We start from the raw sequence: 104,498 nt of genomic DNA, 5'->3' as shown, positions 1-104,498 counted from the left end.
TGGTATGGGTATTCGGTCACATCAGTTCTTTGCGGCTTCATGCTGAGAGTCTCCTCTGTAAAGGAATTAAAATCAATAATGTGTCAGCTCTCCCTTTCTTAGTGTTTAAAGCAACAATCTACCACAATGTTTTAACTACACTCTTAGAAAAAAAGGGTTCCTGAAGGGTTCTTTGGCTGTCCTCATAGGAGAACAGTTTTTGGTTCCAGGAAGAAATGATTTTTGGTTCCACGTAGAAACCCTTTTGGGTTCTAGATAGCACCTTTCTTTCTAACAGTGTACAGTATTCAAACAACAGGGCTTCTGTTTCTGTGCCATGTTTGTCTTAGTGGTAATTGTACCCCGACATGGAACCTGGCACTGAACGCCAACCTGGGTATCCATCACCTGGTATAAAGATGGACATACAGTATCACGCCATGTTGTGTGAAGTGGAGACACGACATGGTGTAATTACCAGTGCTTTTTTTTCTCTCAAAAACACGGACTCATCCAACTGCAGACATGAAACCCTGTTTGAAGTGTGCTGTGCTGGCTCCATTTCACCAGGATCTTGTCTGTTGGTGTGCTAAAGTGAAGTGTTCTGCTCAGTTTCACTATAATAGCTTGTATAACGGCCTGAACCTGGAACCTGATATATACAAACCTGACACAGAGCACTAGAAACCAAGTTTGATGCAATACAACCCAAACAAAACAGTACATTCCCATGGAAATATGCTCATAGAATGTGTGTACTGACGAAGTTCCTGTTCCAACTGAAGTCACCCACTAACTGTAAAGCTTATGGAAAAATCTTTAGTTTAGACCTACCAAAAACTATAAATCATGTTTCCAGCCACCTAACATTGCACTAAATGAAGCTGCTCTTTATCAGAACTCATAACTTGTTTCTGAGTTTACCATTCCAGAAGATGGTAAGGGCTCCTCCCCATGGTATTAAAAGGTACTACCACATATTTATTCCCTATAAAGGATTTAACATTTCAAGGTTTGAATCTCACAACTCTGTGAAATGTTTATTTGATTATTTAACTTGTATTTACCATGCTGAACCATGAATCATGAATGACCTGGTGTACTGAGGAGGCACAGGAGTAAATAACTGCATTATCCACGTAGAGATGAATGTTACAGGTTTTAACAGACCAATATTATTTACCTAACTTGTGAAGAGAACAGGGCCCAAATTTGACCCCTGCTGCACACCTTTTGCAATATTGAGGAAACTAGATTTGATACCGTCAGTAAGCACACATTGTGTTCTGTCAGTTAGATAGTTCTTGAACCAATTGCAATTCAGACAACCTTTGAACAAGTAATAAATGGCCAACCGTGTCAAATGCCTTCGACGGGTCAATAAATAAGGCAGCACAATGATTTTTATAGTCTAAACTATAGCACATCATCTAAGACACGTGTAGCTGCTGAAACAGTGCTATGACCCGGTCTAAAACCAGATTGGTGCGCATTAAAAACAGAATGAGAAGTTTAAAAAGTTCTAAGTTGAGAGTTGGCCAGAGACGAACATTTTGGCAATGCAAGATAGTTTGGAAATTGGACAGTTGTTATCCAAGTCAGAAGGATCTCCGTCTTTGTGTAGGGGGAGGACTTGTGCTGTTTTCCAGATCTTAGGGATAACCCCGGAAACAACTGTCAAGTTAAAAATATAGGTTAATGATTCTGCAATAAGTGGGACAGAAAGCTGCAGCAAAGAAGGATCAAGCATTTCACCACACCCACAATAATCTTCTAAACCCTGCCTACCCTGGGGTGGCAGGGTAGCGTAGTGGTTAGAGCGTTGGACTAGGAACCAGAAGGTTGCAAGTTCAAACCCCCGAGCTGACTAGGTACAAATCTGTCGTTCTGCCCCTGAACACTGTTCCTAGGCTGTCATTGAAAATAAGAATTTGTTCTTAACTGACTTGCCTAGTAAAATAAATAAACATGTGTAATGTGACAAATCCATTTTGAAGTGAGTCAGCCCACATCAATCTTCAATAAGGCACTTAGTACATCATAGACATCAAATGGTTGAAATGAAAATGAGGAATGCATATCTGGGAATGTAACCTGGCTCGCGGTGAGTAATGGACTCCCTCGGCTGGAATCAAAGTTTGTAGAAGCTAGATGGCCTGCTGAGGCAAAGTGGTTATTAAAATAAATCACCACAAATGTCCATCCTCTGGTCCCTGTTATGGGACCAGAGGCTGTCATAACCTGCTGGGGTAATGAGGGATTGGAGTTTTGTTTCAGAGATTTGACTACCTTGGATTCCCACCATTAGTAGAAACACAGTTCAGTAATTATGTCGATTTTAATTTTCTAACCAGGGATAGACATCTATTTCTTAAGCGTCTGAAGGACTGCCAGTCAGACGTAGAATCAGTCAGCCTAGCCTTAACCCAAGCTAAATGTATCTTCTGAAATGTCTCTGATGGTTAATGAACCAGGCATTAGCTCTATCCCTTCCCCTTAGTTTCTTGAACGGATCAGGCTTATCTGTAATAGAGTTGAGCAAAGAAGTAAAAAAATGTAGGGCCGATCCAAGTCTGAGATATCTGACACAACCTTCCATTCATACAATCCCAGATCAGAAAATAATTGTTGCCTATAACTTATCTTTGTAATAATACAAGAGTGAGATATTGGTAGCTTTGCATCTCTTATGCAGGCAATGAGACAATGGCCACTAATTACCAAAAGTTCCATTTGGGGCATTTGTCAAAATAATATCTAAAAGAGTAGATTTTTCAGGGTGTTTAAAGTTGGGGCGGGTTGGTTAATTTATCAACTGAGTTATATCTGCATTTAGCTAAATCTCTTTCAGCCTATCAGAAGCTGGCATTTAAACATTTAAGTTGTCCTTTGTACATATGGCAACACATCCACCAACTGTCAGATCTAAAAAAAAAACATAACCAGCCAGATACACATTCGGCATAGTCTTATTACGTTTCAGATATTACCAGAATGTCCATGTTGGCTTAAGAAGCAAGAAACTTGAACTTGAAGTTGAAACTTCTGGCATGCCGCAGCTGAGGGATTTCAGATCAGACGGAGTCTCGAATACAAGCATAGGCCTACTTTGCTCAGTTGGTAACCCCTTATCTGAAAATTCCACAGGGCTAGTTTGAATTGTTACAGATACAAGATTGGATGGATTAAAACAAGTGGATTAAAGTGGATTGTGGATTAAAAGTGGATTAAAACAAGTCAATGAGTTTCAACTGTTCTGCCTTATTATTATTCGACCATGCTGGTCATTTATGAACATTTGAACATCTTGGCCATGTTCTGTTATAATCTCCACCCAGCACAGCCAGAAGAGGACTGGCCACCCCACATAGCCTGGCTCCTCTCTAGGTTTCTTCCTAGGTTTTGGCCTTTCTAGGGAGTTTTTCCTAGCCACCATGCTTCTACACCTGCATTGCTTGCTGTTTGGGGTTTTAGGCTGGGTTTCTGTACAGCACTTTGAGATATCAGCTGATGTACGAAGGGCTATATAAAAAATAAATTTGAATGAGGGTCACCTGTTGCGGGCCTGCGGTAGAATGAGAATGCGGATCATTTATGGTTGGGATTACCTGAGTGAAAGTCTCAGCGCAGCCTTGAAATGTGAGGACAGGGTCTAGGCACAATGATGATGACATACTTTGCCTTCCAAATCAGACTAACATCCAATTAAGGTAATTGAATCAAATGACTCAGAGCTGACTCAACGAACAAGCCATCCAAACTAATTCATTAAATGGACTTCAAACAGTAAGAGATGAAGATGGCTTTCTGCTGAGATGGGGGTTGGGAGGCAGAGGTTCAAAAGGTCCATATTTTATGCTTCCTGAGATGCGGCAACAGGGGATCAATAAAGAGAATGCAAGCAGGTGTAAAATGTCACCTGTCTTTGGTTTAATCAGTTTTACAAACTGTGAAAAAAGGCATCATGGTCAGTCTAAAATGCTCTGGCTACAGAAGAGCAGAGGATATTGAGAGACCTTTAAGCAAAGGAAACAGAAGATAGTAGAGGCACCAATGGTGTTGTTGCAGAGTGAAGTCATCGCTGAACGATGTCCTAGATGTTCAACGTCCTACTCTCCACATAGCTCCAGCAGGATTTTGCGGTAATCTCCAGATGTGTCTCCCTAAACAATACAGAAACACTCAGATTACATCAAAATAACAGAAAGAAATGGGCACAAATCTAACTTTTACTGAGACAAACCATTACTTCATCTCTCGTGACCAGGGTCTTACCTTGATGAAGGAATGGAGAGTCTTGCCGTACGCTTTCAAGAACTCGGTCTTGATGTCCAACATGTCAATCTCGGCCCGGGCCACCATGATTCTAATCAGTACGCTGTCTGTAGTTCCCAGACCCTGAAAAGACAGGAGGGAAGGAGCGGTCAACATTCTGATGAATTCAGTCTGATAACCCACAAGTGTAAACAGATATAACACACCTCCATGGGATGTGTGTTAAAAAAAAAGTCTCAATTTCAAAATCTTTACCTTCATGGATTTATATAACCGCTCTGCAAAGAATGCTGGCTTGTTTTTAAGGCATTTCACTGCAAAAAAAAATAAATCAGATCGATACATCAGGCATGATAGCTCAACAAGCTTAACTTTTGCTTATTTTCATCAGAACTGATTGGACTCTGTCTTATCAGTCTTCGGTACATTATTACAAGAGGCACTGAAACAAATTGGATCCGGCTGACCTATTGCCAGAAAGACATTCTCCAGAGAGCCAGACATCTCCCTCTTAATGCTGTCCTCGATGTCCCTCCCGGAGATCTTCTGATACTCCTTAAACACTGAGACAATGAGGTGAGAGAGAGAGATATGGAATCAATCATACTGTTGTAGTGAGTAAGAAGCACATGACATAATGTTGGTTCCTGAAATAACCAGAACAGGTCAGCAGAACAGTGTTTGTGCATTACATTTTGTGCCAAAGTCAGTGTGGAAGTAAGTATCTTAACTGAAGAGAAGTGTAAAGCGTAATAAACAAACAGCAAACAAGTACACTGTGAGAAGGTCACTTCTGGTGATGTGTAACTTGTTACTCTCATCTTAAACGTGAGTCTCAACAGAAATGTAAAAATATCTCTTATTTTATTATTATAAAATATTGGGGCGACGGTGGTGTACACCGTTGGTGTACCGCTGCTAAATGAATATACACTGAAATATTTTTGTGGGGACAGTACCTTGGAGTAGGTGATTTCTGTTCCTCACACAGAGCACAGTGAGGAACTTGACTTCATCTGTTCCCCAACGAGCCTCCCCAGCCTCGTAGATATCCTGAGAACCCACGGCAAAAGTACTTCACAAACCCAAACAGAAAATCTCCCAATACTGACTGTTTTGGGACATATTTGATGTGAGATTAGGTTTTAAAAAACTATGTCTAAAGTTGATCTTACTGTTCATCTTCCTAACCGTGGGGTGATCCTGATACCCCAGCATGTGCTACTATGCGAGATAGACAGAGCCAGGTCACCTCCTCTCTGGGTCCATATTCTCACCTTAGCATCCTTCACAGCCTGGGCCTCATCCACAGTGTTGCTCTCATCTCGCCCCGCCTGTCAGTCACAGGACAGATACAGAGGCCATGTTAGCAAAGAGTCAGACAATGACATGACCATTACCTGGCCATAAGAGGCCTCTAAAAACTACAAACATCCATTATGTGTTAAATTGTACCCAAGTGATGAAGTGAAGGGGGAGTGACTATTTCCTTTACAACAATTCATGTACTGTAGTTCGGTTGGCTTTCCTTTGATTGTTGGAATAGGAAGGTCAACCAGGTGTGTATTCAGAGAGTTCAATATTGTCACGGTCTATTCTCACCGTGAGCAAAGAGACCAGAACCCTCTGGAACATTCCGGAAGTATCACCATCGATATCTTCCTCCAGGTTCTTTTCATAATCTGCCATCACACACGATTAAGCAAAAAGTAGGAGTTAAGAATGACCTTAGACCCAGTGATCTGACTCTGCAATTATAACACACAACACTTGAAACGGTTTGTGAACACCCTGTCAAACGCTATGGCCGGCAACAAAAGTTGAATATTGCTCTATAGTAGACACTAATAAATCATTCATATCATGCATTGTGTTCATGTTGTGTGATTCATTGTTTGCCCGTACACTCTCAAGAGGGCGAGACACTGATATCCTAGATCAGATTTCCTCTTCATATACAGTGATCAATACTAAAGTATTGACTTGTACCATACACCGTATGCGATACCTCTTCTACAGGTGGAGACTCAATACATGGCACAGAAAGGCTGTGTACTGTGTAGCTGCTACCTTTGATGTACACCGCTGCGATGGCTCTAATTTCAGCGTTCGTCCTTGAGGCAAGGATATCAATGAGAGCAGCCTCCTCTGTTCCAGCACCCTAGCATTCAGTAAAATAGAGATGTGGAGAGCTATGTAAGTACCTCAAAGAGTAGTGTGATGCAACACATTTATGGGTTGTGGATGAGGTGAATAGCCCAATACAATGTCAATAGCTATTGAAAAGCGTTACAGTATTGAAAGCATTACATCAATCCCCATTGTGATGGTGTCTCTAGCAGTAATAACCTCTGACCTTCATAGCGTTCCTCAGCTCGTAGGCATCATACACAGGAGCGGTCATCAGGAGGCCCAGCACCACGTTCTCAAAGTTCCCCGTCAGCTCTCCCTGCAGATCATCGGTCAGGTCCTACAGGGACAGAGACACAGACATTTAAAATGGGCCCTGACTGACACAATCTCCTGCCTAGTGCTCAAGTAAGCATACACTACTTCTCTCATTACACTCGTATCTCAGAGGTGATAAACAAGGCTTTCAAAATGTTTAATCTGTCAGACTAAATGCTTCAGACATTCCAGATACGAGTCTGCTTCCAGAAGGGCGTGGCTGCGAAAGAGCTGTACACAGAAGGTTTGTAGTAGACACATTTAGCTTCTTCATGAGCCTGCCTGTGGGCGTCCCCGTGCACTGTATGACTCACTGTTTCTGACCAGGAGGATTCCACCAGCAATCTTTGTCCTTCCCTGTGGCAAGCTTCCTCATTCATGGGACCTTTTAGATAACTTTATCAATGATTTATTGTATGCCAGACTGTGCCAGCTCCTATCTAACAGTGTCAATAGAGTAGACATTGATCAGACTTCCCTTTTAGTTTTAAATGTTGAATTTAGTTGTCGTTTAACATGGGGCCTGTCATTCTATAGTCTCCTGTGTCCTGACTGACATTGGTCTTCAATTAAAATCAGGTTAACCTCAACCCTCATGTAGACAAGCTTCTCTCTATTCTCTGAAACACATAACCATCTTTGTGTAAGAGTTAATGATCAACCTGAGGCACCAACTGTCTGCACAATGTTACCAATAACACCAGACACCACCACACCCATAAAAACACACACACACACACAAAGCCACACACCAGAAGGGTATACTATAACACATCAATAAGTTAGCCAGCTAAAATTAAAAAAAGTAGCCAGAAATATTTGTTGATTTTCCACTTCATTAAGAAAGCAAAACCTAGACATGTGTTTTTGGTTGTTGAGTCAATTAGAGAATGCCCATTTCAAGCTTATCTTAAAAAAAAAATTAGAAGTTATTTCAGAATATTTAGGCCAGTTAGCTGGCTAACTCCATGATCCTGCTTTGTAGTATATCCATCCATGACTGATCACATGATAAATATAACCATTTACACAACCCCTGCACTCTCCTGTCACTATGAACTATTAAATACACCCCCCCCCCCCCAATTACTGGAGCTGGTGGTGTTTAGATTTTGAAAGGTTTTGAGAATAGTCTGATAATTCAAACGGTGATATGAGAAATGTAATAAGACAGGCATAAGTCAGGAGAACACTTACCTTCCCCACGGTCTGCTTGTAAACCTCCTTGATGCGTTGCCTCTGAGCAATGCTACGACGTGCCAGGACCTCAATGACAGCTGCCTCGTCCGTGCCTATAAGAAACCATCACAGGGTTACATTAACCTTCACATTATACTGATCCATTAGGTAAAATAACTTGCTGTTGATAAAACAGCATCAATCACCATTGAAATATCCGAAATATCTCCGATATCACACAGTTACAAAGAACTCAGACAGATTTCAACCTGGATGTTGAACAGACACACTTCTGGCTTCCAAAGCTTCTCTCTCACCCTGGAAAAACCCTGGTCCCACAGGCACAGTTGGTTCTCAGTGTATGTGCCATCTGTTTCTAATGCATCTCACACTAGAATCAGGTGAAACCTATTACGTCTAGCTAACAGCATCAGCATTCCCGAATGTGGAGCTAAGATTCGCCCATTCAGAAACAAATTGCACAGGCTGTATACTATCTTGTAGGCTTGTGTTTAACGGCGTGTAACTTGTTTTCTTACAATGCTCATTGTATTTTCTGCGTTGTATCCCTACAGCATAGACATGTATAAAGTATAGACACAAAATATAACACAGGTGCAAAGATTATGCAATCCTACAGTAACTTTTGACTAGAACAGGAGAAAGGCAAAAATAATTATGAAAATGGAGGGGAAAAAAAGAAAAAAAGATGAGTCAAGTATACTGGAGAAGGAAAGAAATTACTCCCAGGCCACACAGAGGAATGAATGAGGTCTTAGAAATGGAAAGTAACTACAGTCCTGTGTAGAGGGCCTGTAGAGAGTTCTAGAATAATTACAACTGACGTGAAAGTACTGGTAGCATACTGTTCAACAGGAAGGTCTTTTTGAAGCTTTCATTGAAAGGAAAGACATACAACTCTTTTAGAATTAAGACCTATTTATCAGTAGAAAGGGGATCCTACCATACTCATCCAAAATTGTTTTCGGAATGTCTGAATTGTTCATAGAAACAAACAGCTAGTCATCGCTTAGAATGTTGGGATCACTCACCAGCCCCCTTCATGGCTCCTCTCAGTCTGTTTACATCCTCCTCTACCTTGAAGCCAGCGGCTTCAGTCACAGTTCCACGGTTGCCAATCTGCAGTGGCAAATATTAAAATGGCATACATATAACTCCCTATGAATTCAGCAGCTGGCATTTATCCAGTCACTATCCAACACTATTTGGATATTGTACTTTGAGTCGTAGGCTATCGCCCTCAAACTCAACTCTGGACCTTGAAGTAAGTTCCACTGCATTTTTTCATTGTTCACCTCCGATCAGTGAATGATTTTGACCTGGGACACCAGGTGTGTGTAATAACAGAAAAGTTGAGTACCCCTGGGCTATAGGTACACACATGCACAAACATACACATCAACAGATCTGTGTGTGTTTGTTCAGTAACAGCAACGCGCATTTATTATGTCCAGTGTAGGTGTAGCCTATATGTCAGACTGCCTCAGTAGTATACTGTGGCTGCTACTTTCAAAAAGCTCTCGTCTGTGCTGTCAGTAGGATTACAGCAGTACAAATTGAATTGGACAATTTCATTGGTAGAGTACATCATACATGTTTTATGCAAGCTACAATGAACATACTGTTGATAAGTAAATCCTTTCCAATACTAAGCAACGAAAGCAAACAAATGTAAATCTGATCATGCAAATGTATGAAAATGTTGAGCACTACAATCATTTAGTTCACTCACACTACAGTAGACACGTTTGGGAGCTGAGACTTACCGCTGCCATTATGCCAGTGAGATTGAGTTTCCAAACGTGAGCAAGAGAGATGGGAAAAGCTATCGAAAGAAAAAACGTTATATTATTTCCCAGGATGGTTAATAAACGCACATGCAGCATTTTTCCTGAGATGCGCATTATATTACCATTATCCATACAATACCTCTGACCCCTGAGTAACAGATACAGATGGGCTGACGAAACATAGACCATCTACATACATTTGTCAATTCCCACTTTGGTCAGTTGATCAAAAGCAAATGGGCCTGTTGCTACATTACCTAAACCAGCTCTGTAGAGAATAACAATGTGGTGGGCTTTCACAGTAGGAAAGACTGGGTTAAATACTCATTACCCTCATTAATGTTTCATTACCACACACACACACACACACACACACACACACACGCTTTTTTTCCAACTCTAAAAAAAAAAATCAACTCTACCAACAGAAACAATTAGCCGACAACACTTCCCCCAAAATCCAAATCAGACAAAATACATCTCTGGTCAGAGCTTATTTACTTCATGGTGTCACTCAATATAGTTTATGTCGTTAATGATTATATTAATAGGAGGCAGCATCTTTATAGTCCGGGGTGTTGTCCCTTTTAGTGTTCCTTTTAGTCCAGGGGTGTTGTCCATATTGTGCCTCTTCATTAGCCAAGGATGACAACTCATTCAGAAATGTCCTGTCTACATCTGCTCAGTTTGGGGTGGAAATACCTGGCACAAGAAGAACCCTTTTGACCCCTGCCTCTGTCACACTGCCATATCAAAACATTACTAGATCTAAAGTCACACCTTACTGAATCACTTTTTACATCAATAGGCCTATATAAGTAACCTACATTAGCCCACTGAAGTAAATGCAATCAATGAAATGCAGTTTTCAAAGTAACAACTGCGCAGACTCTACAAACCTTTGGTAAATATGGAGACATTGTTACGCAACACAGTTCTTATAGTTAATTGTTAGTTTCCAAGTTGCCCCGCTTGTGATTGTAACTTATGGCCCAATTCAATAAGTATATAGTTTGCAGGAGGCGATGTATGTCTGTCTGTCTGCTGAATAATAACGGAATAATAACTTTTGAAGTTCATTTTCTGTTCGAGACACACCCTTGAATGTGTCAGATAGTAGGTATTCTAAAGCTTCTAGCTAAAAACAACACAATACACATCGAGCCTATATTTCTCGTTTAACCTCAACCTATAAAATTACATAAAAATGTTTACTTACCCTATAGACAGTAAAAACGACCTATCTTTTCAAATGAGGAAGACCGAAAGGAAGCTCTCTTCTGCGAACGTCGGCCGTTAAAACGCAACACAGTGGATGGCATAAAGAGTTTTCGGTCCCACCCCTTTGTGGTTACACTAGGGCAGGCTACATTATATTTTACAGTGAAGAACACACACACTCTCTCTCTCTTTTAATTATTATTATGATTTTTTTACAATTCTTAATTGTGATTGCAGATAATTGTGATTCGTGTACCATATTGTTTGTTCTCTCTCTCTCCACTACAAACGTATTGATTGTATTATTATGCTTCAAGAGGAAAATAGCCTGTTATCCCATTCTCATATTCTAGTATACTAATGAAAAAAGTTAATTCAATTAATTCATTTGAGAGATGCTCCCTTGTGGCTGCTCACCCGCGCCCCCGCCAGTCAATGCCACCAGTGTGCCCCCCTCACTACAGACCTCATGACTACAGATCCCATGACTCCACTGCAGTAAAGCTGTAGGCTAAGGGCTGTAGCAGGCAGCTGCTGATATGTTGGTGTGGTCGAAGTAGCCGAAGCGTGTAAATCTTGCGTACATCTAACATATACTAACTTACTAGCTAGCTATATCTTATCTATATTTTCTAAGGGAGCTATCAAACCAAACTGAGATCGAAAGTAGCTACAATTGGTACATTTTATTTTAATTACCATTTCCTGTCATTTTGATAGGCATTTCCTGTTGCGAAATAGCTAGGTAGCGGTTCGTGGCAGTAAGCTAGCTGACGTTGGCTAATTGGTAGCCTAGCTGGCTAGATGATGAATTGTAGCATACTTGGAAATAATCATTATTTGCTGAACGACATTGAATATGGAAGGATCGTGTAATATTGGCACGTTTTACCGGGGATATATTACAACGGACATAATTTTTACAGGATAACCTTAGCTACATGAAATGTCATAACGTTAAGATAACCGCGGAGATGGAGGGACCCACAACCCCCTGAATAGCTGCACTGATGGAGAAATGTCCTCCTCCAAGATGAGCAAGTCGAATACTGCACAAGGTTTAGCGGAATTATATTAGCGTCTATCTTATCTCTATAGCTATATTAGTCTGTCATCAAATGGGAGACTGGTTATTCGGTCATAGCTCATAATTGACAGCTAACGTTAGCTGCTGGTGAAGAAATCACTGCTGTTTTTGGCATCTGCAAACAACAAGACTGGTTTTGTCAGACAAACCTTAGGCCTTGTCCAGAAAACAAAGTTAATTTGGGAAACTGACATCGCTGGAAATAAGGACATTTGAGCTTTCTGCGTCGTCATTTGAGCATTCTGCGTCGTTTTGATTGAAGTGAGGATAATATTTCCTCATCATCTGACTGATAGTTATCATGAGGAAGTTCTTTGATTCATCTCGTCGGGAGTTGGTCAGTTCAGGACCTGGTTCTGGAGGAGGTAGCAGTGGATCCAGCCATGTAGGTGGCAATTTAATTGGACGTTCATGTACCATAGGGCGGCACCAAGTCACTATTGAAGAAACAGTGGCCGAAGGTGAGTGAGATGGAGGAATTGAGGCTTGTCTTTTGGAAATGTTTAGATGCCCATGCTGACTGAGAACATGAAATGTGACATTTCAGTCAGACCGCAAACTGCCACAATGTTTGAACATTGATCAGTCATTACCAGTCAGGTAGCTGCTACACGCATGATGGCATTCAGTAGTGCTTAAGCCAGAGGCAGGCCTAGGTTTCAGAATGATATGGCTACATTACAGTAGGCTATGTCATTGGCAGACACACACGTTTGTCAATTTTTCACTCAATGCCATGATGTAATCCTATTCCTGACATTTGAATATCGGACACACCCAGCCCAATTACCATTTCAATGTAGGTGGATAAGCAATTCAAAGGTGTCATGCTGTTTATAGTTTTCCTGTTTTGATGATCAAGTGTAAGGGCTGCTGCCTGATAGTGATTTATCTGTCGCCTGACTGACAGCTCTTTCGTTGTTTGAGCAGCAGCTTAATTTGGTAAATCTGTTGGCAGGAAATCCCCTTACATATGAGGCGCTGATTAAATGTACTCAGGGACAGTCTGTTTTGGGTGTTGTATGGTTTATTAAAATGTGTGACCATGGACATGAGAAGAGGCTCATTTTCAGGTACTGAAGAGCACAGAGATGTCTGGGGTGTGGATGTATCTGTAGGCCTACTCTTAAACTAAAGTCCATTGGGGACATTAAACCTGGTATCTGTGTCCTTTTGACAACCCAAGACCATACAGATCAAGTTGCTGATCGTTTGGATATCACTTGGGTACTTGGTAGTGAAGTCCAAAGAACCTGCAGATAATGCCTTGATGTGAGGAAGTGACGTAATATTAGGCTAATCCCTGACTCCCTGTGCAAATGGTAAAATCACCTCTCAAAACAGTATATTTTTCACCTTAAGCAGCCATCTTGTTAAAGTTTATGTAAATGTAATCAGTTCTTGAAATGAAATAATTCAAGAATAGAAAAATGAAATAGCCTTTAAAAATGCCAAATGCCTAGCCTAAATAAACACAATATACATTACAATAATTGCACAATATACATTACAATAATTGCACATCTCAATTCTCAAATTTATCCCAACCCCTGGTACCATACAACCGTACCATTTTGTATCATACACTTGAATGAAAGGTATACACCTGATTTTCTTAACCTGCTACTCTATATCCCCAGGTGAGTATGTGGCTATGTGCATGTTAATGTGAGTGTGTAGAGAGATGTGAGTGCTGCATGCTGGGAAATTGCAGTGCCTGCATTATCCTGCTCAGTAGAGTCATTTGTGTGGATTGTTTTCACTGGTAAGGTAATGATGTAGCCCTGACATCTTGCAAAAGTAGTTTACTTTGCACAACCTTCTTCTTAAAGACTGCAATTTTGCTCTAACAACCTCGGTTCATCATGACAATAATGGACCTATCACTTTTTCACATTCAACGCTTTTGTTGGTTTCGAAGGCAAATTGCATCTCATGATTTCTGCCTATTCTGTCCATCCTTCTGAAGCGCTGCTTTGCGGTGTACACTGTTCAGGAATCGAGTCTAAAACATGCTGAATAGAGAGAGAGAGTTAGTGTCTTGCACATTGTTGAAGTAGCCTATCCCTGCCCCAGTCTTATTTCAGCAACTTGCACTGCAACACTGTATAGATCTCAGTACACTGCAGTTTCAACACACTGAAATTGAACACCAGTATGGTATAACATATAGCCTAGATAGGTTATCAACATTAGCTAAAGACAGTGGATTCCATGCTAAGACCATTAGGCTAGACAGGCCTTCAGTTTCCCTGGGGCAATGCCATCATGGAGGCTTGAGTTGCACTGAAAGTCAGGAATTAAACATGATGCCACTAAGGCAGTTGGCAAATGATGACTAATGATGCTGTTATGGATGCTACTCCAGGGTTTCTTTATGTAATTATATGTGCTACGCACACTATATTATGGATGCTACATTTTACTGAATGGTTAGGCCTATTCAATTTCTTTACTCAAATATCTTGCATTGTCTTCTTATCATATTGTTTTGTAATGGGACACGAATCACCATTTTATAAGAGTATTTATTTAAGATTTTGTGTGACTTGCTTCAGCAGTCACATTCTCAACCTTTCACTCTTGTATCCTCATTAATTTCAATGGTGGAATACAGGCTTCAACATACTACACTGAAATCACTGCCACAAAACTTTCAGAATGTTCGAACGGAAACATTTAGAGAGTTTAAAGACACATTATATGGATTATGAGGCTGTACTACTCAATCTAGCCTACTATGCTAACCCACTATAATCCGCTGTAATAACTCCACACCTACAAACCACCCAAAAATAGGTCACTATAACTAAAGCAGAGCCTATGAAAACCCCATTACTACAACTACCACCATTACTACTGCCATCACTAGCACTACTGGGTCGTTCCATTTGATTGCAATCACATTTTGACCACACCCCTTTGGATTTGAACAGAATTTTCCATAAATATTGGTAGAAGTGGTCAGAAAGTAACTTTTTGGACCTGAAAGCCAAAACATTCAGGAATGTTGACCCATTTTGCATACCCCACCATACCATGAGACATGTCTTCATCACTGGAAAATATGAACACTCTAGTTTGATATAATTTAAAAGCAGGTGAAGAAGGTGAACTCCTAGGAGTAAAGGGAAACGGTGATACCTAGTCAATTGTACAACTGAATGCATTCAAATGAAATGTGTCTTCCGCATTTAACCTAACCCCTCTGATTCAGAGGGGTGCGGGAGGCTGCCTTAATCGACATGCGTGTCATCAGCAACATTGGGATGGTCAGTTATCATGGTCAAGTCATATTGACCAAGTTGTTGTGAAGATGGGGAGAGGTATGTCTGTTCTAAAAATGTGTTCTGTATTTTTTTTTTTTACACAGATCAACTGTACTAGTTGTTCAGGCTCTGGTCTTGTCCCATCTTGATTACTGTCTGGTAATATGGTCAGGTGCAGCAAAGAAAGACCTAGAAAAGCTGCAGCTGGCTCAAAACAAAGCAGCATGTCTTGCCCTTAACTGTACACACAGAACTAACATCAACAATATGCACAATAGTCTTTCATGGTTGAGGAGAAATTGACTACTTCTCGTCTAGTCTTTTTAAGAAAAATATGTGTTTAAATGCCTAACCACTTGTATAATCTGTTTGCATACACATCAAACAGACATAAATACCCCACCAGACACGCCACTATGGGTTTCCTCACGGTACCCAAACCAAAACAGAGCCATGACGTCATGGAATGCTCTACCACCAGAGCTTACTCAAGTGACATGACCATTCAAATCAATGTTGGGATATGGGTGGACTGGCGGCCATTGTGAGTGTACCCACAGGAGCAAAGCAGGAAGTAAAAGCAGGAAGTGTACCCATCAATATGTGCTGTGATTTGTTGATGTTGAACTCAACTGACATTACAAAAAATACATTCCATTGCATGAGCCACATCAGTTAACATAATCTGAATGAACATTCTATACCAGGCAGCCATTGAGTTTAACAGTCATATTGCCAGGGCTAGAGATTCCATGCCTGTTCAATTCATTCTATTTCTATGTTTGCTGTTGCTGCAGGGAGGGGGGTGTTGCCTAGGCAACCGAAGACTTGTTTGCTACAACACCCTGCTTATTTCAGCAAGGAGCAACAAAGTTTCATGTTGTATCGAGTCCATTTTTGTTACCACACAAACAGACTCAACCGCACCAATGCTCAGCTGTACTGTCTTTAATCAGCTGTTATTTAAAATAAATAAATGATTTAAAAAATGATTAAGACAGTTTATTTTCTGTAATTGTGCCAGCCCTAGCACAGAGTGGTGTTGCCAACACTTCAGACTTCCAATGGTTGCTTGCCTCCAAACACTGAACCTTAATTCGGTCTCAATCACTCTCTCTCTTTCTTACAGGTGGTTTTGCCATCGTGTTCCTGGTACGAACCAGCCAAGGACTCCGCTGTGCCCTCAAGAGGATGTATGTCAACAATGAGCACGACCTGCAGGTGTGCAAGCGAGAGATCCAGATCATGGTGAGTAGCTGTGAGATTACCCCACTCCCACGGCATGCTTGGAGGGGAGCTACTCTGTTTATTATTCTCTTCTGCTTACATGAAAACACGGGAAGGCCCGTGAACTCTGCACTACATTGTTTATCAGTTATATTTCCCTTCTGGGGACATTCATGTTGAACTTGAACTTAAATGGCATGATAATGTTCACTTTGTCTGTTAATGTAATCTGGTTGTGCATGTGCTCTTGCAGAAGGACCTGGTCGGCCATAAGAACATCGTTGGCTATCTGGACTCTAGTATCACCACTTGTGGAGGAGGAGATGTGTGGGAAGTGCTCATCCTCATGGACTACTGTAAAGGTGAGTGCTTACTGAAGGGTCTGTGTTCAATCAAGTGTAGTTGAAAGACAATAATAAAGACAGACAACTGTCACTCCACATGAGGGCGCTCTCTGTCTAACTATTAGTCTAACTTCCATCTAGGCCACGGGTGTCAAACTCATTCCATGGAGAACCTAGTGTCTGCTTGTTTATTTTTTTTCCCCATTTCAATTAAGACCTAGACAACCAGGTGAGGGGAGTTCTTTACTAATTAGTGGCCTTAATTCCTCAATCAAGTACAAGAGAGGAGCGAAAACTCAGACACTCGACTCTCCATGGAATGAGTTTGACACGTGATCTGGGCCTACCACTGGTGTGGGGACTTTGTTGTTGTACTTGTCTTTGCATATCATTTGAGTTCTGCGCTGCACCAGGTTTTTTTCCATGATGTGATTGTATGTTATAGGCATAGTAGATGTACAAAAAGTGTAGAAAACATTAGGAACTCCTGCTCGTTCCATGGCACAGACTGACCAGGTGAAAGCTATGATCCCTTATTGATGTCACTTGTTAAATTGACTTCAATCAGTGTAGACTAAGGGGAGGAGACATGTTAAAGAATGATTTTTAAGCCTTGAGACAATTGAGACATCAATTGTATATATGTGCCATTCAGAGGGAGAATGGGCAAGACAAAAGATTGAAGTGCCTTTGAACGGGGTATGGTAGTAGGTGCCAGGCGTACTGGTTTGAGTGTGTCAAGAACTGCAACGTGCTGGATTTTTCACGTTCAACTGTTTCCTGTGTGTATCAATAATAGTCTACCACCCAAAGAATATCAAGCCAACTTGACACAACTGTGGGAAGCATTTGAGTCAACATAGGCCAGCATTCCTGTAGAATGCTTTTGACACCTTGTAGAGTCCATGCCCTGTTGAATTGAGGCTGTTCTGAAGGCAAAGGGGGTGCAACTCAATATTAGTAAGGTGTTCCTAATTTTTTATAAAGGCTCCTATTGCGAAGTGGGCATTTTCAATCAGTGGTATTCAAAGTTGGGGTCGTGACCACTAGTGCGGGCGGGGGAACTGACGTGGGGTCACCCCCAAAAAACATTAAGAATACATGTTATTTTGTAGGACAATACACACAAGTTTTAGAAGAAGATTATTCAGTAATGGGGGAGGGGTTCTTGAAAATGTAATCAATTGAAGGTTATTTGTTGATGTGAAAATATAAATTTACTGATTTTATGCCTGTCATTTAGATTTGGGATGAGGTTTGGTCACGAGAAACTCTTTTGGAAAGAAAATGGGGTCCCCAGAAATTCTGGTGAAAAAAATGGCGTCCCAGCTGAAAAAGTTTGAGCACCACTGTTTTACATGATCAAGAGACTGAGTGTCTGAGTGCGAGATGGGTGTACTGAGGAACCTTGCTAGCTCCATACCTTGTGTGTGTGTTCAGTAATGAGCAATGTATCTCTGCAGGGGGCCAGGTGGTGAACCTGATGAACCAACGTCTGCAGACAGGCTTCACAGAGGCAGAGGTGCTGCAGATCTTCTGTGACACATGTGACGCCGTGTCTCGACTGCACCAGGGCAAGACACCCATCATCCACAGGGACCTCAAGGTGCGGAGGAATAGAATCCTTCTCCTGTGTTTTCTCTCACCTCCTTACTCTGCTCCCACTCCCTCTGTCTCATCTCGTTCTTGGCTAAGTCTTCCTTTCATATAAATTATATATATCTCACACACACACACACACACACACACACACACACACAGTGTCTTCGGGAAAGTATTCAGACCCCTTGATTTTCTTTTACATTTTGTTAGGTTACAGCCTTATTCTAAAATTGATTAAATTGTTAGTTTTTTCCATCAATCTACACACAATACCCAATAATGACAAAGCAAAAACAGGTTTTTAGAAATGTTTGATCATTTATAAAAAAAAAAATACAAATGGAAATATCACATTTACATAATTCAGACCCTTTACGCAGTACTTTGTTGAAGCACCTTTGGCAGCGATTACAGCATCGAGTCTTCTTGGGTATGACGCTACAAGCTTGGCACACCTGTATTTGGGGAGTTTCTCCCATTATTCTCTGCAGATCATCTCAATCTCTGTCAGGTTGGATGGGGAACGTTGCTGCACAGCTATTTTAAGGTTTCTCCAGAGATGTTTGATCGGGTTCAAGTCCGGGCTCTGGCTGGGCCACTCAAGGACATTCAGAGACTTGTCCTGAAGCCACTCCTGTGTTGTGTTGCCTCTGTGCTTAGGGTCGTTGTCCTGTTGGAAGGTGTAAATTCACCCCAGTCTGAAGTCCTGAGCGTTCTGGAGCAGGTTCTGGAGCAGGTTTTCATCAAGGATCTCTCTGTACTTTGCTCCGTTCATCTTTTCCTCAATCCTTATTAGTCTCCCAGTCCCTGCCTCTGATAAACATCCCCACAGCGTGATGCTGCCACCACCATGCTTCACTTTAGGGATGGTGCCAGGTGTCCTCCAGACGTGATGCTTGGCATTCAGGCCAGAGTTCAATCTTGGTTTCATCAGACCAGAGAATCTTGTTTGCATTTTGGCAAACTCCAAGCATGCTGTCATCTGCCTCTTTACTGAGGAACAGCTTCCGTCTAACCACTCTACCATAAAGGCCTGATTGGTGGAGTGCTACAGAGATGGTTGTCTTTCTGGAAGATTCTCCCATCTCCACAGAGGAATTCTAGAGCTCTGTCAGTGTGACCACCGGGTTCTTGGTCACCTCCCTGACCAAGGCCCTTCTCCCTCGATTGCTCAATTTGGTCGGGCGGCCAGCTCTAGGAAGAGTCTTGGTGGTTCCAAACTTCTTCTGAATACTTATGTATATGTGATATTTTTTAAATGTTTTATTTCATACATTTGCAAAAATGTATGGGGTATTGTGTGTGTATATTGATGAGGGGAAAAAAACAATCTTAATCAATTTTAGAATAAGACTGTATCGTAATAAAATGTGGAAAAGTCAAGGGGTCTGAATACTTTCCAAATGCACTGTATACCGTTCAGCAGACACTTTCATCCAATTCACATTATGTGACTCATATTTTATCCTTCTCTGGCTTTGCTTCTCTTTTGTATCTCTGCAGGTGGAGAACATCCTGTTACATGATAAAGGCCACTATGTGCTGTGTGACTTTGGCAGCGCTACCAATAAGTTCCAGAACCCACAGATTGAAGGAGTGCCAATAGTCGATGATGAAATAAAAAAGTTTGTGAACTTGCGTAGCTTAATGCATACAATATGCTGCCATTTTATTTCCTTTGAATTTAGCTTTTTTTTTTTTTTTTTTTTTTTTTTTTACAGCTGTAGAAGAATACAGTTCAGAGGAATATAGGCCTTTTCAGCCGAGCCTCGGCAGAGGTTAGCCCTGTGTTAGTTCAACATCATGGTGTTCTTTATCCTCCTTTTTGTGGCCTTTTCCTATTCTCTCTCAGGTACACCACTCTGTCATATCGTGCTCCTGAGATGGTAAACCTCTACAATAGCAAGATTATCACTACTAAAGCTGACATATGGGTGAGTGGACGTTGTGTTTTAGATCTAGGCTTTAGTCATGGTATCAGTGCCAGCTTCTGATTTGTATGGGGCTTTTTTTACAGTCCACGTTGTAGCGTATCTGTTACAGAATGCTCATGAAACTAAATGAAAACGTCAAGCTAATTGGTTTAGTTAGTACAGTAGGAAGTTAGAAGAGCCATATTTGTGTGGAGAATCCTTTTCCCTTCAGGCTTCTCGAGGCATTTGGGTGTTGGCTCGAAATGGTATGTAACTTTATTATTGTGTGTGTGTTCTCTCCAGGCGATGGGCTGTTTGCTGTATAAGCTGTGCTACTTCACTCTACCCTTCGGGGAGAGTCAGGTGGCCATCTGTGATGCCAGCTTCACCATTCCTGACAATTCCCGCTACTCCTACAACCTGCACTGCCTCATCCGTCAGTATTCCACCACTCACTGTATCTGCTATGGAAATTAGTGTAGATTCTACAACGCCATTACGTATTTTATGAGCCCTGTGCTACATGTTACCTCCTTATCTAACCATGCTTAATCTATAGGTTGTGGGTTAGGCAGTGTGTCGCTTTTCTCTCTTCTGGTGTGGTTCAAATGGGCTCACTTTTTCTCTCACATTTCCACCTCTCCTCCTCACTCTGTTGGTGTTTGTCAGGGTACATGCTGGAGCCCGACCCTGACAAAAGGCCTGACATCTACCAGGTGTCCTACTTTGCTTTTAAATTGGCTCGTCGGGACTGCCCTGTTCAGAATGTGAAGGTCAGTCTCTCTCTGCTCTGTGGTCAGGGTGACATCTGTAGGGGGGTGACCTTTTCTAGTCTGTATGTCTGTCTCTCTCTCCGTTTGGGGAATAGTCTGTGGATTGGTCTCTAATGGGCTCAGAGCCAGACCTACCAATGTTCTATTCAGTCCATGCCCTGATGCTATTGAATGTGCTTGTCATCTGTTGTCATGTGGTTCCATTCCCTCCTAAATATAAATGTACAATACTTTCATCTCTAATCTACCCCCATATAGAACTCTCCAATTCCTGCTCAACTTCCTGAGCCAATCAAAGCCAGTGAGGCAGCTGCAGCGAAGAAGAGCCAGAGCCAGACACAGAGTAAGGCCAGGTAAGTCTGTGTGCTGGTGTTTGTCATACAGGGGGGCTGCCTGAGTAATCTTCTGGTTATACACGCCAGACTTGAGGCTAGTATCCTTATTTTTTGTCAGTTGTGTGTTCTCTGTTCTGTTTTGACATCATTCATAAGGTAATTTCGTACCATTGACAAGTTGACCACCAACTCTTACCTTTGTCCCCCAGGTTGACAGATCCTGTCCCTACCACTGAGACCTCCATCACGCCACGGCAGAGGCCCAAAGCTGGCCATGCCCAGCCCAGCACTGGCATCCTACCAATTCAACCGGCTGCCCTCACCCCTCGCAAACGGGCCAATCTCCCTGCCCTTCCTCTGGGTATGTACCAACCGGCCACTCTGCTGTTGTACTGCAACTAGGCTAACATTGGTTTATTTGGAGGCATGTTAGGTACTCAATACGTACACAGAAGCGACTGAGGTAGATTCTCTACCCCAGGCCGGAACTTACTTACTAATCATTTGTAGACTGCAAATTGACCGCAAGAAGCCCAAACGGATACATTATTTGACTAAAACATAATAATTTAAAACCTTCCTTACATCAGCATACGATCACGTGTACCTCTATGTATTTTACATTTTGCAGGAAGAAATCTCTTTAGATGCACCATCTTGTTTTCAATAGTGTCCAAATGAAGATACTTGGTAACAAGAATAATATGGCAGCTACTGTATAATAACAATAAAATAATAATGTAAATGTTCCATAAACAGCATCAAGTTATACAACTACTAGGCCTAAAACAAATAAAAACTACAGATATAACTACTTATACAAACAATACAACTAGGGACCTATAATACTGTATATTAATGCATACATATTTACAAATATCTTCATGTTGATGTTTCTATTACCAAAACAATCCTGTTTGTTTTTGCTCAGAACCCTGCTCTACCCTAATGGTAGCATGCTAAGTTGGACAGAATTTAAGTAGATGGAGGACATTGAGTATTAGCCACGATAAATAAATGTCTGCATAAGTGGGCATGTACCAGAAGAAGCTAGGTAGCTCACAGAGCTGAACCTGAACTGACCTGAAACATACTTGTTTTCTCCCCAGTTTTGATAAATCAAAAATATTCTCTTAAGGCTCAAACTGCTCAGAACATTCTGCCAAATTTGGTCGAATTATTTCTCAAATTAGATCCAAGTTAAATTTACAAAAAAATGATTGGGCTCTCATTAGAAACCAATGTAGAGAACACTTGGCTGGTCTGTTTAGTCTCTCTCAACAGTCTCATCTAATGAGGTCTTGCCAGAGAGTTGCCGTGCTCTGATTATTTTTCCCGCCTCTAACCAGACTGACTGCTCTTGAGCAGAATGACGTCACTTTGTTTTTGTGCTGCTTTTCCGCCAGTGATCGACAGGACACTGGAGAGTTGTGTACTTGTTTGCATTTTGATGGGGAAATTACCTTACATCTATTATTTAACCAAGCAGAGCCAAGCCACTCACTGCTTGTGGCACCTTCATTGTCTAATTATGTTACTGTATTACTCAACAGGGAGGTAATGCGGTTAACAAACAAAATAACACTTAGCAGCCAATTAATTTCCGTATCTATTAGACCACATTACCATGGCAGCAGCATTATGCAGATGGGCCATAGGCTAAGCTAATTCCCTATAAATCCTATAGGACATGAACTGTCATTGTTGCGAGAAAAAAAAAATCACGTTCACCAATTACACTTCTTCTCGGTGACATCCTCTTCCATGAACCTTATGGTTTGCGGGAAGCGTATATGGCAGCCAAAAAGATGGTTGCGTTACATTGGCAAGAGCCTCCCTCTCTGCCATGGTATCAATGGGGGTGCTTTGGAAATTGCTTACGTGGCACTTTCTCTGTCCCGTGTGCTTGGTGCTAAAGAGACAAATGTTGAGCTGTGGACTACTGTTATTGAACAAATAAGATGACTGCTATAATATCTGCAGTAAACGGGGTCCTGTGGGGATGGGTGGGTGTTTAGTCTAGTCTAACTGTTATCTTGTCTGTGTACCATTAAATAAACCAATGGAAATACATTTTATATTTCTGTCCTTTAATGTAATGTGACCACGACATTTTATGTATGTATATAGCATGAAAAATATATTTTAATTGTTTCATCGCTTGTATAGTAACCAGATTCTGTACTCCTTGCAGGAGTCAACTTGAACCTTGCCCAGCAAGCGGCAGCCCTCCAATCACAGAAGGCACAGATCACAGCTCCGCCTCAGCCAGTGACCGGCCGTTCACAGAACCCTCCTAGTCAGGCTACACTTCAGCTGGGTGGAAAGCCCCAAGCTGGTGCTCAGCAGAAGCAGGTAAAGTCAGGCAGCCACCCAAGCCCACAGCCATACCACCCTGCATCCCACTGCTGGCTTGTCTCTGAAGTCAAGCAGTGTTGGGTCTGGTCGATCCCACTCTTAGCAGTGTTGGCAGAAAGTGGATGTTGACTGTTCTCAGGGATACAATGTTTCAGAATGGGTGCTTATCTAGGATCAGGTCCCCCCCTGTCCATGACGTAATCTTATTTATTGTTATTTAAAAGGAAAAACTGATCTCAAATCAGCATTCCTGCTCTGAGAAGAAACCACAGATACTGAAGATTTCTAATTTGCATTGTGATAGTTGTAAGCTTTCTGGTACAAAATAACTGCCATCACCAGGTGGGTGCTTCCATGTTGGTGGTGGATGACGTGAGTTTCCTCCATAGTGCTCTGAGGATCTGGAAGTTTTTAAAGAATTACAGTACAAACCACAGAGTTTAATATTTTTATTTTTTTTACACAAATGTGTTAATATAATTGCTAAAAAACTTTTTGAATGAAAATGTTCCTCTTTACACTCTAATGGGTCAGGAAAAATGTATTTCAAAGAAATTTAGAAAATGTGTAGGATTTTGTTGCTTAGTGAATTCAGGACACTTATACCATCTGTAAGGCGAGTTGCTGCTCAGGGTTGGGTTATTGTTCGCCCTTTGTATAGACTGTGTCATGGAACAAGCTTAGGAAAGGAGAGTCAAGTGCAGGAAACTGTTGACCAAACAGAGAAGAAGTGAGCATTAAAGAGGAAAATGGACCAAAGACGGTACCACACAATGGCTCCCCTTTACATTTTCATGAGATGACATGTTTTACAGTCTCCGATTTTAGAACAAAGACACAAGCAATGGCGTATGGTGTCCTTAGTTTTTAGGTAGGGAAGGCAGTTCTCCGGTATTATATGTATCGTTCTGAACCCACGATAACAGCCACATGTATTCTTAGTGGCACGCTGTGTTGTCTGTGTGTAAAGCAGCTTTGTCTTCATTGTCATGGTTTGTTGACGCTGTGTGCTGTCGTCCGTCTTTGTGTGGTAGCCAGGGCAACTGCAGCAGCAGCCAATCGCGGCAGCAGTCACCACAGCAGGGGGAGGAGTCCCACCTGTGCAGGCCAAGACAGAGGCCCCGAGCGCCCCACTACAGGCCGTGCCTCCCTCACTGGCCAGTCCCACCCCCCAGAAGGTCCAGGTCCCATCTAGCCCAGCCCCACCCAAAGCCCCAGCACGTCGTAAGCAGGCCGGCCAGAGCCAGACCCAGCAGCAGCCAACCGCTCAGCCCACTCCAGTCCAACCTCCGGCTGCACAGCAGCCTACAGCTCAGCAGCAACCAGTTCCTCTACAACCAGTTCCTCTACAACCAGTGGCCCAGCAGCCACCTGTCCAGGCCCAGTCCATCCCTGCTAAAACCAGTCAGAACACAGCTGAGACAGAGACGGTAACATACCTGCAGCCTGCAACGAGTCTGCTCCCTGAGCTGTCACACACACTCCAAGCTTGCTTGAAAGTGACATCAGGCCATCCGTTGTTTCACCCAGCCATCCATCGTCATGGCAATGCCATCAGCCTTCATCGTTTTCCTGTCTTTTCGGTTTTGCTCATTTGAGTGTTGTTCTCTTAGTTCCTTAAAACCCCCTGCGAAATCCATTGCGATCCTTGCAAATGTTTGAATTATCCTCATTTTGGTGTGATAGACTTCTGTTTTACCTTTTTGCCAGTCCATTATTTTCACTTTAATTGTTATTATTTTACTTTGTTCGCCTCATTTTATTTTGTGTTGTATGTATTTGGCATTGACAGTTATTCATTAGTGAGTGTTATTGGGTTTAGTTCTTTAAAATGAGTATCCTCTTCTTCCCCCTATTTGTGTTATTTAGATGATCTGTTTCTTCCTCTCTCTCTCTGTCACTCCAGACTTCTCTTCCTGCTCTGTCCAAGACTCCGCCCCACTCTCCAAAGGCTGCAGAGCACACCCCGTGTGACTTTACCCAGAATTCGGTCGGTGGGCTACCTGGAAGTGACTCCACCCAGCCACTGCAAGAGGCCACAGCAGAAGATGGCCTCAACCAGTTAATGTAAGATATGGAGAAATTACATCATCACCTGAAATATCAGCCTTAATTAAATATATTTATTTTTGAATGTGTAACAACAAGATGACCTGTTCCGCACTTTTTTGTGTTTTTCCAGATCTGTTGGTACAATTCCACCCAATTCTACCCAGTCCCTTCAGCAGAGTATGTGTGAACCAGCCCAGGATGGCAACTTTGCTGCCTTTTCCCCTTCCCCTGCCTCTGCCCCTGGCCCTCCCATCGGCTCCCTCAGTCAGCCCGCCTGGAACCCTTTTGGTGATGATGACTTCTCCAATCTCAGTGCGGAGCATCTGATTAACAAAGACTTGGTTGACGAACAGGCTGATGGTAAGGCTGTGCGCGCGTGTGTGAAATAATGTGTTCATAATTCTAAGAGATGGGAGATAAAAGTACATTATTATACCTAATTTGTAATATATCCTCTGCTGTAATAGTATTTCCAACCAGATAAAGCTGCAGTACTTTGTCTTTTTCGTTGTTAGACGTGTCTGCAGAGGTGGAGACGGCCCCCATAGAGGACCTGATACCTGGCCTGCTGGAGGTCTCCTCCCCTGGGGAAACAGCCCACCAACCTGCTGGTGAGACCCTTCTCATCTCCATCACTCATATCTCCCTACTGTATATCTCTCAGATATTCCCATAGCTCCTCTCTTCCTATCGCAATCACGTCCTCTATCCTCCATTAAACAGCTACGGTGACATACCCATAGAAATCCTATAAAACACTGTTCTATGTCATTCTATGGCCATAAGGGAAGAGAACTCTGTTGCTACCCAACTCTCCAAACAAGGTGCATGAAATGAGGAGCAAACTGAAGTGAAGAGAAAATTCAGCAGCTATTGGAGGACAGTAGAAGTTGATAAGTGCTTCTATATTCCTGCTGAGTGAATGGTCCTCTCTGTGACCTCATCAGTGGCCCTCAGAAATGTCTTAGCGTTCAATCTGAAAGATTTCATTAACTCTGTATGCTCAAATCCCTAGCTAGCCATTTAATGGGACATTCTTCACTGAATAACATTCCAAGAAAACACTGTCTCTTTGCCTTGAGCTCTCCATGCTCCTTCATATCTTCTTCTAATCAGACGGAGATGGACATGCCGTATTTTGTGTACCTCTGAAGTGTTCATTAGTGTGTCTGTTTTCTCCCGCCTTGCTACTTACTGTACAAGTAGAGCAATCTGAAGACCTCCTTGGCCTGGATACAGGAGAGTCTTTGACTGTTCCGGTCCCGTTCAGCATCCTAGCACTCTCAGACACTCCAGGTAAGGAAGTGTCCTTTTCTATACTCCAAATCACTTAACTCGTGTATCAACATGACATACTGTGATGCTGGCAATCTATTGTCAACGTTAAGACCAGAATTAGGGTGCGTTCGTAAATTCAATCTGGGAATCTACTTTAAGTTCAGAGCTCTCTGGTTTGAGAGTGCTAGAGCACAGAATAGTTAATGAATTTACGAACAACGTGTCTGTTAGGACAGGTGCCAGTAAACATTGACTTAAAACTTTATTAAATTGTTGCCAGTAACACCGTTACAGGGAATAACCCTCTAGGGGCGGCAGGTAGCCTAGTGGTTAGAGCGTTGGGCCAGTAATTGAAAGTTTGCAAGGTCGAATCCCCGAGCTGACAAGGTAAAAATCTGTCGTTCTGTCCCTGAACAAGGCAGTTAACCCACTATTCCCCGGTAGGCCGTCATTGGAAATAAGAATTTGTTCTTTACTGACTTGTTCTTAACTGACTTACATTTAAAAAAATATATAATAATAATTACATGAAAACAGTCTAACCAGCTCTGCTATGGTGGGTAAAATGGTTAGAGTGATCTCTCTCTGTGTGTCTAAAAGTAGCTAGCAATCTAGCCAATGTTCGCTAGTTAGCTTCGGTGCTTGACTGCTGTTGTGAGGTCAGAACGCTCTGATCAACCCTACTCCTCAGGCCAGTGTCTCCAGTATGCACCCTGAACGCTCCGAGAGCAAAAGGCTCTGAATTTACAAACGGCCCAGAGTTAATTTACGAAGGCACCCTTGGTATCCACACACAATTAGTGGTCATGGCAACCCTGGACTGTTCTACTTAGTGGTTCTCAAAAACCTTTCAAAGCCTCCTCTTTTCTTGATTCAGCCTAAAATAAAGCCCCAAATATTGCAGCACTTCAAATTGTAACGTGGCATTTTGGTCTAAGGAAGCCAAAGTACTGCTAGTCACGTTGCTAGCACTGATGTACAGTGCTCTCTCTCACCCCCAGTTTAAGGGGCTGTAGTGGACTTGTTTTCTGTACCTTGGTCCGTGACAGTCCACTGGCTCAGCTGTAAGTACATAGTGGAGAGACAGGTGTGGGTTGTATTGTGCTGTGAGAACCCGGTGTGCAGAGTGGTCTTTAGGGTTAACCCCAGCTAGTGGATGTAGCTACTAGCTAGCGCTCTCTGTGTGACCGTTTTATTCATCTGGTGTGAAAGTAACATTTCGGGTTTTGTGGCTGTGTGAACAAACATCTCTTTTGCTTTGAGAGTACTAATTCTAAATGCATTTTAACTGGCCTGATGGAATGTGGTGGAAAGAAAGCTTATATAAAAACATTTCTTGAATGTGAGCGGTTCCTCAAGCAAACTGTTTCTTTGCCCTAGAAGAACCTCTTGCTCTCCTGTAGGGAGAGATTATTTCCTCTCTTTAGCTCTGTCTCTTGCTTCTTTGTCCTAATATGTCATTCTGTTATCACCTTTGTCTTATCCATCTGTAATCAATGAATTTATCCCCAAACTATTTTATCAATTTTCTCATTTCTTTATCTCTTTTTTGTTTAAGCCACTGGTACGATAAAAAAAAACATTTTCTACTATTTTTGTTGCATTTATTTATCAACATAATCGATTTACAAAACCCTTCAAAGCTAATGAAAAAGTCAATAGCTTACTTTAACAATTGAAAACTTTTCCAGTTTTTTTTAGAGCTTCTATTGATTAAAACAACCTCAATGTTGATAATGTACAGTAAATACCATGGTAGATGATCTCCATGGGGGCTCTCAATCACTACTGACTGGAATAGATTGTCATATCATTACATCTCATATTTGGAGCTAGGGGACACTAGTGGCCACTCGTGTGACCCAGTTGGTGGTGCATGGCACATTTTTTATTTAACCTTTATTTAACTAGGCAAGTCGGTGAAGAACAAATTCTTATTTACAATAACGGCCTAGGAACAGTGGGTTAAATGCCTTGTTCAGGGGCAGAACGACAGATTTTTATCTTGTCAGCTCGGGGTCTCAATCCAGCAACCTTTTGGTTACTGACCCAACGCCCTAACCACTAGGCTACCTGGCGCCCCAAACATGTCACACCAGGGTTGGGGGTTTGATTCCCACTGGTGACCAGTACGAAAAACGTTTTTAAAAACTATGCCCTCACTACTGTAAATCACTCTGGATTAGAGCGTCTCCTAAATTACTCAAATGTAAATATGAATTAATCAGCAATGTTCCTTTATTGGCTCCCCATGAACTGCGGTGCTACTGTTTACACTATACCAGGAAATGGCCCTTAACGATATGCGTGGATTGAATGTGGTCATAGTTGTAGTAGTTGTATAGGCCTATACATAAGCGATAAATGATGTTCTGTACATTCTCTGCAAATAATGGGTGACGCAGGCTTGGAGGATCCACGGAGTGCATCTTTGGAGTAGATTAGTTCCAGAAAATGTACATGAGCCAATCTATATAGGCCTAGATTTTTAAAAAAAAATGTAAATACGATATTGTGGTTTCTATACTTCCATCACATGATGTGCTGGAGCTGTGCCATCATTTTCCCTCATTGAACACCCATTCTCCCACATTCCCTATAGCATTTCTTCCTTTCTATTCATCACTTGTCCTTCACTCTCTTCTCATCTCTCTCTCTCTCTTCACCCCTTTTCTCCATCCTCACTTGCACTACTCAATTTGATGGTGTTTGCTGTCCTGGCCATGACTATATGTAATGCTGTACTCGCTAGATGGAGTAATACTGCCTCTCACTTTTTCTTACTGTTCTCTCTCTCTCTCTCTCCATTTTCTCCTCCTCACTATTCTTTTCTCTCTGGGCCTATAGAGAAGCTTATTGAGGGACTGAAGTCCCCAGATACACACCTCCTGCTCCCTGACCTCCTGTCCATGGCTGATCCTTTTAGTGGAACTATGGAGGAGGCTGTCAATGGTAAAAGTACTTTGTCTTTCAGCCTCTCCTGGAGATTTCACAACTTTACCCACTTTTACATTGCTCTCCAAAAGTCAAGGTTTTCCATTGAATGCTCCATTGGCAATGTCCTCTATCTGCCCTGTGTTTATCTTATTTTGTTCTCTTGTGGGTGTCCTCTTAATCCCTCACTTTCTCCCTGTCTCTGCCTCCCTTCCTTGTTCTCCTCCTCCCTTTCTCTGCTTCCCGCTCGCCTTCTCTTCCCTCTCTCTCTCTACGTGTACAGTAGTGGGTCCAATAGAGGAGTCTCTGGTGAGTCTGGACTTTCTCATCCCTGGTCTGGAAGCTCCTGTGTCCCAGTCTGAGACAGACTCTGCACTGCTTCCTGGTTAGTTTCTGTCTCACAGGCAAGACAACACACAATCTAGATGTTCCCAGAATACAATGCAACAGTGGAAGATGATGATTTAGATCCGAGGATTAGGTTGACATTTTTACTGATAATACCAGCTCCACAATGGTATTGGGTCATTGTGTAAGGTTTTCAGAGGATGGAATGAAGCCATTGAGTACAATGACCACAGTTGATTGATATTTGGAGTGTTTGTCTATTATTAGCCTGGTTAGATACTAACATGTCATTCACAACCAATGTTCTGATTCAAACTGACATGAAATAAAATGGCTAATTGAAATGAAAAAGCATAGGCCCACTTCAACTCTGTGAAAAAGAGATGACGTCCTGTTTTTTTTTTGAGAATTGGGACGTTTACTATGCTGTATATATCATGCAGGGCTCTGTAATTGCCTCACCTGGGGCTTTGTTGAATGATTTGATGATGCAAGCAAAAATGCATCACATCTGTGTCGGCTTATTACTGGACAGGGCATAGTACAATGACTCACTTACGGTTGGAAACTTAGATGTGTAGTGCCTCTATTACCATACATTCTATTTTTATATCAGTAGCAAGGGCGAAATTAGCTTTTTTTTGCCCCCAAAAATCTCAAGCAAGAGTTTTGCTAGGACTGTCTGGGAATGGCGTGGGTGGGGAAGGGAAAACTGAAAACTAGCTGTTATTGGCAGAGGGGTTTTAGAAGGTTCTTTGTTATTGGTCTATTAACCAATTTATCACATGGTGACATCGCCTTGGGAAAGCCAAAACTCCCGCCCGTGCAAACCTGCTGGTTAGAAGGTCCTATGTAGATTGTATACAACCAGCAACCCTCCGGAATAACACTGATCAAATTTGCTCACACTTTTACAGTGTTCGTTTCATCAGCTGTTGTACAATATGATACAAAACACAGGCAAAACAGAATTTTGACTGCGCTGAGCCTTTAATAAGTGCTACTAGGAACATGTATAATATTATTCATACTTTGTCCTTGGTTCTTTAAAATGTTTTACTAAACTAACTAACAATTCCTGTTATCTTGTCTAACTCTCGCCTCCTCTGCCCTCCCTCCCCCAGACCCCCTGCTTGGGGAAGACACTCTGCTGGGCTGCTCTCTCATCTCTCCCCCCTCTGGAGCCTCCTCTCTCTCCTCTGCTCCCGCTTCCACTGGCACTGGGTCTGTTCTGGATGAGTTTGACCTGGTATCTGCGAGTTGCACCCAGCTGCTGGCAGGTAAGGCACACCCACAAGCCCGAACTGTGCCACTTAGGCCTACAATTGGAGAGGCGAGTGTGCTCCCGTTTAAACGTGATGTGCCCCGTAGGAACAACTGATTAGGTTATCCCTGTTAAGAGGCTAGCTCTAGTCACAACTACGCTAGCAGGCTCTACTGACTTGCATTCTTACTCTGAACCTCTGTAGCTGCGCGTCACCGCCTCCTATTCCTCCTTTATCTCTATTTCAGCCATTTCTTATTCCTCTCCCAAACACCTTAACCTCCCCTTCCTCCTTTCTCCGGCTTCCTCCTCTGCAGACTCCTCTGATCTCCTGATCTCAGGCTTTGAGCCTGTGCCAAGTGCAGATACGGGCAACGAGGATGAGTTTGACCCCATCCCTGTCATGGGCTCCAAAAACTCCTCTCAAGGTAAGGACAGGGTGGTGTTCAAGGCAGCCTTCATGCAGGGCCAGGAGGAAGGGCAGAGAATGGGTTTGTGGGCCTTGTCCCACACTCTGAGATGATGATGTCCTACTGTTCCTCAGCCATGGTCAGATGAATTCTGGGATTGATTCCAGTCAGTGTCCTCAGTAGTGTAATTGAACCCTGCTCATCTTCCCCTCTTAGATTAATCTGAGTAGACATTCTCCCTGTGTGTAGTTATTCCTTCTTCTAACGACGCTCATAGATTGTATGTGGAGAGCAATTCCGCTTACTTCCTGTCTTTCTCTGTCTTCTGTAACTGCATCTTCTCTTCCTCTTTTCCCTGGCTTCTCTGTCTGTTCTTTATTCCTTCCCCTGCTTTCTCTCCCTGTCCTTCCTCCCCCCTGCTTCGCCCTGGCCCACCCCCTGCCCCCCTCGTCTCTGTCCGGCCAGTTTCAGGAGGCCACTCTCGCAGTAACAGTGGCAGCTCTGAATCCAGCCTGCCCAGCCTGGCCCGCTCCCTGCTCATGGTGGACCAGCTCATCGACCTGTAGAGGGCGCTGGGGAGCCGGGAAACTAAATAGAGAGGGGGGGGGGGGTAGAAGTAGTGACGCTCGAGAGGAGAGTAGACCCCACCATTAATTGTTACACCCCCGTTCCACTATTCGTTCCCGTGACTAACGCTTGTTCCATGTAAACTCCATCTGTGATTCCAAACACACTGGGCCATTGTCCTGTTCGTGTTTGTCCTATGCCTCTGGTATTGATTCCCATCGTGCCTCTGGTATTGATTCCCATCGTGCCTCTGGTATTGATTCCCATCGTGCCTCTGGTATTGATTCCCATCGTCCATCGTGCCCCTGGTATTGATTCCCATCGTGCCCCTGGTATTGATTCCCATCGTGCCTCTGGTATTGATTTCCATCGTGCCCCTGGTATTGATTCCCATCATGCCTCTGGTATTGATTCCCATCATGCCTCTGGTATTGATTCCCATCATGCCCACCACTTTTCTTCTTCTCCCCTCTGCCCTCTCATTTCATGCTTTCACAGCATTTATATTCTCTTGCCCTTCTGGGGTCATCATGGCAAACAACGTCACGCTGCTTCTACCTTTTGCGTTCACGACACACTAACTTCATCCAAGAGTTCTTCTTTCTGTAGAATGTTTCACCATGTTTTATTCCTGTCTCTGGTATGTCTAGGAACAGTGTCCAGTCACACGGCATTGTGTCCTATAAGGAACCAGAGAACTCCACTCTTGTAGTTGTTGGCTCGTTGTTATGGTGCACAAGTAGATGTGTTGTCTCCTTTTTCCACTGTTATGTTTCACTTGGGTTATTATTTGTTTGCGCACATTTGGTAACACCAATATCACACCATTGATTTATTGTATATTGTAGACAGAATTATTTCATGGGTATATCTGCCAATTTAATTATCTACCTGTTCAGTGGCTGTGTTGCCAGGGCTTGTGTTTTAGCACTTAGCATGAGGTATCATAGCCTGCAGGCGGGATGGATGGGATGTCAGATCTAAAATGACTGGAACAGTCCACCAGCTGTTCCAGAGGTTGAGCCTTCCTTATATGTGGAAATTAGCGAGTCAGTTCTTCTCAAAAAGCGAATACATTTGCACCAACATAAGGCTTTAAGCCTACAATAACAGAAATGTGGAGTTAACATTCCCAAAGGAAGAAGCTAAGATGTGAAAACACGAGCTTGGCTAGGGAGTCGGCTACACGTTGACAACGTTGATGCTTTTCGAAAGCATTTATTTGCTCGTTTTTCTTTTCTTGCCCTCTTTAGTCTGACTACATGTATACAGACAGTCCATATCATCCCTTTCATTTCAGGCTGTATGTGCCCACGCAATCATTCCCTGCAAACGTGCATTCCTACTTGTACATAGGTCCTATATCATAGTCATTTATCGGCCCTACATACTGTAAATGTATGTTTACCTGCAATACCCACGGACCCAGTGGTCTTAACGTTTTGGTTCCTCAAAAAGTAATTGGTCAAATGTGCTCTGTTCTTCATCTGTCATCATAGCGTTACATTGTGAGAATAAAAAAAAAAATATATATAGAAAAATTAATTTCATATGTAACTAATATTAAATGTGAGTATGAATAGTGTTAGAGAATGAATGTATGAACTGAATATTAGTCTATAAATAAAGATGGATAATATATATATATATATATAAATATAATTCTAAAGATGACTATTATAGAAGAAATACATGATGTTTTTCCTGTTTGTGCAGCTGTGTTTGAGAATGTGTTTCTCGCCATATTTCTCCCCGGGTTGCCGTTGTGACATCAGTAAAAACATACAGTTATGACAACCTTAGCTTTGATCTGTTGAGGGTTGGGTAGGATTTCTCCAAGTAGCATCTGTTTACTTGCCTTCACCTAAGGAGGATTGTATTATAAACAAACTAGTTTGTTGTGCAATGGGACCACTACACAGGGAACTTTACCATGTCTTATACTGTACCATACTTACTCACGCTGTACAAAGGCAGAACTACAGTCTTCGCTGAAATAGTGCTGCGACTCCATGCTTTCTCCGGCACAGATTTTACATGATCAAAAAGATGCATATCGAAGCATGACCGTGTTGTTGAATGTTCTGGTTTGTTGGTAGACAGTGTTGTCATTGGTGTGTGTGTGTATGTGTGGACATAGAGTAATGTAACTCCTAGCTAGTCTGAGTTGTTGGATGTGATGCGGTTGTGTTGTTGTTTGAACTCGCTGCAAAAACAGTGACATCGACAGTGGTGTTGGTGTTCGTCATATTGAAAAGCACAGGCCGTCTTGAATTGCGCCGAGTCACTCTGTTGCCTATAGAGGAAGCAAGCCACTGTATCTGAGAGTAGGGCATCTGTGTCTTTTTGAGTGGGACCACTGGAGTCTGTGATCTGATTGAATATGGTGAACGGAAAGAAATAATGACTCGTCATATCATGTTGTCATGACTGCAAAGTGTATAACGAAGTGGTTGTGTATCAGACATAGGGGCAAGCACTACACAGGACTCCACGACCACCACATACACGCCCTGATAGGACTGCTCGCTATGCTGTTATGCTGTTGGGCATTTAAGGAATTACAGATAATTGCTCTACTGCAGTATTCGAAAACAAGGCATGCCAAGCAACAACATTTATTGACAGTATTCTGAAATCCAATGTTGTGTCCCATCTTTCTCAGGCTTTTGTAGACATGTGCAACCAATGGAAGGCTGAAGTTCACATCTTAGCCCCCCCTCCTCACACCATCTGCAGATAGATAGATAGATACTCATGTGGCTATTGACCTATGCAATCCTTGCTTCTTCCTGTAGACACCACTGTGCTGTTGTAAAGGTCTTGCCCTCCAGGTAGTTACATTTGTTGTTGTAAAAAAACGAGAACCTTCATGTTACCCTGTTGTTTTTGCAAAAAGTGGAAAAAGCTGTTGTTCTGGATCCCTGTCCGTTTCTATGACACCCAATCCTGCGTCAGAGCTGTGATTTCTGTGCACAAATCTATTTTTGTGAGATAACTAAAGAATTACAAAGAAAGGGATGTCGAATAAACATATTCATGTAAATGTACTGTTGTGTGGAGTATTGATTGAGTGGGGGGGGGGGGGGGGGTTGTTGGGAATTTGACACCCTCACAGTGGCAATCATGTGGTTAACGTAATGGATTGGCAGAAAGATTGATTCAGAGGGAGAGGGGCGACACATTTTAACTAGCTGTTGCCTTTAAAAAAAAAAACTGCTTCTACTGAAGTACCATCAATTCAATCATGTACTGCAAATGAATCACTAGTTATTTTTACCTTATTTACACATGCACAGAGGTTTAATTACTCATGTTTGGGAGACGACATTCGGAGTGGATTTCATAGTTTCTTGAGAAAATATGATGGAAAATATTCCTAATCCTTGCTTTGAATACATTCACACACTTAGCATTTTGATAGAGATAACTCCTATACAAGAACTCACACACACACTTAGAATTTTGATAGAGATAACTCCTATACAAGAACTCACACACACACTTAGAATTTTGATAGGGATAACTCTTATACAAGAACTCACACACATACTTATTTCCATGGTGGCTCTCATGTCATATTAACTCTTTTAAAATGGGGTTAACCCCATTAACCCTCCCCTTCTGGAACTGCAAGCTAACACTGCTCTCTGTCTGCTCCCTGTCTGCACAGGTAAGACTGCCTCTGTGGAAATGCATGCCTGCCTGCCTGCTTGCCCCTCTGTCTCTTCCTTACTGTGGACCAATTAGTTTTATTTTATATACTACTAAAGAGAGGCACAATCAATATAACTATTATCATGGAAAATTGCATACAGACCCTACAAACCCTTTGGAGGATTGAATTATTTTCCTTCCATCTGTTTTCATGTTGTTCCTTCGCAAAACATATTTTGATCAAATGTCACGGAGTTCCCTGCGACTAGTTTTTTTTTTCTCCATCCTTGTTCATATTTTTATCTGATTCTATAACTCTTGTTTATCATGTATTGTTTTTTTAAATGTATTTTCATTCTGTATAAATATATTTAAAGTAGGTTTTGTTGTAAATATCATACTCTAGCCCAGTGTTGTCAATCTCATTTTGCCCCGGGGGCTGCATTCAGTCTTCAATGAGGTCTGGAGGGCCGCACTGAAAATGTGTCATTTTTTTGCCATCAAAATTTGCAGAAAATAGTCATCTCCATATTTTCTATGATTCCTGACTGTCAAGCTTTCATGTTGGTGATTATTAGTGAGGTGGACACAGTCAAGTCACACTCCTTGACTTTTTCCATATTTTGTCATACAAAGTGGGATTAAAATGGATTTGTAATCGCGCTACACACAATCTGTCTTGTCAAAGTGGAAGAATCGTTTGGTTTGATCATTGCTAGACAGCCATTTTCAAGGCAAAACTGTAATTGTTCCTAAGTGGCATAGTGTTATCTTGGCAAGCAACTCAAGTGTATATTTGGCTTTGTGTTCTAGTCTTGCTGAAAGGTACATTTAAAAAAAACTTATTTCACCTGATAAATTGACTGAGAACACAGTCAATTAGTTACAGGGGATGATTAGGTGGCCAAGATGGTATGAAGGCCAGATTGGGAATTTAGCCAGGGTTTAACACCCCTATGATAAGTGCCATGGGATCTTTTAATGTCCCAGCCAAAAGACAGCACCCTACACAGGGCAATGTCCCCAATCACTGCCCTGGGGCATTGCGATATTTCTTTAGACCAGAGGAAAGGGTGCCTCCTACTGGCCCTTGAACACCACTTCCAGCAGCATCTGGTCTCCCATCCAGGGACTGACCAGGACCGAACCTGCTTAGCTTCAGAAGCAGCAGGCAGTGTGATGCAGGTTGGTATGCTCCTGTGTCTGTTGGAAAGCAGAGCGAAACAAGTTTTCCCCTAGGATTTTGCCTGTGCTTAGCTCTAAGTTTTTGTCCTCAAAAAAACACTTCCCTGGTCTTTTTTGATGACAAGCATACTAATAACATGATGTAGCCACCACCATATTTGAAAATATGAAGACTGGTACTCAGTGATGTGTTGGATTTGCCCCAAACATAACGCTTTGTATTCAGGAAAAAAAACTATTTCTTTGCCACATTTTTTGCAGTATTACTTTAGTGTCAAACAGGATGCATGTTTTGGAATATTTTTTTCTTCTGTACAGGCTACCTTGTTACGACTTTTACTTCCTCTAGATAGTCAAGTTTAATCGTCTTCTGTCATTTAGATTAGTATTATGGAGTAACTACAATGTTGTTCATCCATCCTTAGTTTTCTCCTTTCACAACCATTCAACTCTGTAACTGTTTTAAAATCACCATTGGCCTCATGGGGAAATCCCTGAGTAATTTCCTTCCTCTCCGGCAACTGAGTTAGGAAGGACGCCTGTATCTTTGTCGTGACTGTGTGTATTGATACACCATCCAAAGTGTAAGTAATATCTTCACCATGCTCCAATGGATATTCAGTATCTTCTTTAATTTTACCCATCTACCAATAGGTGCCCTTCTTTGCGAGACATTGGAAAACCTCCCTGGTCTTTTGTTGTTGAATCTGTGCTTGAAATTCACTACTCAACTGAGGGACCTTACAGTTAACTGTATGTGTGGGGTACAAAGATGAAGTAGTCATTCAAAGATCATGTTAACCACTATTATTGCACATCATCTTTACTCCTGAATTTATTTAGGCTTGCTATAACAAAAGTGTCGAATACTTATTGACTCAAGACAATGTGTGTAGATCAGTGACACAAAATCCAAATGTAATCCATTTTAAATTCAGGCTGTAACAACAAAATGTGTGAAAAGTCAAGTGGTGTGAATACTTTCTGAAGGCACTGTATGTCCATTATCAAATTGACACTTTCGATTTGGTTTTACACCTTTTAAAGTATTACTGAGTTAATTCCCCGCCCAATTTTGTTTTATTTCTAAATATTAATATATTATCTGTTAGAGCTTGCTAGTTCTCAGAAAAGGATTGCCCCACTCCCCTGTTCTCACACTATACTTTCTGAGGGGCAATGGTAGCTTCAGATTGCTCTCCTGTCTGGTCTTGCTTGACTTACCATTCAGAAATTCAATTGACACATTTTGATTTTCAGTGCCGATTACAGAAGTAACTAGTGTATGTGAATGGTATGTCAAATCATGTTTAGATTTGTATATCATTTTCCGTCACATTCTGTGCACACCATAACAAAACTAGTCATTACAATGTGTAATGAACTTGAATGTTAGTTGACTATCCTGGTTTATTTAAACAGCCTGTCAGTCTGACTGTTGTCCTCTGTACCCTACAGACCTGCAGAGGGAACCTAGCAGCTGTGAGACACTACCAGGTTCCTCCAGGACCGACAGCTCTGGACCAGCTGTTGAAGAGGAGCACAGACAGAGACTTCCCTTTGCCCACAGCAGCATCATTCCCCCCTCACTGTACCCAGATGAGATAAACTCTCGCCCGTTCCTTTCTAAGTCCTCTGACCAGCCAATCAAGCCTGGCCAGAAACAGTCCCAGTGTCTCTCACCTCCTACACAGCAGCACACAGTCCCCTCCCCTGATATCTTCCTGCAGGCCCCTTTCAGGATTGCAGGGAAAGAAGGGAGAGATGTGTTTACCAACTCTCCTTTCCCTCTGGCCCACAAGCCTGCTCTGCCATCTGATCCTTTTCTCCAGGCCCCCTTTGGGAAGAGGAATGAGATAGCTGGGGCTGCTGTCTCTGTCTCCCACCCTCCACAGCCCAACAAACAGCCCCTCTGCCAGGTCCAGCCAAACACCCACCATCCCCATAGTCTTTTACATCCCAGTGTCCAGGGGAAGGCCCTGTTCACACCGGTTGCTGCCCCTAGGCCCATCATCTGGCAGGCCCAGCCCAGGTACTCCCGGTGCTCAGAGGTCCCCCTGCCCCAGCAGCCTGTCGCAGCCCACCGAGTGGTCTCCAGTGTGGGGCAGCAGGCTGCTGTGGGCTCGGTGGCTGTGGGCCCCCTGCACTCCTGGACCATTGGAGGCAGAGCTATAGTGGATCCATTCATCAGGGCCCCCTTCCACCCCAGATGCCAACAGGGAAAGCCTTGATATCTGGACCCCCCTTCCCTCTCCCCAAATTCAAAATCTGGCCCCACACCAAATGCCAAAGCTGGCCTCCATCTAGTGCCTACACGTAATGGGGAGGTTATCAGCGGAAGTCTGTCCCAGGCCAGCCCTGCTCTTTCCCCCTGTGGAGGGCATAACCCAGTCCCAGCAGCCCTCTTGTAAGTATGCAATCTAGATTAATCTGGCTCCCTCTGTTGAGGATGTAATAGGTAGACTGACTGTTTTTCTGTGCAATTGCAGTATTAATCATGACTCGCTCCATCTTGCCCATATTCAACTTGTTTTTTTACACGCTCGTTCTACCTCAGCTTTCTGATTTGCCTTCAGATGAAACACTGGTAGATTGCGGCACTTCATTTGCATTTCATGAGGATTTCCAGGACACATCAAACTGCTAAAACTATATTGAAAATAAAGATTGTCCAGGATCGTTTCACTTTAAAAGTACTAATGGCAATCTACACTTTCTGAATTTGAGAAATCTCCCGTGTAAAAGGAAAAGAAGAACAAAGGATTTTGTTTTATTTGTTAAAGGTTTGTGTTTGTATACTTACTGTATATATATATTTTTTACATTGTTTTCAACACCATGTTAATAATATACTAATGTTGTGTAAATCACATTGGGTTTATATGGTTCGACTTGATATACTATGGTACTAAATTACATCAGTTGAGTATTTGCCTGATGAGCTGGTGACATTTGACCTCTGTCAAACGTGTATATTCTCCCTCTATTACTCCATACTTTTTTAACTGTTGTTTTATGCAGTTTCCTTCTTCACATGTCAACAGGTCTTTAAATGTTTTATAAAAAGACCTGTTGTCAACAGCAAGAGGAAAGGCTTATTGTGAAGGAAACTTAGCTTTGGTCCATAACCATAGCAGAGTCTCTATGCTCTATTTGAATGTCTTGGTAAGTTACTATGGATCAAAATGCACTCTAACATATAGTAATGTTATATGGAGGCCAACAGACAGCAGCTTGACACTGAGTATTCCAAACATTAGGAACACCTTCCTAATATTGAGTTGCACCCCCCCCCCCCCCCCCCCCCTCCCCCTTGTCCTCAGAACAGCCTCAATTCGCATTGACTCTACAAGATCAAATCAAATCAAATTTATTTATATAGCCCTTCGTACATCAGCTGATATCTCAAAGTGCTGTACAGAAACCCAGCCTAAAACCCCAAACAGCAAGCAATGCAGGTGTAGAAGCACGGTGGCTAGGAAAAACTCCCTAGAAAGGCCAAAACCTAGGAAGAAACCTAGAGAGGAACCAGGCTATGTGGGGTGGCCAGTCCTCTTCTGGCTGTGCCGGGTGGAGATTATAACAAAACATGGTCAAGATGTTCAAATGTTCATAAATGACCAACATGGTCGAATAATAATAAGGCAGAATAGTTGAAACTGGAGCAGCAGCACAGTCAGGTGGACTGGGGACAGCAAGGAGTCATCATGTCAGGTATTCCTGGGGCATGGTCCTAGGGCTCAGGTCCTCCGAGAGAGAGAAAGAAAGAGAGAATTAGAGAGAGCATATGTGGGATGGCCAGTCCTCTTCTGGCTGTGCCGGGTGGAGATTATAACAGAACATGGCCAAGATGTTCAAATGTTCATAAATGACCAGCATGGTCGAATAATAATAAGGCAGAACAGTTGAAACTGGAGCAGCAGCACAGCCAGGTGGACTGGGGACAGCAAGGAGTCATCATGTCAGGTAGTCCTGGGGCATGGTCCTAGGACTCAGGTCCTCCGAGAGAGAGAAAGAGAGAAGGAGAGAATTAGAGAACGCACACTTAGATTCACACAGGACACCAAATAGGACAGGAGAAGTACTCCAGATATAACAAACTGACCCTAGCCCCCCGACACATAAACTACTGCAGCATAAATACTGGAGGCTGAGACAGGAGGGGTCAGGAGACACTGTGGCCCACTCCGAGGACACCCCCGGACAGGGCCAAACAGGAAGGATATAACCCCACCCACTTTGCCAAAGCACAGCCCCCACACCACTAGAGGGATATCTTCAACCACCAACTTACCATCCTGAGACAAGGCTGAGTATAGCCCACAAAGACCTCCGCCACGGCACAACCCAAGGGGGGGGGGGGCGCCAACCCAGACAGGATGACCACATCAGTGACTCAACCCACTCAGGTGACGCACCCCCTCCAGGGACGGCATGAGAGAGCCCCAGTAAAGCCAGTGACTCAGCCCCTGTAATAGGGTTAGAAGCAGAGAATCCCAGTGGAAAGAGGGGAACCGGCCAGGCAAAGACAGCAAGGGCGGTTCGTTGCTCCAGAGCCTTTCCGTTCACCCTCCCACTCATGGGCCAGACTACACTCAATCATATGACCCACTGAAGAGATGAGTCTTCAGTAGAGACTTAAAGATTGAGACCGAGTTTGCGTCTCTGACATGGGTAGGCAGACCGTTCCATAAAAATGGAGCTCTATAGGAGAAAGCCCTGCCTCCAGCTGTTTGCTTAAAAATTCTAGGGACAATTAGGAGGCCTGCGTCTTGTGACCGTAGCGTACGTGTAGGTATGTACGGCAGGACCAAATCAGAGAGATAGACAGGAGCAAGCCCATGTAATGCTTTGTAGGTTAGCAGTAAAACCTTGAAATCAAACCCTTTACTGTGGGAATTGTGATCGAATCAACGCAATATTAGCAACTTTCAATGCAACATCTCGAAACAAAACAAAATATGCAAGACCTAGTATGCAAAACTAACTTTACAAGAGATTTTGTTTGTTGGCAGAACACATCAGAGCAGGATTCTATTACATTGACAGGCATGACTCGGGCACATACTCTACACAGACCGGTGCGGCATAACCAATCAAAGCTGCAGTGGGCCTATATGCAAATAGACAATTGCCATATATGTATCTGTGCCATTCCTTTGAACTGGACTGTGTTTACAGCATCAGCGGTCATGGGTAGATGCACTTGTTTTGATATCAAAGTGAACACCACACATTGGCTGCTATTGTAGGCTGAATGATAGAACAGCTATTTCCATGTTAAAATGTTATGGGATGCATTTTCCCCATTGTTTTTGATGGTTGGCCACTCTTGTAGGACTACATTATGATCAAGTAGCCTACTTGACCACTGTTAAAACTAACTTTTAAAGCGGGTACAGCGTCAGTGTTCACAGAAAACGCGTGCCGGAAGTTGCACAGAATTTACACATTGAAGTTTGCGCTCAGCGATGAAACATTTTTGAGGGAACATTGATGCCTGCCCATGTTGACTCCAATGCTTCCCACAGTTGTCAAGTTGGCTGGATGTCCTTTGGGTGGTGGACAATTCTTGATACATATGGGAAACTGTTGTGTGAAAAGCCCAGCAGCATTGCAGTTCTTGACACAAACCGGTGCACCTGGACCCTACTATCATATCCCCGTTCAAAGGCACTTAAATATTTTGTTTTGCCCATTCACCCTCTGAATGGCACACATACACAATCCATGTCTCACTTGTCTCAAGGCTTAAAAATCCTTCTTTAACCTGTCTCCTCTCCACTGATTTGAAGTGGATTTAATATGTGACATCAATAAGGGATCATAGCTTTCACCTGGAATCCCCTGGTCAGCCTGTGTCATGGAAAGAGCAGATGTTCCTAATGTTTTGTACACTCAGTATATATTGTACACCTATTTCCCTTTAATGCTTAATAACCTACTTACAGCAATGATTCTCAAACCTTTTCACCCTACAGGCAATAGGAAAAGTCTCTATGTACCACCCAAAGGCAAAACATTTAATAATATGCCACATAATATTGATGATGTAAATGAAAGACTTCCTTGTTGTGCCTTACATTGCACTTCAGATTAGGAACCTCTGACCGATCATTTTCCAAATGTTCCACATTCGATTAATACTGTATGGATGGCGTATGTTGCCGTATTTTTTCTCTCTCACTTTGTGTGCGTCATTTGGACGAATGCTGTACGGATTTAATATGCTCTCCTGTTATCTCTCTCACTCTGGATGTGTGTCTATTCCTGGTATTAATCTATGAAGTTCCATTCATAGGAAGGGGTTGTTGAGGACAGCACAGCAGTCTGATGCTCTCACCTGTGATTACTGTTCAACAACACCCTCACTGGTCAATGCTTTGTTAACATCCACACTGTGCTGTAAACAGAATGAAGGATTTTTCATGAAATGATGTAGTAGGCTGCTTGTTTCTTATTATTCAGTCGCTTTACATGTCTACCAATCTGATTAAACATTCATGTTAACAATATGCTTATTTACACATTTGTGATTGTACTCACTGTCAAGTGGCATTCTTACCACTAATGACTCAATTGTTTGGGTCATTGTTTGGATCCAGATTGATCGGTCAGAAGGGTATTTTACCAAATGTAGTCCTTATACACTATGGAAGTGAAGAGTCTTTATATCTCTGATTGCTTCAGATGTTCTCAGCATCACCCTCACCATGTAGGAAATTGCAACAGAAATAGCGGTAGTAGAGTGATCTACCTGTCTGTCACACAGAAGGAGTTGATCCAGGGGCAGGCCACAGAGGCTCAGCGCTCCCTTGGGTGTGTGAGTCTAGTGCCTAACCTTCTCTGCCAGGGCTCTATGGCATCATAGTTGGCCTTTGCTTTTACTGCCTCCAGCCCCTCTGCCACCTAGTTTAGCTCGTTGCCGTTGGCGCTGTGATTTACCACAGGCATGCCTATATGAGGTCACTCCCGACAGGATTGTCTCTCTGTGTCCTTCTATAATAGCTCATTTAACCCATTTTAATCCCATCAGTCACAATAGTGGGGGGGAAAAGTTTGTACTTTACAGGCTCTAGAGAAGTTAGTTGTACTTATCAAAAATAAGTATTATATGATGAATGTGTCTAGTGTGATTCAGAGATGTTTCATATGATTTTTCAAAATGTTCACAAGACATCAAGCATTCATCTACAAGGTGTACTTTTACAGAAACATTTGGTACTAGAAGTCTGTATTCAACTGTTTAAAAAAAACAAATACATTGTTGAAATGTTCAAATATTGTCCTTGTACCTGTCATTTTTAAAGGGTCTAGTTTACATATGTGCCTTCATTTTTGATACATTGCATTCCTGATGCTCGTGGTAAATGGAAATATCTTAGTGGTCACATTTGTGACCAATGGGAAAATATAGTGGCTCTAAATTCATAGAAGATTATTTATTTTTCAATAGATTGAAGTTGAGTTAGATAATGGATATACATGATCAAGATGATCTTGTAGATGATTTTACCATTATCCATTAGCCAAACACATATTTAAATCAATGATTTTAATTGTAAATGTCATATTGTGTTATTTCAGGGAGAATTGGCCATGTGTAGACCCATACACTCAATTAGTGTAATATAACTTAAATATATAATGTCAGTAGGTGTGTTTAGTATCTCTTTCACAAGGATAGACCTGGTTTATCAGAGTACTGGGACATAGCCACAGGTGTACACCTGGTTTTTATGGGTATTTGGGCTGAGATATGGAGGTGTAGATCTGGTTTAAATTAGTATTGGGACTCAGTCAAAGGTGTAGACCTGGTTTATACTTGAGCTGAGGTGCAGGGGTAGACTTGGTTTACAGTTTGAGTATTCCGGCTCAGGCCAGGCTTAGTTGACTAATTGGATTCAAGCACAGGTGCAGACTTTAGGTACCGTGTGTAATTTGGACCTGAAGTACAGGTGTATAAATTGGGACTGATATGTGGAATTACACATTTTAATGACAATTGGGGCTCACATGTAGCAGTAGACCAGTTGTACAGATGAAGTCGGAAGTTTACATACACCTTAGCCAAATACATTTAAACTCAGTTTTTCACAATTCCTGATATTAAATCTAGTAAAAATTCTGTGTCTTAGGTCAGTTAGGATCACCACTTTATTTTAAGAATGTGAAATAATAGTAGAGAGAATTATTTATTCCAGCTTTTATTTCTTTCATCACATTCCCTGTGGGTCAGAAGTTTACATACACTCAATTAGTATTTGGTAGCATTGCCTTTAAATTGTTTAACTTCGGTCAAATGTTTCGGGTAGCCTTCCACAAGCTTCCCACAATAAGTTTGGTGAATTTTGTCTCATTCCTCCTGACAGAGCTGGTGTAACTGGGTCAGGTTTGTTGGCCTCCTTGCTCGCACACACTTTTTCAGTTCTACCCACAAATGTTCTATAGGATTGAGGTAAGATCCACCACCTATTTTGTGAAGTGCACCAGTCTCTCCTGCAGCAAAGCACCCCCACAACATGATGCTGCCACCCTCGTGCTTCACGTTTAGGATGGTGTTCTTCGGCTTGCAAGCCTCCCCCTTTTTCCTCCAAACATAACAATGGTCATTATGGCCAAATGGTTCTATTTTTGTTTCATCAGACCAGAGGACATTTCTCCACAAAGTACGATCTTTGTCCCCATGTGCAGTTGCAAACCGTAGTCTGGCTTTTTTATGGCGGTTTTGGAACTGTGGCTTCTTCCTTGCTGAGCGGCCTTTCAGGTTATGTCGATATAGGACTCGTTTTACTGTGGATATAGATACTTTTGTACCTGTTTCCTCCAGCATATTCACAAGGTCCTTTGCTGTTGTTCTGGGATTGATTGATTGCACTTTTCGCACCAAAGTACGTTCATCTCTAAGAGACAGAACGCGCTTCCTTCCTGAGCGGTATGACGGCTGTGTGGTCCCATGGTGTTTTATACTTGCGTACTATTTTTGTACAGATGAACGTGGTACCGTCAGTCGTTTGGAAATTGCCCCCAAGGATGAACCAGACTTGTGGAGGTCTACAATTTTGTTTCTGAGGTCCTGGCGGATATATTTTGATTTTCCCATGATGTCAAACAAAGAGGCACTGAGTTTGAGGGTAGGCCTTGAAATACATCCACAGGTACACCTCCAATTGACTCAAATGATGTAAATTAGCCTATCAGAAGCTTCTAAAGCCATGACATCATTTTCTGGAATTTTCCAAGCTGTTTAAAGGCACAGTCAACTTAGTGTAGGTAAACTTCTGACCCACTGGAATTGTGTTACAGTGAAAGATTACTTCACTGGCCTAGGCAGAGTTCCTCTGTCCAGTGTCTGTGTTATTTTGCCCATCTTAATCTTTTCTTTTTTATTGGCCAGTCTGAGATATGGCTTTTTATTTACAACTCTACCTAGAAGGCCATCATCCTGGAGTCGCCTCTTCACTGTTGATGTTGAGATTGGTGTTTTGCGGGTACTATTTAATGAAGCTGCCAGTTGAGGACTAAAGCAATATGGATTACATGTTAGGGTTACTAATAAGATTTGCATCGTGTCATGTCTGGGAAAAATTTGGATAAGCATTTTCTATTTAGCCTTAAGGAGTTAGCCACTGTTAACTCAAGCAAATGACTTGGTCAGCATCCAGGAAGTGTTCTAAGCATAGGTAGCTTGGGGCATGAATCTTATAGAGCAGGTGTATCGTCTCTGTGCTGGCAGGAACACTGCACCGGGTCTTGGCAGATGGTGGTTATATCCAAAGGTATTAAGGATATACAGTACAGTCGATAATGAAAGTCTACATACCCCTTGCACAGTCTTCACATGTTGCTGCCTCAAAATGTAATCATAAAATGGATTCAATTACATTTTGTATTCCTATCGATCTACATAAACTAATGGAAAAAAATATAGATTATTTTTTTTAAATGACTAACATAATACAAAATGAGGATGTATCAATTGCGTATGTCTTCACACCCCAGAGTTAATACTTGGTGTAAGCACCTTTGGCAGCCATTACAGCTGTGAATTATTTTAAAGAAGATTCTACCAACCTTGTACAACATACTGTATATCACTTTTTGGGGGTCAAAATTGCTGAAGCTCAGTAAATTTGGATGGGAATCATTATTGGACAACCATATTCAAGCCTTGTTTCTGATTTTTAAGCTGATTTAAGTCAGGACTGAGACTGGACCATTCACGAACACTCAACACCCCTTGGAAAGTCATTCTAGTGTGTTTTTGGCATTCAAATTTGTGTAATTGCCATGCTCAAAAATAAAACTCTATCCCAGGGTTCGATTTTCAGAAGAGGAAGGCTTTCCTTTAACTTTTTACCTGGGCTTTGTTCTCATTTCATATTTCTTTTGATTTTATCACACTCTTCAGTATATGCCAGTGACAAGCATACCCATAACATGATGCTGCCACCACAATACTTAAATACTAAGGGATCAAAAACATTGCATTCACTCCACATTTACTGGCCTGTATGATAAAGTGAAAAGAAGGAGCCTGTGTTAAAAATTCCATTACAAATTTTCCATTCTGTTATCCATTCTAAATTAAAAACTACAAGTGTGGGTCAAATCAAATACAACAAAACACAACGTGAAGCCCTCTCTATTTTGAAATATTGTGGTGGCAGCATCGTGTTATGGATATGCTTGTCATTGGCAGGAACTGGGGAGTTTGTCAGGATCAAAATAAATATGAAAGGGGCAAAGCCCAGGTAGAAAGTTAAAGGAAAACCACTTTCAAACGGTGCTCACCATTCTTCAACAGCCTTTGAAGTATGTTTGCTTCTGTTTGGTGGGTATGGCCTGATCCGTATGGATGTGACCATTTTAAATTTCAAAACTTGTGTGCAGCACACTACATACACATTATCCCTCTAAGCCACCATAATCACACAGTTTTTCAACTGGTCGATCAGTACAGTACCGTTTCTGTTTTGTTGTACTGAACGCACCTCTTGTGTGTCTATCTGGGCCAGGGAAGATGAACTGGGAGAGCACATGAGAGTTCATCTAAAATTATATTACAAACACATAAAGCTCATTGTACAGGGGCTATTTACTGATTTATCAGTCTCACCTCAAACCCAGTACAGACTTCTCAATGCATTATTCATGTCTAGCTATTTCCTCTGAGACGCATTCTGTTTGACGTTAAGTACTCTGCATGAAATAGCCTACAGCGTCCTTACTTTTCCTGAACTTTATCTGTGTACTCTGCTCTCATGCAGTATGTAATTTTGGTTAATGACATAACAGGCCATCTTTGTTCTGAAATTCAATATTTTATTACAATCTGAAAAAAAGGCCTGGCTGGTTTTGGATACATTCTGTACATTCTATACATTAATTGGAGGTACTCAGTAAGCACATTCAATACACACTTTTCTGGATTGGAAATGGAATTAGACCCTAGTGGATTCAGAGATCCTCATTCCTAGTTCTGCTGTAGGAATGGTTACACAACCAAAATTCCCCATTTAACAACAGCCAAAGGTCACGTCAAAAGGTCAGTGTGCTCTGGCTGGTCCCTGATTTGGCCAATGGTAGGTCAGCCATGCTGATTTTAAAAGCATAATCTGTCAGATTTGGAGATTTCCAATGATAATTTGAATTAATGACATATATTACAATAATACCGTATGAGCTCAGTACAACTGTCATAACCCAATATCTAAGGTTGTTACTGTTTTTTTGTAACAATGTAAAAGGTTCAAAATATCAATAAGCTCCATCCATCAGCTCAAGTAGCAGGATCTGGCTGTTGAAATCACGTATTGTGCATTTAACATTCCACAGGACATGCTTTTCATTCCTTTGGCTTAAACTCTTCACATGATTTCTGTGTAAACAAGCAAATAAAGTCATCCGTTCTTCCCCAGTCAGAGGTTTTCCTCATTGCTAATGTGTTTGACATGTTTGTCATTCCTTGCAATATACTTATTGATTGATTTATAAAAAATTTCATTCAGTGATTCATCCATAATACACATAGGTTTGTATCAATCAACATGTAAGATGTACCTATATAACACATAAAAGACAGAGTTGAAAGCTGAGCCATTGATCTTTTAACTTGTGAAATACTTTGTTTATCCCTTCTGCTAAAGATGTCAATATTCTGTTTCCATTGATTAAGCAAAGCAGTAAAGAGTTGGTATTAACTTCACTGTAGTCTTGTACAGTAAAAAATATGATACAACTTCCTGATCAGTTAGAATAGAGAACATGGAAAATCTAATGGAACATTGTTTTACAGATCAATTGCTCAGCTTCTCTCTGAACCGTTGAGTGAAGTAGAGCTGGACTTGCTGTCCTGCCTGTCAATATGTTGATAGTGGTTTGGATTGGTGGAGAAGAGAAAGGCACAGTATTCGGGACATTTTCAGGGGCCCTCAGGGTCCTTGCAGCTCAGTTCTTTAACAGATGCATTGGCCTTCCTTCCTTTCTTTTTCCTCAGAGAAATTGGTCAGATGGGTGTGGGGGAGGGCGGGAAGGGGGAGGGGCTCTGCATGAGGGTGGGGCCTGAGAAAAAACAGGTGGAGGGTTGGGTGGAGCAGCAGGTAGGGGAGGACTTACAGAAGTTGGGGGCAGAGCTTGGTTTGGATGGGGGGTGTAAGGAGGGGGGGTGATGCAGGACGGAGGGGGAGTGGATGGCAGGGGTGGAAGAGTGGAGGTGGGAGAGGGGGGCATGTGGGAGAGGTTGCCATGTGAGGAAGCGTGACTGTAGGTGTGAGGCAGACTGTAGATTGGCGTTGAGGGCTGGTGGTAGATTGGATAACGAGGAGCCGGGTAGGATTTCACCCTGGTGAAGCTAATGCACCTGCCCTGTAAATTAGGAGAGGGGGATAAAAACAGGGAAGAGAGCAATAAGAGGCAGTCATCAGGGCCCAGTTTATTACACTTTTTTCAATTTTAGCAATCGAATTCGATTAAATGTTAGAATTTGTTATTTAAAAACGAAAAAATTACATTTTGAACTTCCGGATAAGGATTCAGTAATCCAATCTGACCTTGAATCAGGATTAAAATGTTGATTTCGCGTTTTTCAAAATTCTAAAGGCAGTGACTAATATAGTTTTGATGCAAAATTATTTGCAAATTAATTGCAAAATTATTCAGCCCCCTTAAGTTAATACTTTGTAGCGCCACCTTTTGCTGCGATTACAGCTGTAAGTCGCTTGGGGTGTCTCTATCAGTTTTGCACATCGAGAGACTGAAATGTTTTCCCATTCCTCCTTGCAAAACAGCTCGAGCTCAGTGAGGTTGGATGGAGAGCATTTGTGAACAGCAGTTTTCAGTTCTTTCCACAGATTCTCGATTGGATTCAGGTCTGGACTTTGACTTGGCCATTCTAACACCTGGATATGTTTATTTTTGAACCATTCCATTGTAGATTTTTCTTTATGTTTTGGATCATTGTCTTGTTGGAAGACAAATCTCCGTCCCAGTCTCAGGTCTTTTGCAGGTTTCCTTCCAGAATGGTCCTGTATTTGGCTCCATCCATCTTCCCATCAATTTTAACCATCTTCCCTGTCCCTGCTGAAGAAAAGCAGGCCCAAACCATGATGCTGCCACCACCATGTTTGACAGTGGGGATGGTGTGTTCAGCTGTGTTGCTTTTACGCCAAACATAACGTTTTGCATTGTTGCCAAAAAGTTCAATTTTGGTTTCATCTGACCAGAGCACCTTCTTCCACATGTTTGGTGTGTCTTGTGGCAAACTTTAAACGACACTTTTTATGGATATCTTTAAGAAATTGCTTTCTTCTTGCCACTCTTCCATAAAGGCCAGATTTGTGCAATATACGACTGATTGTTGTCCTATGGACAGAGTCTCCCACCTCAGCTGTAGATCTCTGCAGTTCATCCAGAGTGATCATGGGCCTCTTGGCTGCATCTCTGATCAGTCTTCTCCTTGTATGAGCTGAAAGTTTAGAGGGACAGCCAGGTCTTGGTAGATTTGCAGTGGTCTGATACTCCTTCCATTTCAATATTATCGCTTGCACAGTGCTCCTTGGGATGTTTAAAGCTTGGGAAATCTTTTTGTATCCAAATCCGGCTTTAAACTTCTTCACAACAGTATCTCGGACCTGCCTGGTGTGTTCCTTGTTCTTCATGATGCTCTCTGCGCTTTTAACGGACCTCTGAGACTATCACAGTGCAGGTGCATTTATATGGAGACTTGATTACACACAGGTGGATTGTATTGATCATCATTAGTCATTTAGGTCAACATTGGATCATTCAGAGATCCTCACTGAACTTCTGGAGAGAGTTTGCTGCACTGAAAGTAACGGGGCTGAATAATTTTGCACGCCCAATTTTTCAGTTTTTGATTTGTTAAAAAAGTTTGAAATATCCAATAAATGTCCTTCCACTTCATGATTGTGTCCAACTTGTTGTTGATTCTTCACAAAAAAATACAGTTTTATATCTTTATGTTTGAAGCCTGAAATGTGGCAAAAGGTCGCAAAGTTCAAGGGGGCCGAATATTTTCGCAAGGCACTGTATATACTGTACTCTATACCATCTACTGCATCTTGCCTATGCCGTTCTATACCATCACTCATATCTTTATGTACATATTCTTATTCATTTCTTTACACTTGTGTGTACAAGGTATTTGTTGTGAAATTCTTAGGTTAGATTACTCATTGGATATTACTGCATTGTCGGAACTAGAAGCAGAAGCATTTCGCTACATTCGCATTAACATCTGCTAACCATGTGTATGTGACAAATAACATTTGATTTGATTTAGAATGACCTGGATACTGTAATCCCCTTTTTTTGCCATACAATGTGATTGATTTTGACCAAGTTTTTCAGAAAAGGCTCAGATAAGATCATTCTGATCCAGATACCACAATATTAAGATCACAGAATCCAGATTTGTTTGTGCTTTGAACAGGCCTACACCTTGCCATCTATTGGATAGGTTATGGTACTACTTCTACACTGTCATAGGGGAATGGATATGAGTGAACTACACTGAACAAAAATATAAATGCAACAATTAACAATTTTACTGAGCTACAGTTCATATAAGGAAATTAGTCAATTGAAATAAATTCATTCGGCCCTTATCTATGGATTTCACATGATTTCACAAGGCTTCTTCTGTCCCACAATAAGTAAAAAATAAGTAGGGCCGTGGATCAGAAAACCAGTCAGTATCTGGTGTGACCACCATTTGGCTCATGCAGCGCGACATATCTCCTTTGCATAGAGTTGATCAGGCTGTTGATTGTGGCCTGTGGAATGTTGTCCCACTCCACTTCAATGGCTGTGTGAAGTTGCTGGATACATCCTGTCATACACGTCGATCCAGAGCATCCCACACATGCTCAATGGGACATGTCAAGTGAGCATGCAGGCCATGGAAGAACTGGGACATTTTCAGCTTCCAGGAATTATAGTGCTGAAACATGAGGTGATGAATGGCACGACAATGGGCCTCAGGATCTCGTCACTCTATGTTAAGGGATTTTTATGAATAATGACTAAATTATGTATACATTTCAGTCAGAATTATGACTAAACATAATACTACTATGTTACTGTATGGATGTATGAATCTTATTATAATCATAATACTGAATGTAATGTGTGTAGTTTTTGGACTGTCTGTTCCTTGTTAGAAACGAATGGAGTTATCGTCAGACTGGCTAGAATGCTGTGTTCCTTAATTTACTACTAGCCCAATGTCTCTGCTCCCCCTGTGCAGAGATAAGATGTCTTATCTTATCTCTGCACAGGGGGAGCAGAGACATTGGGCTAGTAGTAAATTATTTAACAGGTGGTGGACGATGTGGGAAGGCTTGTGAACTATACTGCCATTGATTCGGAGTGGAGGAGAGACAGTTTAAAACCTATGATGTCATTTTTAGTTTATAACCTGTTGTGAATTGTACCATGATCAGTACTCTCGAGAATAAACGCTAGTGATTGATTTTGAGACTGGTCTCTGTCTATTTTATGCAAATAAGTATCTTACAAATCCTTAGAAATGGGGAGAGTGTTTTAATTGAATTGGTTGATAAACATAGAGTATCAAAGGAATTTGATTCCTATATCTCTATGAATTCAAATAGTCATCGATAAAATACAATTGTGTTAGTTGTCCATAGCTTAAGCCTGCCCATACTGTAACCCCACCGCCACCATGGGGAACACTGTTAACAACAGTCATCAGCAAACCGCTCACCCACACGACGCCATACACGTGGTTGTGAGGCCGGTTGAACATGCTGTCAAATTCTCTAACACAACTTGAGGCGGCTTATGGTAGAGAAATTAACATTCAATTGTCTGGCAACAGCTCTGGTCAACATTCCTGCAGTCATCATGACATTTGTGGCATTGTGTTGTGTGACAAAACTGCACATTTTTAGAGTGGCCTTTTATTGTCCCCAGCAATAAAGCTTCTTAATATGCCACACCTGTCAGGTGGATGGATTATTTTGGCAAAGGAGAAAGGCTCACTAACAGGGATGTAAACAAATTTGTGCACAACATTTGAGATAAATATTATTTTGTGTACAAATGGACAATTTCTGGGAAATGTTATTTCAGCTCATGAAACATGGGACCAGCACTTTACATCTTGTGTTTGTATTTTTGTTCAGTGTAGTATGATATGTCATGTTTCGTATGGTATATATTGTGGACGTCCATCACCCATTTCGTATGATATGTTACAAATTACAATTGGTATTACATGTTACGAATTTGCTAAACGTACAGTATGTTATGAATTAGCAAAACATACAATGTTACAAATCTGCTAAACTTATGATATGTTACGAATTCTAGCTAGGTGGTTAATGTTAACTAGGCTAGGGGTTAGGGTTAAGTTTAGAAGTAAGGTTAAATGGTTTTGGTTAGGGGAAGGGTTAGCTGGTAGGGTTAGCTAAAAGGGTTATGGTTAGGGTAAGGGTTAGCTAAAAGGGTTATGGTTAGGTGAAGGGTTAGCTAAAAGGGTTAGGGGAAGGGTTAGCTAAAAGGGTTAGGGGAAGGGTTAACTAAAAGGGTTATGGTTAGCTAAAAGGGTTATGGTTAGGTGAAGGGTTAGCTAAAAGGGTTATGGTTAGGTGAAGGGTTAGCTCAAATGGTTATGGTTAGGGGAAGAGTTAGCTAAAAGGGTTAGGGGAAGGGTTAGCTTAAAGGGTTAGGGGAAGGGTTAACTAAAAGGGTTATGGTTGGGGAAGGGTTAGCTAAAATGGTTATGGTTAGGGGAAGGGTTAGCTAAAAGTGTTAGGGGAAGGGTTAGCTTAAAGGGTTAGGGGAAGGGTTAACTAAAAGGGTTATGGTTGGGGAAGGGTTAGCTAAAATGGTTATGGTTAGGGGAAGGGTTAGCTTAAAGGGTTATGGTTAGGGGAAAGGTTAGCTAAAAGGGTTAGGGGAAGGGTTAGCTAAAAGGGTTATGGTTAGGTGAAGGGTTAGCTAAAAGGGTTAGGGGAAGGGTTAGCTAAAAGGGTTAGGGGAAGGGTTAACTAAAAGGGTTATGGTTAGCTAAAAGGGTTATGGTTAGGTGAAGGGTTAGCTAAAAGGGTTATGGTTAGGTGAAGGGTTAGCTCAAATGGTTATGGTTAGGGGAAGAGTTAGCTAAAAGGGTTAGGGGAAGGGTTAGCTTAAAGGGTTAGGGGAAGGGTTAACTAAAAGGGTTATGGTTGGGGAAGGGTTAGCTAAAATGGTTATGGTTAGGGGAAGGGTTAGCTAAAAGGGTTAGGGGAAGGGTTAGCTTAAAGGGTTAGGGGAAGGGTTAACTAAAAGGGTTATGGTTGGGGAAGGGTTAGCTAAAATGGTTATGGTTAGGGGAAGGGTTAGCTTAAAGGGTTATGGTTAGGGGAAAGGTTAGCTAAAAGGGTTAGGGGAAGGGTTAGCTAAAAGGGTAATGGTTAGGTGAAGGGTTAGCTAAAAGGGTTATGGTTAGGGGAAGAGTTAGCTAAAAGGGTTATGGTTAGGTGAAGGGTTAGCTAAAAGGGTTATGGTTAGGGGAAGAGTTAGCTAAAAGGGTTAGGGGAAGGGTTAGCTTAAAGGGTTAGGGGAAGGGTTAGCTTAATGGGTTAGGGGAAGGGTTAACTAAAAGGGTTATGGTTGGGGAAGGGTTAGCTAAAATGGTTATGGTTAGGGGAAGGGTTAACTAAAAGGGTTATGGTTAGGGGAAGAGTTAGCTAAAAGGGTTAGGGGAAGGGTTAGCTTAAAGGGTTATGGTTAGGTGAAGGGTTAGCTAAAAGGGTAATGGTTAGGTGAAGGGTTAGGGGAAGGGTAGGTTATCAAACTTGGTCCAGGGCCCCCCGGGTGCAGATTTAGTTTTTTGCCCTAGCACTACACAGCAGATTCAAATAATCAAAGCTTGAGGATGACTTGGTTATTTTAATCAGCTGTGTATTACTAGGGCAAAAGCCAAAACGTGCACCCGGGTGTGAGAGGGTGCCCAGGACCTGGGTTAGGGGAAGGGTTAGCTAATATTATAAGTAGCTAAAAAGTAGTAAGTAGTTGAAAAGTTGCTAATTAGTTCAAATACTAAAGTTGTACGTGATGAGATTTGGGTTGCTAGATGTTCGTGTTATATGCCTACCCACCCACCCCGACCGACAAACCACTCTACTTTCATTTTTGCCTTAGCCCTTTGCTGCAGTCAATGACAAAAAGCACCGTCTTTGGCCTCTTAGGTGGTATGTTATTCATAATAAATACTTATTTATTATTTACAATGAAAACTCGGTTTCTACAGTATGTCAAACAGTTTTGATATACTTCAGTCTTCTATGATGAATATAAAGTGTAATATTGGGATGCAAACTCAAGATTGAATACATTTAAACTCTATATCTAACATGCTACATAAGCCCATAACCATGTGTGTGAGGTGTATACTTTTGTTTCAAAGTAGATTTGTTCAAGACTACCAAGAATCACTCTGTGTAACCCTGATTTAGCCCGCTGCAGTAAAAAGGATATTAAGTAACTGTCTTATGTAACCATACCAAACTTAACAAATAATTTGTCCCGGATTTACATTTACTATGTTATGTCTAGTCTATGAGACCAGGCTGGCCACATACACACACTCTTTGTAAACACCTGCTGAGTGACCTGTTCCATGTATGAAGGTCATATATTTTCTGGGGCATGTCCTAATGGATAACCTTGTCTCTGTGTTGTTAGATCAGGAGAAAGTCTCTGACTATGAGACTAAGTTGATGGACTCGGATGTGGAACAGCTCCGTATTCCAGTAAGCAATCTTTATTCCTTATTCACAATCGGTTCAGTGCAAGTTAGATGTGATCTTTTCAATGTCCATTGATGTACAGTGAAAGTGGAGGAGCTGGCAAAATGTTTTGCTCGCACCATATCCTGTTCTCTCTTTAGGAACAAGAGCACAATTGTGTGGTGAAAATGCCGTCTGGCGAATTCTCACGGATTTGTAGAGACCTGTCCCAAATCGGGGATGCTGTCCTGATCACTTGTGCGGAAGGCGGGGTCCAGTTCTCAGCCAGTGGGGAGTTGGGCACTGGCAACATCAAGCTGTCCCAGACCAACATTGTGGACAATGAGGATGAGTCAGTGAGAGAGGCCTGACTGCCTCCACACACATACTCACACGCCCTGACAGTCAAATCAACAGACACAGGACATAATTTGTAGTCAGGCAACTAACCACTAGGCCGACCACTTCAATAGCAATTACTGTAGTTGTTTGGATTGTTGACTTGAGCCAAGTGCACTGCACACTTAATAATTAGATGGGTGCTTACATTTGTTTCAAGTGTGTATTATACACGTGTGAACTGGAAATGTGTTTTTTGCATATCCCGCTCCCCTTGAAAGCGGGATCAGTGCCAGGAATCATCCATTATTATCCAGTGACCCTGAAGCAATTAAGGTTAAGTGCCTTGCTCAAGGTCACATCAACATATTTTTCATCAACCAAATGGTTAAGACCGCCCCAATTGTCGAATCCTCAAGGCGCTCCGTTTCTACTCTTAGAGCTTCAAAGAAGTAACAGAGGAAATGGGAGTTGAGTGTTTAATTTTGCACGCCCAATTTTTCAGTTTTTGATTTGTTAAAAAAGTGTGAAATATCCAATAAATGTCGTTCCACTTCATGATTGTGTCCCACTTGTTGTTGATTCTTCACAAACAAATACAGTTTTATATCTTTATGTTTGAAGCCTGAAATGTGGCAAAAGGTCGCAAAGTTCAAGGGGGCCGAATATTTTTGCAAGGCACTGTATATACTGTACTCTATACCATCTACTGCATCTTGCCTATGCCGTTCTATACCATCACTCATATCTTTATGTACATATTCTTATTCATTTCTTTACACTTGTGTGTACAAGGTAGTTGTTGTGAAATTGTTAGGTTAGATTACTCATTGGATATTACTGCATTGTCGGAACTAGAAGCAGAAGCATTTCGCTACATTCGCATTAACATCTGCTAACCATGTGTATGTGACAAATAACATTTGATTTAATTTAGAATGACCTGGATACTGTAATCCCCTTTTTTTGCCATACAATGTGATTGATTTTGACCAAGTTTTTCAGAAAAGGCTCAGATAAGATCATTCTGATCCAGATACCACAATATTAAGATCAGAATCCAGATTTGTTTGTGCTTTGAACAGGCCTACACCGTGCCATCTATTGGATAGGTTATGGTACTACTTCTACACTGTCATAGGGGAATGGATTTAAGTGAACTACACTGAACAAAAATATGAATGCAACATGCAACAATTAACAATTTTACTGAGCTACAGTTCATATAAGGAAATTAGTCAATTGAAATAAATTCATTCGGCCCTAATCTATGGATTTTACATGATTTCACAAGGCTTCTTCTGTCCCACAATAAGTAAAAAATAAGTAGGGCCGTGGATCAGAAAACCAGTCAGTATCTGGTGTGACCACCATTTGGCTCATGCAGCGCGACATATCTCCTTCGCATAGAGTTGATCAGGCTGTTGATTGTGACCTGTGGAATGTTGTCTCACTCCACTTCAATGGCTGTGTGAAGTTGCTGGATATTGGTGGGAACTGAAACCCTCTGTCGTACACGTTGATCCAGAGCATCCCAAACATGCTCAATGGGTGACATGTCTGGTGAGTATGCAGACCATGGAAGAACTGAGACATTTTCAGCTTCCAAGAATTGTGTACAGATCCTTGTGACATGGGGCCGTGCCTTATTATGCTGTTTCCAGCTACAATAGTCATTTACAACATTAACAACGTCTACACTGTATTTCTGATCAATTTTATGTTATTTTAATGGACAAAAAATATGTTTAATTTTTTTTTAAAACAAGGATATTTCTAAGTGACCCCAAACTTTTGAACAAGTCCGTTAAAATTACACCTACCCCAAGACCTGTGACAATTATATCAGATCCGACCCAGACCTGTGACATTATTTAGAATTCTGGATCTGAAACCTCTCAGGTCCCGGATCGTGTCTCGGGTATTCGGGTGCCTGGGCCTTGATGTGGGCCACTACCAGCCTCTCAAGGCACTTCATGATGTAGTGAGTGCGATGGGGGCGATAGTCATTTGGGCATGTCACTTAGTTTTTCTTTGGCACTGGGATGATGATGGTCTCCTTGAAGCAGGTGGAGACTACAGCCTAGAAGAGGGACAGGTTGAAGATGTCAGAGAAGACGTATGCCAGCTGGTCAGCACACACTCTGAAGAAGCAGCCAGGGATGCCATCTAAGTGTTCACTCTTGAGAGTTTTCCCTCACATCAGCCTCGGAGAGCGAAAGCACTTGGTCGTCCGGAGCAGCGAGAGTCCTCCAGGATGGCTCGGTATTGTCTGCCTCGAAGCGAGCATAGAATGTGTTGAGCTCATCTGGGAGGGAGGCTTCGGTGGGTACCACAGTTGGATTTGCCTTTGTAGTCCGTGATGGTCTGTAGTCCTTGCCAGATGCGTTGAGAGTCTGAGTTGTCCAAACATCAATTGAAGTTTGAGTCTGTATTAACTTTTTGCATCCCTAATGGATTTGCGGAGCTCGTACATGCTTGCCTTGTACATGTCACACACCATGGAGTCATCGGGGTTCATTCTGCTGACATTGAATGCTGCAGTACAGGCTCTAGCATGGTACGGATCTCTCCATTCGGTTGGGGTATGTCCGGATTGTTATCGTGGATACATTATCATCAACACATATCCTAATGAGGCCTGTTACTGACCATGTATTTTCCTCAATGTTAATGTATGTGTCCTAAGTGGATGAATCTTTGAACATATTCTAATTAGTATGACCAATCTCTCATTATCATCTTCATTGTTTTCCTTTCTGAATATTATGCTGACTCCATCTTGTCTTTTGTTTGGCTGTAAATGTTCAATTCAGTCAAAAAAACCAAGGAGATTTAATGAGGTAGCAACAGCTTATAAAAGATGGGAAGGGAGGGAATTGTGTGGATGGTTCGCCCTATCCTACTATCCACAGCTGTCATTGAGGCCATATAAAAACAAAACTCCCAGCTAGGCTTGAGTTACGGGAAGGTGGGGATGTGGGTAGTGACTAGTCATCTGTCCTTAATGGCTTCAGCAGATTTAAACACATTCCTTCAGGTTGGAGCAATATTAGCACCTCAGCTTCTTCAGCCTGTATATGCCAGGATACGTTATGCCTTCCTCACAGCCGCTCTGTCTGTACACCGCTATTATTACAATCAGCTGCAACCTTTCTAGTGGATTATTTACTGCCTGGCTGGAAGTGTTTTAAAAGCATTGGGCCACGGCAGATGATTTAATGAAGAAATGGGCATTGAAGGCATTTAAAAGCTTTAATTGGCTTCCAAAATTGCCAACGTGATGAGTTTGTAAGGAGTTCATCAAAATTCCCTCTCCTCGGCTGCCTGGTGGAATAGTTTTGATGGAGAAAAAAAGTTAGAAAAAACTGCTGGAAGAACCATTGCAAAAAAAAAATGTAAAGTGCAAAAAGAGAATAAAAAATAAAGATGGTACTGAAGCCTACCCCTCTCTATTTTCCATTCTGTCTGCTTTGCTCCTCTGACTGTGGTCTTGGCTCCAGACCTTATTCTTTCCCATAATTTTCCAGGGGTTTGAGTTCTTTCTGTTGAGGATTTGCAACGGAGTCGGCCTAGGCATTTCATATTGTGGTCTCTACCTCCTAAACGGTTTCATCTGATTTCATTTAAAAAAATAATTTTCTTACATAACAGTATAATGAAGTGCTGGGCCAGTGGGCCTTACCATCCCTTAGAAGAGCTCTGAAGGAAAAGCCCCTGGAAGCTATCCTTCTCTGACCTACATGTAAGCCTCAGTCACACACTGGCTTTCTTAATAAGTTGCTAAAAGTGCCTTCCATGACTCTGCATATCCTCGTATCATCCCGTACAGTGCAGTGACAGCTGGTAGCAAGTGTGGGACGTGTCTTTCTCTATGCCGTTTGTTTTTTGTGTCTTACCTTGTCTCCAGGATAGGGTCTCATCAGAGACACCCTATCATAGCCTTTCCTCAGAAACACCCACAGAGCATCCAGCTTGCCCTGAACAGAGATGGGCACAATAAATGAAAGAGAAGAATGTCACATAGTAGATGACAATATGATGATAATATTGCCTGCCTGAATGCCTGTCAGATGCTTTACTCCCCTCTGGTTTGTTTCTATTCTGTATATGCCAGTAAACAGGTCTTTAGATCAGTCTAACAACTATCTGTGTGTGTCTGGCTAGCTGACTGTCTGGTGCTGTTTGACTATCAAAAGCTATGCTCCATGACATAATAATAGTCAGTGAGGAGAGTAAGTAGAGATAAAGTGCAAAGAATGTATTGTGTTGGGACTAGTACCAGCTTCCCTCTGCTCTGCAGATCTCATCTTCCTGAGGTCATTTCAGTTCATGTCTGGTTCATATAACCACTCATCCAGCTGACTGAGATGTTTTGAAGCAAACTTCCTGGAAACAATGACACTACAGGAAGGCTGCAACTAATTAAGAAGTGTTTTGATCATAGATTGGGTTTTGGTAGGGGTTGGAGTCAATTCCGAATTGAGTTTGTGAATTTCTCTTTAATTCCAATTCAATTCTTAAATCTTAATTGAATTGGCCACACCCCACAGGAAGCATAATTTGAATTAGAGGAAGTAAAATGTAATTAAATTACATTTAAATGGCTTATTTATACTACACATCACCATGAAAATATTTATACCAGGTTGCATAAGGTTGAAACATTCTCATTCTCCTAAAACAATTAGAAACAATTACAGAGGTCTGGAAATATTATAAGATTGTGTTGTGGGTTGTCTATGATTAATAATTCCCTTAATGTTTTTAAATATCAGAAAAAAACACATTTCCCAGAATGCATTCGATCGGACATTGTAGTACGGAAGGGAAAAATGTAATATTTGTATATATTATTTTTTCAAATGTAACCTTTATTTAACTAAGCAAGTGATTTAAGAACACATTTCTTATTTACAATGATGGCCTACACCGGACGACGCTGGGCCAGTTGTGCGCCGCCCTATGGGACTCCCAATGACGGCCAGTTGTGATCCAGCCTGGATTCAAACCAGAGTGTCTGTAGTGATGCCTCAAGCACTGGGATGAAGTGCCTTAGACCGCTGCGCCACTTGAGAGCCCCAACATCTCATGACAAAGAAAAATACTGTATGAGGTCTTTGAGTTACAATCAAACTAATATTTCAAATGGTATGTGTATTCTTTGAATTAGTACTGTATGTGGCATATCCTTTTGATAAAATATTTGTCAAAGAAATGAGACTCAGGTTTCACTTCTCAGTTGAATTGCTTTGAATTGAATTCTATTTAATTTAATTGAAATTAATTTCAAATTCTGCTTCCTGTGGGGTGTGGCCAATTCAAATTCATTCATAATTTTCCTAATTGACCCCAACCCTGATTGGTAGATAGGTTATCAAGTGCAAACTATGTTTAATATATACAGTATATAGAGTGCATTCATAAAGTATTCAGACCCCTTGACTTTTTCCACATTTTGTTACAGCTTTATTCTAAAATGTATTAAATTATATTTTTTCCTCATCAATCTACTTACAGTATGACAAAGCAAAAACTTTTTTTCAAATTTAATAAATAAAATATTACAGTTACATAACTATTCGGACCCTTTACGCAGTACTTTGTTAAAGCACCTTCGGCATCGATTACAGCCTAGTCTTCTTGGGTATGACGCTACAAGCTTGGCACACCTGTATTTGGGGAGTTTCTCCCATTCCTCTCTGCAGATCCTCTCAAACTCTGTCCGGTTGGATGGGGAGCTATTTGTAGGTCATTCCAGAGACGTTAGATTGTGTTTAAGCCGGGCTCTGGCTGGGCCACTCAAGGACATTCAGAGACTTGTCCCGAAGCCACTCCTACGTTGTCTTGGCTGTGTGCTTAGTGTCATTGTCCTGTTGGAAGGTTTTCATCAAGGATCTCATGTACATTGCACCGTTGATCTTTGCCTCGATCCTGACTAGTATACCAGTCCATGCCGCTGAAAAACATCCCTACAGCATGATGCTGCCAGCACCATGCTTCACCATAGGGATGGTGTCAGGTTTCCTCCAGACGTGCTGCTTGGCATTCAGGCCAAAGAGTTCAATTTTGGTTTCATCAGACTAGAGAATCTTGTTGCTCATGGTCTGAGAGTCTTTAGGTGCCTTTTGGCAAACTCCAAGAGGGCTGTCATGTGCTTTTACTGAGGAGTGGCTTCCGTATGGCCAAACTACCATAAAGGCCTGGTGGAGTGCTGCAGAGATGGTTGTCCTTCTCGAAGGTTCTCCCATCTCCACAGAGGAACTCTAGAGCTCTGTCAGAGTGACCATCAGGTTCTTTGTCACCTCCCTGACCAAGGCCCTTCTCCCCCGATTGCTCAGTTTGGCCAGGTGGCTAGCTCTAGAAAGAGTCTTGGTGGTTCCAAACTTCTTCCATTTAAGAATGATGGAGGCCAGTGTGTTCTTGGGGACCTTCAATGCTGCAGAAGTGTTTTGGTACCCTTCCCCATATCTGTGCCTAGACACAATTCTGTCTAGGAGCTCTATGGACAATTCCTTCGATCTCATGGCTTGGTTTTTGCTCTGACAGTGTGGTCTCACACTGGGATCAAATATGATTCCATCTGGAGAGGATCCTAACCACGGAGCATCTTGGTGCACTACGAAGCCACATGGAAAGAAGTTAACATTCTTCAGTGTGCAGTACTCCTGTACAGCCACTGGCTCCATGGCCAGCCCCCTCTTCATCTCCATGGTCTGCATACACAGAACACTTCCTGCAACACAGGAGCAGTGGCTTTGGACCACTATCACTGGTACGGGGTGCTTTAACACTGTGAAGATAAGTGTGATGAAAGACTGAAGTGAGAATGAATAACAATAAACATAGTCTTCTTAACTAGGGGCTCATTTAACTATACAGGAATACATTGTGTTTCAGTAACAAAACTACCAAACACTGCATCAACAGATCTTTATGAAATAACCTGTTAAGTGGGCAATTCTAAATTGGGATTGGGACCCATCCTTAATATCTATCTACTGATAAGATTAAACGTTGACACTGTCTCCAACACATTTTGACCATGATGACAGTGTCTCACAGGAGATGTTTAACAAGGTCCCTAGTAGCTATCTATAACCTTTCTCTACTCTCATGCTGTGCGGCTTTTCACTCATCCTCATGGACCTGTGGCAGGCAGCCCTCGCGGTCATCTCCCCTGTCAATGTATATTTGTTAGATACTGTGTAGAAGACATGACTAATAATTATTTTTAGCTAGCAAGCATAACTTAACCAAGCTAACGAAAACACACACATTCTCAGTCAAAGTCACGTCATTTTACTAACTAGCTAGTTACAGTTAATAGTTAAATTAGCTAGCTAATGAGTGTAACTAGCTAACGTTATATATGTCACTGACTTGGTACTCACCTTCATAGTTGTATATAGGAAGCTACATAGACATCTTGAACCCCTTTTCAATCTTGCTAGCTGGAGTCTTGGAGGTTGATGTAACAATTCGATGTACAATATTAATTTGAGGCAAGTCCTGAAGACACCTAGTAAAAAAATGCGACATAGTGGTAGTAACGTTATACCGTAGATAACAAATAGACTGACCGGAAATTTCCAAACCGATAGGAAGTGTGTTTAGAACGTTCGATCATGGAATGCGCATAAGGCCCATTTCCTACAGGTTTCCTCATGGTTCTATTTAAAGTAATGTTCTCAAATTGTTTCAAGAACATTAAGAAACAACGTTCTAGAAAACATTAACATTCTAAGAATGTTATTTTAAAACATATACATTCTGTCCTCAGCGTCAACAAAACTCTCACTAACCTCTATCTTGTTAAGCTGTTCAGATGTGTTGGCCGCGCCCACTAATTGGGCACACCGGATCTTAATGAGTCTTGTTTCCTTTGAAAGTGGGCCTGTTTGAATAGACTAAAATGAAAAGCTTTGTATGTGTAAAAAAAAACATGAGCTGCTAGCTCCATCCCTGTGGTGCAGTGGACTAATTCCATGGATAGAGAACAGAAGATCATGGGTTTGAATCTCACTGAGGCCATGCCACAATTAAAAAAATTAATGTGTTTGCATGATTAATGCCTAAGCGAAGGAGTGTCAAAACAGTTAACCTAAGCTAGTAGTGTTATTAGAAGTCTTATTGAAACATGTTCTCAGAATGTTATTTTATTACCTATAATAGCTTCACACAACTTCCAAGGAACCAAATATGCTAGCTGGATACAATACCTTTATAGGAGAGTACCACTTCTGGGGACTGATTGGTTTGTGAATGCCATTGTTGAAAGTGTGTGTTAGTGGCATGTCAAACTCCTGCTCTGGCATCCTGACACGGGCATTCTTGGCTTTCTCCAGTTTGGCCCCCTCCTCAGTGGAACCCTTGTCACCCCACCGGACCTGAGCAAGGACAAGCAACAGCAGCCAGTCAGTGGCAGGGGAATGGTATTATAATGAGCAGTTGGATGAAGTTGGATGAAGGGCACACCAGGCCGAGTACAACAGTCAGTGTATGTCTTTCTCACCTCCATTCTCTTGATGCCACCAACACCTCGGCCACCGTAGTATGAGGCATCCACAGTGGGCCACCTCTTCTTGGGACACCCGTCCTCATCCTCATCCTAACACGGGGAAAAATAGATCCCTCAGATGGTAGCTTTGCCCTAAAATGTTCATGATATCAGATGCCTACTACTCCCTTCAGCCAGCTCAAGTCAACAATACCAGTGGTATTGTGCCAAACAAGTAAGGCAGGCATCACGCTAAACTTGATGTCCTGATCAAGTTCAACCAAGTCTCACAAAGAAGTAGGTAGCATGGCATCCCTGTGTGGTGTGGCCAGGGAGTCATCCTGTTAGAAGCTCCAACCACGTCTGAGAGCCTGAAAATAGTTGTAACTAAACTTGTAGCATAACTAAACTCCTCTCTATCGAAAGAGCTGGGCTGCTATCCAGTTTACCGGACAGAAAAAACATATTTAAAAAAAACAAACAAGATCAGACAATCTGCCCAGTCTGGTCCTGGCTGCATCCAGCACCATTGAGTGGAACTTGTGTCGGGTCAAAATGGAAAATGTCAGCTGTGAGTCAATAACTCAGTCTAATCCCTATTATGCTTCTACAGGTTCTCAGAGCTCTTTGAGGTAGAGGCTGCTGGCTGTTTTCAGATCGGACAACAGGAGACAGAGAGACACACAGAGAGTCTGATTTTATGGTATGATAGTGGCGTTTCAACTCTACAGAGGCACGGGCCTAGAGACAGTAAATAATAAGAAAAAAAGCTTTACTCACTGAGCTGTCCTCCATTACTGGAGGTGGAGGCTCGTGGATGATCTGCAAAGATGGAAAAGACACAGAATCCTAATATTCTGTTCCACAGGAGTTAATGACTATCCTATTGACACATGCATACATGGCAGAGTCTCTGCTTGGGTACAGGAAATTGTTTTGAATGAGAGAGGTTGATAATGAGAGAGATGTTACCACTGTGCAGCAGAGAGGCCAGAACCACCAGAGCAGAGCCAGCGTCAGCAGGAGCAGCAGGATGAGCAGAGCTATGGCCAAGAACGTCCCATCAGACTAGGGGAGGCAGGGAGAGGAAATAAGGTTAGAACCGGGTGTACTTACTCTGCTTGAACACAAGCTCTATCACCTCCTAGGAATAGATACAGAAGAGTAAAGTACTAAAATAAACCATTCTATTAGAAGCACAATACTCCATGTAACCATGGTTGAGAGATTTCCTGTGTAGAGAAGGGTTGGTACTTACACAGCTGACTGTGGTGATGGTGACGGAGCTAGATATGAAACTCAGGCCATTGTTCATGCTGACGTGGAGGGTAGCTTCCCTGAAGGAGGTGAAAGGGGATAAGGGAGGTGAGCGGGAGGGAGGGAGAGGTGAAAGAGAGGATGGGGAGGTGAGAGTGAGGGGAGAGGTGAGAGAGAGGGGATGGGGGAGGTGAGAGGGGATGGGGAGGTGAGAGGATGTGAGAGAGAGGGGATGGGGAGGTGAGAGGGAAGGAGATGGAGAGGTGAGAGAGATGTGAGAGAGAGGGGATGGGGAGATGAGGAGGGAGAGGTGAGAGAGGATATTGAGAGGAGGGAGGGAGGGAGGGAGGGAGGGAGGGAGGGAGGGAGGGAGGGAGGGAGGGAGGGGAGAGGTGAGGTGAGTGAGAGAGAGAGAGGGATGGGGAGTTGAGAAGGAGGGAGAGAGGGGATGGGGAGGTGAGAGGGAGAGAGGGGATAGGTGAGAGGGAGGGGAAGGTGAGAGAGAGGGGAGGGGAGAGGTGAGAGGGAGGAGAAGGGGGATGGAGGAGGTGAGAGGGAGGGGAGAGGTGAGAGGGGGGATGGTGGAGGTGAGAGGAAGTGAGAGGTGAGGGAGGGTATAATTACCTACACTGTTTATTTGTTTTCCTCTAATCAACACATCCCTCTTTTCATTCCAGAGACCAAGGATAGCTGCTTTTCTGAGAAAATACTGTATTGACTTGAGAGCAAGAGAGATGGGTTGCATTTCATGAGTTGGGTTTGACATGCATCAATTAAAGCAGTGGGGATGTGAGAGTTAAAGAGTCACTTACGTCCCTTCTTCTTCCAATATGGGAGCTGGGCACAGAAGGTAGGTGTCTCTCACTACCAATGGCCTTTTCACTATGGGATTATAGAAGATAACACTTTAGATTATGTGTGTATATGAATACCTAATACTGTATACAGTAGACAAGTCACCTGTATATAGATAATCCCCAGACTAGAAATCCTATAGCTATGCATTCAGCAAGAGGTGCATGGAAATAAAAACAAAAACAAGCAAAATAGTGTACTAGAGCAAGTTCATTTACAAACTGTAGTATTAACGTAATAATCATAGTTAGATTAGCATAATTCCAACGAGTTGTAGATCAAAGTGATTCAAAGAATATAGTTCAAATTGAAATACATTGAGACTATTCGTGAAAATTCCTTGCTTTGTTATTGTCTTTCTAGACCTTAAATCAACTGAAATCGTTCAGCGTGAGTATGGTTTATTTAGCCTGGCTGACAGAATGTCAGGAGATCCACATTCCCTCTGTACATCTGAGAAGCCTTAAGTATTAAACCAGCTGAAGGAAAGCTCTGTGTGTGTGTGTGTGTGTGTGTGTGTGTGTGTGTGTGTGTGTGTGTGTGTGTGTGTGTGTGTGTGTGTGTGTGTGTGTGTGTGTGTGTGTGTGTGTGTGTGTGTGTGTGTGTGTGTGTGTGTGTGTACACACAGACCAAAAATCATTAGGATTTGTAAGAACAGTAGGCATGCTAAACCCCTCTTGACAGCCTGGTCTCATAGACTAGGTGTAACATAGTAAATGTAAATCCAGGACACTCAAATGAGTATGATATGTTACGTTTGGTCTGGTTACAGTACATAAGGTTGCTTAAGGCGAAAATGAAAGCAGGGTGGTTGGTTGGGTGGGTCTAGCAACCCAAAGTTTGCATGTTCGAATCTCATCACGGACAACTTTAGCATTTTAGCCAATTAGTAACTTTTAAACTACTTACTACTTTTTAGCTACTTTGCAACTACTAAGCATGTTAGCTAACCCTAACCTTAACCCTTTTACCTAACCCTTCCCCTTACTCCTAACATTAACCCAAACCCCTAGCCTAGCTAATGTTAGCCAGCTAGCTAACGTTAGCAAACCAAAGTAGAATTCGGAACATATCATACATTTGGTATCCCGGGGAGTGGGGGGATGACCGCCAAGTGCGTCTTTTACATGGACGACGTCAACATTTTATGTACCGACCTTTTATCCGTCGACAGGACTCTGGACAGGACTGACTGGTACGGACGAGCCTCTGGGGCGAGACTGAACAGAGACAAGACAGAGGCCCAATTCTTCGGACCGTGGGCAGACCCAGACTTGACCAGACTACCTCTGACAGTTAAACTGACGGACATAAGGGTACTGGGGGTAAAGTTTGACCGGGGGGGAGGAGGGAGCGGTAACTGGAGCGGAATCCTGGGGACGGTAAGACAGAGACTGGGTTTTTGGGGACTACGACAGCTGACTTTTGAGGGCAAGGTTTTAATCATTAAAGCTGTGATTTTACCTGTGCTTTTATTAATCAGTTCTGTTTTTATCCCCCCTCGAAGGAGCATTTTAGACCTGGAGCGGACGCTTTTTTACTTCCTGTGGGGAGGCAAGTGGGAGAGGCTAAGGAGGGAGGTGGTCAAGAGGCCCAGGTCCAAGGGGGGGAAAGGCTTGCCTGACCTCTACTTGTTCCTGGGCAGCCGCTACACAGCGTTACATCTGACTCTTGCCACCTCCCCGGTCAACAACAAGACCCAGGCCCTCGCACGGTTCTGGCTGGGATCTTACCTCAGGACTCTGAGGCTGATCCCAGTCGACCTGCGAGCCCCAGTCTCTTTCCTGCTACCCCCGCACTACGCCCAGCTCCAGAAGTTTTTAAGACATTTTAAACTGGAAAAAGAAACAGTCACGGTTTTAACAAAACACCGCTCTCTTCTCTCTCTTGTGCAGGATCGAGAACCAGTGTGTCCAGTGCGCTGGCTCGCTATAGGTGAGCCCACAACGGTTTGGCGCAACGTGGCCCATCCTGCTCTCCTGAATCGGCATCGGGACCTGTCCTGGATGGTCGCCCACGAGAACCTCCCGGTCAGGGCCATTATGCACTCACGGGGCATGGCGAGGACATCCGCGTGCCCCTGACCAGGCTGCGGCCAAGAAGAGTCGGTGAGGCACATGCTCTGGGAGTGCAGAGCCGCCAGGGACCTGTGGAAGGAAGCAGGCCCCCTGATCACCTCGTGTCTGCCAGCAGGGGAGGACCTAACACCTCAGCTCGTGCTGTATGGGGTGGGCCGAAGGCCCATTCCATCGAAGGCCTTCACCAAGCTCTGGCCCACCCTCACGTGCCTGAAGGAAGCACTGTGGTCCTCCCGTAACCTGCTGGTAGCGAAAAACGTAGAGACCACCCCCCAGGCAGTGGCCATGGTAGCCACGGAAGCCCTGGGGTGGTACGGAAGGAAGGGGGCCTCGACCCCAGGCGAAGGGTCCCCCACAACACCCTAGGTCCCGGCGGCCACGGCCTGACAGCGCTGCGGCGCCTAGGGCGATGCGCCTAGGGGAGGGATCTCCTCTGGGCCCCGAAGGACGGGACGATGATCTATTCAGAAGAGCAGGATGAGGTGAGCTTGATAAAGACTCACCCCCCTCCTGTACAAGGGACTGAAGACAGCCTTTTAACAAAGTGACTTTTTAACATGGTTTTTCATGTCTTAAAAATGTTTTACCTTTGTTAGATCATTAGTACACATTTTAAATGGCTTTTACAGATTTGATGTTTTTACAAGGAAAGTACTTTTATCCATGGTTGTTTTCATTGGTTTTAACAACATGTGCTTTTTAACAAATTTAAATGTAACTTTCAAATGCTGTGTTTTATGCTTTGTTGCCGTTTTTATGTGTATCAATGATGTAAAAAATGTATGAGCTGTTTTTAAAGGAAATGTGTCAATAAAACTTTTCCAAAAGAAAAAAAAATATCATACATTTTGCAAATTCGTAACATTATTTAACGTTTTGTAAATTCATAACATATTGTACTTTTTGAAAATTCGTCACATATATGAATTGTAATTCGTAACATATCATACTAATTGGATGATGGACATCCACAAATTACTAGATACCATAGGAAACGTAACATACAGTATCATACTAAATGGGTGTCTCGGATTTACATACAGAATCATATGAGACCAGGTTGCTCTTGCTTGTGGCCAAGGCAAACATAGCCCAATTTCCCCTACTGCCTGAGGGAAGAATGCAGAAATTAGACTTCAGTGTAAGAATTGGACTGCTCTCTATACTTAAGATTGCTTATCAAAGGATGTGATTGCAAGTCCCTGATCTATTGGAAATTAGAATTTTTTACAGGAAATAAACCCTGGCTCTTGAAGCTTCAGAGAGCCTTTTACCTGGCTTGATCCCCAATGATCCCCAGAGGCACCCAGCCTACAGCAGATGTGCTATATTAGTTGTGGATGAATGCAAAGGAACAAAGAAATCACATTACATCGCTAACTCAGATCTGTCAATGCACTGCTGCAGACTCCATTAGTTGTAATTTGCCGCCAGTGAGGGTCTTGCATCAAAAGGTTTGTACCACAGTTGCAAAGAAGTTCTTTCTTGGCCCAAAGTCACATTTTTTGTCATGTGTAGGCCACCTTGTGGGATTCTGCTGCTCTACATTGGCCCAAGGTTCAGGGAACTTTTTACTCTGGTTCCTTTAAAGTTTTCATGGGAGGTTTAATTACTTTTAACAATACTGCTACCTTATTTTGGGTTAACTTTTTAAAACTAAGCACAGATAGAACACACAGAAATACATTTCCTTAGATATTAATCATGCAAAAACATGTTTTTTTTTTTATTGTGACACAGCATCAGTGAGATTCAAACCCATAATCTTCTGTTCTTTAGCTATAGAATTAGTCCACTGCGGAACCAGGATGGGGCTAGCATGCCATTTTTTGACATACAAAGCTGTTCATTTTAGTCTATTCAAATGGACCTAATTTCATAGGAAACAAGCACTCATTAAGATCAGGTGTGGCCAATTAGTGGGTGCGGCCAACACACCTGAACACACTTAACAAGATAGAGGACAGAGTTTTGTTGATGCTGAGAATGGACTGCATATTAAATAACATTCTTAGAACATTCTCTGAACTTTACTCAAGGTTTCTTGTTTTTTTATAGAACGTTTTAACGTTCTCCAAACAATTTGAGAACGTCTTAAATTGAACCATGAGGAAACATGTAGGAAAAGTTATGCTGAAGTACTGAAATTCCAACAGAAGAATGTTGTTTCTTAACATTCTCTAAACTATTTGAGAACATTCCCAATGTCAAACCAGTTGGATAACGTTCCTAGAACATTACCAAAATTGAAATGAAATGTAACTATGTTTCAACTCCCAAGTAAACATTCTGGTAAAGTAATGAATTACCAAGAAAATAACAAAATTCCTTAATTATTAAATGTGGTGAGAATGTTCCAACGCCAAGCCACTATCCTGCATCATTCCCAAAAAGTTGTGGAAGGTTGTATGCAAAATAACCATAGGACAACCAGGCTCTCACCAAGCTCCAAGAAACATATGGTTCTCAGAATGTTATTTGCTAGCTAGGCCAACTGGCGCCTGCTTGAACTAATGAGTATTCTTTCAGGCTCATTCCTTTAAGCTCTTTCATGGTTGAAATCCTTTCTCTTTGCCTTTTTCTCACACAGCCTGATGACACAGTCAATAACAGCCAACTCACTGTGGCATTGCTGAAATAGATGTCTTTCTAAGCCTCATTACCCTGCACCTAGAATCCTGTGTGAAAGTTAAAGAGATTGTTTCCTGCTCATTAAAAACAGGGGTGTTGCTGATGAGATTCATTAGGGTTAATGGTCGGAAATTGTTGGTACCGTAACTTCCACTTACTCAAAGTGAGAGTGTCATTGATGCGGAAGCTACAAAGGACCTTCCCCACCTCACGGGCATGTGAGAAACCATTTCCTTTCACTACCACCTGGAAGGACTCTAAGACAGGATGAAAGGGAGGGAACAGGGAGAATCATCAATGGCATTTGATCACCTTGATAACATTGGTAAAGAGGAATTACAGTTGATAATAATATTTTCAAGTCCTTATTTCCTGAGGCCAAAAGCTCAGCAATTATCCATAATGATCTGTGATTATCTGAAATCGGACAATATTCAGGCCAAATGCAGGCTAGGCTGAGCTAGAGAGGATGTAACGTTTTAACCGTGCCTATTTATCTTCAGCTGGCACTTTTCATTTACACAGAGTCAAACACATATTTAAGTCAATCTGTTTCCCCCTTGCTGTGTCATTAGACACAGTAGAAACACATAGTGGATTGATCCGTGTCGTCAGCGTATCAATAAACAAGTGGCAGTGTCATGCAGCTGGAGCCCATTATGAAACCCACTCCAATACACCACTCACCTCCTGCACAGATACTAGAGGGCTCTGCTGCCAGTATCTCAATGCATGATCTCTTCAGGATCTTAGGAGAGAGAGAGAGATGTGGATAATGGAGACAGCGGTGAACAGCACAAACTGTAAATATGTTAGAGTTAGATTTGTGGAAAGTACGTATGCCTTGGTATACTTTCAACCATGTTGAAACTATACCTTACAATAGTGAACAGATGTTTACATCATTCTACCAGCCCCTGACATTGTTGCCCTACTTACGGAATCAATGGCTCCTTGCAGTGCCTCAAACCCATCATTTACAGGGAAAACATGGTCCTTACTGTCGGCTATTGTCCAAAGCTGGGGAGGGAGAAGAAGTTTTATTTAATAACAGTGGAATAACAATAATGTGAGACTAGCCAACTGCTAAATCCCCTGCTCACAACAGAAACATGTGGCTCACCTGGGTTTCATTGAAGTCTTTTACTCCCACACAGTAGACAGAGGCACCCAGTTGACGCGATCGGCCGGCCTAGTGACACGCAAATAGACACGAATGCTCTTTTATAACTCTATATTGACCGAAGTAGAGAGAACTTCATTTGTGGTGTCAGATACTTTGAAAACCAATACAATGCACTGTATAAAGGTGTATCCGTAAAGGATGAGGATGTGTTTTATGAAGCATCTATGGAAGGCTTGCAAGACAGATGGGTTTCTGTCTAGCCTTCTCAGATTGTGCAACCAACTCAGTGGCCTGGTGGTTAGATTGGCACTCAACATTAAGGAGATCGATTCGGGGTAAGGCCCTGTGGCAGACTAGCGTCCTGTCCAGGGGCTGTATACATGTACATTGAGCTGCCTTACGCTACAGAAAGATAGAAAATGCCCATACGGCCAAGACCCTGACTCGGACAACGCATACTTGTCCAAGGCTTACTTACTGCAGGTTTGTGCAGGTACTTAGCCTTAAGTCGTGACTGACGTTTGGAGACACAGGCGTTTGCTGTCTATAATGGCGCAGGCGATTTTGTAGCAGTCCACCCTATCGATTGTTGATGGTTAAATGTAGTGCTTTGAGTGTTCTTCCACAGCCAATGATGACTTCTTGGGTCTTGATGACATTTAATCAAGTCTAGGAAGTTCTGCACTACTGGCCACCGGCCAATGTATAAACAAGATTGAAACATCCGGTAATTAAAAGGCTGAAATGACCAGCTGAAACAACTGATGTAACCAGCTGTAGAGATACATGGAAATGGCAACTCTAATAATAATAATTACATATGATGACAGGGAGTAGAGTATGAAATTCTGCTCTTCCAGGAATGGAATATCCTGTGGAATGTGGCTGACTATTTCCACTCGGCCCACGCTGAGTGTATAGATAGATATTGCTGTCACGTTCTGACCTTAGTTATTTTATTATGTCTTTGTTTTAGTATGGTCAGGGCGTGAGTTGGGTGGGTTGTCTATGTTCCTTTTTCTATGTTTTGGGATTTCTGTGTTTGGCCTGGTATGATTCTCAATCAGAGGCAGCTGTTTATCGTTGTCCCTGATTGAGAACCATATTTAGGTAGCCTGGTTTCACTTTTGAGTTGTGGGTGATTATTTTCTGTGTTAGTTACCACACGGGACTGTTTCATTTGTTTCACTTTGTTATTTTGTATTTCTGTAGTGTTCAGTTTGTCTTATCAAAGTGGACACGTACCACGCTGCAAATTGGTCCGACCTCTCTTACTCCTCATCAGAGGAAGACGACGAACATTACAGAATCACCCACCACCAAAGGACCAAGCAGCGTGGTAACGGGCAGCAGCAGCAGCGATCTTAGGACTCCTGGACATGGGAGGAGATCCTGGACGGCAAAGGACCCTGGGCACAAGCTGGGGAATATCGCCACCCCAAGGAAGAGCTGGAGGCAGCGAAAGCTGAGTGGCGGCGGTATGAGGAGGCAGCACGGCAGCTCGGCTGGAAGCCCGAGAGGCAGCCCCAAAAATGTATTGGGGAGGCACATGGGGAGTGTGGCGAAGTCAGGTAGGAGACCTGCGCCAACTCCCTGTGCTTACTGTGGAGAGAGAGGGACCGGGCAGGCACTGTGTTATGCCGTGAGGCGCACGGTGTCCCCGGTGAGCAGGCATAGCCTGGTGCGATACATAGCAGCGTCTCGTATCGGCCGGGCTAGAGTGGGCATCGAGCCAGGTGCCATGAAGCCGGCTCAGCGCATCTGGTCTCCAGTGCGTCTCCTCGGGCCGGGGTACATGGCACCAGCCTTACGCATGGTGTCCCAGGTTCACCAGCACAGCCCAGTGCGGGCTATTCCACCTCGCCGCACTGGCCTGGCTACGGGGAGCATTCAACCAGGTAAGGTTGGGCAGGCTCGGTGCTCGAGAGCTCCAGTGCGCCTTCACAGTCCGGTCTATCCGGTGCCACCTCCACACACAGCCCTCCGGTGGCAGCCCCCCCGCACCAGGCTGTCTCTCCGTCTCCTTCCTACAGGTGCTCCCGTCTGCTCAGTGCTGTCAGAGTCTCCCGTTTGTCCTGAGCTGCCAGAGTCTCCCGTCTGTCCTGAGCTGCCAGAGTCTCCCGTCTGTCCTGAGCTGCCAGAGTCTCCCGTCTGTCCTGAGCTGCCAGAGTCTCCCGTCTGTCTTGAGCTGCCAGAGTCGCCCGTCTGTCCTGAGCTGCCAGAGTCGCCCGTCTGTCCTGAGCTGCCAGAGTCTCCCGTCTGTCCTGAGCTGCCAGAGTCGCCCGTCTGTCCTGAGCTGCCAGAGTCTCCCGTCTGTCCTGAGCTGCCAGAGTCGCCCGTCTGTCCTGAGCTGCCAGAGTCTCCCGTCTGTCCTGAGCTGCCAGAGTCTCCCGTCTGTCCTGAGCTGCCAGAATCGCCCATCTGTCCTGAGCTGCCAGAGTCTCCCGTCTGTCCTGAGCTGCCAGAGTCTCCCGTCTGTCCTGAGCTGCCAGAGTCTCCCGTCTGTCCTGAGCTGCCAGAGTCTCCCGTCTGTCCTGAGCTGCCAGAGTCGCCCGTCTGTCCTGAGCTGCCAGAGTCTCCCGTCTGTCCTGAGCTGCCAGAATCGCCCATCTGTCCTGAGCTGCCAGAGTCTCCCGTCTGTCCTGAGCTGCCAGAGTCTCCCGTCTGTCCTGAGCTGCCAGAGTCGCCCGTCTGTCCTGAGCTGCCAGAGTCGCCCGTCTGTCCTGAGCTGCCAGAGTCGCCCGTCTGTCCTGAGCTGCCAGAGTCTCCCATCTGTCCTGAGCTGCCAGAGTCTCCCGTCTGTCCTGAGCTGCCAGAATCACCCGTCTGTCCTGAGCTGCCAGAGTCTCCCGTCTGTCCTGAGCTGCCAGAGTCTCCCGTCTGTCCTGAGCTGCCAGAGTCGCCCGTCTGTCCTGAGCTGCCAGAGTCGCCCGTCAGCCAGGAGCTGCCAGAGTCGCCAGTCAGCCAGGAGCTGCCAGAGCCCCCAGTCAGCCAGGAGCTGCCAGAGCTGCCAGTCAGCCAGGAGTTGCCAGAGCCGCCAGTCAGCCAGGAGCTGCCAGAGCCGCCAGTCAGCCAGGAGCTGCCAGAGCCGCCAGTCAGCCAGGAGCTTCCAGAGCCGCCAGTCAGCCAGGAGCTGCCAGAGTCGCCAGTCAGCCAGGAACTGCCAGAGCCCCCAGTCAGCCAGGAGCTGCCAGAGCCGCCAGTCAGCCAGGAGCTTCCAGAGCCGCCAGTCAGCCAGGAGCTGCCAGAGCCGCCAGTCAGCCAGGAGCTGCCAGAGCCGCCAGTCAGCCAGGAGCTGCCAGAGCCGCCAGTCAGCCAGGAGCTGCTAGAGCCGCCAGTCAGCCAGGAGCTGCCAGAGTCGTCCGTCAGCCAGGAGCTGCCAGAATCGCCTGTCACGCCAGCGCTGCCAGAATCGCCCTTCACTCCGGAGCTGCCGGAGTCTCCCGCCTGTCCGGTGCTGCCGGAATCTCCCGTCCGTCCGGTGCTGCCGGAATCTCCCGTCCATTCGGGACCCGTGGCTTGGGTCCCCAGTCCGAGGTCGACGGTGAGGGTCGCCGCGTTAAAGAGGCCACGGAGGCGGGTAAAGAGGCAGAGAAGGACTATGGTGGAGTGGGGTCCATGTCCCGCGCCAGAGCCGCCACCGTGGACAAACACCCATCCAGACCCTCCCCTATGGGTTTAGGTTTTGCGGCCGGAGTCCGCACCTTTGGGGGGGGGGGGGGGGGTACTGTCACGTTCTGACCTTAGTTATTTTATTATGTCTTTGTTTTAGTATGGTCAGGGCGTGAGTTGGGTGGGTTGTCTATGTTCCTTTTTCTATGTTTTGGGATTTCTGTGTTTGGCCTGGTATGATTCTCAATCAGAGGCAGCTGTTTATCGTTGTCCCTGATTGAGAACCATATTTAGGTAGCCTGGTTTCACTTTTGAGTTGTGGGTGATTATTTTCTGTGTTAGTTACCACACGGGACTGTTTCATTTGTTTCACTTTGTTATTTTGTATTTCTGTAGTGTTCAGTTTGTCTTATCAAAGTGGACACGTACCACGCTGCAAATTGGTCCGACCTCTCTTACTCCTCATCAGAGGAAGACGACGAACGTTACAATTGCCAATAGATCATCTATTACTGCAGGTCTAAAACAAGCATTTCTCTCACCTCTCTCTCTGCCAGATCGAACTGATTCTCCCTCAGTTCGCCATCTGTCAAGGCAATGATGACGCTGGCTGTACGGAAACCTGATGGACCAGGACAAGACAACAAGACAACAGTTAGAACAAGACAACAGAGCAGAACAGAAGACTTCTCAGAGGACAGACTGTACTGTCACTGAAGGGGAAGAAAATAATAGGATAATTCAATCGGACACCTCTTCAATTCTAACACTTCTGACACCATAGTTTCTCAGTAAAGGGTTCAACAAGTATAAATAGGTTTGAATTGTACTGGTAGCTTTTCATCCGTGTCTGCTTATGACTGGGAGCATAATGAGAGCTACCCAAATAATTTTTTCCAAGTGCAAATAACAAGAATAATTTACTCACTGTCTCCAGCATAGTAGATTTGTTCACTGGCCTGGAAGAGCAGATAGAAGGGTTTTTAGAAGAATACTTTATTGAGACAGCATTTTGTCTTCTGCTTTTACCCATATAGAGAGATAAGAATGGTTATTGGAACACAAAAATATCTTGTTCTAATTTTTGCAATAGGAAGTCAAGCTGTTGCCTAGTTACCTTCAGCTACTGGCTTCCAGTCCACTACTCACCCTTTGGAACCCTTTGTGCATGAAAGTGTCTCCCCCAGGGTGCACCATACGGAGCTCCTCCAGGCCTGCCCGAATCTGCTCCCTGCTCACACACACACATAAAAATACAGGCCATTTGTACTGTCATTTGTACCCCACAATAGAAAGATTGGCACACAGTACCTTCCACAAAAAGATTGACCAATGAAGAAAATGAGTAGGTCACTAAAGGTGGTGTATTGTGTAAATCCTGCCTATGTTAGTTGTGAGTAGTTAAAGCATAAGCACAACGGTTTGAGGGATTATGCCTTGCCTGTCTTCTGTTAGTTTCATCAGGATCCGTCCCTCTGTAGAAAACACAATGAAGGACATCCGCAGCTGAGGACTAGCGAGAGAGAAGGATGGGGGGGGGGGGGGGGGGGGTTGGGTTATTTCCACAGTTGACTGACATAATCTCTTTGTGTGTTGCTGTTTTGTCCAAATGCTTTGTTCAATAACATGTCTGTTTACATCCTTACTGGACTTGACCAGTGTATATTAATTGAGCTCTCTGGGACATGTAGTGGTGTATCCAGGTGACACTATACTATACCTTATGAATTTATGAGCCAGATGATCAACAAAGTAATATATCTCATTCCAGTGGTGCTGTACACTCCCTGACCTGAAAGAAAGGTTGGAAGATGTCTGTTATTGTGGAGCTGTAAAGCTACCATGATTGACCTATCCACAAACCAATCACTGCTCCTGTGTGTCCTCCAATCAGCTCAATGGCACCCCGCCTACAGGGCATTACCTAATTTGATAAAGGTTGTGTTCCCCTGCTCAGACGTTTCTGATGCATGCCAGATATTACAAAGCCTGGATAGGTATTTTAGGTTTCAGCTAACCACATCATATGTTATAGCAATCTGGTGCATGACAGCACAGTCGATGGCATGGCACCAAAGTCATACAGTCGATAAAATCGACAGACGTAGCAATAAAAAGGCAAATCCAAGGAAACTCCAAGGAGGCTGAAAAATGTAATCTCTACAAATAATTTACAGGACACCTGGAGATTACTATTCCCAACTACAAAAGACAACTATTTTTTTTTCTCCAAGTAAGAAATGCTATTCAAGAATTTATTACACTTTTATTTAAAAAAATGCTCTCTACAATTAACTGGGTTAAAGAAATCCATGACATAGTGATATTGGATCATTCTCCTGGATCATGCTTAATTACACCAACAGTAAATGCACTTTTTGTAACCTTCTGTGCAATTGAGGGAGAAGGGCCTTGATCAGGGAGGTGACCACGAACCCAATGGTCACTCTGACAGAGCTCCAGAGTTCCTCTGTGAGGATGGGAGAACCTTCCAGAAGGACAACCATCTCTACAGCACTCCACCAATCAGGCCTTTATGGTAGAGTGGCCAGACGGAAGCCACTCAGTAAAAGGCACATGACAGCCCACTTGGATTTTGCCAAAAGGCATTCTAAAGACTCTCAAACCATGATAAACTAGATTCTCTAGTCTGGAGATACCAAGATTGAACTCCTTGGCCTGAATGAAAAGCTTCAGGAAACCTGGCACCCTCTCTATGGTGAAACATGGTGGTTGCAGCATCATAATGTGGGGAAGTTAATGTGGGGACTGGGAGACTAATTAGGATAAAGTGGAAGATGAAGGGAGCAAAGTACAGAGTGATCCTAGATGAAAAGCTGCTCCAAAGCACTCAGGACCTCAGACTGGGGCGAAGGTTCACCTTCGGACAATGACCTTAAGCACACAGCCAAGACAACGCAGGAGTGGCTTTGGGACAAGTCTCAATGGCCTATCGGTGGCCCAGCCAGAGCCCAGACTTGCACCCGATCTAATATCTCTGGAGAGACCTGAAAATAACTGTGCAGCAACACTCCCCATCCAACCTGACAGAGCTTGAGAGGATCTGCAGAAAAGAATGGGAGAAACTCCCTAAATACAGGTGTGCCATACTTATGTAAATGTGTGATTTTAGTTTATTTATTTGTATACATTTGCTTTTGCTTTGTCATTATGGGCTATTGTGTGTACAGTCGTGGCCAAAAGTTTTGAGAATGACACAAATATTAATTTTCTGCTGCCTCAGTGTGTATGATGGCAATTTGCATATACTCCAGAATGTTATGAAGAGGGATCAGATGAATTGCAATGAATTGCCAAGTCCCTCTTTGCCATGCAAATGAACTGAATCCCCAAAAAACATTTCCACTGCATTTCAGCCCTGCCACAAAAGGACCAGCTGACATCATGTCAGTGATTCTCTCGTTAACACAGGTGTGAGTGTTAATGAGGACAAGGCTGGAGATCACTCTGTCATGGAGTTCAAATAACAGACTGGAAGCATCAAAAGGAGGGTGGTGCTTGGAATCATTGGTCTTCCTCTGTCAACCATGGTTACCTGCAAGGAAACACGTGCCGTCATCATTGCTTTGCACAACAAGGGCTTCACAGGCAAGGATATTGCTGCCAGTAAGATTGCACCTAAATCAACCATTTATCAGATCATCAATAACTTCAAGGAGAGCAGTTCAATTGTTGTGAAGAAGGCTTCAGGGCGCCCAAAAAAGTCCAGCAAGCGCCAGGACCATGTCCTAAAGTTGATTCAGCTGCGGGATCGGGGCACCACCAGTACAGAGCTTGCTCAGGAATTGCAGAAGGCAGGTGTGAGTGCATCTGCACGCACAGTGAGGCGAAGACTTTTGGAGGATGGCCTGGTGTCAAGAAGGGCAGCAAAGAAGCCACTTCTCTCCAGGAAAAACATCAGGGACAGACTGATATTCTGCAAAAGGTACAGGGATTGGACTGCTGAGGACTACGGTAAAGTAATTTTCTCTGATGAATCCCCTTTCCGATTGTTTGGGGCATCTGAAAAAAAAGCTTGTGTGCAGAAGACAAGGTGAGCGCTATCATCACTCCTGTGTCATGTCAACAATAAAGCATCCACATTCATGTGTGGGGTTGCTTCTCAGCTAAGGGAGTGGCCTCACTCACAATTTTGCCTAAGAACACAGCCATGAATAAAGAATGGTACCAACATATCCTCCGAGAGTAACTTCTCCCAACCATCCAGGAAGAGTTTGGTGACGAACAATGCCTTTTCCAGCATGATGAAGCACCTTGCCATAAGGCAAAAGTGATAACTAAGTGGCTCGGGGAACAAAACTTCAATATTTTGGGTCCATGGCCAGGAAACTCCCCAGACCTTAATCCCATTGAGAACTTGTGGTCAATCCTGAAGAGGCGGGTGAACAAACAAAAACCCACAAATTCTGACAAACTCCAAGCATTGATTATGCAAGAATGGGCTGCCATCAATCAGGATGTGGCCCAGAAGTGAATTGGCATCATGCCAGGGCAGATTGCAGAGGCCTTGAAAAAGAAGGGTCAACACTGCAAAATATTGACTCTTTGCATCAACTTCATGTAATTGTCAATAAAAGCCTTTGACACTTATGAAATTCTTGTAATTATACTTCAGTATTCCATAGTAACATCTGACAAAAATATCTAAAGAAATTGAGGCAGCAGACTTTTGAGAATTACACAAATATTAATTTTCACAAACTTTTGGCCACGACTGCAGATTGATGAGGAGAAAAAAATATTCAATCAATTTTATAATAAGGCTGTAACCTAACAAAATATGGAAAAGTCAAAGGGTCTGAATACTTTCCGGATGCACTGTACATATCCAGTGGAAATTTGATAAGAAACAGCTTTCTGTCCTGAGCTCACTGGTGCAGGAAACTCTGAGGGCCGGGAATAGGCTGGTTGATACAATGTTGCAAGTTTGCTAGCCACTGCTTCAGGCTGGACCCAGTGATAATTTGATACACTAGCAATAGCTCAAGTCGAGACAGATAGAAAGGGAGGCAGAGAGAGAGATGAATATGATTGAAAGAACCAACATTTTCATCAAGATATTTTCTACTGTTTTTATTTGTCGGCTTTAGGCCTACGTATTTTTAATTAGTTGGCGATGGAAGTTTTAGGCCTACTGCTGCATTGGCCTAGAGGCTCTCTCTGAGTTCTATGCTCTCATTTCTTTATCTGCCAATTGATCACAGTGTATCAATGTGTCCATATGCAGAGGTTAGTGCTCTTGCCATAGTTCAATTTGAACTTTTAGATTTTTACAATTTCACTTTAGATTGTTAACCACGAGACAATGATTTAGAGAAATGAAAATATTATTATTGAAATGAAACTATCATGCAGATCGGGAGAAATGGATGGATGCAATTGTAAGTTTCAGCCAAACTTAAAACACACAAGCTGCCTAAGGGCTTTACTATTACAGCCATATAAAACAAATTGGAAAATGCAAGCACCTGCATACATAAACAGAAATATGGAAATCAAAGGCCCGTCCAACTGATTCATTCTGGCGCCTGGTCTGCTGCAAAGAGACATGTTTATGGAGTGAGATAGCTGCCAAAAGGTTGAACGTACGTATCATTAGGATTGTAAGAAAATACATACCTAAATTGTTAAGATTGTAAGAAAAGCCATGTGTGAAACATGAAACGTAAACTTGAAATTAGATCTGTAAACATACAAACCCTATGTTACAACTATAAATTGACATTTACACATTCAATTCTTACTTGACGTCTCCCTTTAATCGGTTACAGATCTTTTTTTATATGTACAAACTTTTGTCAGTAATGTGGCATCAGTAAAGGACATGAACCGAATGTATCTAGTCGAAGTTAGCTAGTCAATCAAGCAACTCTAGCCCAGATGTTAGAGTTGCTTTGCATCTTCGGGTTTCATTTCCAAAATAAAAGTCTAGAGCTTGTTTTAGAACTGCATTCAATAACGACATGATACCAGTTAATAGCGGAGTATAGGCTTGGGCCTTCAGCAAATGACTTCTGTGAGAATGATAAACGGCACAGAAGAGCGTTGTCTAGAATAACCGCTTGAGCTGCAAAATAGAAAGTATTTATGACTTAGGCTTGGCCTATTCCGCTCTCTAAATATGCCATGCTGTTGTGTTATTTAATGGCCATACAATTGCATTGTTTATTTTTATAGCTGCGTGTGGCTACTGTGGTGATCATGTAACCTAATGAATCACACTTTTTCCAGTATTTGGGAGCACAGACTGTAGGACTTATATTAGGCATTTTGACTGTTGTATTAGTAAATTCCACTCTCTATGTTGGCTTACTATAGCCATTTTTATTGCACATTCCATTGCACAGCCTCTGTATCCATATCAATAAATGAGACAAAACAAAATATTGATTAAATCTTGGCTATAACCTGTTCTGGGCGAAATGTCCACGGGGTCCCAAATGATCAAGACTATTTGTAGCCTATTCGTCTTGCCAGATCTGTTTTCCCTATCAGCCACTGCACATGCTTCTTCAAATATTTTGTTAAACATTTATTTAGAGGCTATATTTATAGGCCTGTGATAAAAACAGTTATAAAACACAAAGAGTTCTAAATTACTCTGCAAGATACCAGCACACAAAATGATAGCCTAAATTGCAATTTCTACAAGTCGAAGGACTATTTTTTATTTGGATATAATGGTGGAAAATGCCAAGATTGTTTTAACACTGTTTATGCATCGAATAGCTTTGATGAGTACTCTGTCATCTGTGTCTGTGTGGACTGAGTTGGGCCTCTGGGGCTTGGCGCTGGCAATTGATTTATGATGGCTTGGTGATAGAACCTAGATTGAATTAGTGTTTGTGTACTGAGGTACCAGGGAGGAGATGGCTTTGGTATGGATAGCGGATAAGAAGAAGAACGCTGATTTCTATACAATTGGAACAGTCTTCACAGCAAATGCTATCTGGCTGGGGATACTCCTTTCTCACATACAAATCCTAACCTTTTGACTCATTCCACACATCTGTTGTTAGTCATGTATTCAGGAGGATGTGTCTTAACTATAAAATGCTGTGGCTTTGTTCTACTCGTTGGGTTCTCTCAGCAATCAACTTCGAGTGATTGTTGACCAGCTCCAGTACTGCAATAATTAATCAATATTAAAGTATGATTGTTTGAAGCATCTCTCACTTGGTTAGAATTTCCACCACAACAGGCCTACATTTAACATTGAATTATTAAAGTGACAGGCTAAAGAACTTGAGAATTTAGATAATTTTGAATACTCACATGGATTTCAATAAAGAAATGGATAAGTCTGTTCTATTCTCTTTGATTGAGTTCCTATTGCAACTCAGACAAATGACTGACATACTGACTGACTGAACTAAATGAAGGATGAATTAAATGTTCAAATGTGTTGGAATGACGAGTTGCACGCATCATGCACGCTCTGCACTTTAATATTTGCCTATTACCCAAATAGAGTATAATGACTCTATTGATGCATGCCCCCAGAAGGGCATCTTCTGAGGCTGAGGGGTGCTGTTTCGAAGGCTCATAGTACTGTGTTGCTGCACGGAGATCACAAGCTCTTCAGCTGGGCAACAGTGTCGTGATGGAGCCTATACGGAGACTACCCAAGACCACTGCAACAGAGTTATTGGAAAGTGTGGGAATAAGCTTATGCCAGATTTAGCCTATGTATAAGGGCACAAGGCGAGATCTATATGCAGACACGTGGCAGATGGTTGAGCTCCGATACCTATTATAACACAAGTGGTAGGCAAAAGGCAGGTCGGATACAGGTGAGAGTTCATAAACCGGGTCAGAGTCCGAACAGTACAAGACGTAAGGCAGGCTAGGAGCTAAGAGATGACTTGGCAAACCAGACAAACTGGCACAAAGAGACAGAAAACACACATATAAATACACCAGGGATGATGAGCGACACCTGGAGGGGGTGGAGTCAAGGACAGGTGAAACAGATCAGGGTGTGACACTATGTTTAACCTCTCCCTTGTTAATTTCAAAGTTCATATGTTCATGACCCGATTCATATAAATTCATATTAAACCCTCCTACAGATTATGCTTTGGCAAGATTTTGAGTGGTGAAATAAATATGAAAATAATCTATAAAAAAAAAACAATTTTGAGTGGCAAAGAATCCATTGGTCATACCTAATTCATAGAGTCACCAAACATCTATTATATGTTTCATTATTCCTGGTAGATACTACTGTTTATGATTGCAGACAGAGCCCAGAGAATGGGATGGTGCCATGTTTAATTAGTCATATTTTGATAAGGTGCATGCATGGGGATGTCCACGTCACCCAGAGATAATTATGCCCATGCTATAGAGACACACCTAGTGAACTGTTGTAGGCATAATACAGTTATTACTACCTATACTTGCGCTGGCAAACAAATACATTACATTAGCTACCTAAATGTGATGTAAACTTAACTGAGGAGTAATAAATGGAGACTTTTAACTTGAAAACGTGCAGGATACCTCTTTCTGTTTTCCCTGGCTTACATTTTGTTTATATTGTGTTATGATTGTTCACGAGGCACTCCTGAAAGGCCATGTGGGGATTTTGTTTTGTTTGTTGGTGAGATGAAACTACCAAAACTCCGTAAGGTGTTATTGTACGTCAAAATTGCAACACAAGATTTGTTCAAGCCTAAAATGTTAGTCCGTAATCGGAACATGGTGTTTGTACATTCATAGATTAAATGCTACGTTTACGTTTCATGTTTCACGCATGGGTTTTCTTACGATCCTAACAATTACGTAGGGAGTTTCTTACGATCCTAACGATACGTACGTTCAACTTTTGGCAGGTATCTCGCTCCATACATTTGAGTCCTTGTGACTGACATTCAAATTCGCTACAACGTTCTGCTGCTTAGCTTAAGCGAACACCTTGCATAGCCTACAGTATCTTAGAGAGTCTAACAGCTACAGATGTAGACTCTTAATTTGATTACTCTTTTGTTGCTGAGAATTTTCCTGCATGAGGTTTAAAAAGGCTTCTAAAGTGTGTAATTTCCACTTTAAAATATCAGACTTGATTTGCCCTAATGAAAGATGTATCAACCTCTAAATAAATATGAATTCTAATCCACATAATAATTACCATTTCCTGTCGCTGCAGGATTATTTTCCTGCTGTTGAAAACTGTCTCAAATTAAGACCCTACATCCAACCTATAGGTTTATATGACAAAAGGGAAGTTTATAATAACAACTTTATTCAACTTTAACAACTTTATTCATGGTGCTTTACTAACAGTAGTATTTCCAACCTTATGGCAACTATCTTTCTAATGACTGTAGGTTAGTAGTCTACATGAGCAGACCCAATAAAACAAATAATATTGGGATTCTGGAGACTGGGGGCTGTGCTTGTGTAGCCTGTGTGTCCCATGTCAACCTGCCCTGCAAATTCGCAACAACACCTCTATTTTGCAGGCCATTATAACCCTTTTATTATTTTTTTATTTCACCTTTATTTAACCAGGTAGGCAAGTTGAGAACAAGTTCTCATTTACAATTGCGACCTGGCCAAGATAAAGCAAAGCAGTTCGACACATACAGAGTTACAGACACAGAGTTACACATGGAGTAAAACAAACATACAGTCAATAATACAGTATAAACAAGTCTATATACGATGTGAGCAAATGAGGTGAGATAAGGGAGGTAAAGGCAAAAAAAGGCCATGGAGGCAAAGTAAATACAATATAGCAAGTAAAACACTGGAATGGTAGATTTGCAGTGGAAGAACGTGCAAAGTAGAAATAAAAATAATGGGGTGCAAAGGAGCAAAATAAATAAATAAATAAAATAATTACAGTAGGGAACGAGGTAGTTGTTTGGGCTAAATTATAGGTGGGCTATGTACAGGTGCAGTAATCTGTGAGCTGCACAGTTGGTGCTTAAATCTAGTGAGGGAGATAAGTGTTTCCAGTATCAGATATTTTTGTAGTTCGTTCCAGTCATTGGCAGCAGAGAACTAGAAGGAGAGGCGGCCAAAGAAATAATTGGTTTTGGGGGTGACCAGAGAGATATACCTGCTGGAGCGCGTGCTACAGGTGGGTGATGCTATGGTGACCAGCGAGCTGAGATAAGGGGAGACTTTACCTAGCAGGGTCTTGTAGATGACATGGAGCCAGTGGGTTTGGCGACGAGTATGAAGCGAGGGCCAGCCAACGAGAGCGAACAGGTCACAATGGTGAGTAGTATATGGGGCTTTGGTGACAAAACGGATTGCACTGTGATAGACTGCATCCAATTTGTTGAGTAGGGTATTGGAGGCTATTTTGTAAATGACATCGCCGAAGTCGAGGATTGGTAGGACGATCAGTTTTACAAAGGTATGTTTGGCAGCATGAGTGAAGGATGCTTTGTTGCGAAATAGGAAGCCAATTCTAGATTTAACTTTGGATTGGAGATGTTTGATGTGGGTCTGGAAGGAGAGTTTACAGTCTAACCAGACACCTAGGTATTTGTAGTTGTCCACGTATTCTAAGTCAGAGCCGTCCAGAGTAGTGATGTTGGACAGGCGGGCAGGTGCAGGCAGCGATCGGTTGAAGAGCATGCATTTAGTTTTACTTGTATTTAAGAGCAATTGGAGGCCACGGAAGGAGAGTTGTATGGCATTGAAGCTTGCCTGGAGGGTTGTTAACACAGTGTCCAAAGAAGGGCCAGAAGTATACAGAAGTATACACCCTACAGTGGCCCACTAGATTGAGTGCCCATTACCTGAAGGTGAATAGTTACAGTGTGCAAGTGAAAATAATTAGAATATGGTGGGTGAAAAGAGCCAAAAATGAGCCAAACTACCTACTGTCACCTACCATTAAACCACAGGAGAATGCTGAGGGGAGGATGGCTCATAATAATGGTCGGAACGGAGCAAATGGAATGGCATCAAACACCTGGAAACCATGTGTTTGATGTATTTGATACTATTCCACTGATTCCGCTCCAGTCATTACCCCAAGCCCGTTCTCCACAATTAGGGTGCCACCAACCTCCTGTGGATTGAACGTCTAACTGACATGTCCTGATACCAACGCCTGACTAACCTCTGCGTGACACCTGCGTCTTAAAAAATAGCATTGCGCTATATTGGTAATCTGCAGGCTTTTATAATACCATAAGCCTCTCAACTGTGGCAAGGTCTACTCATTCAATTTTGATTCTATTTTCTTTATTTTAGGTAACAAAGAAGTCCTCTGCTGGCAACTGTAGCCTATATTCTGCTGTTGTTATTATTTTGGCACCGTTGCATTTGATGTAAACCGCATGGCAATTACGCACTCTAACGGTAATTATATGCAACATGCATCAATCCCCTGTACTCCATATCCAAGATGGCGTAGCAGTAGGACGTATTGTCGTGTCGTGTCCCTTGTATATATCGTTTGTTTTCGTTTTTTTCTTCACATATCTTTAAAACTTTTTGCTGAACCTCAACTTCTTCTAAATACTCTCCTGCAACCCGCCTCACCCAACGTAGCTATTTTTCCTAAAGTATTTATATTTACTTCGGACCTGGAACCCCTCAACTGAAGCTAGCCAACGAACTACCAGCTTCAGCAAAACATTGCTAGCGGTCTTCAGCTAACCGGTCATCAGCTAACCTTTAGCTCGGAAAGCTCTCGCCAGTTCGAACAACGCGACTCTAACCAGAGCATAACGGACCTATTTATTATTTTATTTTATTTTTCATCCCCGGATTCCCATCGCAAACGGAACATTTTGAGCTCCTGGGCTACAATATCCAGACCCACGACCGGTCCATCGATGTCACTGCATGAAGAGGAATAAACAGATACCCCCATCGCGACGTCCCCAAAGGCTAACTCTCTAGCCCTTGCTATTCTCCTTGCTTGCAAATTCGGCCTGCTAACTGCTAGCTTGTTTAGCCCGGTCCGCTAACTGCTACCGTGTTAAGCACCGTCTACTAACTGTTAGCTTGTTAGCACAGGCCTGCTAACCGTCTGAATCGCCGCGTCCCAAACACTCACTGAACCCATATTTACTTTCTATCCCTTTTCGATTTTTAATTTGTTTATACCTTCAGGTAACCTGCCTCACCCAATGTGATACGGAACCGCTATTATCTTTACATTTTTAGAACACACTCAAGAACCTCCAGAAGCTAACCAGCTAACTGGCTACAAGCTATTTGGTCATTGTTAGTTTTCTAACCTGGATAACACTCGCCAGTCCAGCTTCCCTGCCCCATCCACCGCTGACCCTTGGACACTGATCACTTGGCTACATAGCTGATGCATGCTGGACTGTCCATTAATCACGGTAATCCATTCTGCTTGTTTATGTTTTATCTGTCGGCCCCAGCCGCACTTAGGCTCTGTGTGTAGTTAATCCGACCCTCTCTGCCTAATCAATCGCCATTCTACCTGCTGTTGTTGTGCTAGCTGATTAGCTGTTGTCTCACCTACTGTTTTAGCTAGCTCTCCCAATTCAACACCTGTGATTACTGTATGCCTCGCTGTATGTCTCTCTCAAATGTCAATATGCCTTGTATACTGTTGTGCAGGTTAGTTATCATTGTTTTAGTTTACAATGGAGCCCCTAGTTCCACTCTTTATACCCCTGTTACCTCCTTTGTCCCACCCCCCACACATGCGGTGACCTCACCCATTACAACCAGCATGTCCAGAGATACAACCTCTCTCATCATCACCCAGTGCCTGGGCTTACCTCCGCTGTACCCGCACCCCACCATACCCCTGTTTGCGCATTATGCCCTGAATATATTCTACCATGCCCAGAAACCTGCTCCTCTTATTCTCTGTCCCCAACGCCCTAGGCGACCAGTTTTGATAGCCTTCAGCCGCACCCTCATACTACTCCTTCTCTGTTCCGCGGGTGATGTGGAGGTAAACCCAGGCCCTGCATGTCCCCAGGCACCCTCATTTGTTGACTTCTGTGATCGAAAAAGCCTTGGTTTCATGCATGTCAACATCAGAAGCCTCCTCCCTAAGTTTGTCTTACTCACTGCTCTAGCACACTCTGCTAACCCTGATGTCCTTGCCGTGTCTGAATCCTGGCTCAGGAAGGCCACCAAAAATTCTGAGATTTCCATACCCAACTATAACATCTTCCGTCAAGATAGAACTGCCAAAGGAGGAGGAGTTGCAGTCTATTGCAGAGATAGCCTGCAAAGTAATGTCATACTTTCCAGGTCCATACCCAAACAGTTCGAACTACTAATTTTGAAAATTACTCTCTCCAGAAATAAGTCTCTCACTGTTGCCGCCTGCTACCGACCCCCCTCAGCTCCCAGCTGTGCCCTGGACACCATTTGTGAATTGATCGCCCCCATCTAGCTTCAGAGTTTGTTCTGTTAGGTGACCTAAACTGGGATATGCTTAACACCCCGGCAGTCCTACAATCTAAGCTAGATGCCCTCAATCTCACTCAAATCATCAAGGAACCCACCAGGTACAACCCTAACTCTGTAAACAAGGGCACCCTCATTGACGTCATCCTGACCAACTGGCCCTCCAAATACACCTCCGCTGTCTTCAACCAGGATCTCAGCGATCACTGCCTCATTGCCTGTATCCGCTACGGAGCCGCAGTCAAACGACCACCCCTCATCACTGTCAAACGCTCCCTAAAACACTTCTGTGAGCAGGCCTTTCTAATCGACCTGGCCCGGGTATCCTGGAAGGACATTGACCTCATCCCGTCAGTTGAGGATGCCTGGTCTTTCTTTAAAAGTAACTTCCTCACCATTTTAGATAAGCATGCTCCGTTCAAAAAATGCAGAACTAAGAACAGATATAGCCCCTGGTTCACTCCAGACCTGACTGCCCTCGACCAGCACAAAAACATCCTGTGGCGGACTGCACTAACATCGAACAGTCCCCGCGATATGCAACTGTTCAGGGAAGTCAGGAACCAATACACACAGTCAGTCAGGAAAGCTAAAGCCAACTTCTTCAGGCAGAAGTTTGCATCCTGTAGCTCCAACTCCAAAAAGTTCTGGGACACTGTGAAGTCCATGGAGAACAAGAGCACCTCCTCCCAGCTGCCCACTGCACTGAGGCTAGGTAACACGGTCACCACCGATAAATCCATGATTATCGAAAACTTCAACAAGCATTTCTCAACGGCTGGCCATGCCTTCCGCCTGGCTACTCCAACCTCGTCCAACAGCTCCCCCCCCCCCCCCGCAGCTACTCGCCCAAGCCTCTCCAGGTTCTCCTTTACCCAAATCCAGATAGCAGATGTTCTGAAAGAGCTGCAAAACCTGGACCCGTACAAATCAGCTGGGCTTGACAATCTGGACCCTCTATTCCTGAAACTATCCGCCGCCATTGTCGCAACCCCTATTACCAGCCTGTTCAACCTCTCTTTCATATCGTCTGAGATCCCCAAGGATTGGAAAGCTGCCGCAGTCATCCCCCTCTTCAAAGGGGGCGACACCCTGGACCCAAACTGTTACAGACCAATATCCATCCTGCCCTGCCTATCTAAGGTCTTCGAAAGCCAAGTCAACAAACAGATCACTGACCATCTTGAATCCCACCGTACCTTCTCCGCTGTGCAATCTGGTTTCCGAGCCGGTCACGGGTGTACCTCAGCCACGCTCAAGGTACTAAACGATATCATAACCGCCATCGATAAAAGACAGTACTGTGCAGCCGTCTTCATAGACCTTGCCAAGGCTTTCGACTCTGTCAATCACCGTATTCTTATTGGCAGACTCAGTAGCCTCGGTTTTTCGGATGACTGCCTTGCCTGGTTCACCAATTACTTTGCAGACAGAGTTCAGTGTGTCAAATCGGAGGGCATGCTGTCCGGTCCTCTGGCAGTCTCTATGGGGGTGCCACAGGGTTCAATTCTCGGGCCGACTCTTTTCTCTGTATATATCAATGATGTTTCTCATGCTGCGGGCGATTCCCTGATCCACCTCTACGCAGACGACACCATTCTATATACTTCCGGCCCGTCCTTGGACACTGTGCTATCTAACCTCCAAACGAGCTTCAATGCCATACAGCACTCCTTCCGTGGCCTCCAACTGCTCTTAAACGCTAGTAAAACCAAATGCATGCTTTTCAACCGTTCGCTGCCTGCACCCGCACGCCTGACCAGCATCACCACCCTGGATGGTTCCGACCTTGAATATGTGGACATCTATAAGTACCTAGGTGTCTGGCTAGACTCTAAACTCTCCTTCCAGACCCATATCAAACATCTCCAATCGAAAATCAAATCAAGAGTCGGCTTTCTATTCCGCAACAAAGCCTCCTTCACTCACGCCGCCAAACTTACCCTAGTAAAACTGACTATCCTACCGATCCTCGACTTCGGCGATGTCATCTACAAAATTGCTTCCAACACTCTACTCAGCAAACTGGATGCAGTTTATCACAGTGCCATCCGTTTTGTCACTAAAGCACCTTATACCACCCACCACTGCGACCTGTATGCTCTAGTCGGCTGGCCCTCGCTACATATTCGTCGCCAGACCCACTGGCTCCAGGTCATCTACAAGTCCATGCTAGGTAAAGCTCCGCCTTATCTCAGTTCACTGGTTACGATGGCAACACCCATCCGTAGCACGCGCTCCAGCAGGTGTATCTCACTGATCATCCCTAAAGCCAACACCTCATTTGGCCGCCTTTCGTTCCAGTTCTCTGCTGCCTGTGATTGGAACGAATTGCAAAAATCGCTGAAGTTGGAGACTTTTATCTCCCTCACCAACTTCAAACATCTGCTATCTGAGCAGCTAACCGATCGCTGCAGCTGTACATAGTCTATTGGTAAATAGCCCACCCATTTTCACCTACCTCATCCCCATACTGTTTTTATTTATTTATTTTTCTGCTCTTTTGCACACCAATATCTCTACCTTTACATAACCATCTGATCATTTATCACTCCAGTGTTAATCTGCATAATTGAAATTATTTGCCTACCTTCTCATGCCTTTTGCACACAATGTATATATAGACTCCCCTTTTTTCTACTGTGTTATTGACTTGTTAATTGTTTACTCCATGTGTAACTCTGTGTTGTCTGTTCACACTGCTTTGCTTTATCTTGGCCAGGTCGCAGTTGCAAATGAGAACTTGTTCTCAACTAGCCTACCTGGTTAAATAAAGGTGAAATAAAAAAATAAAAAAATAAATAAATCTAAGAATGTATGTATTATCACAATCATCTAGCTTATATATTATACAGTTTGGTGAATTTTGGCCCATTCCTTCTGACAGAGCTGGTGTAACTGAGACAGGTTTGTAGGCCTCCTTGCTCGCACACGCTTTTTCAGTTCTGCCCACAAATATTCTATGGGATTGAGGTCAGGGCTTTGTGATGGCCACTCCAATACCTTGACTTTGTTGTCCATAAGCCATTTTGCTACAACTGGAAGTATGCTTGGGGTCATTGTCCATTTGGAAGACCCATTTGCGACCAAGCTTTAACTTCCTGACTGATGTCTTGAGATGTTGCTTCAATATATCCACATAATTTCCTACCTCATGATGCCATCTATTTTGTGAAGTACACCAGTCCCTCCTGCAGCAAAGCACCCCCACAACATGATGCTGCCACCCCGTGCTTCATGGTTGGGATGGTGTTCTTCGGCTTGCAAGCCTCCCCCTTTTTCCTCCAAACATAATGATGGTCATTTTGGCCAAGCAGTTCTATTTTTGTTTCATCAGACCAGATGACATTTCTCCATAAAGTACGATCTTTGTCCCCATGTGCAGGCTTTTTTATGTCAGTTTTGGAGCAGTGGCTTCTTCCTTGCTGAGCGGCCTTTCAGGTTAAGTCGAAATAGGACTAATTTTTACTGTGGATATAGATACTTTTGTACCTGTTTCCTCCAGCATCTTCTCATGGTCCTTTGCTGTTGTTCTGGGATTGATTCATCTCTAGGAGACAGAACGCGTCTCCTTCCTGAGCGGTATGACGGCATTTTTTACGGAGGTCTTGGCTGATTTCTTTAGATTTTCCCATGATGTCAAGCAAAGAGGCACTGAGTTTGAGGGTAGGCCTTGAGGTACACCTCCAATTGACTCAAATGATGTCAATTAGCCTATCAGAAGCTTCTAAAGCCATGATGTTATTTTCTGGAATTTTCCAAGCTGTTTAAAGGCACAGTCAAATTAGTGTAGGTAAACTTCTGAAACACTGGCATTGTGATACAGTGAATTATAAGTGAAATAATCTGTCTGTGAACATTTGTTGGACAAATTACTGTGTCATGCACAAAGTAGATGTCCTAACCGACTTGCCAAAACTATAGTTTGTTAACAAGAAATTTGTGTATGTAAATTTCCGACTTCAACTATAGTTGTGATAAAATCGAAATCTGTGCAACCACTTAAGGGTAGCCTAAACTCCAACGGATATTTCACTGTTCCTTTCTTATAATTCACATATCTCAGCTGGCAACTCGCCTATCTCTTCCCCCTCTCTCTAGCTCTTAAACGAGCCGCCTATAGCTATATATTGACCGTGAACAGCGACATAGTTTGAAACAATTTGTAAATATGAATAGGCATAGGCCTATTCGAGGTGGGAAGCATTGATTGATCCTCTTTCTTGCCGAATTGCTATTAAATAGGCTACAGTGTTGGCAATGAGCTGGCGGGGAAGTTATCACACTGATGCATTGCAAAAAAAATTGTGGCTATACAAATCGTCCATGACAGGAGTTCGGGGGCAGCCTTTGAGCCTGACAGGCACTTGCCATCCGTCTCGACGCAATCCTTGCATTAGGCTACATTCACAAGATAAGAAAGTGTAAATAAAACACATATTTGTTTTAGGTTGCAGCTAGTAGCCTTGTTGTCTAGCGTGCTAACATTAGCTAGCTATCCTTGCAGCTAAGTTATCTAGATAGCTACATGGCTAACTACCACCCATTGATATTAGCCATTATTGTGGCTAGCATGTCATTGTCACTATGTGTGTTGGTGGCTAACTAGCTAGCCATGCAAGGTATCCGGGCCAGGCCCCCAGTGCCCCCAGTCTGGAGCGTGGAGTCATGAACTCTGCTGGTCGGCTACTATATAGCAACCTAGCAGTGCCAAAAGCCATGGTCTGCCATAGAAAGCCTATGTAAATTACAATGGCTAGAACGGCCAAACAAAAATGTTTTATACAGACGTTTTGCCCTTTAAAATTGGTATATTATGATCAAGTTCGATCTCCACAGTAAATTATTTTAAAAGTTTGCTAGAAATCAAGATATTTCATTACATAGTGATCCATTCTGACTACTACATTTGTCATAATGCAGGACCATGTGCTGACACAGACAATCATGGGCTGGCAGGCTAAGAGGAGGATCCATAGACAATAAGACTTTCTCAGGCAACATGAAAACGACTACATCGACCATGATCCTTTGCTAGTTACAGACATTTGAACCATTATCCATAGCGATTGTTTTGGTGCCATTCAGCCCCATTCAGCAATATGGCACGCTTCAAATTGAAATACTTCCGGCTTCTGCACCATTGAGAGTTTTCCATAGGAATACATGGATAACGTCAGCGCTATCAGTATCTACTGGTTTTAATGTCTGTGATCTGGGTTAGCTAACAACATTAGCTAAGCTAACGTCAGCAAGTGAACAAGATAGCGAGCTAGCTAGCATTAGCATTCTTGGTTATGACATATTTAAAGACCTAGGATTTTTTGCTATTTACTTTGTCTGTGTAAATTAGGTTAACGTTCATCTAAAAGCCAAAGTCTCAGAATGGGTCAAATTGTATTCTTCTTTTAGCTAACTATATTTGGTTAGATCACTCAGATGATGTATGAAAACAGAATAGCCAAATATCACATAGTTCAATCACATAAAATTTAGATTTGCTGGGTAAAACTTTACAATAACTGCGGCCAGTGGTGGAAAAAGTACCAACTCCCATACTTGAGTAAAAGTAAAGATACTTTAATAGAAAATTACTCAAGTAAAAGTGAAAGTCACCCAGCAAACTCCTACTTGAGTAAAGGTCGTATTTTCAAACAGCTCTTACACTAAAAGGGCATTATCACAATTTTCACAGTGTTATTCCAACCTCATAGGTTGGAAATATATATAAAATACAGGACAATTTAGTTTTTGACTGCTCTGGGCCTTTAAGCAGGCCAGAAGTCAGTTCATTCAATATTCTGCATTCTGAGATGAATGCAATTTCAACTCATGCAGTAGTCACAAGCATCTAAGCATGTAAGCATGTTGATACACTTGCCATGGATAATTTTATCTTCAAGTCTACCTGGGCCTGCTTACTGCTTATTCAGACATATTTGTTGATAGAACATCTTAATGTCATAAGGAGTTGGCCAGAGAGCAGAAACAGATGCATTAAAATAAAAAAGAGAACTCTATACAATTATATACCATATCTGGGGTGATAGAGAAAGAAAGAAACCAAGAGAAACTCTGTAATGACAATGTTACCGATAAAACCACAGAGCAAATCAATATCGTTTCCCCCCCACTTTTACTGACACCTCTGAGAATACTGTGTACTTCCTTAGCTTTTTTCATTTCGACAAGAGACGTGGTGGAATAATCCTTTATCCTCTTTGGGGTGTTCATTTGAATGCAATTATACAAATGTCATTATGATTTACTTCTATCAGGCATCTTTTCAGAATCACATCAAAGTTAGTCTGAGTGAAGAGATGATCTTTGCCCTGCAGAACCAGCAGAAAGAGGATTGTGTGTGTGTGTGTGTGTGTACGTGTGCGTGTGTGTGTGTGTGTGTGTGTGTGTGGGAGCGAAAGAGAGCAAGAGAATGAGAAAAAGTGTGCACTAATGTAATACGTTTTCATAGAAATATGTTTTTTTAGTGCAGTCACAAAAGCAGGGACCTTTTAAAATGGGGAGTAGTTTGGACAGCATTAAGGAAAAAATATTATTCAGATGATTATTCACTGGTGCAGCACAAAGTGAGCACAGCATTTTCCAAAACACCAGTCAAATAGGATAATGTCCCTGCGACTTTGAGATGTGAACACTTTAGACTTGAAAAGTATGGCACATAGAGCAATGCATGGATGGATGGATCGCAACACGTGCCTTTTTCTATAAGCCCACAGATGTGCCAGAGGTTTTGAGTGATTGGCCGATTCCGACTGACACAATAGCAATACTGCAGATATGAATAGTTATAGAATGTCCCACATATTTTCTGGATCCGTTTAATTAAATACTTCAAAGATGTTGTTTCTTGAAAGTCTGAATACATTGATTGGAAAGGATGAATCAAAAGATCTCTCCTTTTCTCTCTCTCTCCACCTCTCTTTCTCTTCCTCCCTTTGCTTCCCTCCCATTTTTCCATCCTCCGTACTGTGATATGAGTCCCAGTTCTGACACAGCTGCCAGAAACTCTGGAGCTTTGGAACATCTGGGCCTAATGGTGAAAGGGTTCTGCAGACCAGACAGACATGGAGAGGGGGTTGGGGTCTAGAGAAAGACAGGAGCTCTCCCAACTCACTCCACATTACACTATGAAAGGGAAGTGAAGGAGCCTACCATTCATTGTCCTGCAGGCTCTATGAACACAGTCACACACATGCATACTGTATTATGATTAAAGTGTGTGAAATACTGCATGTGATCCATAGAACATTCCATCTGAATGATTTGAATTTGCTCTGAGAGATGAACGGTAAAGTAGTAAAGCAAATCTAACGTACCAATGCACTGTTTTGCCACTTCCTAACTGATGTGGTTGCTTTTGCAGTTTCAAGAGCTGACTTTAACTTTTTTTTTTATTGTTCTTTTTATGGTAAGTACCATATGCATCCAAATAACTTGTAACAAAAATATATGAACTAATGGTTTTGCGAGGCTATTTTGTTCTAAAAACATCTCGTTTGCGAAGCAACTTTCCAATATCCTGAATAGTGTGACTGCTCACAAGAGGATGCCTATTGAATAAGACAGCACTAACTTATTCTAAGGCCAATAAGAGCACGACAAGTTTATAGATATGTTTAGTTGGCAGTTTTTTCCATTTCTACTTTCCATTTTCCTGTAGAAATGTATGAAGCCTCGTGATAGAGCAGGTGGGGAAGCTGAGGAACTTTATTTACTTCCTCAGATTTAGCCCCCCCCCCCCCCCCCCCCCCCCAACACACTAACACATTTCCAATTAGCCCTGGAGCGATACAGTATGGCTAATCTGGCTATCAAAATATTAATATTAGACTACCTTTTGTTTAGAGAAGTTTGTAAAGAAAATTGTAATTGCTCAGTGTATTTATCTGGGTAAAATTGAAAAGAATGCAGAGAAACGGCCAGAAACAGGTGACTTCCTGGGACTAAAAGGAAGCAGAATCTTACAGAGCCGCTATGGATGCTTCTACAGTAAGGTGAGACTGGGAGCTTGCAAGAAGACAGAGGAGCACACTCACTTGTCCAAAACGAAGTAAAGGTCAAACCCCCCATAGCAGGAGGACCCTGCCTCCCTCCTGTCAGGGCTTTGTCCTGCAGTGCCTGCCACCAGAATGGCCATCAGTGTGCAGATCTCTGCTGCAAGCATGGCCTGCCTGCAACTGCACAGAGACATTATTCCAGCTTCAGGAGAAGGCTGCAACGACAAAATTAACACATAAAAAAAATCCAGAGCAAGTCCAAATGATCTCCTTTCAGATTGTTTAAAGTAGTTCCTGTGTTCCCCAGTACCTCACAATGCTCTAAAATGTAAGATTCCAGGAATGAAATATTCCCAGTCTGGATCAGCGTCCCATCTCCTCCACAGCAGCAGTCCTGTGCTGGGAGACGGGAAGTGGAGCTGCTTGGCCTGAATCAGGAAGAGCTGTTCCAGGACAAACACACTCCCTCTCTCAAACACACACACACACACACACACACACACACACACACACACACACACACACACACACACACACACACACACTGGCAGAGGGGATACACTTTTGTCCCTCATTACTTTTTCCTTTCTCTCTTTCTTTTGTCTTTCTTTAAAAAAAAGTGTTTTTGACTGTTCCCTACATCAGCAATAGCGCCACTTAGTGGTAGGTGTGATATGACTACACTGATCATGATTCCCCTTCAGTCTCTTGTTCCTTTTCATTTTAAAACACATTAGCACACTTTTCAAAAAACTTTATGTAAAGTTTATAACAGCAAAAACTTGTAACAAATCCTGTCTGATGTACAATATGTTAAATTATGCAAATGTTTTAGTGGATAAGTCTTTCATATTTGTTGCTTCACATGTTTTGAAGCAACACATCTATCGTACACTGGAACTAGTCAGTAGCAGCAGTTTAATTTAAACCTGTCACAATCAATCAAATCTGGCTAAATTGGTAAAAGCCATTGCTTTCCAATAGGTTGTAGTGATTACAGGTTTAACTTGTTACACACTCAAAGACACAGATCATTAATAAGAACATAATCTTGTTTTCTACATAAATGTTATTTTAATCATATGCATTGACTAACCTAAGGGTGCTAATTATGTTGTTCGATATGTTTCTAAACCCTTCTACATTGATATGGATGCTACTATGATTACGAATAATCCTGATGAATCGTGAATAATGATAAGTGAGAAAGTTACAGAAGCACATCACACCCCCAAGACATGCTAACCTCTCACCATTACAATAACAAAGGAGGTTAGCATTTTTTTTAAATGCATGATTCAATTAGGATTATCTGTAATCATGATAGCATCCACATGAATACAGAAGTGTTTAGAAACATATTCTATTCTTATTTACAATTAAAGTGACTGCAAAATGATACAATACATTATTTACCATTCATTTCTATTGAATAAGACAGCACTGACTTCTATTGGGCACAAAATAATCTGAAACACATCCAAAATACAGAGCGAATGCATCCAACAAAATGTTAGAGTCACAAACTTGATGTAGTCATGGTGTGCGATAAATATGGGACCAAATACTTAACCTTCTACTACTTTTATACATATACATAAGTGAAATTTTCCCAATACTTTTGGTCCCCTAAAATGGGAAGACTATGTACAAAAAGTGCAGTAATCTCTAAACGGTTCACCCGATATGGATAAAAAGCTGACAATCTGCATTTAACCTCATAGTCATTATATCATTTCAAATCCAAAATGCTGGACTACAGAACCCAAAATAAGAAGAAATTGTGTCACTGTCCCAATACTTTTGGAGATCACGATGAGGTTTATCCTTGAAAGTTGAGGAGGGCCTGATGCAAAGTGCACATTGAATTCATGTGATACAGATTGCCTAAACGTATCTCATAATAATGACTTACTATCTCATAATTAGGACTTAGTTACTCATGATTATGACTTACATATTTCATAATGATGACTTGCTATCTCATAATAATGACTTACTATTTCATAATTATGATTTACTATCTCATAACTCGTGGTCAGATTACATGTATTGCATGGTGAGAACGAGCTTCCATAGACAGCAATGTACAGAGTTGGCAAGAGCACAAACAGATCTGGGACCAGAATGCTTAGCAGTTTTAACATGATGACCTCTCCTCTATGTCTTCAGAGGTTGATGAAAACCAGCATTGTAAATCACATCATGAGTCATACTGACCATTGTCTTTTTTTTCAGTTCTGTATATCTTTATTGTCCCCGAAAAATGTTGAGTGCAGCATACAAACATATAAAAATACACAACATAAAATAAAACCATATAATCCAACATACAGTTGAAGTCGGAAGTTTAATACACCTTAGACAAATACATTTGAACTCAGTTTTCACAATTCCTGACATTTAATCCCAGTAAAAATTCCCTGTTTTAGGTCAGTTAGGATAACCACTTAATTTTAAGAATGTGAAATGTCAGAATAATAGTAGAGAGAATGATTTATTTCAGCTTTTATTTCATTCATCACATTCCCAGTGGGTCAGAAGTTTACATAAACTCAATTAGTATTTGGTAGCATTGTATTTAAACTGTTTAACTTGGGTCAACAGTTTTGGGTAGCCTTCCACAAGCTTCCCACAATAAGTTTGGTGAATTTTGGCCCATTCCTCCTGACAGAGCTGGTGTAACTGAATCAGGTTTGTAGGCCTCCTTGCTCGCACACGCTTTTTCAGTTCTGCCCACAAATATTCTATAGGATTGAGGTCAGGGCTTTGTGATGGCCACTCCAATACCATAACTTTGTTGTCCTTAAGCCATTTTGCCACAACTTTGTAAGTATGCTTGGGGTCATTGTCCATTTGGAAGACCCATTTGCGACCAAGCTTTAACTTCCTGACTGATGTCTTAAGATGTTGCTTCAATATAGCCACATAATTGTCCCTCCTCATGATGCCATCTATTTTGTGAAGTGCACCAGTCCCTCCTGCAGCAAACACCCCCACAACATGATGCTGCCACCCCCATGCTTAACGGTTGGGATGGTGTACTTCGGCTTGCAAGCATCCCCCTTTTTCCTCCAAACATAAAGATGGTCAATATGGCCAAGCAGTTCATCAGACCAGAGGACATTTTTCCACAAAGTACGATCTTTGTCCCCATGTGCAGTTGCAAACCGTAGTCTGGCTTTTTATGACGGTTTTGGATGAGTGGCATCTTCCTTGCTGGGCGGCCTTTCAGGTTATGTCGATATAAGACTCGTTTTACTGTGGATATAGATACGTTTGTACCTGTTTCCTCCAGCATTTTCACAACAACCTGTACTGTTGTTCTGGGATTGATTTGCACTTTTTCCACCAAAGTATGTTCATCTCTAGGAGACAGAACGCGTCTCCTTCCTGAGCTGTTTGATGGCTGCGTGGTCCCATGATGTTTATACTTGCGTACTATTGTTTGTACAGATGAACGTGGTACCTTCAGGTGTTTGGAAATTGCTCCCAAGGATGAACCAGACTTGTGGAGGTCTACAATATTTGATATATTTTGATTTTCCCATGATGCCAAGCAAAGAGGCACTGAGTTTGAAGGTGGGCCTTGAAATACATCCACAGGTACACCTCCACCTCCAAATGATGTTAATTAGCCTGTCTGAAGCTTCTAAAGCCATGACATCATTTTCTGGAGTTTTCCAAGCTTTTTAAAGGCACAGTCAACTTAGTGTATGTACACTTCTGACCCAATGGAATTGTGATACTTTGAATTATAAGTGAAATAATCTGTCTGTAAACAATTTTTGGAAAAGTGACTTGTGTCATGCACAAAGTAGATGTCCTAACTGACTTGCCAAAACTATAGTCTGTTTACAAGAAATTTGTGGAGTGGTTGAAAAATTAGTTTTAATGACTCCAACCTAAGTGTACGTAAACTTCCGACTTTAACTGTATAAGGAATACATGCAAGTAGGTTACTATACAGTGCGGCAAAAAAGTATTTAGTCAGCCACCAATTGTGCAAGTTCTTCCTCTTAAAAAGATGAGATGAAAAAATGAGAAGAAAAAACCCCCATAAAAATCACATTGTAGGATTTTTAATGAATTTGCAAATTATGGTGGAAAATAAGCATTTGGTCAATAACAAATGTTTCTCAATACTTTGTTATATACCCTTTGTTGGCAATGACAGAGGTCAAACGTTTTCTGTAATTCTTCACAAGGTTTTCACACACTTTTGCTGGTATTTTGGCCCATTCCTCCATGCAGATCTCCTCTAGAGCAGTGATGCTTTGGGGCTGTTGCTGGGCAACACGGACTTTCAACTCCCTCCAAAGATTTTCTATGGGGTTGAGATCTGGAGACTGGCTAGGCCACTCCAGGACCTTGAAATGCTTCTTACGAAGCCACTCCTTCGTTGCCCGGGCGGTGTGTTTGGGATCATTGTCATGCTGAACGACCCAGCCACGTTTCATCTTCAATGCCTTTGCTGATGGAAGGAGATTTTCACTCAAAATCTCACGATACATGGCCCCATTCATTCTTTCCTTTACACGGATCAGTCGTCCTGGTCCCTTTGCAGAAAAACAGCCCCAAAGCATGATGTTTCCACCCCCATGCTTCACAGTAGGTATGGTGTTCTTTGGTAGCAACTCAGCATTCTTTGTCCTCCAAACACGACGAGTTGAGTTTTTACCAAAGAGTTCTATTTTGGTTTCATCTGACCATATGACATTCTCCCAATCTTCTTCTGGATCATCCAAATGCTCTCTAGCAAACTTCAGATGGGCCTGGATATGTACTGGCTTAAGCAGGGGGACACGTCTGGCACTGCAGTATTTGAGTCCCTAGCGGCGTAATGTGTTACTGATGGTAGGCTTTGTTACTTTGGTCCCAGCTCTCTGCAGGTCATTCACTAGGTCCCCCCGTGTGATTCTGGGATTTTTGCTCACCGTTCTTCTGATCATTTTGACCCCACGGGATGAGATCTTGCTTGGAGCCCCAGATCGAGGGAGATTATCAGTGGTCTTGAATGTCTTCCATTTCCTAATAATTGCTCCCACAGTTGATTTCTTCAAACCAAGCTGCTTACCTATTGCAGATTCAGTCTTCCCAGCCTGGTGCAGGTCTACAATTCTGTTTCTGGTGTCCTTTGACAGCTCTTTGGTCTTGGCCATAGTGGAGTTTGGAGTGTGACTGTTTGAGGTTGTGGACAGGTGTCTTTTATACTGATAACAAGTTCAAACAGGTGCCATTAATACAGGTAAAGAGTGGAGGACAGAGGAGCCTCTTAAAGAAGAAGTTACAGGTTTGTGAGAGCCAGAAATCTTGCTTGTTTGTAGGTGACCGAATACTTATTTTCCACCATAATTTGCAAATAAATTCATTAAAAATCCTACAATGTGATTTTCTGGAATTTTTTTCACATTTTGTCTGTCATAGTTGAAGTGTACCTATGATGAAAATTACAGGCCTCTCTCATCTTTTTAAGTGGGAGAACTTGCACAATTGGTGGCTGACTAAATACTTTTTTGTCCCACTGTATGATGAGAAGTGCAAATATGCTGTTGTGAAAAATACAAGGTCAACAGAAGCAACACCAAGCACCATATGCGCTATTGAGGGCACAGTGATGTCCAGTCGGTAGAACCTCATAAAGGTATGGGGAATACCCCAACACATTCAGATCTCTTGAACAGAGATGCCTTTGAAAAATGCCCATGTTGTAGCCATACCTCTGGTGAAGTGAGCCCTCAGACCCTCCAGGGGTAAAAAAAAAAAAAAAAGGGAAAAAAGGCTTTCCCCTTGTCCAATAGGTCCTGCTGTTCTCTCACCCTGAATAGGGTGGCGAGAATTAAACTGAGAGGTGGGAACACTTAAAGTTGTTGGCATTGGTGTGCCAACTCGTTTACCCCTATTGCCTGTTC

The 104,498-nt window shown here is 42.7% G+C and overlaps 4 protein-coding genes across 18 annotated transcripts; 2 read left to right on the top strand and 2 right to left on the bottom strand.

Annotated features, from left to right (window-relative positions):
• Nucleotides 1-3,887: 3,887 nt before the first annotated feature.
• On the bottom strand, nt 3,888-11,066 carry LOC110523711 (annexin A4). The gene is made up of 13 exons (XM_021602650.2): nt 10,912-11,066; nt 9,669-9,727; nt 8,934-9,021; nt 7,900-7,994; nt 6,611-6,724; nt 6,325-6,415; nt 5,857-5,936; nt 5,532-5,588; nt 5,214-5,307; nt 4,722-4,817; nt 4,510-4,568; nt 4,255-4,377; nt 3,888-4,142 (listed from the first exon to the last, which is right to left on the bottom strand). The coding sequence occupies exons 2-13, from the start codon at nt 9,675-9,677 to the stop codon at nt 4,089-4,091; spliced, it is 960 nt and encodes a 319-aa protein (XP_021458325.2). The 5' UTR covers nt 9,678-9,727; nt 10,912-11,066; the 3' UTR covers nt 3,888-4,088.
• A 350-nt stretch (nt 11,067-11,416) lies between these two features.
• LOC110523706 (AP2-associated protein kinase 1) lies at nt 11,417-40,840 on the top strand. 13 transcript variants are annotated; one of them, XM_036977384.1, is made up of 21 exons: nt 11,418-12,461; nt 16,399-16,517; nt 16,750-16,858; nt 18,304-18,446; nt 19,946-20,067; nt 20,295-20,376; nt 20,659-20,791; nt 21,025-21,128; nt 21,387-21,481; nt 21,673-21,824; nt 23,658-23,818; nt 24,856-25,251; nt 25,728-25,888; nt 26,004-26,233; nt 26,389-26,484; nt 27,077-27,169; nt 29,999-30,103; nt 30,372-30,470; nt 31,558-31,713; nt 32,015-32,125; nt 38,975-40,840. In XM_036977384.1, exons 1-21 carry the CDS (start codon nt 12,302-12,304, stop codon nt 39,745-39,747), a joined length of 3,600 nt encoding a protein of 1,199 aa, XP_036833279.1. In that variant the 5' UTR covers nt 11,418-12,301; the 3' UTR covers nt 39,748-40,840. The 13 variants fall into 13 exon arrangements, with proteins under 13 accessions (XP_021458317.2, XP_021458318.2, XP_036833280.1 ...); XM_021602637.2 differs by having other exon boundaries at nt 30,369-30,470; XM_036977387.1 differs by lacking the exon at nt 38,975-40,840 and adding an exon at nt 36,348-37,156 and having other exon boundaries at nt 30,369-30,470.
• Nucleotides 39,816-57,661, top strand: LOC110523713 (proliferating cell nuclear antigen). Its single transcript, XM_021602652.2, has 3 exons — nt 39,816-39,923; nt 56,732-56,799; nt 56,937-57,661. Exons 1-3 carry the CDS (start codon nt 39,836-39,838, stop codon nt 57,144-57,146), a joined length of 366 nt encoding a protein of 121 aa, XP_021458327.1. The 5' UTR covers nt 39,816-39,835; the 3' UTR covers nt 57,147-57,661.
• On the bottom strand, nt 48,825-99,063 carry antxr1b (ANTXR cell adhesion molecule 1b). 3 transcript variants are annotated; one of them, XM_036977390.1, is made up of 19 exons: nt 98,897-99,063; nt 98,626-98,766; nt 78,894-78,965; nt 78,615-78,686; nt 78,323-78,404; nt 78,102-78,132; nt 77,716-77,795; nt 73,559-73,627; nt 73,375-73,455; nt 73,123-73,183; nt 72,594-72,692; nt 67,684-67,753; nt 66,873-66,951; nt 66,587-66,682; nt 66,395-66,436; nt 65,630-65,725; nt 65,337-65,504; nt 61,014-61,094; nt 48,825-50,383 (listed from the first exon to the last, which is right to left on the bottom strand). In XM_036977390.1, exons 2-19 carry the CDS (start codon nt 98,751-98,753, stop codon nt 50,012-50,014), a joined length of 1,779 nt encoding a protein of 592 aa, XP_036833285.1. In that variant the 5' UTR covers nt 98,754-98,766; nt 98,897-99,063; the 3' UTR covers nt 48,825-50,011. The 3 variants fall into 3 exon arrangements, with proteins under 3 accessions (XP_036833285.1, XP_036833283.1, XP_036833284.1); XM_036977388.1 differs by having other exon boundaries at nt 98,626-98,801; nt 98,897-99,062; XM_036977389.1 differs by having other exon boundaries at nt 98,626-99,063.
• Between the last annotated feature and the right edge of the window lie 5,435 nt (nt 99,064-104,498).

The sequence above is a fragment of the Oncorhynchus mykiss genome, chromosome 5, assembly GCF_013265735.2.
Source record: "Oncorhynchus mykiss isolate Arlee chromosome 5, USDA_OmykA_1.1, whole genome shotgun sequence".
Classification (NCBI taxonomy): Eukaryota; Metazoa; Chordata; class Actinopteri; order Salmoniformes; family Salmonidae; genus Oncorhynchus; species Oncorhynchus mykiss.
This window is presented reverse-complemented; position numbering and strand designations above follow the sequence as displayed.

What these genes read in the sequence shown, in the direction of transcription:
- LOC110523711 (XM_021602650.2), bottom strand. An exon ending in ACAAGCAGACCGTGGGGAAG is followed by an intron (nt 6,725 to 7,899) that starts GTAAGTGTTCTC and finishes CTGTCCCTGTAG; the next exon opens with GACCTGACCGATGATCTGCA. An exon ending in GGTTATATAAATCCATGAAG is followed by an intron (nt 4,378 to 4,509) that starts GTAAAGATTTTG and finishes CTGTCTTTTCAG; the next exon opens with GGTCTGGGAACTACAGACAG.
- LOC110523706 (XM_021602637.2), top strand. Translation starts at nt 12,302, where the DNA reads ATGAGGAAGTTCTTTGATTCATCTCGTCGGGAGTTGGTCAGTTCAGGA. An exon ending in TCTCCCTGCCCTTCCTCTGG is followed by an intron (nt 21,825 to 23,657) that starts GTATGTACCAAC and finishes TACTCCTTGCAG; the next exon opens with GAGTCAACTTGAACCTTGCC. An exon ending in AGCACTCTCAGACACTCCAG is followed by an intron (nt 27,170 to 29,998) that starts GTAAGGAAGTGT and finishes CTGGGCCTATAG; the next exon opens with AGAAGCTTATTGAGGGACTG.
- LOC110523713 (XM_021602652.2), top strand. Translation starts at nt 39,836, where the DNA reads ATGGGGAGGTTATCAGCGGAAGTCTGTCCCAGGCCAGCCCTGCTCTTT. An exon ending in CCAGTCCCAGCAGCCCTCTT is followed by an intron (nt 39,924 to 56,731) that starts GTAAGTATGCAA and finishes CTGTGTTGTTAG; the next exon opens with ATCAGGAGAAAGTCTCTGAC. An exon ending in TGGAACAGCTCCGTATTCCA is followed by an intron (nt 56,800 to 56,936) that starts GTAAGCAATCTT and finishes TTCTCTCTTTAG; the next exon opens with GAACAAGAGCACAATTGTGT.
- antxr1b (XM_036977389.1), bottom strand. Translation starts at nt 98,780, where the DNA reads ATGTCTCTGTGCAGTTGCAGGCAGGCCATGCTTGCAGCAGAGATCTGC. An exon ending in TCGATCTGGCAGAGAGAGAG is followed by an intron (nt 73,628 to 77,715) that starts GTGAGAGAAATG and finishes GCGTGTCACTAG; the next exon opens with GCCGGCCGATCGCGTCAACT. An exon ending in AAGACTTCAATGAAACCCAG is followed by an intron (nt 73,456 to 73,558) that starts GTGAGCCACATG and finishes CTCCCTCCCCAG; the next exon opens with CTTTGGACAATAGCCGACAG.